This window comes from Hemibagrus wyckioides, linkage group LG26 (genome assembly GCF_019097595.1).
Source record: "Hemibagrus wyckioides isolate EC202008001 linkage group LG26, SWU_Hwy_1.0, whole genome shotgun sequence".
In the NCBI taxonomy this organism is placed as follows: Eukaryota; Metazoa; Chordata; class Actinopteri; order Siluriformes; family Bagridae; genus Hemibagrus; species Hemibagrus wyckioides.
In genome coordinates, this window is record NC_080735.1 from 10,086,525 (window position 1) to 10,228,837 (window position 142,313).

Consider the following 142,313-nt stretch of genomic DNA (forward strand, 5'->3'; position numbering starts at 1 on the left):
TGTCCCAAAACATTTGGCAATATAGTGTAGTATGGTATTGTACATGGTATAATTATACGATATTGCACATGGTATTATATTAACATACATTGTAATACTGTCAGTTTTCATTTGGTCAGCTCTGCTCTCTACTGGGCATGAGTTATAGAGTATGATGAAGTATACAGTCTAATACCTTTCTCCAGCTTAATAAAAGGAGCTTTGCAAGTATAAAATGAACGTCATCATTCATGTTTGGGAGATGCTGCAGACCCTGTGTGCAATTGCCATTGTAGTTTAGGAGCTGAAACTGTAAGTGCTGTTTTGACATGTCTGAAGTGTTTGTGCAACTATAAGCCATTAAACACCCTCTAGACGTATATATGTCTCCCTCGCTCGATAGGGCATGAATCAGTATGTCAAGCACACACATTTGAGCACTTGTAAGTACACTGGTTCAGTAAACAGTGGAACAATGATGACTCAGTTTCTGTCACTGTCACTCTTTAGTCATTGTAAAAACCCAAACATATAAAATATTACATTTTGTATGTCATAGACATTTGGTAGCTTATTAACTGTTGTTTCTGTCATGGTACTTCAAACAGGATCGTAGACTAGCTAGTGGATTTCTTTCAAATCATTAAACCCTTGACTTATTTCCAGTAAGGGAACATAAGCTGTGGGCATTGATGCTCCATTGTGCTGCATTGTGGGAGTTAAACCATTCTGTGTAAACTCTTGCTATTGTTGTGTCTGAAATTCCCAGGAGATCAGCCATTTCTGAAATAATCAAACTAGTTCATCTGGCCCTGAAACCCGTGCCAAAATCACAGAGATCACTTTTATCCCCCATTTTTTGATGATTATATGCACATTAATTAAAGACCATGGCCTGTATTGTGCTTGATTTTATGCATTGTGCTGCTGCCATGTGATTGAATTGGATATTTGCACATTTTAGCAGTTGATAATATGCTGCCGTTCTGCTTCCTTGAATAGTGGATTCCTGTATCTGAAGGAGCTATCAATTGGACAAACAGAAACAACCAGGTTCATATCTTTATTAAATTACTTTAATAAAGAAAAGATTCCTTTTTGCAGATATAGATGGTTAAAATGCAGAGGTGTGCAAAATGAGCCATTTGTTAGACCACACATCCTCCACAATGGATATTGTGCATGCTTCCTAATGGATGCAATAAAATCTACCAGAGGCCTTATCTGTCCTCTCTCAGCAACGTTACTGAACATGTTTAGGATGTGAAAGGGATTTCAATCAGTGTTAGCACATGTGGGATTCTTGGAGAAGCAGGAAATTAAAGTGATTCATGTACAGCATTTTAATGAGACTCCATTTAGAAATGCATTAATTGCTAAAATATGGCAAACACGGACAAATGACAGTAATTAAAATGTAATCTCAATGCAACAGCTGAACACTAACACTCATGTACAGTATATCACATGACCGAATAGACTGAAATTACAAAAAGAAGTTTAATGAAATATAATAGACCTTAAAGTAATGTGTCAGTGTGTCTGATGTTAAAGTAACTGAAGTGTATGAAAACATGAGTAAATGTATACGTGGATAAACATTAATAAAATTGTAATAACTGGGAAATTGCTGTGGCATGAAAGGACATTAGACATTTTGGAAAGTTGTGCTGCGTTAAAAATTATCATCCTTGAGGTGTTAGCCATAACTCCGTTTTGTTTTCGGACCACCTTGTTGTGGATGATTTTCCTATAACATCATGCCCCAATGTGTTTTATTTCTTATTTACACTGATCAGCCATAACATTATGACCACCTGCCTAATATTGCTGCTAAAACAGCCCTGACCGCTTTGACGCATGGGCTCCACTAGATCCCTGAAGGGTGTGCTGTGGTATCTGGCATCAAGAGGTTAGCAGCAGATCCTTTAATGCAAGGTGGGGCCTCCATGGATTGGACTTGTTTGCTCGGCACATCCTACAGATGCTGGATTGAATTGAGATTTGAAGAATTTGGAGGGCAGGTCATCACCTCAAACTTGTTGTTGTGCTCATTAAACTATTCCTGAACCATTTTTGCTTTGTGTCACAGCACATTATTCTGCTGAAAGAGGCCACAGCCATCAGGGAATACTGTTTCCATGAAAGGGTGTACATGGTCTGTAATAATGCTTAGGTAGGTGGTACGTGTCAAAGTAACACCCACATGGATGGCAGGACACAAGGTTTCCCAGCAGAACATTTCCCAAAGCATGACACCACCTCCGCCGGCTTGTCTTCTTCCCAATGGTCATCAATGTCGCCGGTTCACCACTGTTCTTTCCTTGGACAACTTTTGATAGATACTGACCACTGCAGACTGGGAACACCCCACAAGAGCTGCAGTTTTGGAGATGCTCTGATTCCAGTCGTCTAGACATCACAATTTGGCCCTTCGTCAAACTCACTCAAATCCTTACGCTTGTCCACTTTTCCTGCTTCTAACACATTAACTTTGAGGACAAAATGTTCACTTGCTGCCTAATATATCCCACCCACTAACAGGTGCCATGATGAGGAGATCAACAGTCTTATTCACTTCACCTGTCACTGCTCATAATGTTATGCCTGGTCGGTATATATGTACAGATGAGGAGATAATGAGGAAAGAGCAGGTGCTTCCAGATTTGTATACTGCCTGATACAGTCAAGCTCTGCTCATTTCACTACGCTGTGTGGCATGTATAGGCCTAGTTTACCTCAGGTTTGGGTCATCATGGAAAAAACCAGTACCCTGAAGAACCAGCAGAGGGAGCCATTTAGACATCCTCTCTACCTCAGAGGCACAAAATTACCTTCCAGTAAGCTGTTACTTAGACACGAAGAGGTTGTTCCTCAAGATGCAAACCTCAGACTTTACTAAACTACAGCCTTTAGGTTCAAGAGAGGTAACATTACACATCACTCTTCATGTGTGTTTAGTTATCATCCACCTCAGCAAATGTCACATTATTGGGCTAAATATAGCTAGCTATCATCAGTTACATCGAGTATTGGCAAATAAATCAAACTACAAATCATTACCATTTCGGAAATTTATGCTTTTTCAAAAAACAGTATCTAAATATTGACTAAGAAGTTACATTTCTTAGCTCTCACTGAACTTAGCTAGCTAACCATTACATTGCTGGTAGGAAGTTCAGGTTAACACTGACAGAATCTAAAAGTGAATTTTTTTTTTGCTTGTAACAAAATGTCTTATCAGGGACATTTTCGTGCGATATGACGATATTTAGCGAAATATAACATTTTAACTGAAATTAAGTCGTAGTTAAGGTCAGTACTGATCACAGTTTGCTTGTTTTGCAGTCGATACACACAGTGTCCACAAGATGGCGCCATTGTGTCGTTGGATTATTTATGTGTATTTACACCGACCAGGCATAACATTATGACCACCTGCCTAATATTGTGTTGGTCCTTATTTTGCTGCCAAATCAGCCCTGACCCCGTCATGCACTGTGTATTCTGACACATTTCTATCAGAACCAGCATTAACTTCTTCAGCAATTTGAGCAACAGTAGCTCGTCTGTTGGATCACGGACCAGCCTTCACTCCCCACGTGCATCAATGAGCCTTGGCCCTGTCGCTGGTTCACCATTGTTCCTTCCTTGGACCACTTTTGATAGATACTGACCACTGCAGACCGGGAACACCCCACAAGAGCTGCAGTTTTGGACATGCTCTGATCCAGTGGTCTAGCCATCACAATTTGGCCCTTGTCAAACTCGCTCAAATCCTTACACTTGTCCATTTTTCCTGCTTCTAACACATCAACTTTGAGGACAAAATGTTCACTTGCTGCCTAATATATCCCACCCACTAACAGGTGCCATGATGAGGAGATCATCAGTCTTATTCACTTCACCTCTCAGTGGTCATAATGTTATGCCTAAGTGCGTTTATTTCACTCAAGGGAATTTATTTGGTTCCTGTTTGAAATGAAAGCAAACAAGTTCGGGTGAGGTAGACGGAAAGAAAGAAACAAAGTAATCAAGTAAAAGAAAATCCATTCGTCTTCTGTAACTGCTTTAACTTGGGCAGCATCAAAGTGGATTATCGAAGCTTATCCTAGGAACACTGGGTGTGAGTTGGGAATACACCCTGTCTGGGATTAAAGTTCACCATGCACACACACACCTTCACACACTCATCCACACCTAAAAGCATTTTAGTCTTGCACATCCACCTGCCAGCATATTTTCAGGCAGTGGGAGTGTCAAGAAAACACAGCTAATGGAATTTTCTTGATCATTCCTTATAGGATCCAGGAGGGGATTGTTTTGTCAGAGTCCAAAAGAGAGATTTGGAGCGGCTGTGCACTGAGGTCATGCAGCTACGGGAATTTCTGCCTAAAGTCATTAATGGTGACTTTCTGGATGCCCTGAATAAAGCTCGCTCTCTGGAGAAACGTAAGATGAATTGATATTGAGTATAATTATGTTGTTTTCTCCATCCATCCATCCATCCATCCATCCATCTATCCATTGATTATCTGTACTGCTTATCATACACAGGAGAACCTGGAGCTTATCCCAGGGGATGCAGGGCACACCCTATGCACACACACACACCCATTCACACACTACGAACAATTTGGAGATTAGAGAACATCCATGCAGTGAACATACCGCCCCTTTATTTAGTAATATTCCATTCTGAAATAGTGCTTATCTACTCAATATGATCTGGTGTTACATTAGATATCTATATTGCATTGTATTGCCCCAGTAATTATTTGACAGCTAGGTTTAATCTCAGTAAAACTGTCTAAAAGATTTTGCCAGCAGACTCCAATCCTCCAAATTGGTTTATTTTCTCCTTGAAGTAAAATTCACTGCAAATCCAGAATGTTTTTCTGACTGATCAGTATGCTATGATGAATTTTTTCTCTCCTAACAGGACTGGGCTCATCCTTGGCAGTATCCCCTGAATGGTTTCTTGAATGTGAAAATAATGCAAATGGCTTTAACAGCTGAAAATTTCAGAGAGATTTGTGATACATCACTCTCTCCTACGATCATCAGAGGTGCAGTTGTGTTATAATGCTTTGTGCTGCTTGTTTTACAGTCCGAGAGCAGAGCCAGCAGCAGCACCAGCAGCTGAAGCAGGAGTGCTTGCACCTCACCTCCCGCCTCGATGCAGCACAGTCCGAGTGCCAGAGAGAGAAAGAGGTGAGGGAAACAGAGAGACAGGAGGAAGGATCTGATTGGCGGAAAGAAAGGTTGGATCAGAACAGATATTACAAAAAATCTGTATGACCGATCCTTACAGAACATTAACATTCTGAACCTGTAATAATCATACAGTTACAAAGATACCTAGGAATTGGAATATGTTGATTTTGTACCCATCTTCATATTAGTACTTGTCTAAATTGTATTTCTGCTATACCTAGCTGAAATATTTTTAAATGCTCCTCCATTTCTCCTATGCACAGACATACTGGAAACGCTAAGGTGTTTGTTTCCCCTCAGGAGAAACTGGTTCTAAGGGAGAGGTTATGGGAGAGCCGTGAGCAGCTGCAGCAACAGGCAGAGTTCTGTACAGGCCTGGGTGCCGCCACCTGCACTGTCCTCTGGAGCGCTTCCCGTAGAGAAGAAGCCATACGAGACATACTGGCTGATGTGAGTCACTTTAATAGAGGTGTCTGTCATTAAAACTGTCTGACTTCAGACTAAAAAACGTTAGTCCGTTGTTAAGGCAATGTATGGACCTTATTCAATTACACCTCATACTGAACACCTCATCAGATAATCAATAGGTATTTCCATTTCCGTTAACATTAAGCAGCGTAGATTTGCTTATTAGGTTATTATGTTCATATGTTCAACAAGCTTCTAAGCAGCATGCTTTAAGTTATTAAAAATATCTTACGATCTGAAACCTTTTCATGAATCAGTGATACTGTACATGATGCAGCTAGTGATGTCAGTTTATTGTTTCTAGGCATAACATTATGACCAACCGCCTAAAATTGCTTTTGCTGCCAAACCAGCCCTGACCCGTCCTGCACTGTGTATTCTGACACCTTTCTATCAGATCCAGCATTAACTTCTTCAGCAATTTGAGCAACAGTAGCTCGTCTGTTGGATCGGATCACACGGACCAGCCTTCGCTCCCCACGTGCGTCATTGAGCCTTGCCCACCCATGACCCTGTCGCCGGTTCACCACTGTTCCTTCCTTGGACCACTTTTGATAGAGACTGACCACTGCAGACCGGGAACACCCCACAAGAGCTGCAGTTTTGGAGATGCTCTGATCCAGTGGTCTAGCCATCACAATTTGGCCCTTGTCAAACTCGCTCAAATCCTTACGCTTGTCCATTTTTCCTGCTTCTAACACATCAACTTTGAGGACAAAATGTTCACTTGCTGCCTAATATATCCCACCCACTAACAGGTGCCATGATGAGGAGATTATCAGTGTTATTCACTTTACCTGTCACTGCTCATAATGTTATGCCTGATCAGTGTAAGTGCGTACATCTTAGTTTAGATATATATTTTTCTAAAGCAGATGAATAAATGAGCAGCAGGCCGTTATCAGTAAATCTTCCTTTTCAGTTGATCTATCAGCTTACGTAACAGAAGGACCATTTTTATTGATTACTGTACTTAACTAATTGCTTACACTGGTTGAAAGAGACATTGGGTCTGTGGTCAGGATCCTGTCTGTGTGGAGTTTTCTTCCCATATCTCCTTCTCTCCACTTTCCTTCCACGAAGCTGGTAGATAAACTGGCTATTCTTAATTGATCCAAAGTGTGAATCAGTGTGTGAGTGTGTCCTATGTGTCCTGGGGTGTGTTCCCATTTCAGCCTAGTGTTCCCATGACTGGCTGGAGATCATTTGCCTCCTTGACAAGTAAAAGTTTGTACTGAAATAAAATGTCAGTATCAGCAGAAGCAATAAATATTGAAATATGAACAATGAACAGCAAGAGCTTTTGGGTCACTGTTTAGTTCATGCTGTGTGAAAATGGTCAGTGGTGATGACTGGTTTTACTGGTTCTGTGTGACATTTCTGTTGGTCCAAGTTATCACTATTATATTCACCTCTTTTACATGTGCTTCTCTCTGAAGGGAAAGCTGGAACCATTCCTTAGTGTAGCAGGACAAACCCTGGAGAGCTTTGTGAAATCTCTGGATGAGGATGAAAAACCCCAGCAGCAAAACTACAATTCCCATGAGCACCAGTTTGTGCTGGCACTGGCTGGTGTCATCACCAGTAAGGGTTATGATTAATTCATTACTTTTACCTTTATTTGCTATATATATATATAAAGCATATTGATTGCTTTAAATGTTGATTTATTTGCAGACGTGGCAGCTGTTACTTGTGGGAGGGACTTCATTTCTACCTCTGCGCATGTCTTGTTGGACACTCTGATGCAGCTGCTTGGGTTAATGAAGTCTGGGGTCTTTCCAAAGCTTAAAGTGTGGGTTAAAACACACACACATGGACATATACATTAAATTACCACCTTATTAGGCAACCTTGTCATTCATTAATAAAAAATATGGTCTGGTCTTTTTTGCAATCTAACTCACTGTAGCCCAGATTCCTGTTCTTGATCTGAGCATTAACTGAAGCTCCTGACCTTTTTGCATGATATAATGCATTGCACTATAGCAACATGATTGGTTGACTGGATATTGCATGAATATACAGAGGTATAGGTGTTCCTATTAAAATGGCTAGTGAGCATATACATACACAGGTGCACACTCAGTTCTGCACTAAATTATTAACATATCAGGAAGATTCAGCTTATAATAAATAATGCCTTCATGGACTAAATATAAACATGCTTAGCAATCTACTAATGGCCAGATATTGTAGTAATGTTACACTCTGTTTCTAACTGACAGTTGGTGTGTGTGTGTGTGTGTGTGTGCATGCAGGCTGATGCTGATGGCTTTATACAACGTTAGCCTCAACATAAACGGACTGACGTACATCAGCGAGAGTCCTGCACTCCTACCACTTATATGCACCCTGCTTGAAGGTGTGTGTGTGTGTGTGCATCTGTGACTGTGTGTGAGTGTGACTTGAGTGAGTGCAGCTGAGAAAGGCTTCAGACCTTATCTGATCTCAGCTCTGACGTCATGCCTACTGAAATGTGGCAGGGAGGATTATGAACAGCTCCCACACTTTCTCTCCCTCACACCCTCCTTTTGTGTGTGTGTGTCTGTCTCTCTCTCTCTCTCTCTCTCTGTCTGTCTCTCTCTCTCTCTCTCTCATGATAAGAAAGTTAGCTGAATTTTATCACCTTGTATAGTCATTGTACTAACATATACAAATTGTATGCATTGTATAAAACTATACCTGTGTCACCTCTGGAGCTCTAAATATGCATCACCTTTTTGAACAAAACACACCCTGTTCAGTATTACACCTTCCCCATTGTTGCCCATCCCTGATATTATATTATCCTTTATTATCATCAAACTGGTAGTCACCATCATTTACTTTGATGTGTTCGGTTTAACTTTATGTATTCTATATATGTGTTGTGATCTCTGGTGAATCTTTTTTTTTTGCCTCAGGGGCCCAACAGAGGCAGCTTGGCAGTGCTGGGGCTTGAACCCAGATCCTCTAATCAACCTCCCAGAGCTTTAACCATTTGAGCTACCACTGCCCTTTAATTCTGGAAGATTCATTTATGAGCATATACTGCATACATTCCTTATACACCCAATATTTAGGAATTCCGCTTGGGATTCAGACAAAATCTTAATGAACCAATGAACCAGCTTTTTCAAATACACTTTATTGCCAAAAGTTTTGGGACACCCCTCCAAATCATTTATTTCAGGGGTTGGGCTTGGCCCCTTAGTTCCAGTGAAAGAAACACTGAATGCTTCAGCATACACGACAGAACACCTTTGAGTTGAATTAGAGCCAAGACTGCGAGCCAGACCTTCTCGTCCATCATCAGTGCCTGACCTCACAAACGCGCTTCTAGAGGAATGGTCAAAAATTCCCATAAACACACTTCTAAACCTTGTGGAAAGCCTTCCCAGAAGAGTTGAAGCTGTTATAGACCAACTCCATATTACATTCATGTGCATGTAAAGACATCCCAGTTTTGGCCTGGCTCACAGTCTCCTCTCTTATTCATCCCAAAGGTGTTCTATCAGGTTGAGGTCAGGACTGTGTGCAGGACAGTCAAGTTCCTCCACACCAAACTCGCTCATCCATGTCTTTATGGACCTTGCTTTGGGCACTGGTGTGCAGTCATGTTGGAACAGGAAGGGGTCGTCCTCAAACTGTTCCCACAAATTTGGGAGCATGAAATTGTCCAAAATGTCTTGGTATGCTGAAGCATTAAGAATTCCTTTCACTAGAACTAACCCCTGAAAAACAACATCTGAATTTGGGTGCCAATATAGTGTATGTCTCTTGCTTTTTTCATCTCAGTCTTTTCTCTCTATTGGTATTATGGTCTTGTGTTGCTGTTGTTACTCTTTATGGTTATTCTTATGGCTCAGCCTTGGGTTTCAGTAATGTGCTATATATAATTTTTATTATGTTGTATGTTTATTATTATCAGACCAGGACATAGAAGTATGTCTGCAGGCACTGCGGCTCCTCCAGTCTCTGTTAGTGGAGGGTGACATATTGGCCCAAATCAGCCCAGACCTCCAAAGTTCCCTTCCAGTGGAGAGAATCAGCCAGTTGGCCTCAAGCCGCCACTCTGCCCTCAGCCAGACAGCCCAGGAGCTGTTGGAGGACATCAAATGCCTCACCAAAACTCGTCACACGGCCACAGAGAAAGAGCAGTGATGACGCGGACACCTACAGACCTTGTCCTAGTCCTGTTCCACATAGACTGACGTTCTGCTCTATCTGTAGCCAATGCAATCAGTTAAAAAGGTTCAGAGGTCACAGGGCCCATTGAAATATGGCTCTGACCTCCTGGGTGGTCTAGGAAGTAATGATAATGGTGAAAATAGCTATTTGTTTCTGTTAAGAGTTATGCTGGTTAAGGATAGCATGTTTTTTTTTAATACGTTTATACATTTTTCTAATGTATGACTGTTATTCTAACTGTTGTGATTAGATCTATGTGCGCATGTTCCTGTTCTCATGTTCTATGTATGACTAGTATTTTTAATGGTTAAAACATTAAAGTTTTTTTTTATTTTTATTATTTTTTTTAGTATTGCATGTCTGTGGTTATCCACCATTGCAAACACACTCTCAGTGCACAAAAAAAACCCTGTTCCTCCAATTGACCATGTCCTTTTCCTTATTGTTATAAATATGCGGTTGCACACATGAAACATTTCTTCATGACCATGGAGAAAACCAAATAACTTCATGAGACAAACATAAAAACGAGGTGTCTTATAAAAACCCTCAAGTAAAATTATGACCATAATAAAAGTCTGGAACATTTACTGGGAATAGGGTATATGAGTGTAAAGGAAAAAATAAGAAGGGTGGAAATGTTTGAACATGGTTTATTACCATGGTTTAAGCAGCCTGCCAAAAGGAAGCCTTTTCTAAGAACATCTCACAAAATGGAGCTGAACTTTACACAAAGTTAATGGATCTAGCTGAATCATGTTACTGGTGGATGATAGGAAAATGTAATGGACACCAAAAAGAAATGGGAACTTTATTAGCAGCAGATTTTATTATTTGGCTAATACCAAGATTAATATCTTGCCATTGATCTACTGGTATGATGGGTCATTTTGTTGACATATTTGTGTTAGCGCCATTCCTATGTTATGCTCTTTGGTGCGCCTTAGGCAGTTTGGGACGTGGCTTGCGTTGCTTGGCAACGTGGGCTCCTGCGCGCGCCCTGCTCCGTGCTTTGACGCCAGAGTGACGTTAATAAAGTCAGGGAGTGAGGGAGTCGGACCGCTTATGGTGAATTAAGATTGACCCGAGACTACTGAGAGGACTGTGTGCAGCGGTATCCAGAGCGAGCAAGAGAAGTGATTTATTTAAAAAACTTCTTATAAAGAAACAAATGGCGTGGATGAGGAGCAAAGGACTGAGTACAGGAATTTTTTAACTCAGAGGAAAGCAGCAGCTTACAAGTTACAGATGGAGAGCTTCAACATCTTACAGTCCACAAGGTGAGTTCTTCATATCACCTTCTATTAAAAAATAAAATAAATAAATAAGTAATTTTATTATTATTATTATTATTATTATTATTATTATTATTATTATTAATAATAATAATAATAATAATAATAATAATAATAATCATTTTAATATTATTATTATGTTTCCTACTTAAGCTATGTTTTCAAGGAGCAAACTAATGGAGACAAAAATACTATCAATTGATGGTCTATATATCCCTCAATTACTCACGCATTCAATTATGAATAAACGTATATTTTATTATTATTATTATTATTATTATTATTATTATTATCATCATCTGATGGCTACATACTGTATATATGGCACAGAGGTTGAGGGTTAGTGCTTGTATTATGTAATTATTTATGCATATGACAATAAATGCATATTTGTTGACCTTACAGTACACTTTAGGGTTAAAAAAAAAGAGAGCACATGTTCTTTAAGTCATTTCTTTTTTTGCCAAAAAAGTGTATAAACTGTAGTAATTCTCATTTACCGGTGAATAAAAGATTAATAAAGACTATTTACAGACTATTTAGGAATAGCCAACCCTTTATATATCCAAATAATTTTACTGGATGTGTCTGTGTTGTTCCACTCAGTTTTAATGACCTCTTGGAGATAGCAGAGAATTTGTTAAAAAGTTGTATGAACATGGGTCCTGATTTTTTTTTTTTTTTTTTTGGCTTTTTCCCCTGAAAGCAAAATATGCAAACATACCATACTTTTATTAGCTTATGTTTTGTGTTGTTTTGATTTGTTGTTTTTGGTAAAACTTTTCTGTTCTAGGAATCTGATGTAATTCACCCATTGATTAACTTTAAAAAAATCTCAGGAAATCAAGCTCTATAAATCTCAGAGATGTAAATTCTGCACAAAATCTTATAACTTAATTTTTTTTTTTTATGGAACTACATAGAAGTAAGTGCAATATGTAAAAATGTTTTTAATGGGCATTAGTGGCCTATGGATGGTGCTGTAACACCAAATTTATTGTACTTTCTTATCAGCATTAATTTAACATAATTTACTAGACTTTGCCAGATAATTTAATATTTATTATAAATAATGAAATACATTATTTAATTAATAATTGGCTAATTATTAAATAAATAGGATCCCACATAGATTGGACATGGCAGCTTAGTGCTTAGCATGTTTGCCTCACATCTCTGAGGTTGGGGGTTTGATTCCTGCCTCCACCCTGAGTGCATGGAGCTTCAGGGTGCTCCAATTTCCTCCTCTAGTACAAAGACATGCATATCTAAACTGTCTGTAACATGTGTGCGATTGTGCCTTCTGATGGGCTGGCACCACGTCCAGAGTGTCCCCTGCCTTGTGCCCCGAGTCCCTTGGGATAGACTCCAGGTTCCTATTGTAGGATAAGTGAAATGTAAAGAGGAAAATGAATGGATGGATCCCTCATGGAGAAAGTGGACAGTTTCCAGTACTTTGGTGTTGAATCACCATCCTAATGAGAAGCATCACAGATTTTAGTTTATGTAAATTCTATTTTTACGTCAAGGACTGTTGTAAAAAGGCATTTCACTGTGCGTCTTACTGTGTATGTTTGACTATGTGAGAAATAAAATTTTAATTTTAAATAAATAAGAGACCACATGTACACCGATCAGGCATAACATTATGACCACTGACAGATAACACTGAATATCTCCTCATCATGGCACCTGTTAGTGGGTGGGATATATTAGGCAGCAAGTGAACATTTTGTCCTCAATGTTGATGTGTTAGAAGCGGGAAAAATGGGCAAGCTTAATAATGGCTAGATGACTGTATCAGAGCATCCCCAAAACTGCAGCTCTTGTGGGGTGTTCCTGGTCTGCAGTGGTCAGTATCTATCAAAAGTATCCTCTGAGTGCTGTAAGTATTCTTTAAGTTGTGAGGTGGGGCCCATGGAGGCCTTAAAGGATCTGCTGCTAACATCTTGGTGCCAGATACCACAGCACACCTTCAGGGATTTAGTGGAGTCCATGCCTTGATGGGTCAGGGCTGTTTTGGCAGCAAAAGGGGGTCCAACACATTATTAAGCAGGTGGTCTTAATGTTATGCCTGTTTAGTGTATTACAGTGTACTGGTTTGCAACATGTCATATGTATTTGGTACCTTGGTACCACCCCAGTGACACAGTTTCGTAGAACATTTCTGAGAGTTTTGCTGCTAAAACAACCTAATGATGTTGCCTCAACTCTTTCATGATTAACTGTAGCAGTTAACAACACTAACAATGGTGGTGTTGTCAGAGGATGCACCAGACGCAATGAACCCGATTGGTAAACCTCTCCAGGTTGGCTTCTATGAGATCATCCGTACACTGGGGAAAGGAAACTTTGCTGTGGTGAAGCTGGCACGACACAAAGTCACTAAAACACAGGTTCCCTATATTATTCTCATGAACAACAACTGTTTGTTGTTATTACGTTATAAAATCTTAAAATACAGTTTGTTAAATATGATTTGTCAGTAATATGATTTGTATATCTGAAATTTGCTGAATTTGGCTTAACAGGTGGCCATTAAAATCATCGACAAAACCCGTCTGAATGCATCAGACTTGGAAAAACTCAACAGAGAAGTCAAAATCATGAAGCTTCTCAAGCATCCACACATCATCAGACTCTACCAGGTGTGTGAGTTTATCTTTACATTCATCGACACACATTACAGAACACTTTGGCCCAATCAGAAGTCACTACAATTACAATATTACTATTCATAATTTATTATTAAAGATTTACGTTACTTAAATCAAATAGAGCCAACATGATGGGTTCTCACTGATGTCTTTTTAATAGGAAACCGATTGATAAAACTTAAAATAAAAGTGAAAGCATTTTTTGAAGAGGCTAGAAAAATCAGTCCTCTTTCTTCAGCGTATAAAATTTAGACACAATGGACAAGCTTACTAAGGATGTTCAAAGCTACTGGTTTAGATTTTTCTGCTTAAATATGCATCTATTTTTAGACATGGCTGTTCATATCTGGGACACCATGTACAGTGCACATGTAGAGTTAGTCTTATAGTCTTTTCCAGCTGTCACTCATGCAACATCATGGGATGAATAGATGAATGCATTTGATCATTTCCAAATACTATATATGAGTTGAAACACTCCGGGAGTTAGTTAGTGTTGCTCTAGCTGTGAGAGAGGAAGAATAGTGCCATCCTTCCCATCAAGAAAGCAGGGCCAATTATACCTTTTTGGACTCACAGACATGTGAACAGGGTGAATTATTACTGTCAAATTTGAAGCCATCTTAAATGATGCATATCAAGTACTATTTTTCATAACAGAGGAAACAAATAAAACCACTTTTGGATCCAATCTGTTCTGTCTCGTATACTTATACTATTTGATACCGTATCTTATAATAGAGAGATGAACAAGTCTTTACGAGATTTGATCTGAAACTGTTATCACTACTGTGTGAATGTAAGATATTCCTGTCTCTAATTTGCAGGTTATGGAAACCATGAACATGTTGTACATTGTAACAGAGTATGCTAATAACGGGGAGATGTTCGGTAAGTCTATAGATAATGTTATGAGTGTAACATTGATGATATAAGTATGATAATGCTCCTTTATCAAAATCTGTCACGTCTAAATCAACACCAAAATTGTGTATTTGTAAAATTTGTGTATGTGTAATTGTAAAATTTGTCTTTCTAAAGATTATCTTGCATGCAACGGTCACCTGAGTGAGGAAGAAGCTCGCAAGAAATTCTGGCAAATTCTCTCTGCTGTAGAGTACTGCCACAGATGTCACATTGTACATAGAGACCTTAAAGCTGAAAATCTACTACTGGATAGCAACATGAACATCAAGCTCGCAGGTATGTGAGCTGATTTATTAATAAAAGCAAAGTAGAATGTTATAATAAATGAATAATTCAGCCAAAAAAAGGGAAGACACACAAGGGACCAGAAGGTAGATTACCAGAATGCAGACTTGGTAATGGCATGAGACAAAGGAGCTATATCTCAAATCTCATAAGTATGAAAAAAACACAGCTTGTAGTAAGTAATGGTCAGAACCAACATGGCTACCAATGACAAAATGATAAATACACATAGTAGAGCAAACCCCAATGATTTACTTAGTACCACTAACTCAATATAGAATATACACCCATCAGGCATAACATTATAACCACCTGCCTAATATTGTGTTGTTCCCCGTTTTGCTGCCAAAACAGCCCTGACCTGTCAAGGCATGGATTCCACTAGATCCCTGAAGGTGTGCTGTGGTATTTGGCACCTAGATTTAAGCAGCAGATCCTTTAAGTCCTGTAAGTTGCGAGGTGGGGACTCCATTAAAGGATACTTTTGATAGATACTGACCACTGCACTCTACAAGAGCTGCAGTTTTGGAGATGCTCTGATCCAGTGGTCTAGCCATCACAATTTGGCCCTTGTCAAACTCGCTCAAATCCTTACGCTTGTCCATTTTTCCTGCTTCTAACACATCAACTTTGAGGACAAAATGTTCACTTGCTGCCTAATATATCCCACCCACTAACACGTGCCATGATGAGGAGATAATCAGTGTTATTCACTTCACCTTTAAGTGCTCATAATGTTATGCCTGATCAGTGTATGAACTGTCTTATATTTTTGTTAAAAGTATGTTCTATGTGTTTAACTTTTAGAGCAATATGCAATATACACATGTTTAAGTATTACGTCGTTGTTATATTTTACAAGGGGTGTTGTGCTATCAATTTTAAGTATGTGGTGTTAGCAATCACAGAAGAAGGGGTTCATCAGTGGCATCACAAGCGATGGTATTATTTGTTGTTTAGGGCCATGGTTATGGTGTTTGGTAGGAATCACAGGACATTTGCATATAATAAGATGTCATGTTTCTTCACTGTGTTCCTCAGACTTTGGTTTTGGAAATTTCTTTGTACCTGGAAAGCCTCTGAATACCTGGTGTGGAAGTCCACCTTATGCAGCACCGGAGATCTTCCAGGGAAATGAATATGAAGGACCACAGCAAGACATATGGGTAAATTTCTTATATGAACTTCAGTTCCATTGTCCTAGAATAGACAAGTGGAATGAAAAATGTGCCCTTTTAGTTTGGGCCCATAAAATCTCACTGAGTGTTTTTTTTTCTGCACAATTCTGTGGAAAATACCAGATGAGCAGTTTCTTAAATATTCTAATCAAATTATATTAACTTGATTAGAATATTTAAAGTGATGGAAATCATATTTTCCCCCCATTCTGATGTTTGATGTGAATACGTCAATTGGTGGGAGACATTAAATCTTCTTTTATTTTCAGAGTCTAGGTGTGGTTCTTTATGTGCTGGTGTGTGGATCGCTGCCATTCGAAGCTGCCTCACTTCCAGCCCTGAAACAGCGTGTCATAGAGGGACGTTTTAGGATTCCTTACTTCATGTCACAGGGTACCAATTCTTCATACTCAATTCAAACCATGTCTAATTGATACGCTATGTTGCCAAAAGTTTTGGGATGTCTGCCTTTACATGCACTTGAATGTAATATGGAGTTGGCCCGCCCTTTGCAGCTATAACAGCTTCAACTCTTCTGGGAAGGCTTTCTACAAGGTTTAGGAGTGTGTTTATGGGAATTTTTGACCATTCCTCTAGAAGCGCATTTGTGAGGTCAGACACTGATGATGGATGAGAAGGCCTGCCTCACAGTCTCTGCTCTAATTCATCCCAAAGGTGTTCTATCAGGTTGAGGTCAGGACTCTGTGCAGGACAGTCAAGTTCCTCCACACCAAACTCGCTCATCCATGTCTTTATGGACCTTGCTTTGTGCACTGGTGTGCGGTCATGTTGGAACAGGAAGGGGTCATCCCCAAACTGTCCCTCAAAGTTGGGAGCATGAAATTGTCCAAAATGTCTTGGTATGCTGAAGCATTAAGAGTTCCTTTCACTGGAACTAAGGGGCCAAGCCCAACCCCCGAAAAACAACACTTGAATTAAATGATTTGAAGGGGTGTCCCAAAACATTTGGCAATATAGTGTGTGTATGTGAGTTTTACCTAGTCTGACTTTCTTCCTCTTGCTCTGCTTTTATCCAGGTTGTGAGAACCTGATACGGAGGATGCTGGTGGTGGATCCGGCCAAACGTATCAGTCTGGCTCAAATCAAGCAGCACTGCTGGATGAAAGCTGTACCGATAACAGTGTGCCAGACTTTATTTAACCCTCCTGAGCCGGAGAGGCACTGCCAGGCAAAGGGTTACAATGAGCAAGTGCTCAGTCTCATGCAGACGCTGGGCATTGACAAGCGGAGGACCGTTGAAGTAAGCCGAGCTTGGGTCATTTTGTGTGTGCTTCCAGTACATACCATGTCAGTATAACAAAATAGCTACAATTTGATCTTCTTAAAATAGCATCAATTTATTGTCACTGCAAGAGCAAAAGCATTTTAACAGTGTTACTAGAAATTATATTTTTAAATTGATTTAAAATTTACTTACTTAAAAAATTAACATTGAAAAGCTGGTATGTCTTTGTAGTATTTTCGCCCACTAAAACACTTCTCTGTAACCTCTGTATTTATATCTCTAGTCTTTACAGAATGACAGCTACAACCACTTTGCTGCCATTTACTGGCTCTTGCTCGAGAGACTGAACGAACAAGAGCAAATCAAAAAAGTCCCAGATTGGTCTAAAAGGCTTTGTTATAATCTACCAGTTTTGGGAGATGCAAATCCACCAATGTTAGAGGACAGAAACTCTTCCTCTCCTAGCAACTTAATGGATGCTGGATTAAGTGGTGGGGTACGAGTTAAAAACATGGATGAGGAGGAAAAGCAGTTACCTCTTGATTATACAACTGGACACAGGAGCACAATACACAGACCCATTGACTCTGAAGTGTCATCCTTTAAAAGCTGGTGTCACCCACCAAGTAAGTACACTGGACTTAACATTTTTAAATATGAATGAACGCTGATTTTATTCAATTACACATAAAAGTGTCCAACAGCATCTATATACTATAACACCACAGAGGATGAATACACAATGATATTAAAAGTAATACTTTTAGTTAGCCGGTGAACATTACACAACAATACACAATTTTTTAATCTGCATTTATTTCTATCAATATATCTGCAGGTATTGTGGTGGATCTAGTGGACAGTGCCACTGTAGACAGCTCTTACACCTCTTCCTTCACTACCTCCAGCTCCTCATTTACTTGCCCCGGTGCTCTTTTAGACCCACAACACTATATAAACCAAGATCTGGGACAGTATCCATTTTCACTGAAATCAGAAAGAAATCCTCTCACTCATTCTTCCGTCTTGCGGTGCCAGACCAGTCTGCAAATTCCTAATTTCCAGGAGGGTAGAAGAGCCTCGGATACCTCACTGCCACAAGGTAAGATTAGAGTGGGTTCGAGTAAAAGAGCATGGAGACTGAAGAAGTTGGAGATACACTCATGAATCTAATATAGTTTATACCATTAAAGTTGTTCTTTAAAAATTTCTGGTAACGTCTATTTAAAGTAATTCTTTTTAACTTCGCCTGTAAATAGTACAGCAATGTTTAATGTTGTAAATATTATTTAAAAATTCATGTGCAAAATTACATGGATTTTTTATGTCAAAAATGAAACTAAGGTAAATCATGTTGAATCTTTTCCCAAAATGAATGTGATATATATAACCCAATCAAATTTAAATGAAATACAAATAGAAACATTTTAGGGGAAAAAAATAAAACCAATATTGTCCACTCAGTATCCACTGCAGTAATAGACAGGACAGAGAGAGTAAAGACAGATTTTCATTTAATCTTAATTGCCCAGGTTATTGCAAAATATAAATTCTAAAATTATTCATAAGACTCATTTTTGGCGGTATAGTCTGATGTTATTTTCCCATAACACCACATGTCAAGGTGTCTAATGTGACATATATTTTAGCAGTTATTTTATTATTCATTAAAGAATGACACAGGGTGCATGGTGGCTTAGTGGTTAGCACTGTTGCCTCACAGCAAGAAGGTCCTGGGTTCAAATCCTGAGTTCGAACAGGCAGTGGCCTTTCTGTGTGGAGTTTGCATGTTCTCCCTGTGCCTGCGTGGGGGTACTCTGGGTACTCCGGTTTCCTCGCACAGTCCAAAAACATGTACATTAGGTTGATTGGTAATTCTAAACTGCCCGTGTATGATTGTATATATGTGGCCCTGTGATGGACTGGCGACTTGTCCAGGGTGTACCCCTGCCTTTCGCCCAATGTGTGCTGGGATAGGCTCCAGCAGACCCCTGTGAACCTAATTAGGAATAAAGCGGGTATAGAAAATGGATGGATGGATAAAGAATGACACATTCTTATTTCTTATGACAAAGTAAGCTCTGTTCGTTCTGTTGATCGTGCTAAAAATTCTACATTTACAATTTTTACAGGTCAATGGGCTTTTCAGGAGCATTTGAGCAAAAATGTTCACACAACAGGCCAGTTTGGTCTGAATAAAGCTCCTGCGCAGTACACATGGCCTCCAATGCCTAACCTAGAACACACTAATAAACCTCCAACACATTCATGGGGGAGTTTTCATGGCCAGACTGCAGGCCTTCAGCACCATCAGTGGTAAGTCAAGTGGGAGTCAAGACATGATTCATTTTGTCAGCTAAAAAATGGGTTTATAAGTATCTGTTTACAAATTAAAACAAAAGTTGTCTCATTTACAGATTTAAATGTCATCTGTTAGTGACAGTGAATCCAATATTAGGATGATTTTTTAGAATTTTGTTTTGATATGCAGTTTTTAATGCTCAAGTTTTCTTTCTGTCTTGCAGGACATCTAACATTCATTGTTATTATCCCCATCTACTACAAAAACCTTCTCCTCATACTGGGGTTATCCAGAATCACTCCATCCGCCCAGCACTACACTCTGAGAGTCACTTAACTTCTTTATCCGCTTCAGGTTACCGCAAATTCCGCCACAACCCTTTATCCCTCCTTCACACACCTCAGTGTCTGCATTGTCCTCGCCAAGGTCCACCGACTCACTCTTCTCTCGCTCATCTGCCAGCAACCTACTCGTGCTCCACTTCTAGCTGTTCTTCCACAAACATGTTGGATTCCACCACACTGCTCCTGGAGGCACAACTGCAAATAAAACCAAGCTCACGCTGATGTTTTTTAGTAGTAACGGAGGTTCCACTGTACCTGGTCATCAGTTTTGATTTGACAGTAATGTAGCAACAGATGCAACAAAGGCATAAATAAATCACTCTGGATAAGAGAATCTGCAAAATGATGTAACATGTCAATGTAAAATGAATTCATCATTGAGTTACTGAAATAACAAGAACAAATGACACTCGTTCTCTATGCACTAAAATGTATATAATCACTATAAAATGCTAATGTAGAGGCAAAAACATCCAGTATTATCCAAGGCCCTTTACTGAGTGTACTTTCTGACATATTTTAATAAGCAATAATTACTCTTTCAATGTTCCTTGTCTTGAGTCATCACATTGCGATCACACTGTGTGTTTTGTATTGTGTATAATCTGTATTTATTCATCCTGTGCATGTTACTCTTGATATTCTTATGCCAAAGAAGTATTTATTCAGTCATTATAAATATAAAATGATGAATGACATTAATTTTGCAAATTTCTTTCTTAACCCTCAAATGAATTCGGAATGCGTTCAGATATTAATATGCACCATGCCGAACATACACTTTTTAGCTGATCATGTGGTAGCAGCACAGTTCGTAATATTGTGCAGAAACAGGCCAAGATCTTAAGGTAGTGGTCACAAGCTTAAGAATGGGTGAAAAATGCGATACCAGTGACTTCGAAAAATGCTGAATTCAAAGAAGTATGGCCAGACTCTGCTCTGACCAGAAAGCTACAGTAACTCAAATAACCACTTTTGGTGTGTCTCCTGTAAGGTCAGAACAGGACTCGCCCAAACTGGAGAGCAGAACATAGGAAAATGACCAGACAACTTATTTGCTTTGGTTAATAATATAACTTTATTGAGATAGTGCATGCCTCAGGTGAGGGGCCTTAGAGAACAAGGTTAGAGGAGATAGGGCTGAGAAAAAGTCAGGTGATAAACAAGCTAAAGAGAAAAAAGATCAGACACAGGTCAGAAAGAACAGTTAGAAGGATGGTTGGTTGTATGGAGAACCTCTTGCAAATCACAGCCCTACTTACCAGAAACAATTTTTTTTTATAATCAGACTCTTTGTCTTATCAGTAAATCTACTTCCTATATTTGCTTTTATTCTGGAGCAGCAAGATTTGAAAGAACTTTCCAAACGGTGTCCATCCATTCCTCTTAATCTGTTTCTCCTCATTATACTAAATAATAATAATAATTATCTCAACAATTAGAGCCCCTGCTGAGCCACGCTCATGCCCCTTCATCCACTCGTCTAAGAGGAAGGGGTAGGATTGGGTTTGTCATCGTGGGTGACAGGAATGGTGCGATCCCCACGCCCATATTCTGAGCCACTTGTTTTTGGGCCACAGATGTTGAGCAGGCCATCACCTGAAAGCGAACAGGTGATGGCTGACTGATCAACGTTGGAGGGTAGACGGTAGCGGCGGTGGAACTCTCGTGAGATGTAGCCATGGTCGTCCTGTAGGAGAAAGTGGAGAAGAAAGGAGAGGAGAGGTGGATGAGCATGAGGAGGATTCGTGAGATAGTTAGAGAAAGCATTAAAAGATGATGAGAAACATGAACTGGGGACAAATGCAGCACAGTCCCTTATAATGACTGCTGACTAATCAGATGTAGCCAATTATCATTATTACGTAATTGTCAGACAAACAGCACATGCTCAAATATGCACATTCACACACTAGAACAGCTTTTTCGGTAAAGGGAGGTTTAACCCGTAAAACATTACCCTCAAGGCTGCATGACTCCCACAGGGACATTCACCCATGACGCAGAGACTACGTCAATCTTGTGAAAACATTCCAAGCTGTTTCCCCAAATCTGTTCACTCCTTAAAATATGTATGGGGATGGGTTAGGTTATAAGGGTGAGAAAATTTGAAAAGGAATGATTTAGAAAGGAATACAGATCTTGGAGTAAGAAAAGAAGATGTGAGAAGACTTTTCTGTAGCCTCTCACACGCTGGAGAAAACCTAAGCCATGTTATCCAATTAATTTTAATGTTTTCAAATTCTAGAACTCTCCACAACATGAAATCTGCATCCACTTTGCAAATAAATTATTCCAAAGGCTTTATTCAGGAATGACTGCATGTTATTTGTTGTGTTCATTTGCTTTGCTTTAATTATATCTGAATGTGGCATCCACATTGTACCAACTACATGATATCTCACCCCAACAAATCAGTGTGTTAAGCGCTAAGTGGTTCTTAGGCCACAGAAATGGGACACATTCAACACAATACCATTTTTTTTAATGCTAATAACTTGATACATCTGCCCGTGAAGTTGATGTCTAGGCATTCTGCTTAGAGAGAGAATTATGGCCTCTCTTTTTATTTACACATTGCAATTTTGTGCCCAAACAACTTGTCTTACCAGTCCAAGTATTCCTTCAAATCGCTTCCATTACTATGTAATTCATGCAGACTTAATGAATCATATCCAACTAATGTAAGTAACTAAGTTGTAGGTCATCTGACCAAATCCCTTGAGCATTAAGAATAATAAAGACGCTATGAAGTCATTATAATGCCTGTTCATATAACACCAAGGAACCAGTTAGATTATTGGCCATTTACATTTAAAAATTAAGTGCTGCCACCCATTAGTGTTCTTTTTCTTCCCTTTACCATGCCATGTCCAAAAATCTGTACACACTACAAAATGAATATGACCGCTCCTCAAAAAGCCAGATAACTGATGCAACACAACTGGGTAACAATTACAACAAACAAATATTTGCCATGAAAAATGCAAGGCAAATCAGAGAACTGTATTCTAGCAAGGACACTCAAAGCATAGCTTAGAAAGTCAGCTCACCTGTCTCTCTGAATGCTTGCCGTGAATCTCCACATAGTCTTCTACCACCTTTACGTTGAGCTCCTCAGGGGAGAAGTGCTTCACATCCAGGAAAACCATGAACCTGTCCCTGTCAGACCTCACCTGGGGAAGAAAGAAAAGATGCCCTGGATTAAAATAATCAACTGTAGGTCTCTAGCAAACCAAGTAGTCTTTGGCCTGTGAAAAACAGATTATATTAAAATGAGTCTTACATTATCAATTCAACTTCTATTATCTTTACATTTTAGGCCAGTGTTACATCCTGATATGATTATGCTAATCATGCATTGTTTTGGTTTATCACCCCTTCATGCATGCTCTTGTACATATGGAACAACTCGAAAAGCAGCATGAGTAGCTTCCTGAGGTTTTCCTTATTCAAACATTCCTGACCAAACCTCTACATGAAGGATAGCTTCAACTTTTTCCTGCTCCAAACAAACCCGATACAGCTCATGAGCTAATCATCAAGCCCTTCATAAGTTGGATCAGGCATATTGGGAGCAGTGAAATCCTTCAGGACTGGAGTTATGGATCCCTGAGACATTTCTGAGACCTTTAATCTTAATCCAAAGTCATCCAATCCCTTACCTCAGAGATGCCAGAGTTGGAGGAGTCCAGGAAACTGCGGAAGAGGGAGTGGCGGTAGTAAGGGCTGATGGTGGAGGCAGAAAAGGGGAAAAGGTCATGATCGAACAGACCTTCTCCAAAGAACTGGTCAAAGAGGCGAGAGGGGTAGCTCAGGGCACGTCTGAACCACGGGTACTGGATGGCAATATCCATAACTTCTCAGATTGTTGTTGCTTGGTCAGTCTTGGTCCAATTTTAAGCCTTTTTTTTTTCTTTGGACACCCTTTGAAAGAGTGTTTGAGAAGAAGTGCAGTGGAGGGGGTTAAAAGAAGGCTGTGCAAAGATCCAAAAGTAGAGAGGAGTTGTCAAAGAGTTGAGTTGTTCTATGTGGCCACAACCTGCCTTTATATACAGATAGAACCAGAAAAGAGGGCTTACATTTGGATCCTTCTGGAATGGCATGAGATCATGGTGGGAATGGTAGTGTCAGCAGAATGGCACTGACAACAATCTGGCCCTAGCTGCCAAAAACAAAGTAGAGAAGAGAGATGGAAGTTGAATGACTTTGTAAATTTGGAATAGGTCATGGTTTGGCAAGTGAAGCATCTTGGGCCACTTCCTATAGACATTTAGATGAAAACGCTTCCTGGAGTTGACTACATGTGGTCAGCTGCATGAGCTCTCTGCATCTGTAAGGGTGAGTGTGTGTGGTGCCCTGTGGTGGACTGGTGTCTGGACTAATCTCTGGAGCTACCATGACCCCTGGCCAGGATAAAGATGTTACTCAAGATAAATGTATGAATCAATGAGAACTACCAGAGACATCAGCTCAGACTCAATCATAAACAATGCTTTAACCATCATTCATCATGTTATTTATCTTTTAGTTGCATTTAGCAAAAAGAACTAAAGTAAATAAGGCCAAATATATGTCTATTCCATCAAGCATAATCTATATATTATGCTTACACCAAACAAAGGTAGCAGTGTCATTATTAGCGAACCAAGCAATATTAAATACGTTTAGTTAAATCACTGGTTGTGACTAACACAAACATACTGTGGCATTCTGTGTGTCTGTGATTTGGGTGGATACAGTCAGGTCAGGACCGTCCTAAACTTTTGCCCTGATACCAGATTTGATCATGGCATTTAGATAATCCTGTGGGCATTTGCCTCACCCATATGAAGGCTTAACCAAAATGCACCAGTGAGGTCTTTTTCCAGCTAACAAAGCCAGTGGCCACAACAAACACAAGTCAGGGGCCGGATATTACTGGCCTTTAAGCCCTGGACACATTTTCTTCTTGCTCAGCAGGTTTTGATTGCTCATGGCTTTTTCTCAATGGGCTGAACAGTGAAAGGATGAACCACAACCACTCTAACCATAACATGCACTCTAACATGGTGCAAACAGTGATACTCTGGGCAGATTCTTACAGATTTGTGTGTTTTTAAAAGCCTGGGACAAAAAATGCAGAATTTTAAAACAAATAACAGCAGTATTAGCTATATTCCCACATAAAACATAAAACCTATCCTGCTTTAAGGCAAATTTAATGTGATATGAAATCAAATGTACTTTTTAAATAATAGAATAAATCTACTTTTTTAAAGTGTCTTTATTTCTCACATATACATTACTGCACAGTGAAATTCTTTCTTCGCATATCCCATCCTTGGGGTTTGTGGTCAGAGCACAGGGTCAGCCATGATGCAGCACCCCTAGAGCAGGGTGGGTTGGGGCCTTGTTCAAGGGCCCAAAGGTGGCAGCTTGGTGGTGATGGAGCTTGAATCTTCCAATCAACGACCCAGAACCTTGAGCTACAATTTTAATTTAATTGCAGATTGTTAAATCTGTGTACTGCCTGTGTAGATTTTCCCATGGGTTTCCCTCCCACAACCAAAAACATGGTAGTAGCATCAACTATACTAAAGGTATAAATGAGTGTGTGAAGTGTGTGTGCAAGATCAGCACCCTGGAGCAGAAGAACCATGCTCCTGAACACAAGCTTGGTGGTGCTGAGGCCTGAATCCCCAACCTTCTGATCAAGAACCCAGAGTCTTAACTGTCCCACCACTGCACCTAATACAGTACAGCATAGTGCATGCAACAGTAATGACTTCCAAAACTTTAGATTTGCTTTTTTGTTGTTGTTGTTTTTATTAGCACAATGATGTTCTTACAGTTACCTCCATTGAAATGTATTGCTTTGTCAACCAAGCCATCAGACTCTGGACAGCCTCAAACAGTATAAAGCATTTGAAAAAAATAAAGTAAAATGAAGCACATCGCCCTCTAGTGGTAGTCAATTCAGAGAAATTTCTTTACAAAGAAAAATTCTATCTTAAAAAAAATATATATGAAATTTTAATAAGATGGGACAAAATCAGATTCTGCATGAAGGCATCTCTCTAGAGCAAAATGTTATAGCTTAAGCGCTCTTGTAATTCTTTTACACAACATATCAGCCTGATTGTAAACAGTAACATTTAATAGCATTCATGACGCAACACACAATGCAATACAACACACAAAGAAGAGAAAGACGGTCTTTCTAGAAAAAATTTCAATTTTGTAGACCAAAACTGTCGAATTACCCAAGAAGCAAAACCTCCACTGCAGAATTTCTGAGCATCTACATATATTTCATAAAATATGTTCCACAGTAATTTGGGCTGATGCTCCTTTCTCACAGCTCATCTGTACACTCAGAAATGGAGCGCTCCCGTTTCTCACGAGCTGTGACAAAGTTGAGCAGGTCAATGGCCGTCACTACTCCAAACACCATGTACTTCATTACGGTGGAACCGTCTGTTAAATCTGAAAGAAAAGGACAAGGTTAGGCCATATTTTTGGTTACAGATAAGGAGACATGGACTTTGACTGTTTAAATAAACACGAATACCCAAAACAAATCCAAAAATCAGCTATTAAAACATAATGTTTCTCTTTATTAAGTCCTCATTCACAGCTACATTCATTTTCATTTTTTGGAAATGCTAATGACCTTTTTCATGTAAACAACATTCAAAAAAATGGAGAAATATTAGCTTATAATCCACAGCCATTAAACCTTGTTTTATAGCAAATAAACAGAATTAAATGAATAAGTGAATAAAATGGCAAGGTGTAAGTGTATACAGCGTGTCTATGGTGTACAGTAGAATTTGTATTGCAAGATTTATTTGCAATGATTTTGAAAGAGAAATAAGATCTAACAATTTTAACAACTGAACAATTTTTGGGGTAGATTTAGGTCTATTTGTGTGGTGTCTGAAATGTAGTTGGGCTGGAAATGTGGCTGAAAAAAAACCCGTTTTGTCAAATACAGTTGAACAAATGTGCTAAATTATCATCCAGCATGTAGTCGATCAACAATGATGTAATGGATTCCCAACTCCTTGTTACGAGGATACTCTGAACATTTAACAAGCTTATAGCATACGTTAAGTTTCATGAATATTTCGGACATTTGAAGAGAACCCCATGTGAACTTTGGGGACAAAAACCTCCTAATCAATACATAAAATAACACTCGATATGTGCTGTATCTCCCTCACTGAGCATTAAGGCTTCGGTATGGAAGAGTTGGGGTTGAATCTATAATAAACTGAGCTAATTTGAGTTGCTCAGGAGCTCCTGGTTACACAGCTGACTGTTTATGATTGTAGAAAGGACATTACTCATAATCACACTCTCTGGTGACACCCAAATGAGGATGAGGTTCCCTTTTGAGTCTGGTTTCTCTCAGGGTTTCTTCCTCTTACTATCTAAGGGAGTTTTTCCTTGCCACAGTCGCCTCAGGCTTGCTCACTAGGGATTAGGGTAAAGCTGCTTTGAGAACATGTCCATCGATAAGTGTGATAGCATCAAACTAATTAGAGTCCAGAGTCTGTCATTATCATAATGTCATCCTGAGCAAATATGCAGTGATAAAAAAAACTAGGTCTAAATGTGATGGGGATCCCTCATTCCACTAATTAATATGAGGACATTGTCTTGGCTGTACCACTGTTTTCACCCTATATATATATGATTACAAATATCTCCACCAGCTACAGAGGGAAGATTGGTAAAGTACAATTTGTAGTTAGAAGTTCTAGTTGGGGTTTCAATGACAAAGGACAATTCTATATTCAGTGTTGTTTAGATGGCTCAACAAAAATCCTTCCCATTATCAGGAATAGTTTGGGAGCCAGGAAAGAGATCCCATTACAGATTACAGATTACATTCAGAGCTGACAAATTTTTTAACCAGCTTGTTGAGAAATACACAAAACGTAAACCTTTCCTAAACCCCCCACACCCCCGTTCACTATTGCACTGGGATGATGGAGTGGAAATGGGAAGTCATGATGTATTAAAAGAATGCAAACTTACACTGAATTTGCTCATGCACCACCAGGGCGAAGTGATCCGTCTCCAGGATCCGTGAGAGTTTACCGAGGTTATCGGTTAGACAAATCTGAGAAAAGGAGGTTTCATGTTAGTAATCCAGTTGTTTTGCATAGCACAGCACTGTCTACTAGGCCAGTAAAGATGGTTGTATGATGAACCTGTTTGAACTGTTTGTAGAGCACTTTGCTGACAGGATCGGATGGTTTGATCTTCCCAGCTAGCACAGAGGCTAACATGTTCCCCAGAGTGACCATACCAAGAATGACCCTAATAGAAAGAGAGAGGAAAAGCACATAGTGAACCAACAGGTGCTACTGGCATACTTCCAAGCACCAAAGTGAAACGTATACGACCTTTTCTCTTTTTATTAACTGATCAAATGTTGAAGCATGCAAAATTCAAATGAGAAATTTTAAGGAACATTTAATGGCTGACCAAAGGAAATGCTACAACAGAAGATTCTAAAGATTCTGGTATTGTATAATAGTTGTATCAGAATTAATTGCACTGACTGAATATAATTTTTTTCCCCCATGACACTCACCCAGCCTCATCTACGACAGGTGCTTGGTCAAATGCCTTTTCTTTCAGAATCTTGATGGTTTTTTGACAGGAGACTGTGGGCAAGACAGTGAGAGGAGCCGAAAGGTTCAAAGTCTGTAACCTGAGATTCCACCACCTATATAAAAAAAGACAGACAGACTTTTGTTTAATATCTTTATCTGCAATTTATTAAAAGCTAAAGAAAAGCATTAAAAATGTATACAATAAGTGACACCACTTATATGTAAACACTAAAAATCATGCCATCCTTACCAAGGCTTCCTAACCATGCTGTCTTCTGCAGTGAGGAAACCCTTTTGGTACATCCAGGTGTCATTTAGGAACTTGGACCTAAATAAAAATTTGAAATCATCATTATCTTTTAAGTACAACTAACTTGAGCCCTTTATTAGGAAGACTATACTAATACTGGGAAGATCCTCCATTGGCTCTCAAAACAGCCTCAGTTCTTTATGGCATGGATTCCACAAGACGCTGGAAACATTCCTTGGAGATTATTTTCCATGTTGACATGATCACATCATGCAATTCCTACAGATTTTTTTATTGTGCTGTGACTCTTTTACTCTACCACAACCTAAAAGATTTCTATAAGATTCAGATCCGGTGACTGGGAAAGCCACTGAAGATCACTGAACTCATCGTCATGTCCATGAAACCAGTTTTGCTTTGTGACATGGTGGATCATCATGCTGGAACTAACCATTAGAAGATGGTAAATTGTAGTAATGAAGGGATTCACATGATCAAATAGGCTGTGGCATTCAATAGACGATTATTTGGTATTAACTGAACCAAAGTGTGGAAAGACAACATTCCACATACCATCAGTACTCAGGATACTGAACAGAAATGAAGAAAATGGGAAAAAAAATTTTACTCACATGTAGTTGCGGATGGAATCAGGAAGGATGACCACACAGCGCTGCCCTTCCTTCAGCTCTTTAGCCATCTTCACCGCCGCTGCCATGGCCGAGCCAGAACTGCCACCTAAAGACAGCAGGTTTGAAATTATGAAGTGTAGCAGGAGGTTCAAGTTGAATAGATTTATACAGAATGTCTTATTGACATGTAAAAATACTGCAGCACCAATTGTCTAAAGCCAATTTAATGTCTACTGTACCACAAAGCAGGCCTTCATCTCTCATAAGCATACGAGCCATAGTGAATGACTCTTCATCATTGGACTTGTACCACCTGTCCACCACCTTATAAAGAAAAACACACACGAGCACAGGGTTAGGAATTGCTACCTTGTGCAGTCTTAGGTGCAATCCTATAAAATTAATCTTCCCTTGAACACACACTATTATAATGGTTGATGTATCTACAATTTAACACTCAGCATTAAAGTTACAAGGTACACCAATCAGGCATAACTTTATGATCCCTGAAGGGGTGGTATCTGGCACCGAGATGTTAGCAGCAGATCCTTTAAGTCCTATAAGTTGCGAGGTGGGGCCTCCATGGATCAGGACTTAAAGGACACTTTTGATAGATACTGACCACTGCAGACAAGGAACACCCCACAAGAGCTGCAGTTTTGGAGATGGTCTGATCCAGTCGTCTAGCCATCACAAGCTGGCCCTTGTCAAACTCGCTCAAATCCTTATGCTTGCCCATTTTTCCTGCTTCTAACACATCAACTTTGAGGACAAAATGTTCACTTGCTGCCTAATATATCCCACCCACTAACAGGTGCCATGATGAGGAGATAATCAGCGTTATTCACTTCACCTCTCAGTGCTCATAATGTTATGCCTGATCAATGTATATTACCTATAATGAATTTTTGCACTGAATCGCCCTCATTCTTGCTCACTTCCTCTCTCCCTCACATGCGAAATTAGCCATACTTTTTACCATCCAGCTCTCAGCGCTTTACATTGTTTGTAAAGTCACCCTACATTTTGGGATCTTATCTACTCTTTATTGTCTCAGAGAGGTGTTTTTGAACAAGGGTGTGTTTACATATGGGTGTGTGTGTGAGCAGCCAAGCGTTCACTTACAGATCTGTCTAGCACAGTAGGAATGAAGTCATATCCGATGCCTTCCACCTCGTACTGTGTCTTATCCGTCTGGTTCAGATCCTCTGGTTCAGCCAGAATGGATCCCTCTGGGTCCACAGCAATAATCTGACAACAGAGGAATTGGATTTATTCATCTTTAAATACTTTAATATAACAAGGAAAAAAGTGGCTAAAATATTTAAGTATGGTTTTAGATGCTGTATACTGTAGTATTCATACTTACATGCTTTCTGTTCTGTTAGTGAACATGTACAGTAAAATACATGAATATAATAAACACACAGTCAGTATTTAAGTACTATCCTGTAGGTACTGTTGAGAATTTGCCAAGGAACCCAAACACATCTTTGTGGTGTGAGGTGATGTGATGTGGTGTGGTGCAGGCAGACATTATTTCACGTTAACAGTTGTGAAATATCCCCAAAACATGTTATTTCATGTCATTTACATTACAAATACTACAAAAAGTCATTCTCTCAGCACAACAGCCTTTTTCTCTTGTATTAATAAACCCTTAACTGGCAAATTTGTCATTTCAAATACATTGTTCTTTGTCAGGGGCGATTCTAGAATTTTCATTTAAGGGGGGGCTCAGCCCCCAGTGAGAGTATAATAGTAAAAAAAAATAAATAAATAAATAAATAAAATAAACATTTGACTAACAGGGTAGGATGGTAAACTTATTGCAGCATTCCACTGTATTGCATAGATGTGTATAACATTTGAGTACTGAACAAGCCAAATACGAGTCTTCCTGATCACACACACACTATCTGCAGATTGAAGAATACTAGAATACTAGTCTGCAGATTGAAGAACGCGCTAAAAGACGGGGAAGAGCTGAAGTTTGCCGCCGTTTTCATATGACATTTAAAGGGGAATGAGGCGAACACGAATTTGTGTACAGTTTATGGAGAATCGCAGAATTTTAGGAGGGCTGAGCAGAAATGTTAGGGGGGCTAAACTCAACACTGCTGTGGTATAAGGAAAACTAACAGTTTGAACAGAAATGTTAACAGCTTGTCCAAGTTTTAAATAATAAGAATCTTCTTTCTCAGACAATGCATAAAATTGATTTAGACAATGGAATTTGTTTTGCATGACTCTTTGTACAAGTTCAAATGAACAAAGAACAAACTACGCGTTCTACAGCACTACTAAAATATGATTTCCTCTGGCAAAGTGTTAGCATTCACCTTAATGTTGGGGCATTTCTCCTTCAGTTTGCGAGCTACACCAGTGATGGTGCCTCCAGTGCCAGCTCCTGCTACCAGCATGTCCACTTTTCCTATGCAAAGACACAGAGATAAATAAGCATGACTGCAAAGATCAAGTGGAAATTTCTGCAAGGCAAAGAAACACTCTGACAAATGCCCTGGCTTGGTATAGGAAAGTGGTGCTAACCATCACACTGTTCTAGGATCTCCTCAGCCGTGTTGTCGTAGTGAGCCAGGGGGTTGCTGGGATTGCGATACTGGTCCAGGATGTGTGAATTGGGGATTTCGTTCTTCAGGCGCCAAGCCACGCCAACATGGGATTCCGGGGAATCAAAACGGGCGCTGGTGGGTGTGCGGACTATCTCCGCTCCAAGAGCTCTCAACACGTCCACCTAAACACACAATGTTTATTTTCTTGTATAAGGTCTGTTAATTAAATTTATTTATCAAGTATTACACATCTGTTGATGGTTGTACCTTTTCCATGCTCATTTTTTCAGGCATGACAATGATGCAGCGGTAGCCCTTTACAGCAGCAGCCAGAGCTAGGCCAATACCTGACAGACACACATACACACACACACGGTACAGGAGTCAAACTACCAAAATAATGAATCATATGATTTTAGCAGTTATCACACACACACACACATTACCAGTATTTCCAGAGGTAGGCTCTATGATGGTATCTCCAGGTTTGAGGATGCCTGCTCTCTCTGCATCCTCGACCATGCGCAGACTGATCCTGTCTTTAACACTGCCACCAGCATTGAAGAACTCACATTTTGCCACTACAAACACACACACACACTTCTAAACTCTAAAATTCGGATTAAACAACGAGTTACTTTACAGCAAGTAGTCTTGGCTTGCTACTCACACAGCTCACACTTAAGCCCGAACGTCTTGTTGATCTTGTTGATGCGTACCATTGGTGTGTCTCCAATTTTTTTGAGGATGTTAGGTAAGATGCTCGGAATGCTTGTCCTTTAAATAGATAAAAACAAATAAATAAAAAATATAGGGACCACTATGGGGTCCAAGAAAAACAATGGCATACTGTATTACCTACTCCAGGCTCAAAAAAAATAAAAATTACTTTGCACATCAGACAGCTGGCTAGTTGAAACATGCAAAAGCTTTACTGGCTAAATGCCAATGAATAGTAGGAGCTTGTATCATCGGGTTCAACGGGCTCAACAAATTCAAGATACTTAAGGTTAAAACTGGCATGCAATTCCTTCCAAGTTTCCATATATTTTTTTTTTTCTGGCCAAGAAAAATGGCAGGAGGGAGCTTCTAAAAACTACTAAATACACCTTTAACGGTAGGCATCTTGTTATCTTTTAAGTCCTGAGAAATGAAAAAATAAACTAGTTCAATAATAAATCACTATTAATCAGTGACCTGTCCCTGCCTTTCGTCCAGCAGATCCCCGTGACCCTAATTAGGAATAAAGCGGGTATAGAAAATGTATGGATGGATGGATAGATGTATTAAATCAGTTACACTGAGGTCAGTTAAGTATTCATACACTTTGTTATGTAAAATACTTCCAGTGCACATAGAAATAAGTGTGTCCTCAATAAGCATCAACAACTGAGGAAGAAATTTGAACGTTGCTCACCTGACTGCATGTGTGTGTGGGGAGTCCATTTGCTCTGCTCCCAGGCTCCATGTGCACTTGCTGGGAAGGTCGGGACGGATCCATTTCTCGATGGCATTCTCAGTGCTTTCACTCCCATTTTTCTGTAAAATTCCATCACTACTCCCAGTGGTGGTGGTGGTCTTTTTGCCAGCAAAGGGGCAGGCAGGTTTGGAGAGATCATTCTCTGTATTGGAAGGCACTGAAGGCATGATTCACTGCAGAAGATGAGAGGGTGAGGTCAGTCCTCTGAATAGACAGACTGGTAGATTTTACAGAAAACTGAATTATTTAAAATTAATATATTGTGGATTTGGAGTCATCCGTGTGTTATACATATTAATCCCTGTAAGTTTAAAAACAAAGATCTCTCATATCCTTTCCATACTGTATAATAATTTTACTAGAAAAATTACATCATACCTGTTCCCTGATTTTAGCTGTGTTGATCTATTTTTTCTCTCTTTCTTAATCAATTAGATCTTTTTATAAATTATTTTTGTGTATAATATTGAGAGACTGGGTAATTAATAATATCCAACAAGCTGAGATTTACCACTGTAACTTTTACATAACGTTTTAAACACAACACACAAATCCACAGGGGGAGAATTAATCAGTGACTGGGATTGATACACCGGATGGATAATGACTGTTTGGAAATGATCTGTAGTTAACACACTGTTACAGCTTGTCCCGAGACAACACGTCTCACCTGACTGCCTTGACATGCACTGACCAGAGGGCAAAGTCAGCACTTCTGCATCTCTGGCTAGGCTACCTAAACAATTAAATCACTAAATGGAACACCAGCCAACTGAGGGCCAACGTCCATGATAGCGTATGTGACCAATATCAGAGTATCATCTTCAACTCCTTCACTGGCTTGTGAGCACGGCTTGACAACATGGCAGTGAACCATAAGTAATGTGGTGTGAGCAGCTGTTTAGACAGCTTTGAAAAGACACAGTTCATTTTGTTCATCATACCCGAGTTTCCTTAGAAATAGGATGCACACACACATGCACTTCCATTTTGAGAGTCAGCGGGGCAGTAGGAATATAGTTTTAACCCTTATGCTTGAGTATTTAATATGTTCGGAGAAATATCTACAACATATTTAAAGCTACAGTGTTTTCTCTAACGTGAAGTTCAGTATCCACTATTCCTGTGGATTAAACATTAATACTGATATAAATTTTGTTGGAAAACGATAAGTAAGAAAGAAAGCACTAGGACTTGGCCATTTTTCTGATATTTCAAATTTTTATCATTTTCCCCTCTCCCATTACACAGCATTCTTACTGCACCACAAAAAAAAGTCACTCAGACGTCAATGTGGCAGACACCTGCTAATTTCTCACGGGAATAATAAAAATACAGTAAAGACAAACACATTAGAAACCCTTGACACATCACTAATGAATTAGAAAGATATGAAAAATCATGTTTCGAGAGTGCACTTTTCCTTTAAGGTTAATAGCACTGCTAGCGCTATTTTTGCCAGCCATCACTGTGTGATCCACTTGAGCAGCCAAATAGCATTTCTTGGTATCTGCAACTCAATACTCTATAGGAACAGTGTTAGAAGTTAGAAGGGGATCAAAATTCAAGGCACAATCTTCGTCTAACTAATGACACAACCATGCGTGTTCATGCGTTCTTAACCACGGCATGGCGTAAACACCTTACATAAGCTGTAAAAAGGGCCTTTAAAAAAAACTAAAAGGTAGAGTGACCGATGCGTCACTGATGGCCTTGATCTAGACCCAAAGCAAACACACAAGTTGCAAGACAGCACCATCTGTGATAAGTGCAGGCCAAGAAAATGGATCACAATATTCTGACATTTTACGACACGTGTAGTTTACTACCATGTAGTGATTAGGAACACGTGATAAATAAAGGGAATTAAATGACTTCCTTCTTCTCTGTATTTTCAGGATCACCCTGAGGGATCTGCTCAATTTCATGTGAAAATAAAATGGTTTTATACCTATAGACATTAATCAGCTCACACAATGACAGTCTGTTAATGACATCCTAGAACAGCTTTGTTTTTTTAAAAACCCCAAAGCAATACCTGTTTGTGAAAGTACACAGATGCCCATCCAAGTGTTATGAGACCGATCATAAACCAGTAGGTATTTTGGGGCAGGAATGTTCTTTAAAGGTGGAAGAAGATACACATCTGAATATAAAGTGTGTAAAGCATTAACTGTTCCAAGGTCCTCATGTAAAAACTGAGATATTGCACAATATTTAAGATCTAGTTAATTTTAACCAGACAATAGCATTTTTATTAGATTAGACAGATTAATAATTTGCCTTAGCCATTAGAGGAAATGGAAAAGCAGCGGTGAGAACATGCACCTGTTTGGAGCACCAGTGCAGAGTGTGCAGATGCTGTATGTGAATTTTTCCAGCTTCACCTGCTGCTTCGTAGCTTTCAAGAAAATGGTGATCAGTTGGTAGGTGGAGACTGTGAACCTGGTTAAGTTTATAGTGGAGGATATCAGAGATGATGGTGTTGGAAACTAAACTAAAGTTGACAAATGGGATCTTAGAAAGGGCTCTACATGTTGCAGTTTGAAATACATTCCCATGATGCATTTTGTCCTGCTGGCAAACTGAAGTGGCCCTGTGATGTCTTTCAGGTGGACACCATTCTCTCCAAGGACTGTATCTAAGGATGCTGGAATATTAATCAGCATATATGGGGTGGTGTTACGGTGGCTTAGTGTTATTCCTCAGTTTGCATGTTCTCCCTGTACTTCAGGGGTTTCCTCTGGGTTTACATCCTCAGTCCAAAGACATGTATTTATAAGATAAATCTAAATTGCCCTTAGTGTGTGAATAGGTGTGCCCCCCATCCCCCTGCTTTGTCCCCTGAAACCCTTGGGACAGACTCCCCAGGCTTCCACCACACAGGATGCAGACAGGATGTAAATATTCACCAGAACAACCCGTTGGAAGTCATTATTTGTACTACTGAGGAGCAGAAGTTCATCAATTTCATTGCGAGTCGATTTAAACAAGATGTATATTCAGGGGCGCTGCTCGTGCACTCTCTCGCTCACATTCTCGCGCGCGCTTTCACTCCCTCACAATGCGCGCTCGCTCACTCACTCTCATTGAAATTTATAAATATATGGTAACAAAATTACTCAGATAAAACTGATGATCCAATGATCTGGTGTATTTGACTGGAGATATGCACAAAGCATTTTATACACACCTAACAAACTACATAGATCATACATAAGCATGGGTATCGGAGACGCATATCCCGAACACACTACCAGATCCTGACCTTGACGGGCTTTAGGACCCGGGAATATGAGGAACAATCGCCATGTGCGTCTGAAACAACGAAATCCTTAACATTTGTAAATCCGTCCCCTCTCTATTTTCCTTAAAGCTGTGCAACTAATGTAAATTAAAAGAGATGGATAAAGAAAGGAAGAATTTCCGAAATGAGTCAGAGAGCAGCTCAGCGACCGCAGACACGTGCAGTAATACACTTTCAAATGTTATCATCACGAGCTGAGCGCAAGTCTGATGAAACTTCACCCACTGGCTGCAACATTTCCCCACTTTCTTACAACCTAACATGATTACATAGAAAAATGTCTCTGATGCACTCCATGCCAGTAATATTTTATATAGTCTGTGACCAAAATGATGCTTAACAAAGCGCAATAAAAGGGAATAAAACAGTGTTAAAATAGCATGCAGTCAAATATCGAGCATAGGAACATTATCTCTCATCTTATAGAATTATATCAAAATCTAATTTTCAGTAATGTATCTTATGTTAAATTCATCAATTATGAAATAGTCGATTTACCTTTACAGATGGACTTCAGAGACTGTAAGTTAAGGTAATAAGAAAACCCCCAGAGCTCAGATTGGACCAGAGTGAACAGAGCAAGGGGGAGGGTTCACATTTAAAGGGAAGGGGGCCGGTGCGGTTACGTCACACACAAAAACTGGAAACAAATTTTCGTAAAAATGTTTTGGACATTTCATAAACCTGGCCTAAGAGGTATTAGTAGTAGATTACGATACCTGTTCAAACCGCATCACAAATTTGTGAAGCGCATTCCAACAAAACATTCTAGCCGTGCTGTGATTGGCTAAAATGGAGGCGTCGAATAAATTACGTCCAAGTCACGCCCACACGTGGAAAAAATAGTCATGGAGCCAAAAAAAGAGACGAGAATTCAATATAGAGCCTATACTGTCTAACTATCTATCGATCTTGCCAAATGTTTTGGGACACCCCTTCAAATTCACGTGTTAGGCTTGGCCTTTTAGTTCCAGTGAAGGGAACTCTTAATGATTCAGCATACCAAGACATTTTGGACAATTTCCTGCTCCCAACCTTGTGGGAACGATGCCCATGTGCACAAAGCTAGCTTGAAGACATGATTTGCTAAGTCATGTTTGGAGTAGAAAAACTTGAGTTACCTGCAAAACACATTTCAGATGACGTGGAGCACAGACTGCACCACAGACCAACACACAAAATCAGGGTCTGATCTCATTACTGCTCTTGTGGCTGAATGAACACTAATCCCCACAGACATGCATCAAAATGTAGTTGAAAGCCTTTCCAGAAGTGTGGGGTTTATTGAAACCACAAAGGGGGACTCAATATAGAATACAAAGTTCACCGATGAGTGTGTAGCATGTAATGTAACATGTATTTTGCTGTATACAAGGTCAGCCCCATTCCTTAATGGTAAGGAACCACCAGCTTACCTGTTATTGGTTTTAGACTACAGGGTTGCTTCTGGCTGGTTATTTGCTTTATAGACTCAGCAATGACCAAAAGCTGTGTAGAAATCTTAAACATAAAAAACTTGAAAAGTGGAGCAAAATAAGTGCCTCTTTCCTAATGGGTTGCTGTTACACATCAGCTAATGTCAGGGAGGAAGATCAAATAAAATCTCGTATATCATATTATATGTATTAGAAGTCCGTTAGCATTTTCTACCCACAACCAAGCCACATAACACAGCAGATGAGTCTTCTCCATTTGTCTAAACAAACAAATACATTAACAAACCTGAAACCCAACATAATAAACGCTTTTTAAAATCATGCCTGAAGAAACAGTTTTAATTTCCAAGTTAGGGATCACAAGACAAAAGCTGCAACACACTTCTGTACATTCACACACATTACTGTGTAGTCCAATCTAGTCATAACAAGCAGTCATATCCAGTCAATCATATCCACAGTCACGATTAAAGACAAAACCAAATACAAGAACAGAATTAATAACAATGTACTTTTATTGAGAAACTGAGCTTTCATATTCGTGTGATCTTAAAAAAACAAAAAGAGGGAAAAAAATGGGTAAAAGTAAGGTACAGAACAAAGTCCAATGTTCCAGGCAAATGTTGGTCGTTTGGGGTGGGGAGAGCACTACACCGAAGAATAAAAACCAAAAAAAAGGGTTCACATGATGACTCAAAACCTTCCATAGCGTTCACGATCCCTTGATCTCCTCCTCTCCCGGTCGCGACGGCCGCGGTCCCGTGAGCGAGAGCGACGCTCACGAGACCGAGAACGAGAGCGGTGCCTAGAGGATTAGACGAATCAGCACGTTAGGGCTTACACATAAACTGAGTAAAATTTCAACAAGGCATTCGGTATTAAGAACAGAATCCTCCAGCTTGTTCCACTTTTATATTCACAAAATGTCGACACCGTTTCGTCTTTACCTTTTCCTACGGCGTCCGTACAGTTCCCTCCTCAGCTCGCGAGAGATGGGCTTTAGGTGCATGAAGTTACAGAAGCCACCTCGAGTGCACTCCCTGTGGAGAGAGACATGTTTATGTAGCGGCACAGGCTTTTGGATAACCCTAACATTTAGGTTTTATGGCATTCAGTATTTCTTGACATAAGAAAAACAGTTTAGATAAAAACCCATCACAAAGACACGTCAGGAAGGAAGTCACCTGTGTGTTACCAGAGGCGACACCCATCAACAACCTTTTTTTTTTTTTTTTTTTTTTTACAGTATTTAATGTAAAATCATATTGAATAAAGGTCTATTAATAGTAGCACGTAACCCATCCCATCCTTGGGGGTTGGGGTCAGAGCACAGGGTCATGTGGGCCATGATACAGCGCCCCTGGAGCAGAGAGGGTTAAGGGCCTTGCTCAAGGGCCCAAAAGTGGTAGCCTGACAGTGCAGGGGCTTGAACCCCGATCTTCCGATCAACGACCCAGAGCCTTAACCACTTGACCTACCAGTTTCTTTTCAGTTTCTACACTTGAGAGACAGTAAATCTTATCACTGTATTCTTTTAAGCTTGTTCTACTGACCCCATTTCATACTGCCTGCAGCAGGCTTCTCTGAAGTCGGTAACCGGGGAGAGTTCAGCATGGATGGGCTGGCCATTGAACCAGCGGTTATTCAGGTCCATCACAGCTTTCTCTGCATCCTCCTCATGTCGGAACTGTTCAAACACATGGGTAAAGAAAAAGCTTTTAAATACTACACTACAGCGGTAAGAAATAAACCAGACAAGATAAAAACAGACTGTAAACGATAAGGAAACTGGACCAATGTGTTGAGGATCAGATAAAACAGCTCATTGTGAGTTACACAACAGCAGATCTGGTCAGAAGGTGTTTATTATGTCTCTATAACAGATTCTCCGAGAAAATATCACTGAAATATGGAGTGTCCTTGTAATGTCAGTGCCTTCAGAATTCCACAATGTCTTTTTTGAGATTGTTGTAGGTTAAAAACCCTTAATTTTGCTTTTGTCAGCAAACTACTTGAATTGGTGAAATTGCAAGCACAGGATTCTTCTTCTAAACTTCTACTAATGCAAACACATATGTAACTACTTGCTCTGATAGCTGCACTCATGTTTGCCACATATGAATCAAAGATTGCTTTGTGACGCCATCACATGACGCGTCTTGGTCCAAATCTACAGAAAATCTGCTAATTTTGAAAGAAAGAAAAAAATCGCAAGCTCCTCTGAATGCCTGTAGTTCATGTTCATTTCTGCAATATATACTGAGTAGTTCCACTGGTACATGATGTTCTGGATCGCAGTTCTCTCTCTTACCTTCACATAAACATTGCCAACAAGGTGATCACCCAGATTATCGCACACATTCATCTCCTCCACCTCGCCGTACTTCTCCTCCATTTCTGTGAAAACTTCCTAAAAAAAAAGTTTGACGTCATTAAAAAGGATGTGTAAACAAAAATTAAACCAAGAAAACACTGCAATTGTCTGAATATCTGAGACTCACCTCGAAAAACTCATCGTAATGCTCCTGCATTTCCACATCGCTTACGGCACCTAGGAGCAAAGGCAGTTTATATATTTGCATTGACGATGGAGTTAAGTGTGAAAATGTCTAGTAGAAGTGTTCACACTGACAACTGACAGAGACAGATGACCATTCAGTTGTGTCGTAAATATATATGTATATATATATATAAAATCACTAAACATTTTGGGTACTATCCTTCTTATTGTGAACACCATTAAAAACAGCAGTTTTAGCCTCTATACTCCAATAAGAGACAAATGGCTACCAATGCAAGACATCAAACTGACCAGAAGCACATTTAACAAGATTGTATCTCAGGCACAGATTTGAAATCCATAGCAAGCATGCACAAGCCATAAATAACTGTACATTAAAAAATGATTGTGGATTTAAGTAGCCAAAGTTCTGCACCAGTGACCAGAAAGTTATGTAGAAACTACAGCTGTAGGAGATGGACTGCTCAGCACAGCTCAATCCCTCTATACAGCCATAAACCCACACTGACCTTTGATATTTCAATGGTCAGTGTGGGTCTTTATATTTAAATACTCGAGGCAAACCTGAAGAATGAATCAATTATATGAATTTAAAAGTGTCATCAGCAATAAAAAAAAAAAAATAGATATATATGGGACTGATGAGGGTTTAATGTGAGGTGTTCAAAGCTTCAGGCTCCAACTCTTATTAATCACACAACTATTGAACACAGGTTTGTGTAAGAAACATGACAGTAGCAACAACTGCAAAAATGGGACTCACAGCGAGAGGCATCAGCTGTCTGAGCACTGTTCTGAGGGTTACGATAGATGTTTTGGATCAGGATGGTCTGTGGATAGAGAGAAAAATGTGTTATTGGAGAGCTAGAAGCAATGGCTGCAACAGGAACATGGAAAGGAGTCAGACAACAGATTTAAAACGGTACTCAATTATGTTTTCTAAAGATCATCTTCAGTTCTATATTTTTTTTGTCTTTCAAACTATTTATGATGCTTTTTATTTTCATGTACTCTTACTTTTTTCTCATGTTAGTTCCTAACTATTCAAATTTATATATTAAGTTTTGTGCATCAAAAATGATTCTTCTAGCAGTGTTTCTAAACTGAGTTGTCCAGCTTAAAGGCCCAGCAGTTGTACCAGGGGCTGAACTCTCCGAGCAAATATTATCTGGGCATTGAAGCATTCAGTCATCTTAGCGGCGCAAGAGTTATCACATCACTGAAACGTCCTTCAGCCGAAATTGCCAGGCAACAGCTTGTCATGAGCCCAGACACTGATGGTGCACTAGAGCATGATTAACAAATAGTGCACTGCAAATAATCTGCTGTAGTCTATTGCTGTCGATGAACAGGGAGGACTCACAAGACAGGAGTATCCAACAAAGCAGACAAATTCATAAATGTTTAACACCACCAGCAAAGTTGCCTGACCTGATATACTCATACACACACTGTGCTAATGTGTGGTTAGTGTCATTTCTTTATGGTAAAGCATTTCATTTTTCACTCTTAGTGTCGTCACTGATCAGTGTCAAGGACATGGAGTCAGTAACTGCACACCTCCAAGGTGACCTGTATAGCATGTTTAAGTGGAAAAAGGTTAATATTGTATGGTTGATACAGATGTGCCTAATAAACTGTCAGTAGGGTGCATGTAGTTTGTCTAGGCTTGTTGAAAGGAGTCACAGGCAAGTAACAGAAAATTACAGACTCCTCTCTCATAAAACAAAAGAAACAAAAAGAAAAATACTGGCAATGTTGGTGAAAGTGTTAAAAAAAAAATTACTAGTTTAATTACTAGTTTTACTAGAAATTAAAAAAAAATTACTAGTTTAATATCAAATCAGACTGAATTCCTTTTACTGATGTATTTTATATCATGATGATCTGTGAAGGCAACTGACACTACACAGATCATGCCTGCAGACATCCTCTTAGAGTGCATTCATACCATCTGATGTGTCAGCACAACACACTGTGCTAATACCAAGTTACAGGCATTTCTGTACTCTACAGCAATTAATTTCCAATTTGATCACTAATCAATGACACAGGCAGTAGATTCACTTGCTTCCTGAAACTCTGACAACTGTCAACTGGTTTGATCACTTCACGATTTTGATATATTCCATCCAATTTTCTTCAATTATGACTCAAATGGTTCTCAGTGAGATGGTCTATGTATGCTTCCAGTTGAACACAGACAAGTCTAATTGTAGGGAGAAAGCGACGATTACATATCAACCCAACTGCAGGTGAAAAATCGGGCTATACTCGGATCAATTCTGTATGAAAATTTGACAGTGTGACCAGCGCATTTGCAGTTCTAATAATTTCTGCATGAAATACACCATATTGCCAAAAGGGACACCCCTCCAAATCATTGAATTCAGGTGTTGTTTTTCATGGGTTGGACTTGGCCCCTTAGTTCCAGTGAAAGAAACTCTTAATGCTTCTGCATACCAAGACATTTTGGACAATTTCATGCTCCCAACTTTGTGGGAACAGTTTAGGGATGACCCCTTCCTGTTCTGACATGACTACACACCAGTGCACAAAGCAAGATCCATAAAGACATGGATGACAGAGTCTGGTGTGGAGGAACTTGACTGACCTGTAAAGAGTCCTGACCTCAACCTGATAGAACACCTTTGGGATGAATTAGGGCAGAGACTGTGAGCCAGGCCAAAACTGAGACGTCTGATTTTACATGCACATGAATGTAATATGGAGTTGTTGCACTCTTTGCAGCTACAACTCCACTGGGAAGGCTTTCCACAAGGTTTAGGAGTGTTTATTTTTGACCATTCATCTGTGAGGTCAGGCACTGATGTTGGACGAGAAGGCCTGGCTTGCAGTATCCGCTCTAATTCATCCCAAAGGTGTTCTATCAGGTTGAGGTCAGGACTCTGTGAAGTTCCTCCACACCAAACTCACTCATCCATGTCTTTATGGACCTTGCTTTGTGCACTGGTGTACAGTCATGTTGGAACAGGAAGCGGTCATCCCCAAACTGTTCCCACAAAGTTGGAAGCATAGAATTGTCCAAAATGTCTTAGTATGCTGAAGCATTAAGAGTTCCTTTCACTGGAACTAAGGGGCCAAGCCCAGCCCCCTAAAAAAACAACAGCTGAATTCAATGATTTGGTGAAGTGTGTCCCAAAACTTTTAGCAGTATAGTGTATGATTGAGATCCATAGTGGTGCTTTGAATTCAGGGGTTGGGCTTGGCCCCTTAGTTCCAGTGAAAGGAAAAATGTTGGATTAAAAATGAGAGAGGAACAGTAACATACCTGACTAAAAGTTGGTTTATTGTGGAGCCGGGAGCAGCGATCTCCATGTCGACATGCTCCAATCTTAAAGTAGAAGGAGCAGTTGACCCTGAGTGATGGAGAAACATGAGATACAACAACAAATAAACAAAAAAGTTACAAGATGTTATTTTTCCAACAGCGAAATCTCACTAGACTCGTTCATGTTTTATACAATTCAGTTTGGGGAATTTTTATACCAAAAGAGGGATCAAGTTAAATTAACAGTTGTGCAAAATAAAATAAGTTGCAGTGTAGCAACACCTTTTAGACTTAGATCGCTGGCGTCTCTGAGCTTATTACAAGCTAATCGCCATCATAACAGGCTAAGAGTGGGCTAACATCGCTTAGCTAACCTACTGTGTGTGTGTGTGTGTGTGTGTGTGCGCGCGTGCGTGCGTGAAGCGTAGACTGAATTAAAGCACAACGCAAACAAAGTTTTAGTCGATTTTCATTACATTAATCACAAAATAAAGCTTAATTAAAGATAGAAAACATCGGCAGCGGTGAAGTGAACCCAGGCCCCGATGAATGAAACGCACGCTTCTCGGCTTCATGCCTGCTCGAGACCCTGACCCGCTCCTCGGCTCGCTAGCTAGCGCTACATTAGCAGAGCTCTCCACACACGAACAATTAAAATATCCACCCTCCCTGCCTGCTGCTTTACTATTTTACTCACTTCGCACTGATAATACTACAAATACATTTATATAATTTGCTTTTTCCACATCAGCGCTAAGAGGAACCGATACATGGGCGCTTTTTTTCACTCACTTGTCTTTCTCTGTACCAAAAATGGACGCTAGGTACTCCGCCATCTTCCCGTCGTCGGGTCACTTGTGTTCTTCGTCATCGACTTACGCGCCTGTCGTCACGCAATAGTGAGCGTTTCAGTGAATACCACGCCCACCGCATTCATTTATTTTCCCCACCCTTATTCCGACAAAGCCCGCCTCATGCATTTTATTGGATATGTTTCCACAGGCAGCAGCGAACTAACCAATCAGAGCGCAGCGTGTGGGTCCGAACTTCTAGCGGGAGTCGTATGAATACGGGTGGGCAGTTATTATCATAGAAATATATATTTATACGATATGTTGGAGTAAATATTTCTTCCCCTCCCATTTTCATTAAATCCTAACTACATAGTGTTATTTAAAAGCTACGCAAACCATTTAATAGATTTTTATACCATATAATCTATAGCGATTGAGTTATTCAGCCGCTTTCATTTTTTTAAAAATAATTTTGAATAAGAACGTAAATCCTGTATTTTTCCATCATATTCATGACAGTGGATGCTAGCCTTATGGCTGCTGTTCACATTTTGTGACTAGATTAAAAATTCCTCCTTAAGCATTATCTTAAACCGGAGCGTTTTAGAGATTTCACTTCATTGTCTGTAGTAGCTGTTATGTATGAATTTGACCACCAGGGGGCGAACTCATTCCTCTGTTTAAAAAAAATAGCTTGAGTGAACTCATTTATATAAATATATATGTATATATCTGTTTGCGTGAAACCGTCTAAAAAGCACACTTTATATCAAAATAAGACCGGACGCTAGCAGTAAATATATGTACATTTTTATTATTAAGACATATTTAAACTGAGGTGCAGCGCCGAGTCTTTTAATATGACGGGTATTTACCCATAATTACAGCGTACCGGAAAGACACAGGTTTACAGTGCTGAGAAGACTGACAGCGTTATATTTCCCTTCGGCGGGCAAAAACTGTTACGCCATGGTCCTGATATACATCTGAACTTATTTATTTATCTTCGACTTCTTCCAGATAATAACACCGACATTATGGTAAGAACGTATTTACTCTTTTTGTAAAGCAGAGGAGCCTAGCCCGGATAAACAAGGGCTGTATCTCAATAAGCCTCCACACTCCCTTCGGAGTGCACTAGATTGGCTCTGATGTCACGACTTCCACACGTTATGTAGTGCACTATTGGGGCAAAAGGACGGCAATTGGGATGCAGCCAACATATAGGCGAAGAAATAGTAAAGCTGTATTTATACTTGTACTAATGCACGGTGTTAATATGGAATAAAACCTATTTTAAGATTAATTCAACCGAGCTTAAGCTTTATGTTTTGACCTGGCTCTTAAAGCATTAATAGTTAAAATTCACCAAACTCTTCTTTGGGTTTATTTATGTACACTACTCACAAAAAGTTAAGGATATTTGGCTTTTGGGTGAAATTTATGGAAAATGTAAAAAGTTCACGCTACAGTGATATTATATCATGAAAGTAGGGCATTTAAGTAGAAGCATGCAATGGTGATTTCCTCATCTCAAACAATTTATTGAAACAAAAGCCAACAACAGTGGTGGGTATACCACAACAAAAAATGTCAATGTCTCAATAATTTGTCATGTGCCCTTGACCATCAATTACAGCTTGACAACGATGTCTCATGCTGTTCACGAGTCGACTTATTGTCTGCTGAGGCGTGGCATTCCACTCTTCTTGAAGGGCGGCCCTCAGGTCACTGAGGTTCTGGGGTGCAGGGTTACGAGCCTCTACACGGAGACTCAGCGGATCCCATATGTTTTCTATGGGATTCATGTCTGGAGAAAGTGCAGGTCACTCCATTTGAGGTACCCCAGCCTCCAGCAGCCGTTCCCTAATGATGCGACCTCAATGAGCTGGAGCATTGTCGTCCATGAAGATGAAATTAGACCTGTGTTGTTCATGCAGGGACACAATGACTGGATTAATGATGTTATTCAGGTAGTATTGGCTTGTCACTGTACCATTCACAAGATGTAGCGCAGTGCTGTATTGAGTAGACACACCTGCCCAGACTGTAACACCACCACAACAGTGGCTGATGCATAGCGCTGTCATTGACGTCTCCAACATCATTGGCGGCCATCATTTCTGCTCACCGTGAACAGCACTGAGGCCCACTGGTCCCTCGTCCAGCGTAAATGCTCCTTGGCCCGACGCCTGTGCCTGGTGGTGTGGTCAGGTACCCTTGCAGATCGTCTAGCACACAGACCACGCTGATGTAAACGGTTTCGAATGGTCTGACGTGACACTTGGGTTCCTCTCACCTCCCTTAAATGTGCCTGGAGTTGAGTGGCATTCATCATCCGGTTCCACAGGGCACTGTTTACAATGAAGCGGTCATCAACGTGGGATGTGGCCAAAGGACGTCCACTTCTATGCCTTTCTGTGACTCTTCCAGTCTCTCTGTATCTCTGTAGCAACCTGCTGATGACACTCTGTGACACTCTAAGCTCAGTGGCCACTTCCCTCTGAGAACATCCTGTTTGAAGCCTCGCAATGGCGAGGTACTGTTGATCAATTGTTAGGTGTGGTCTTGGTCTCATGATGTCAAAATGTGAACAGCATGATGAAGAGGACTGTTTAAATACCAATTCTAATTGAACCAGAAAACATATTGGTCGATTCATGGATCAAACACCAGTTGTGAATTTTGCCATTAAGCACCTTGTTAGAGAACAGCAAGTTATGCAAAAAGTACTGAAACACTGAACAGTTGGACATGTGCATTCAAAAGTGTAGAGAAGGTCAAATTAAGTTCACCTGTAAAGGTTATAGTGCATTTTAGGTGCATCCTGAAATTTCACCCAAAAGCCGAATATCCTTAACTTTTTGTGAGTAGTGTATAAGTTTGAGGATGAGGTTCCTTTTTGAGTCTGGTTCCTCTTTAGGATTTCTTTCTCATATTATCTCAAGGAGTTTTTCCTCGCTTCAGGCATGCTCATTAGGGATAAATGTTATGAATAGATAGTTAACTTTAAACTTTTTATCATATGTTTTTATACTTCTGTAAAGCTGCTTTGAGACAACGTCCATTGTTAAAAGCACTATACAAATAAATTGAATTGAAATATTAATCCATGTTGGTCATTTTCCCCAGCAGGAGCATCAGGAGGACACGGACATGTGGTACAACCACCCTGTCTACACCCGTTACTGGCAGCATTACCAGCAGGCTATGAGCTGGTATCAGAGGCACAAGCAAGCGTACCGAAAGGCCATACAGGCTGCATATGACCCTGCTCTTTACCCTGTGTTTCCCACTACCTCATCTCGCTATGCAGACTGGCAGGATGACGAGACAATGGGTAGAATCTCTAGACAAGCAGGGAGACAGCTGGAGCGAGAAGATGACAACTCGGAGACTGAGAGCGAGTCTGAGAGCTCGGAGGAAAGCGAGCTTGAATACGACGTCAGCAAAATGGACATCACGGCTGAGCTGCGGCAATATTTCGCTCAGACAGAGCGCCACAGAGAGGAACTGAGTATGTGTTTGCATAAACGAGCAAGATGAAGTTTTGTACCGGAGGTACTAGGGAAATGAAGCTGTCTTAAGCTACTTAAGATTGATAGTTATTAAGAATACAACAGACAAGTGATCGCTAATTTGTAAGCCACAGAGATCCATGGCCGGTAGTCCATAGAGCAAAACTGGCCATGCTCTCTGGGTAGGAAGGGTGACCTACTCTCTTGGGCTTGATTGGTCAACAGCCATGATTGGATAAATACTGTGTACTACAAGTACAATAGAATGCAATTTAACACAAATATGAAAAACAATACCAAGTGCAACTTAGACAATAACTGAGAAGATATGAATACTTGTATAATAAGGAATAAAGGGACACACACCTATGCAAACATTGTTAGGGAAAAGGAAGTAGGAGGAAGGGGGAAAAATGATATTATGAAGAGGAGAAAGCGAAGAATTTTTTTTTTTGTTCCCTTTTGTCATTTCTGCATAAGAGGTAAAAAGAAAAAAAGGACTTTTGTTCTTTACCCATCTTTCACAGCATGGTAATTTTTTAAGTTGACCAGATGTTTCTGATGTTTTTTCAGTGTGATGTGTTTGCCCCTCACCATGGCGCACATTTCCATGATGTTCAGTGTTTTGCCACTTTATTCTACAAAGCTGTGTTGCTGTGTCCTGGTTTTAATGTAATATGAGGCACGCACTTCAGTTTCTGATTGGGTATTTGTTGCTAAGTCTCTAGTTTTCAGTTCAGTGTGAAAAGCTCTTCTCTCTCCTCTGGCATTAACCAGTCATAGCCATCTGTCAGCATGCAGAAATGGGTAGATCACACTTTTTTTTTTTTTATCCAAGTGTGTTCACGTGGCCCCGTGACACAGTTTCAGCAGCAGTTTGAGAAGATCCACTTGGCTGCTTTCACATGTCACCTATTAGCCTTCAGCCTCCCCAGCTGGTAGCTGATGTATGATAGTGAAGCTCTGACTGGTGAGTGGGAACTGGCAGGTGAACAAACTGGGGAGAAAAACACATTATGTAGCATAACAATGTTATGTGATGTAAGCATGTATTATTAGTATCCATACAGCAAACCTTTATTTAGAGAATGTATATTACTCATATTCATATATAAAACTAACCTGTACTACTATCTGATTCTCTGACAACCTTTTTCTTTGACTTTTAACACTATCATAAATCATACATATTTTCTCTACACTTCAATTGTGCATTTCTATAGAATTTGGCAAAATGTAACAAATGTGATCTGTGTGGTGATAAGTCTCCAGCACTTCCTTGTGTCCTTGTTGTTTTACAGAGAGACAACAGCAGATGGAAGCAGAGCGTCAGGAAGCCTACGTACCGGCCGACCAGGACCTGCACCGTTCTTGGCGACGGAGTGCCGAAGCCCCTGCCGAGCGCCCGGGCGAGAGGAGGAGTGCTGAGATGAAGCGGCTCTATGGAAAAGATGCGGCCAAGATCCAGGGCATGGAAACAGCCATGCAGCTCAATTTTGACCGCAACTGTGACCGCAAGCAGCCCAAATACTGGCCTGTAATACCCTTAAACCTGTAGAGGGATTTTGCACCAATAATGTAAGCCACTTTTACAGAAATACAGAAAATAATTAATTAAATATATCAAAATCTCTGTCGAATAAGGGGCTGGCTTGGCCTAGAATCCATTTGTATTTATAATAGATTGTTGGTCCTATTAAAGAGAGTCTTTATTGTTCCTCTCACACGTTCAAATGGAAAAATGTTTCCTGTGTTTCAGTAGTGCGGTGCGAGACTCCAAAGCTTTCTCTCGACACGTTGCTAATCCTCCTCTTTTTCACTGATGGAAAAGTTCTGTCCCGCTCACATATTACCATTCATTACTCTTCTGTTTTTTCCCTCCCTCCTTCAAGTCCATGAATGATCCCGATATCGTATGCATCGAGCCCCAGCTCCTTTTTTTTTTTCCACAGAGCCAATTCACTAACTAGGTCAGAGCCTCCTCCATGTTTTCAGTCCTTTCTGTCTGCTCTTCTTCTCCTTTCTTCCTCTGCTTGGGATGTGGTCAGCTTGGCACGTTGGTTCTGTATGATAAGTAATTCTTTAAAAAATATATCTTTGGATGGTGAGTTTTGTAATAAAATGCATTGGATTAAAGTTTGAGTATGACTGTTGATTTGAAAATTGATTAGAAATTGATTGTCTAATTGTTTATCATGCTTCATTCCAATTGGATGATTAATGATTTTAATATTAACACAATTTTTTTAACATGCAATAATTCAAAATGAAAGCTTTTACATAGCCATAAGTGAGATAAAGTAGATGCGTTTTTAGTGTAGTGAGGGAAAAAAGTGTGTAGGCACATAGAAATCTGGAGATTTGCTCCTCAGGCTGCAGTATTTAGGAGCCTTGGCTCATCAGTGTGTTTGCCCACTTGGGGAACCTTCGGCATTATGCCAGACAGCACAAACTTGAATAGAGTTCCCAGCCTGCCCGGATTCTGGTTTCCATGGCTACTTTTTTTCCTGAGCATCCGGCAATTTATATTCTCTCGCGCTCTCCGAGCAGTCATTCTTACCCTGTACAATCTCGTATGTGTTCACTACCCAAATTTACTTGGGGTGGTGTTTGGCTGCTGTGAGAGGGGACTATAGTTTGTCCTGAGTGTTTCAGGCTTTAAAGTGAGTCGTTTTCGACCTCCCTCCAGACACAATGCATCGAATATGATTAGGATTTGATCTCCTTCTCAGAGTTCACGCATACACAATGTTTCTGCCGTGATAAACGCTTCCATCTTCATACGCTTGAGGTTTTTAGACACAACATGCGTCTTCACTGAAAAAGACGCAGCATACCAGAACTGAGATATCCCGTCAAAGATATCACAACTGATTATCACATGCACTGATGGAATGCACTTTGAGGCTCAAAAGCACTTCAGGATAACACTTGTTGCAATACTCAAGCTCCCCAACACACTCCTTTGTGCCTAAAGAGGCCCCATGTGGGTGCCCCCAAGCTCCGACGTCACTGAAGTGACCCGAGTCGGGACAGTGGGCACAAACTAGAGCTGCACTTTTTGTTTTGTTGTGCAGGACCTCCACTCGCTTCACTAAAGCACCGGCTTCCCAGACTGCTGCAAACTTAATACGATGGGTAAGTTCTAGCATATTTAAAGATCATCAAACTGAACTTCTGTCCTTGTTTTGAAGCCTTTTAAACTAAATGGTTTTGCATAATCCAAGATTATTTATGAGTGGAATCGCAATGTATTTGTTGGCTACTTGGCTGAATAACTGAATCACTTTTTTCCTGTAGGCTACATTCCTTCCACTGAGTATTTGGGTTTGAGTGGATAATGAAATAGATTGTTTGTTAGGATTAACGGTCAGATTTTGTAATTGCTTGTTGCATTTGTATGTTTAACTTGTGACGCGCACAAGCTTCCTAATGTCTCCTCTATTCAAATCCTTAATAAGATGTGGACTACAGAGAATGAACATATATATAATTCATACATTTTTGAGTCAGCCATTGAGAAACCTATGCATTATATATTCTCTTCATATGACAATGACATTACTATAGTGGTGTATGAGTCTGTCTGTGTGTGTGTGTGTGTGCCCTTAAGTGTGCTGCTGGCCCTAATCACATTAAATGGAGCAGATTCATGGGAAAGAATTCCTCGCCTCATTTGTTCTCACTGTGTCTTTGGAACGATAACTTTCCCATCACCCATTCTCAGCCAGCGCTCTATACACAGTGAGACTATACGGCTGCTGGCTGTGCTAACCTGACACCAGCACTTCTACAGCAAGGATTGATCGATCTCACATTTGGGTTTTAGTTTATCCTAATGACAATATGTCATACTTTACTAGAGAAGAAAGTGCATAGTGTGTAAGAAGAAACCTGCTTTATCTGAATGTATAAATAAACTGTCTCTTCGGTGAACGTTAAAGGCCCTTGCTTGATTTTGGGGTGAAACTGAAGACCAGCTGTTCCTACAGCGTTTAACTTACTTACCATGGTGGCAGGTGACTTCCCATTAACCATCTTAAGAAACGCCTAGTCCGGGATCTTACATAATACTCATGTGGGCCAAGCGATTTAAGATTCAACCCAAATTGGATTATGTCCTGCACTCTCCATGGAGATCTCCATCTACTCTTATTTAAATGTTAAGACCAAGGGTTGCCCCGATGTAGGCTTTCACATTATCTTTTGCTTTTTACACCCTTTTCAATTATCCTCTGGGGTGAAAAAATAAGCAAAACTGGTTAAAGAGGTTTTCTCTACATATGTTTTGTTTTTCACTGACCACTAAATTAAATTTGAAGGAAAGGAAATGTGGTGAAACATTTATCTGTTGAAATATATCTCGAAGGGTTTAACCTAATTGTAAAAGACTACACAAGATTAAAGCTACTGAAATTGGCAATACCGCAGGACATATTATTTTCTGTTAGGTGTAACCAGAATGATCCAAGCTGGAAGTGGTCAGTTTGAATCACTAGCACTATGCAGTTTCTATTTAAACGTAACATAAACACCTTTTTTTTTCACTGAGCTGGGATCAAATTTGCATTCTAGTTAGGATTAAGACTCTGGGATTGAGAGTTGCTTCTGAACCGGCATACAAACACGGACAGCACCTTCGCCCCCAGGGCCGTCTTTATTGCCACTGAGAGCCGTGTGACTTTCCATTTAGCTCTTTCGTAGCGTCAGTTTCTTAGCAACACTTCATCCACCTATTCTCTCACTCACACTGCATCATCTCGCCTCGCTGCCTAGCATTAAACACACACACACACACAGAATCACGATGGCTGTGAAAGAATGTTGCTCCATATTTGGGATCACTATCTTGTGTATGAGGCTTGCCAAAGTATCCCTGCTGTTGCCACAGGAACAGAGGAGCACTAGTGCTATAAAACAGAAGCTGTAGGCATTCGTTTTCCAGACTGTGAAAGCTCGGCTGAGGACATACTGGCAGGCACTAGAGAATTGTACAAAGAGATACTGAAAGAAATCATTGCTAATGGTATCACTATATAAGACACACACACACATATATATATAATTACACTGATCAGGCATAACATTATGACCACCTGCCTAATATTGTGTCGGTCCCCCTTTTGCTGCCAAGACAGCCCTGACCCGTTGACGCATGAACTCCACTAAATCCCGGAAGGTGTGCTGTGGTATCTGGCACCAGGATGTTAGCAGGAGATCTTTTAAGTCCTGTGGAGGCCCCACCTCACAAATTACAGGTCTTAAAGGATACTTTTGATAGATACTGACCACTGCAGAGCGGGAACACCCCACAAGAGCTGCAGTTTTGGAGATGCTCTGATCCAGTCGTCTAGCCATCACAATTTGGCCCTTCGTCAAACTCGCTCAAATCCTTACGCTTGCCCATTTTTCCTGTTTCTAACACATCAACTTTGAGGACAAAATGTTCACTTGCTGACTAATATATCCCACCCACTAACAGGTGCCATGATGAGGAGATAATCAGTGTTATTCATGTCACCTCTCAGCGCTTAGAATGTTAGGCCTGATATTTTATTATATTTATTTACCTCTTGAATGAAAGATATGGATGCGAAAGGCTTACCCTTCATTAGTGTCTTCATGAGTATAAAAAAGTTGCTGCCTCAGTATTTCTCTCCTCAGTGTTGCTAACGTTATACATGGCTGAGCTGAAAACTGTGATGTGTGAGGCTCTGTCCATGTGCAATGAAGCTTATAATGCGTTTTAATTCGCTGATTGTTTTTTCTTTACTGCACAGTGGTTTATAATGATTAATTACTGCCCATGCAGACCCTAGTAAGTCTATTGGTCTATGGACAAGCTAAACATTCTATGAGAAAGGCTTAGAATTCATACCAAATCATTGCTGAATATTATTGTGTGTAGACGTTGCTTTTTTTTCTTTTTTTTATCAGTGATGACACGAAAAAATTCTGAAATGGACTCGGTTTATTTATTCAAGGCTTCCTGTCTGAGTCGCAGTTGGGAGATCGTAATGCCAGAACTTTTTTTGTCTGGCTTCCTTTCCTTCTAAGCAGCAAACACATGGTTGTCATTAACATAGCTGCATAAATGTATTTTCTACCCAATCAAGGCAGCATTTCTTGAAGGTAAATGATGCAGAACCATGCATATCTGGGGGCTTTAAAAAAAATATTCCCTTTGGCTACTATTGGGAGTTTAGATATGCCCATTTCTTTGTGTCATATGTCATGATGTGACTCCACCCTTGCAAATCTGCTTCACAAGGATTATGGGACATGATCAGGCAAGGGATTTAAACTTAACAACTAAAATCATTTTAGGAAGAGAGTAAGAAGGTCATAAGAGTCATGACCTGCTTCTGTTTTAAGTGGGGGATATTGCACCCTGCTGGGAGGTTATAAGGTCAGTGATGACTTCTGGCCATGCGTGTGTGTGTGCGTGTGTGTGTGTGTGTGTACACATAAAGCATGTCTGCACAATCACCTGGTCCTTTTACAAATTGTATTTGAAGAGCTAATAAGGCAAAAGCCAAGCCTTGTTCTTTTAAGGTTAAGGTTATGGTTATAGTTAGGTTTATGTTTGTCATAGTATTCATTTAAATAAAACTAAAATAATTGTTATGTCAGTTTAAGGTTCTTGCAAAAATATGGCAATAAATATCTGTGTGCAAAATAGCAGAAGAGATTTTTATTATGATTGCAGAAAGTGGAAGCTTGTCTGTAGGAGCAGGTGCAGCAAAGTCCTAATTCATTATTTCATACATTTTAAATTATATTCACATGATAATTTTTTAACAAAAATGTTTAAAAGTTTAGGTATGGCAACATATATCTTGATATTCCATTGGTTTGCATTTAGTTTCTAAAGAAGCATTTGTGCACCTAGTGGTCAAAAAAGGAACTGCAACATGAACTAATAGAGATCCATTGGGGTAGGAATTACACTGCCCCTTGCTTGCACTCTTTGAATATTTTGATTGAGGAGATGCAGTGAACATGGTACTTAATGACACGGTTGCCATGGCTGTGTTTTGTTACATGAAATTGGACTAAAAAATGATCCGTGGACAGGAGGATTATGATGTGGATAATTTCAGTATATATTAGAAACGTGTGCAATGGCTGAGAAAAAGAAGAAAAAGTTTGGGTCCAAATTTTTAATTTAGTTTCAGATATTTTTGGATGGATTTTGAAATGTAATTGGGCTGGAAATTGTGCTGAATCTGAAAACTGGCAACGCTGGTTAATGATATTCAGGACACACACCTGCTGTATAACATTGAACAATGGTTCATCCAAAACTGCACAAAACATGCTACTAGTCTGTATGCTGGATGACTGTAAATTGACTGTTATAGGCTTAATAAATATTTAGATACTAGATATACAGATTTCTTTTACTGTTTTTCTGGCACTTTAAAATCTACAGTGATGAGGTGCTACTGCTGAAAGTTATTATAGATTCCTTCATATTTTCATCTAAATACTGAAATAAATATAGGCAAGAACTTACACAGTCATGAAGATCTCAAAATATATGTTATATGTGTTTGAATAAATAAAATGTAATTTTTATATTGACCAATAACTTGGAGAGAGACATTCATCTGAAGTGATTAACTTACCCAGCTTGCATTCTTATTCCATATTTATCTGCAATTATTAGTATAAAAACATCTTATGGAAACAGAACTACAGTAATACAGAATTCGATTCCGTACAAAACGGGTAAAATGTACACAACCGTCGCTCTGTATTTAGCATTTCTAAGACTGACAGCTCCATTATAACACAGAATGGTGTTAGTGGGAGGCAGGCTTTGGGGTTGATGGGGTTGGGGGTGCTTTTGGCCCCATGGCATGAGTCCCATGTACCATTTCTCCCCCTCAAGCCATCTCCATCGTCTCTTTGTGTGTTTGTCACTCCCTGTTCCCCCCAGACCCAGGCCTCCTCCAATGATGCGGCTTACCAAACAAAAACAAAGGCGTATGGGGAACCCAGGAGCAGCTGTTTGTCTGTGTGTGTGTGTGTGTGTGTGTGTAGTGAGGGGATTGTGATTTAGAAACAAGCAAAGTGCATTGAACCAGAAGGGACAACAGCCTTGTAGGTGCTCCCAACATCTCCTAATTGATTTTGATCACCAGGCAACCAACTTTTAAGCATTTTACAAGCAAAATTTTGCAAAATAAAGTGTGATTTAAGTGCAATTATATTAGTTGTGTTTTGTTGACGTTTTTGGTTACTGCTTTCCAAACAACTCCCAAATTCAGATATTCTCAGATATCCCAAATCCCATATAGCTAAAAAGGGGTGGAGTGAAAGTGGGGGTTGGGCATAGAAGGACAGAGACATATAGAGGCTTAAATAGGTCACTGTGCAGACTGTTACCATTACTGTCCTGACTTATTACTGTGAAGGACTCAAGAGTCCTGGATTATACGTATATCACCCCAGTTAAAGCTTCTCAGATTATGTTAGGGTCTGAAATAGATGATTTACATATGAGAAAACCTGAGTTCAACTATTTCTTATGGATGTTAATTCATTCATTCATTTTCATTAACTGCTTCATCAGGATGAAGGTAAAGGTGAATCTGGTTCCTATCGAAAGAACAGACCCTAAGTGTAACTTATTCAGCTAATGAATGTTACAGCCTTTTCGTGACACATTGTTCAGCAGAAGAGCATTTGATTATGTCTTCTTATGCACTATTAAGAATGTCCACATAAAAGCTGAAATATAAACAGAATATAATTCACATTTCCTCTGGAGGCAGTTTGCTTGGAAATATTCAGAGAGAAACTACAATGAATTTGGTCAAGATTTGGCAAACTTGAGCACATAACAATATATATTATTCTACAGCCATAAGATACAGCCATAAGATCTCCACTGCATCATAAATGTCAATGTTCCCTTAAAGACCAATGCTGCATCCAAAAATTTTTATCCATAATAAATATCCATAATATCTATCCATCCTCAACAGTATTCAAGATTAGAATGTGTCTCAAATCACAGTATGTTGAAACAAATAACCAAAAGACACCCAGATGCTTTACTATGTCTAGTAGATTTTCAAGGCTTTGGATCCATGAAGACTATTCAACTATTTCAACTAATATTACCTAACTAATAAGTCCTTGCGTGTGGGAGGAGGAGTTTAGTGACAGGTTGCTTTGCTGAATTTAATCTGCAAACATGATGAAAAAATTAAATTATACACTGACCAGGCATAACATTATGACGACCTTCCTGTTGTTGTGTTGGTAACTTTTGCTGCCAAAACAGCCCTGACCCGTCTTGCACTGTGTATTCTGACACCTTTCTATCAAAACCAGCATTAACTTCAGCAATTTGAGCAACAGTATCCCGTCTGTTGGATCGGATCACTTGGGCCAGCTTTCGCTCCCCACGGGCACCATTGCCAATGAGCCTTGGCCGTCTATTGACCCTGTCGCCGGTTCACCACTGCTCCTTCCTTGGAACGCTTTTGACAGATACTGACTACTGCAGAGCAGGAACACCCCACAAGAGCTGCAGTTTTGGAGATGCTCTGATCCAGTCATCTGGCCATCACAATTTGTCAAACTCACTCAAATCCTTACACTTTCCCATTTTTCCTGCTTCTAACACATAAACTTTGAGGACAAAATGTTCACTTGCTGCCTAATATATCCCACCCACTAACGGGAGCCATGATGAGGAGATAATCAGTGTTATTCATGTCACCTCTCACTGCTCATAATGTTATGGCTGATCAGTGTATAGTACTCAAACTCTGTAAGAAATATTGAATGTATAAAAGCTGAAATACAACAATAAGTTCATTACGGTGACAGTGTGTGTATCTAAGCAACAGCATTCTCTTCCCTAACACAATATATTAGAATGTCCCTGTACCTGCATAGTCTTTTGCAACCTACTATACTTTTTTTTTCACAGAAATTGTACATAATTTTAGTGCATAGCATAAGCAGGTAAACTGGGATGCAGCACAAATTTAGAGGGCAGCAGTAGTGTCACTGAGAAAAATCTCCCATGACTGTCTCCATACCAACAGGGTCACAGAATCCAAACATGGTCACCGAGGCAGTTGTGGTGTGGTGTGATGTGATGGTAGCATGGTTAGCACAGGCAAATTCATGCATAACAGCAAAGATAGAATCAGGGCTAGGGCTAGAAACAATAGCATTCAGACTTGACTTGTATTTACACATGAAAATAGAACAACATTTGTAAAGTTTGCTATAGATTTACTGCACAACACAATAACCTTACTGTGGTGCTTTATATGGTTATTAAATTATTTTAATATGGTTAGCATGTGATAAGCCATAATACTACCATAAATATACTGCTTTACTTTATAGGAACTATGTGTATTATATAGTAATTAACTTACTGTAGTAGACCATGGCAAAATCATTGTGGTTCTTATCTTAATTGTTTACGTTAAATGCTATTAATTGTAAAATACAATAGTATTCATGGTTTAAAAAAAATAAATAAACATGGTTAATGATACCTGGTGAGATCAAGGGGTGTTGACAAGACAGACCAGAGCAGGAGCTGTAGAAAATTAAAAAGTTTGTACGCTTAATGGTTTCCACTTGATGTCCTAAGGAACAAACTCTTTTCACAGTTTTTGTACAGTATTTTCTCTCCTATAACAACATAAGATTTAATAAACAGCTTGAACCAAGGTAGATTAGAAAAAAACAAATAAATGGAGTGTTTAACCCCTAAAGAGACATAGGCACTCACCCCGAAACCCTGTAAGAGAAGCATTACAAGAAGGTTTAAACAAACTCAGAGGCAGAAGGTAAAGTATCTTCACTATAGTGTTAATATTCTCTTAATCTGCTTGTTTACACAATACTCAAACAACCATAATTTACATTACAACAGAGTTATTACCCATCCTGAAGAGAACTGGTTTATGCTGGTGTTTGTGTGCTTGTGAAGATGACTCGGTTGATTTATAAATGTACTGCATGTGTTTTCCAGTAGCGTGCCATCCACATTAGTCATCATTTACCCTTTTACAAGTTGCTCAAACACCGTCTTCACTACCGCATGACTGTCTCTAAGTTTCCTAAACACATCACAAGTTTATTTCACTAGCATTAGTATGCTTAGTATTTGTAACTTTAGCATAGCATTGTTTTCGTACCCTTCATATAGTGCTCACATCTCACCTGACAGTTTAAATGTCCTAGCATGTGGATTTAGTAAGTTATTTTGCTGTTGTTTATGGAGATTTTAGAAGAAGACCTTGTTGTGTCCCATTTTTTCCACTGTAACTCTTTTTTTGGAGCACATGAAAGAGGGATAAATGCCTTGTTACTGCAGGAGACCTGCTGTCTGTTTGTTCCACATTAACCAGACATGGCCATCAGTACATCTGGCTTTTAAACACTCGGTGTAGTCCTGCAAACTCGTATTAGCTATTCAAACAATGGATTATTCCAAAACTGGGCTGCCATTAGTGTCCCACTGATATTACATTTACTATGTAAATATGTAAATGTGTTCTTTGTGCAAGGCAAAGAACACAGGTAAAGTGCTACATCATCCTCTGTGCATGTTAAAGGTAAATAACATAAATAAAACCTATCCACAGCACTTTGGAAAACGTGTACCAGATCATTATAATAACACTTGACCTTAAAATATAAACACACATTAAAAAATAGTTCAGAAATCATTTTATTTTGCATTAATTTGGAAATATAACATGAATTTAACAAGCTTGAAACATCATTTTCCATGACGCATGACCTGCGCATTTTTACGTCACATGTTCAACAGGAGGTTACATCAGCCGAATTTCCTGAAGAGCTTGGGAAGACGAAATTAAGTTCTCTTATTCCTTTTCTTTATTTTCAGTGACATCATGACATGATGACCATACAGCCTTATTACATAAATTATAGACTGCAAAGAAATTATTAATTAAAACAAATATATTTTGTCCTTAATCATTAGTCCTTTAATGAACTATAAAAATAAACATAAACATACAGGATGTGCAAAATAATGTACCTCATTATGTATTCTTTTAGAATTAGAAGTATTTGATTGTGTTATTTTATTTCAAATGGCCTTAAGCACAGGAGCGGTGAATAATGGATTTAGAAAATATGTGATGTAAGCACTGTCTATGTGTGCATGAGAAAGAAAATGATGGACTATCTCCTTAGGGAGTTTATATTTGTAAATATAGCTACATAGGTGTCATAGAAGGTTCATAAAGTATTCATAAAGAGCTCATTATAGAAACTGGAACCATTTAGGAAGTACTGCTCTGGTGTTTGCAGTGAAGTACAGTGTTTGCTGAAAGATTAAATCATTGATTAAAATGCATATTTTATAATCTTTATTTCTGTTTAATAGTTTTTTTTAAAGAGTCATTAAAAAAGCTTAAAGATCTTTTTGTTTAGATAAAGTACTCCAGTGAAAACACCTCTTTGAAATATAAGCTAGTTTATTTGATAGCAGCCTAACGCAGGCTAGTGATTTAATTGTATTCAACTGTGTACTTTTGGCTGTTCAATCTACACTATATTGCCAAAAGTTTTGGGACACCCCTCCAAATCATTGAATTCAGGTGTTGTTTTTCAAGGGTTGAGCTTGGCCTCTTAGTTCCAGTGAAAGGAACTCTTAATGCTTCAGCATACCAAGACATTTTGGACAATTTTATTCTCCCAACTTTGTGGGAACAGTTTGGGGATGGCCCCTTCCTGTTCCAACATGACTGCACACCAGTGCACAAAGCAAGGTCCATAAAGACATGGATGAGTGAGTTTGGTGTGGAGGAACTTGATTGGCCTGCACAGAGTCCTGACCTCAACCTGATAGAACACCTTTTGGATGAATTAAAGCGGAGACTGTGAGCTAGGCCTTCTTGTCCAACATCAGTGCCTGACCTCACAAATGCGCATGGAGAGGAATGGTCAAAAATTCCCATAAACACACTCCTAAACCTTGTGGAAAGCCTTCCTAGAAGAGTTGAAGCTGTTATAGCTGCAAAGGGTGAACAACTCCATATTACATTCATTTGCATGTAAAGGCAGATGTCCCAAAACTTTTGGTATCTATCTATCTATCTATCTATCTATCTATCTATCTATCTATCTATCTATCTATCTATCTATCTATCTTTTTTACATTGAAAAACAATTACACTGTCAAGTAACATCATGGTTAGCTTAAATAGAAATGATTTATTTATAAATGTAAAAGTGCTTATTTCTGACAGGGCTATATTGTGCATCTTTAATCAGTCTACATGAACCCATTACAGTGTTCAATACTCGATTATCAGTTGATGTATTACCTGCTGATTGTGTACTTTTTAATGACTCCAAGACCCTGGAGACCCATATACCCATTTCCCTATTGAAGACGATTAGACACTTTTATTGTCAGCCATTTTGTGCAGTCTTATGTGGGCGGTTTGGTGTTAATTCCAGATCCTCCCCCTTCTGTTTTTAACAGTTCGCCCAGTTGTCTCAATTATTACACGCAGCTTATGTCTAGACCTTAGCTTGACCTTAGTTAAGCTATAATGCACTGTACAAACAGGCCCAGGCTTAGTCACAAAGCTGTAAAGGATTATGTTTAGGAGGGGAAAGCTTTGAGTTAGGAGGTTTTGGCACGACTCAAACCTACAACAACCCAATGTCATGTATAATTCTGACAAAAATTGTAGCATGTGTATGAGTGATATACAGTATATGACTGCTAACCCTGGTCTAACCTTGACTATTCTTAATTTAATACACAGCATGTCCCATAGGAATTATACATTTTAGAATTGTTATAATGAGCCCAAAGATGCCCTTTTAGTGAAGATATAAGCTTTTAGTGACCTGAGAAAGGATGTTTAAAAGCCTCAGGGTTTGTAGTGAGATCTTGGCCGAAAGTAAAAATTCTCTTAATTATCCACCTAACCTTTTTTTTTTCAGATGCACAAATTTAAGGAGCAGGTTTTCACCTATTAGAAGAGATATGGTTTTTCCCAGGGCACATAAGTACACATAAGTACAGATAAAATTAGGAGGATTTTGCTTAAAGTGGAACCACCAGTTAGGTGTTGTCCTTGGTGAAGAGATTTCATCATTAAGAAAGATGATACACTGTATCATAAGAAGCAAATATATACACCGATCAGGGGGACCCAACACAACACAATATTAGGCAGTTGGTCATAATGTTATGCCTGATGGGTGTAAATACAGTAATTGTTAACATGTTATACAACATAAATGATGATGAATTTTCCACTTCAGATATTATCCACACTGGAAATGTTTGAACTTTAGTTATTTACTATAAACAACACAAAACAAACACATATGGCAAAAGTATAGGCACCCATAAAAGAATACTTTAAACACAAGTAAATAAGATCACTTTCTTAATCCATAATACATTCCTTTGAGGTTCCATGCAAAACATGAGCTTACATGTAAAATCCTTTCGCCATCTATCACTATGGGGCTTAAAAAATGTAAAAAATAAAAATCAAGTAGGTCACTATGCATGAGAATCGGATTAAGTATAAGGGTTAACACTTATATGAGGATGGCTACTGTGAGTCATACAATCCTGACAGGTTATAGCCCCTTCGTCATCAATCACATGGTAACTGACTGTACATGATTCATGAAATCAATCCCTGGTCCTTTCATGAGCTTATTAGTTCTCAGCTTTCTATTGTTTCGCTTCCTCAGCCTCTCTATCACCCTCTCTTTGAATGAACTGTTAATTCGTTACTGGTTATGTCAATTTTTATTCAGGATTTGTTGGATTATATAACAGTTAACTAACAGTTATATAACAGGGTTACTGGGCTAAATCCACAGTATGACATTGCACAGTTATTATTATTATTATTATTATTATTATTATTATTATTATTATTATTATTATTGTATCCAAGCATAGCTGAGGCATCATTTTGTGTGTGTGTGTGTGTGTGTGTGACTACAAACAGCTGAGGCTTTCTTAATGAGAGCAGAATCGGTGCCAGACACTGCTGTCCCTCAGCTAAAACAGAAGTTTATTTGCCATAACGATTATGCTGATGTGTCACTGTGCAGTTAACTGTAGCTACCTCAGCCCCTCCCCCTCAGAATGACAATAAATTACGGCTTATCTGATTGGCTGTTTATTTCACTGAGTTTGCTCTGATGCTACAGTCTAAGATATATATATATATATATATATATATATATATATATATATATATATATATATATATATAATGATCCAAGCCTCCCAAATATGAGGATGCATTCTATGGCTAACAATAATGTTAGTGATTAAAGTGAATTTTTATATGATTTATACACCGAATATTACAAAAGGTGGAAACTGCACAAAACAATCACAGTGTCTGACTCTGTCTTACAGGAGACAGCAATTAGGACAGTCTTTATCACACAGTCATATATCTTGGTATAAAAACCGGTCATAAAACTTGACAGCTGTAACAAGATAACCTCTTTACATTACTGACATTGCCCCATCTTACATTTAATTTAAGCTAATTACATATACACAAGTGCCTAGATAAGATACATGTCTGAGTGGTCTCTAGTCTGGCACGTTATATTGGCTCTTAGGCCTACAGTCATTCTCCATATGTTATACGTGCAGCTGTTGGTGTTTATGTCTACTCTTCGTGTATATGAAAAGGTTTATGGAGCAAGGTGATGAAGATTTATTATTGAGCTTTCAAAAAAGGCTTAAGGCTAATGCACTTCAGTTCTCTTCTAACCTTGTGTCTGACCTGTGAAAAACGATGCATTAGTGCTGATCTGTGATCAGTCCCATCTGTCTCAAACATAAACTTGATGATATATAACGTAATAGTGGTTTTGTACAGCTGTAAAATCGTTGCTTTTTCTCGAGAATGTCTGCTGCTAGTGAAATATGGGCCTGTGTCCTCTTCATGCTGATAAGTCACCTTAAATGGTAATGATGATGTTAAGGGATTACAGTAACTCCTTTTTCCCCCTAGCCAGCTGTGCTTGGACGTAGCCTCAGAGGCAGCATAAGGCCACGTGCATGATATTTAATACTATTTAAGAGGATTCAGGGCAGATGACATCTTTTTGCTTGTGTGCATGGTTTATTTTTTCAAAAATAGAGAATGGTGGACACAAACTGTTGTCCTGATTTGCTCATAAACGACACATATTACTGGAAATGTTAGTAAATGAAGAAACTCTCATTAGCTTCTTCTCTTTCCAAGGATGTCTCTTGAGTGGTTTCGCTCTTAGTTTAAGTCTAATCAAGAGAGAGAGAGATACAACTATGTTAGATGTGTAACACTATATATTGCAGTACTAAATTATAACATATGCATACAGTATAAGACAGCATGGCAACACACTAAACTACCATGGATAGGATATATTATTCCTCAACACTAGACTATTAGTTTGCATCTAGGTCTAGTGCCAAACTAGATCATTTGCATGTCTATATATTTTACCAAGCTTATGAAGTATGCCTATATGTTAGTATAATAGACTACACATAGTTAGAGAAGACTAATAGTACTAGATTGCCTGCATATAAGAATATATAGTTAAAAATTAGCTGTGATTCAGAAGATTCATGTGAAATATAGTCAGGGTGGATGAACACAAATGAGGTGAATTCACTAATACCTCATGATATAATGCATTCCTCAACCCTCATAACTGCTTTTGAGCTATTACTAAATTTTAGCTCACCAGTCTAATAGCATAACCTCTTATCACTGCTCCAAAGATCAAGTACTATATTATACTATGTAGTACCAAAATAGGACGTATGGATATACGGTTCTATAGCATTGTAAGTAGAATATGCACAAATTTGTACAAACTGAGATTACTGCATATGTCTATACGATGTTAAGTAAGCATGCATGTGTGCTGTAATATTAGTGTGCATATAAGACGTGCACGTCACATCTTCGAGAAGGATTGTGCGCGCGCTTGTGCATGCAGCGAGAGAGAGCAAGAGAGAGAGAGAGAGAAGAGAGAGAGAGAGGCGCGCGCGAATTCACTAAGCAAAGTGTTGTTGGTGAGGATTCTCCAAATGGATGGAACGAAACCAGCTATGGAGGCGACGAGCGAGGAGAATCAGGATGAAAGGGAGGAGAGCAAAGGTACAGTAAACGACCTCTCCTCTATTTTTGAAACCTTTGTTACTTCGTCAATATTGAGCGTTTGTCGCGCGCGCGCAGCTCAAGCAGACGGAAAGCCGCGCGCCCTTCAGCATCATTTAGTGCGGTGCTTCATACACGCAGTGTGTTTCATAGTGCTCTTTATAATTATGCAATTATGTCTATTTGTTGATTTGGTGAAATAAAAAACAAAAGGTGTCACGGTGCTAGGTTTGATTTACCGTTGACGTAATGTTTTCCTTCTGCATCAGTCAAGAGCGCGTGCATACGCCAAGTGATGGTGATTTGTCCAGACGGTGCAGCATTGTGCAATAAAATCCTTCAATTAAGGATATCGTATTTGATAGCCTACAGTTTCATTGATTGATCTAGTTAATTGTTCAGGTAAAATCCGTGTTAGGAAGTATTTTTGGGCGTTTGTGTCGCTTTACTTAATGTGAGAACAGGCTGTAGTGCCGCATTTTACCCGAGGTGTTGTTTACGTTATTTACATTGTTTACCATCTACAACCTCCATCTTCGTTTATTTTATAAGTTATTGATCACATTTTTGATCGCAGGATTCATAGAGAGTGAAGTATAACTGTGTGGTATCCAAATTCTGTGCTGTAATAGTGCTTCATATTATTGCCAGCAAGTGACTGAATTAATCGCCATTAAAGCTTCGACGTCAAGTTTCAGGTTTATTCATGAGAAAGGAATCAGGGAGAGGAAAACACATCAGCCACTGAGACACACCTGATCACACAGTGTTGCTCTGAATTATTACATAAAGCAATTGTGTGTGTGTGTGTATGTGTGCGTGTGTGCGTGTGTGTGTGTTTTGATATGGGTGTGGGTTTTGATAGATTGTCAATGTACTGTATAGTATAGTTCATATTTAGATTATGGAAAGATCAATTCTTCTGTATTTTATAGAGGCTAAAATGAATGAATAGTGTTATGTGTTAGGATCTATAGTGCTATGTGTTTAATATGGACAATACATTGTGTGTATGGTGGTGCATTTGTGACCTAGGATTATACTGAAGATGCAAAAGCAACACTTTATGTATATATATATATATATATATATATATATATATATATATATATATATATATATATATAAACACATGTACAGCGACCCTTCACAACCATAAGGTCTCAAGTGCACTAGAGCATCCCTGCCCCCCGTCTTCACCTCCAGCTTTGATTGATTTGACTCCAGCACTTCGGTTCAATATGTAACATTTTAGCCCTTCTTTTGTTCACTCGATTGTGTGTGCAGAAATTAATATGAGACTCACTCCCACTGTCAAGTATTCTCTCAAGCATTTCCTATGCTTAATGGACAGGCGAACATAAATAGTGGAGTCGTCCTCAACCGCACCCATTCGCTACAGTGTCGCACTGCCTGTTGTGTTCATGTAGACAAAGCTATGACACTATTTTCATTTTCATATTAAAAGCAATGTACAATGTTTTGGATGTAGTTTAGAAATCGGATTCCACTGGGTACCACTCCTAATATTCTTATTGTAAATGATTAAATAAACAACTTAAATTGAAATGAACACACGCCGAATTGCTGTAACCTCGGTCAGTCAGTTGTTTTTTTCCCATGATTATTAAAATCAGTCAGTAGATCAGAACTGATCATCAGTCCAATTAAAAATTCTTTAAAAAACAAAACAAAAATAAAAAGCATTTATGATTTCTCAAATAAGGGCAGCACGGTGGCTTAGTAGTTAGCACTGTTGCCTCACAGCAAGAAGGTCCTGGGTCCGAATCCCGGGTTCGAACAGGCAGGGACCTGTCTGTGTGGATTTTGCATGTTCTTCCCCCTGCCTGTGTGGGTTTACTCCAGGTACTCTGGTTTCCTCCCACAGTCCAAAAACATGTACATTAGGTTGATTGGTAATTCTAAATTGCCCATAGGAGTGTGTGTGAGTGTGTGTGGTTGTCTGTCTATATGTGTGGCCTTTCGATGGACTGGCGAAGGGTGTACCCCTTTCGCCCAGTGTGTGCTGGGATAAAGGAATAAAGCCGGTATAGACAATGGATGGATGGATGGATGGATTTCTCAAATATTTGCCAGCAATGCTTTTGCTCAATTAATCATATTTTAATCATGAATATGAATTTGGGTTTCCTTAATGAATTTATGATTATTTATGAATGACGATCTTAGGTAAAGTTGTGCTAATGGACTAAAATTTGATATTAACATTTTATTGATTTGTGCATAAACCTGTAATTGAATTGTATTCTGTGGTTAAGCATTAATTCATTTCATCACATTAAAACAATACAAACTCAACTGTTCTGTTCTACAATTGGCTGAATAATTATGGTGATTTCACTATTGAACCGAATCATCTCCACTTTTTAATAATCTTAAATCTAATGGATAAGGACTGGGCACTTTATATTACTTATCCGAGTAGCAATAAATATAGATTGGTGTGTAGAGAAATGCTCTTGTTCAGGATGAAATGTGGCAGAGGTGGAGTTTATTGTTCTACTTACATGAGTAATTGCACAAGATGGTACCTAGGGTTTGTGCAAAACAGTTGTGGGAAGCGAAGTAACAGAAACAGCCAAGATGTGATTACACCAGATGCTGTTGTTGAATTGGTGCGATTGAAATCAAGGGTTTAGTTAAACCAATTTCTTAGATCAGATGTGGCCAGAGCACTTTTTTTTCACTGACAGAGGCTTTTATCCAAAGAAATTGAGTGGAAATAGGGTCCAATTAGCAACTGAGAGCACCCAAAGTCCTGAGGTTTAAATCCTTCCAATTAAGAGCCTTAACCACTGACTGACCACTGACCTTAATACTAATATTGATTCATCTGAAGAAAATTACAGCACTCTCTGACTGCTGACCTGACCTGTTCACTATAGCATTATATAATCCCAAACACAGTACTGATATTTTTTCTGATTGCTTGCTTATCTGAAACTCAGATATCGTATTTTACTGCTTAAAATTTGCACAGTCAACAAACCATGTGCCATGTGCAAGTTCTTTGCATTTAAAGCTTAATGCAGTGTCAGCCCAATTATAGCATCTGACATCATCTGGCTTTAGGAAGAGCTTTTGTAGATTGTTTTATTAATTATGATATTTCTTCCCTTCCCGTCACCTGCTCTTTTTGAGGTGTTTTACCTTTATTCTCTGAATGTCTCTAGTTCCAGACTAGAAAGTCAAGCTTTCTTTACTGCACACTTCCTTCTCTTGCATAACTCATGTTCGCTCTTTCATATACACTGCTTTGCTCGGTGTAGGTGCTGAGGGGGATTACATCATCGCTGTGATGAGAGGAAGGTAGAGGGAGGGAGCGAGGCCACACATATTCATTGCACCTATTACATCAGTGTTGGGAAAAAAAGAGGATGATCCTGTTGAGGAGAATGTGAATGTGGGGTTGTTCTGTTCTGTGTCACAGACTCTTCTATTACTCAGTGGCCATATATTTATTTATTTATTAGCCAAATATGTCACTGAGCTGAGTGAGGAAGTGTGTTGTGTGACAGGAAATCAGTAAATCATTTAAACATGGGATGTGCTGACAGTGATTTGCCCCTAATTGCGGTCCACTTGACGATTATTTTGAATAGCTATCATTACTTGAAACGAATCGGTTTGGTTTTAAAAGAGGTTTTTGTCAACCTAGGCATGGCAAACTGTGTGTTGATCCCCTTGATCATTCAAATCCAAGTTGAATGTTTCTTCCTCCATGCCTCACCCCCTCTGCCTTTTCTTTCACTGTTATCTATTTCTACATCTTGTGCATCGATCTTATGAAAGAACCCTGATTTTTTTTGCCCTGTTCCTATTTTTTGCCCATCATATGAATGTGTTTTTGAATGTGTGTGGGATTCTGGGAGCATGTGAGATCACTCATACAGAGGAGAGAGAGAGAGAGAGAGAGACATACAGATATAGAATGCGGCAGAGAGAGAGAGAGTAAGAGAATGAGTATAAAAGAGAGGCATACACAAAAGCGGCAAAAGAGAGAGAGAGAGAGATACACAAAGAGAGAGAAAGAGAGAGAGAGAGAGAGAGAGAGAGAGAGAGTGAGTGTGAGAGAGAGACATTCACACAGAGAAACCACAAAGAGAGAGAGAGAGGAGGGCATCATGTGCCTCTAATTTGGAACATCTCGCTCAGGGGCACGCTGACAGACTCCATCTGCCACTGTAAACTCGTGTGTGTGTTTAGCTAGGTCTGTGTGCGTGCGTGCATGACTTTAGTGTGTGTTGGTATGAATAGCAGTAGCAGGCAGGTTGGCACAGCATGCCCAGTTCCTGTATTATGCCAGGCTTCTCCTTACTTATGGATTCTCTCCATCGGGCCTACTGGTGCACAATCTGCCAACCTCAATCTTTTGCCACCCTTCACAATCTCTTCATTTAAGAGAGAAGAATGAAAAGAGAGAGTGCATCTCTTTCCTTTGAGACACACCCAAACCAGTTATTTAACAAATTTCTAAAAAGCTGACCAACAGTACATCAAATGTGGAACTTAGAGGGGTTAGAGGTCATAGCTTTTCCCATTAACTCGTATGAAATCTGTAAGAATTCCTACAAATGCTGGGTTGAAGAACATGAGCATACCAACCATCATGTTAGTAACAAAGTTTTAGGCTGAAAGTTTAACACTGCATTAAGTTCTTCTCTGGCTCGCAACACTTGTGCGATTACACCTCATGGCTGTGGAGGAGAAGCTCTGCTACAGCCGACCATGTGTTAAGCCAAGAAGGAGCTAAAAATGGCAACTACCTCCCACTCGCAGCTGAACAGGCGGTCTGTGTGAGGCTTCGGTGGACCTCAAGCTTGCTTTCTGAGATTTTATACGGAGACTGTAGATGTTTCAAGGTGAAGCATCCAAAAAAAGGCCGTCTGCAAGGAGGACTAGTTTTTGCCATTGTAAAGATTTCTGAAACCCTTACAATAACATATGTTAGCATGGTGTGCCAAATTCTCCACAGTTTCTAGATCTACTAGTTCCTAGATACAGTGAAAAAGTGAAAAGAAAAATGGCACACTACAAGGTTTATAGGTACAAACAATCTAGGGCATCTATTTCTAACCAAGGCCAACTTTCTGTATCAACCTAACATTTAGTCAACAATTTTGATGGAAGTCGTTTTAATTGTGAAACTAGCTGTTTTAATTGTCATATTTTAGTCAAATACAGCCCCTCCCTCGAAAGCCATGCCCCAAAACTGAAGTTTTTAGTCCTCTATGAAAATTTTTTAATTGCCAAATACAAAAGCATATAGCTGCAGGCAGAAATCTGTCAGTTCCAAACATCCCAGTATCCAGTTTTTGCTAGTTTTCTGATGGTAGCTAATGTCTAGCCATGTGAAATGCTTATTGATCAGTGATGCTTATGTTGTTGAAGAAATCAGATCCTCATTAAACTTCTTTCACATATTAGGACAAACGTACAGTATAGCACATTTCATAGAATGAATGCATTGATTAAAGTTCTGGAGAAACACTTTCCTAAATGTCACCTCATCCCCTATAGATGACCAATCCCCAAGCTTTGCACTCAGTCTCAGAATCTGATTCTGAACATGGCTTACAAGTTCTGTGCGAATGTATGTGACCAATCATGAGTTATGGCTGTTTGAGAAAAGGCATGTGGCAGCCATACTGCTTAGAAAAGTCGATGCTTTTGATAATTATTGAGGCTTGGATGCTGTAATTTGAAGTTTCCCATCATTTCTAGTGATAAAACAGAATGATAAGAAAAATACTAACCTTTTTAACAGGCACCCTCAATAACCTTGCCTTTAGTCTTTAAAATCTCTTTCAGAACTTTAACATAGATCAAGTTGGACACACTATGGCTATTGAGCATCTATTAAAACCAAGCCTGTGTTATTTCAGGGCTTAATTGAAGTGGCTGGCATTAAACGCCTCCTTACATAAGATGAAGTATTGAACGTTTGCCATGGCTCAGACCAGCAGTAATGAGAAGAGGTTCCATGTTGGAGTGGATCTTTGTGTACTTGCATTGTTCTCCGCTCCCCATTTTGGATGTTATATCTGAATCTCTCTGTTGTGTTGCCAGTGTTAAAGATATAGAGAAGGGGCTAGTTGTTAGGAAGCTGAGTGTATGCAAGGAAAGGTAAAAAAACAACAACATTTTAATAAGCATTGTGATATTCAATTCAAATTACTGCACGGTTGTCGAAATACAGACAGCCACTTCAGATGATATGGCTAAATAAATAGCTAAATCATAGCTAACAATAGGTATCCTTTAGAAACCTCACTGACGCACTGGTCAGTTATACTATCTGTTTTACAGTTTTACAAATGCTAAGCTGCTGTTATATTCTCGTTGTGTTGGCAACAGGTTAAGATCACTCAAAGAGTGCCTGCTAGTGTCCACCTTGCTAACCAGAGAAAAATACAATGAATGATAAAAAAAAAAAAAAAAAAGTAAGAATATTATCCATTCTGGATTATGCTGGATTGTAACTACGTGCTTATTCACTGCGAATACTTACCAGAGAATATCTAGAAGTATAGTGTCTGCTGTGAAACCTGAAAGAATTGCAAGTATCAGTTTACATGTTGCTGCCATGGTCAAGTCAAGAGTCAAGAAGCTCTTATTGTCATTTTGATGATATATAGTGCATAAAATATGTAGTGTGACCTAGTGCAAACCAAGTGAATTGTTAAGGATACAAAGCGTAAATGAGTCAAAATACAAGTTTCAGAGATTTTTTTTTCAAATGATTGTGTGTATATGCAGTTGTGTGAGTGTGTGTGTGTGTGTGTGTGTAGGAGTAAGGGGTGAAGGCAGGGTGAAACAGTGGTGACCTGAACAGCTGTTTAAGACTGGCTGCATTGATAAATATAGACAGAATGGCCGATGAAGAGCTAGAGGCCACACACACACACACACACACACACTCCTACAGTACTAGGACTAAAACCACACCATGGGCCATTGATCAGTCTGGGTTGATGGTGCTGAAAGGGGGACCACTTTAAACACTTTGTACTTAATTACAGCCATTTACCAAACGCACTCTGTCCTTCAGCGAGCCGGATTGTGACCTCTATTGTTATAAATTGATGCATCAAGACCCGAATAACAGTGAGGATAAGTAAGGATCAGTAGTCTACATAGTCTACATAGCAACGGCATAGTTTTGTGCTAAAGGGATTGTATCATGTTAGTTTTTATGCAGTGATGTGGAATGTGGTTAGAGCATGAGCCGCATGTACAGAAAGACAGATGCACAGACGCAAGAAGTGGAATTTCCTGTTTGATAAACAAAACACCTGCCTCATTTAGCACAAAACTTGTTTTTATGCCAGCATCAAAAATGAAAACTTGACTTAAGATTATCAGATTACACTATATACAACATGCTTCATAGAGCATTAAAGGAGATTAAAAAAACAGGAAAAGGGAAAGCATTAAAATATGATATATTAAAATGTGAAAATGAAATATAAGACAAGGGGACTTTTAATAATGTCTAATATGTTGTAATCATATTTGTGAATTGTGTGTATATTTTAAAATTATATTTAATTGCAATAAGAGATTATTTTTGAATGCTGTCAGGGTTTATGGGAAACTAGGTCACTGTGTAACTAATACACAGTCATCAATGGCCAGGCATCCGTGGCTGTGCTCACTGGACTGGAAGGATGGCCATCCTTCTCTCAGCTGTACATCACGTAAGTTTGTCAGTTGACTTAGCTGTCAGGTGTGGTAGAGAGTATCTGGTGTTGGTGTTCCTCTGTTCTTACAAACCTAGACATTTACAGATTCTAACATTTGATATGAGATCAGAATACTTTATTATGCCCTGTTCACATTAATAGTTAGAAACTCATAACCAGTATCAAATCTTTCCTTAGATGATTATGCATGAGGATTCCTAAAATTACGCAAATTATTGTACAAATTACTTTGGTATATGTTTTTATGTTGTGATAAAGAAATCTGAGTATTATATATCCATTTTCAGTACAGCTTATACTACACAGTGTAGCAGGAAACCTGGAGTCTATCCCAGGGGAACAAACTCATCATAGGGCACATATTTTCTCAAACACTGCCGACAAATTAGAGATGCCAATCAGCCTCTAATGCATGACTTTGGACTGGGGGTGGAAACCAGAGTACTTGGAGGAAACCCTGAAGCATGTGGAGAACATAAAAACTCCATGCATGCAGGGCATAGGGAATCCTGAAGGTGGAAAGCAAACACAAGCTTGCCTGAGTGATAAATCAAAGGGAATAAAAGTATAAAATAGGATTGTTTGCAAATTTATAAAGCTAACAGCATGTTAGCAAAAGATATAACACAAGTGAGGTGAAAGATTTAGCAGGATTTGTAGTGAGAGTGAATTTATAGGCAGATAGGTAAACATTATGGTGTACATTTTCTAGGATGTACATTAAGAAAAAGATGTCCCCAGAGCTCTATTCTAGATCAATGAGTCCCACATTTTGTTACAGAGCTAGTGAAATAAATCAAAAAAGTGGGGAATTATTGCTGCTTTCTTTTGCCTTATTCATTAAATAGGGGTTAATTTAATAATTTGCCTTTTAGTCATAATCTTCAGCATCATCCTAGCTAGAAGATACAAGCTGGGAAAAAAAATTGGTTTTCTACCACAAATTTGTACCACAGTCTCATTTCTTCTTATGCACCACTCACCACTATTCCAGCACTGCTTCAGAATAATGGCGTAGTGTGTGTGTGTGTGTGTGTGTGATCTGTTCAGTCTGTGGCTAATAGTATGTTCTAGATAAGGCACATTCTTTTGCTGATTGCAAATTACACAGAAGCAAGGACCATGATCCATTAGGACAAAGAGCTATGGCTAAGTTCCAACAGCTTGAACAGATGTATTTGACAGTGCTTCAATGTTTCTCTCGCTTGAGAGAGAATTCTTTCCCAGGAAGAAAACTGTCCGGCAAATTAATATGCACAAATCCTAAAAAGGGAATGGCCTTTGGCAGATATATGTTTGCCCTTTAAATATTCACTGCCGTTTGAATAAAGATGTTTGTTTTTATGCTACGTTGTTAACCACACAGTGGAAAGTCCATTAATTAGCATTAAAGTCAGCCAGTGCTTCAGTCGCATTTTCATAGATGGATTAAGATTTAAATTCGGGGCTTGTCTAAATGGGCTCGTATAATTATTTTATGTGACAATAAAAAAATAATTGAATTGCTTGGATTAGTTTAACATTTTTCAATAAAATCATTGTGATTTTCTCCTAAATGAGTATGTGGTCAAATGTGGATAGATCCAACAAACTACTGTGTCTGCCAAACATAGATACAGTACAGGAACCCAGACACTGCATTTTTTTTCCAAACTGCTGCTCCTGCAGTGTAATAGGGCAGCTAAACACCCCTGGAGGTGCCAACTGTACTAACTGCCCTCTTCTATATACATGAGTTAACAGGAGTCTAGAATTTGTACAGCCTCACTAAGGAACTTTCTCCCAAGAGGCTCTCTTGGACTCCTGTGTGATTGTACAACTGGTCACTGCTGTCTCTTCATTCACACTATTGTAGAGATTTTATTTTTCACCTACACAGTTCTATACAGTATACAACTTGCAGTAAAAAAAAAACCTGGGCTATTCCTCTTTAACATGTGCATATAAATAAACTACATTTAAGAAACTACATTAAAAATAGAAGAAGCCTTTATTTTTGTTACATATACATTATAGTACACTGAAATACTTTTCTTTACATATCGCAGGTTAGGAAGCGGGGGTCAGAGAGTATTAAGTGCCTTTCTCAAGGGCCAAATAGTGTTAGCTTGAGTCTTGAACCCCAACCTTCTGAAGAACAACCCCAGAGCCTTAACTGCTTAAGCCACCACTGTTGATGAATCAAAATAATAATAATAAAAAAAATAAATAAATAAAATAAAAATAATAATAATAATATTTATTATTATTATTATTATTATTATTATTATTATTATTATGAACATATGAATTAACAGAAGTAATATGAAATAAAATAGAATAGAATATGATGCACAATATGTTACATGTAGTAACGGTAAAAGTATGCAGTATCTCAATTACAGTGGCACAGAACTGCTCTTCTCGTGAATGGAACAAACAACGCTTGCAGACCCGTTCACAAAATATCGGAGCCGCAGGGGCTGAAAAGCAAAACGGGCACCATCTCACCCTCCTCTAGCCTACCAACACATGCACACCATCTGTGTATAAATAAAATAAGGGAAAAACTTTGGGATATGGTTTTATTGGAAAATAATTAATTTCAGGGTGGTAACGTTTCTCACATTAAGCCGTATCAAAACGTCTGGCTGTGATTTATTCCTTTGTGCTGTTGTTCCTGGTTTGTTATAAAATGACATGATGAACAAGAATTTATATACGCTAGCTTTGTGATTCCGTGTTACAGTCTATGCAGGCATCATTCAGGTTCAGGACACACCCAAGTGGCTTGTCACCCTCTGCTGTTTATTACTATATCCTTGGTTAAAGTCAAGCTCACACACATAGACGTTTTGCCTCGCTTTCTCTCACTCTTGTGCTGTATCTCTCTCACACTGACACTCTCGCTCTCTCACACACCCTGGGGGTACATGTGTGTGGGAAGTGTGTGGAAACTGTGGCAACGCTGAGACCGTCAACTGCGCTCAATTGGGTCATGGGTAACATGCTTCCATGACAACCGCTTTTCACTGGCCCCTGGGCCGAAAAATGCTTTTTGCTCACTCTGCTTCTCTCTCGCTCGCTCTCTCGGTCTCTCTCTCTTGGTTTGCTTGTTTTCCTCGCATGCTTTCTTTTTCATTTCACTAATTCTTGGTCCAGACTGTCTGGCACTGACTCGACTGTACTGCTCTCCAAGGGAACAGATTTTTTTTTCAGCTTTATGGGGAACATCAGAGATAAACAGCGGAACATGCTGAAAGCCTTCAGAAAGCTGCAGTAGACGCACACTGAGCCTAGTGTTCAGCTCTGGAGAGAGGAAGTCTTTTGTATTGTTTTCAGATTGTTGCCAGGCCTCTTTGAAGCCTTTTGGATACAGCATGGTTATTTTTCCATGCAATCGTTTCTTAAAATCTAGGACTGTTTCATTAGAACACTAGTTTGATCAAAACTGAAATTGGTCTTGGTTTCGAAAATGTTTTCAGAATGTTCAGTAATGTATGACAGGTGCTAACGTATCTAAGCAAAATTGACAAGGAAATGTTTTTCAGCTGTTTTTCTTTTTCAGCCAAAATTGAAAGTCCTGTTTTTAGCAATTTTGACAGAAAATGTATGTTGGCATCCCTATAAAAATATTTTTATCTGATATCGACTTGTATAGCTAACAGTATCAGAAATTGTTGCCAATACACATGGCCAAAAGAGTCATTTTGAGTGATATTTTGATCCCCCCAAACTCTTAATAGTCTTTAATCTGGAGATTCTGTGAAATTTGCTCATACAACTGATTATATCTTGTTTTATATATCTTTCTATTTCCAAAAAATGACACACAGACATGGATGTGCAGAGAGACAGATTGCAGCCTTCAGCAACAACATGGGCACATTTTCACTGGACTTATTTTGTGTGTACCTGCCTACAATGTTTTCTGACAAACATGGTTGCTGGTTCTACTTCCCGAGATATAAACAAATCAGTCATGTAAACCACAGTGGCCGTATACAGGACCAAGTGAACCCTGATTTCTGAACACAGTAAATCCTTCAGACAACATCACATAAACAACGTTCTGCATTCAACATGCTGCCATTTAATAAAAATGGCCTGTCTTTGTCCCATGAGCCTCATATCCGACCGCCTGCTTCCACTCAGATGAAAATAAAGACCACTTGCTCACGCAACATAATGAGTCTACAGAATTATCAGTACTTTTGCACCTACTTGCACACAATCTGTTACATACTGGGACTGTACAATTGATAGTCAGTACTATTTGCACTTTACATGCATTTCGCCTCTAAATGCTAATATATAAATAGATATGCACACATATACTGTATATAATATGTACTATGTGCTGTACAAGTGCTTTATTTTTTACTTTAGGTTTTTGCTTTAAATTTGTTGCTGTATTTTGTCTGAGCCTCACCTAAGCATTTCATTGTACTGCCACTGACATCTGTTCATATGACAAATAAACATGAAACTTAAAACTTTTTGTTGGGTACCATGCGATCACGCTCCTGTGCACTCAGACTCAGATGCTAACCTAGAGTGATAACGGTCTTCTGAATAATTTCTGCTCCAAATATCGAGATCTGCTCTCCTCATGCAGCCTCTTGTTAATATTGTAGTAATGTTAGTCAGGTCAGAGTAGCCTGATCTGACCTGACTCACCCGACATAGGCTGAATCTAAATGCTAAATAAAATGACAGAGATGAAAGCTGACCTGATCTCCTAACCAGGAGCAGTGCCATCTCAGACGTTTACGTTAATCAACTCCTTCCCTTTTGGCCTTAGTCGGCCTGGGAGTCTGTCCTTCATAAGCCACTGTAGATCGTTTTTATTCGCTATCTTGCCTTCGGAGAATGTTCCTGTGGAAAGTTTGCTTTATTGATGGTGTTAATCTTAGGTACATCAGAAGAAGCAATAATGTTTAAGAGCCTGGTATGCCTGCTGTTTTAATGTGGGTTATGTCGTTAGTTTCCCAGCACAGAGCCCTCAGGTAGCAGCAATTTACACACACATGTTTGCAGCAGGAGGTAGGAAAAATCAGACGTGTAACTGAGTTGTAATTCTGTCAGTGAGTGAGAAGATAAATGCGTGGCAGAATGTAAATATGAATTATGTAGACTAAATAATGATGTCCATTTTATTAAAGAGATGATTCAGTGACTCATTGGCCCATAACATTTGCTGTAATGTGTAAGCCATTGATTTCCTATACATTGGGAAGCAGATCTATCCAATCAGTTCACTTTCTAACTGTCGTTGCAGATGAGAGGGATGAGAAAGAGTGTAAAGAATTCCATAGGTGACCATTGCAAATGTGAAAGAACTTGTGCTTATGTCATAGGGAATGTTTAAGCTGACAACTTATTAATCATAAGCAATTTACAGTAAGCGCAATAAAGTGTTTAATGGATTGTTAAGCAGTGGTAATGTGATAACAATATGTGGTTTTGTTCTTCGCTAGACAGATTAGAAGCTCTTTTTATTATTTAAAAGTTTAGTCAGTTGTAATTTGACAGACTTTTATGGCTCCTGTTGGGAACAGGGGAAAAAATATATGGACATGTAATTCAGTCCATGACGCTGAGGAGGAATAGCTATTTCTCCGTCAGCCATATCAATATAGAAATCTTCTCCTCTTCCATTAACCCATATTACTGACAGCTAGTTTGGTTTTAGCCTTAGTATTTTGTCACAATTGAGGTTCTTTTTTATTATTTAAAAGTTTAGTCAGTGATTCTGCCAGAAGTTAGTTCAAGCTAAATGTTACAGACATTTTTTTCTGTTTTAAAGGTTAGAATACCTGAGGGAGAGTGCTATGAATTGACCGGCAACATGATTGACGTGTCCTGATTGGTAGGATGTTGGAGGTCCACATAAATCTTTGTTTTTTCGTCTCTTATAGAACCTGTGGTACCACAGAGACCAGAGATTCCTCTCTAGGCAGTTTATTATTGATGATTTCACCAACAGTTTCAGAATTAAAAATTACTTAATAGATATACATTTATGTCTGTAATGGGAGGAATAAACGCAATATGTTGCAGCATTATATTTTGATATAATATATAGGTAACCAATCTAAAAAAAAATAGATCTAATATTACTATAATATACCAATACTTTTTAGCATATGTAAAATAAAACTGTGTTTATTGACATGGTACAGTGGACCTGTAGACTCTGATTAATGTCCTAACAAATTATATTATTGTACATGGATGGTAATTGTTGGACCGGTTTAACTCTAAAACCTTATTTATGCCCAGTACTGGAGTTTGACTGTCTATATAGGCAGCTAGTGTGGCCACCAAATCTCATTTTGCCTCATCACACCATGAATCTTAATTGGATAAATCAATTATGTAACATTCCTTCATGCTCTTATGTAATCACTCATCAGAACTTCAGCTCCTCACTCCTCACTCAGCACCCACTGCTTCTCAGACTTAACTCTTTCCTTTCACACTTTCTTCAACAGATATGTCTTAAAAACTAAATCGATTTCTGTCCTATTGAGATTTTGAGCCATTCTTTTTACCAGTTATTAGTTATTTTAATTATCATGGTTTTTTTGTCATGGTAAAAATCTTTTCTGTCTACATTTTCATCAACAAAATAAAGAGCAACATTCAAGCATTCTAGCATTCTATGTGTGGTTTGTGAGGATCACTGAAATGCTTAAAGGCTGTATATGTTGGAATGTGAATTTTGGATTTCCAAACTAACTCATTTACCAGAATTACTGACTGTACCTTTAATAGTGTGTATTTAACACTGCAGTGCAACATAGCAGATAGAACAGAGGATCTGTAAACTGGATGACGTACGAGTGCCAATAACTATACATATGAAAGACACTGTACAAGTGCTGTAGAGTATAACGAGATATAAAGAGAGCATAACCTCTATGCAGATATTCCTGTGTGATAAATTAAGATGATGTGAAGTAGTGCATGTTGTGGTGACAACAGTGATTCAAATAGAGTGATCACTTCTAATGACAGATTTCTAAGAGTGTTTCTTCATATGACTGTACAGTAAAGGGTTTTTTGACAGAGAGGAAGCGCCCGTTTCCACACGGTGTCTGCTTCATTGTGATTGGAAAGTGTTCAGGATGCCGATGGAAAAGGGTTTCCATGGAAACACTAAAGTGGAATGCGCAAGAGCATGTGATTGTAACACCCTCTTTTATTCTCAATCTGTGTGTATGCCTCTGTGTGTGTGTGTGTGTGTGTGTTTTTAGCACACCTATTTTTAACAGCTATTATATAAGATCCAAATGATCAAAGTACATGATATCTCCCCTCTCTGTCTTTTGTCTCCATCTTGCCCATATCACCATCCTTGAATCTCAACAAACCTAAATTTCAATTGTTTCATTTTTCCTATAATGCTTGCCTCCTTTTTCCTCCATTTTGTCCAGTTTTTTTTTATGAAACCATAAATTGTCTATTAACAATAACTTTAATCACAGGTTAATTTGTTAGACTTTTATGGCTCCTGCTGATTGCAGCAGTGCTGCAGGATGCATTAAAGGGCAACGCTGTGGAACAGATGGTTGTGTATATTCAGGGTGACTATATGGCTTGGAAATAAATTTGCATCACTAACTGGATGAGTGGGTCAAAGGACTCAGAGCTTTCAAGGACTTAACTTTACATCTGTGTTTTGTCCTGGGTTATAGCTCTTGGCTTTGTTTGGTTTATTTGCCATGCCAAAGATTTATTTCTGTATCACTGAGGGACAAGTTAATTTCTTTGCATACACCAAATGTTAACATGATGGTTCATTGTATGCACCAAAATAATGGATTTTGACTCATCTACTTCGCTCAGTAATGAATTTAAACAGTTGCTTCATTGTCTGCTTTTGCAGAAGTCAGCATGCTGTGCATCCTGTGAATATACCAAGTATTTTTAAGTATGTTTTCCAACATAGGCAGCAAATTTATCAGGGGTTGCTCATAATTAATTTGCAATGTGATATCATTTCATGAACAAAATGAAGTGATTCAGATCTTATGCAAAATCCCCTATTTGACAAAAAGCTGCATTCATATGTATAGTGCTGTAGGTGACCAGTTAACCATAAACTGTGTACTATTTCACCATACTATTTAGTATGCTAGTATGTTGTATGGGACATAGCCATTTTCAACAGCTTTCCCTTTAAACAGGTACTATAGGCAAATAGATAATAATGCTAGTATTATACTTCACTAGGTGTTATATATATATATATATATATATATATATATATATAAGCCTTTTTCTTCTTCTTCTTCTTCTTCTTCATATGTTTAAATTGGCCTAGGATTTGTAACGTTTCCCATGCCAACATTGTGACAATGACAAGTATTTAAAAGTTCTGGAGTATCTTTCCCTTCAGTGCTATTTCCAAGAAAGACATTTCTTGGAAATCTTAGGGGAATTTGTGACGATCCATATGGTACAGATTGGTTTCTGTATCATTGTGCCTGTATAATTTCCTTTTGAATTAGGGTCAAAGCCACTGGGTCTTCGGGTGTATTTCAAAGCCTTGCTCAGTGTTATTTATAAAAAGGAATAAATGTAACCCAGTTATAATATTAATGCATTGTCCTCTAATTTACACTGAAAAGGAAGTTCTAATTTTACTTGTTTTGACTGGTATGACCCAGCTAACTGTTTTTGGTTAATAGAAAGTTTATTGACTGTTCTGACATAGCATTCATACAGCATTTTTATTTGTAGGAAAGTTAACAGATATTCTAAATGCATTTTATTTTTTATTTAATCTTATAATATCATATTTTTAGAATACTACATGTTAGTTTTGTAATGTTACAGCCTAATCTGATGACAGAGCCAGTCCAGCACATTACTGAATGTTTTCATAATGTTCTCTGTAAGCTCCTCCTGTTTGAAGATGGTGATCTGAAAATAACTAATATGAATTTGTCACGAAGAGGATGAGTTAAGTGTCAAAACCTACACTGCAAATCTAGAGCAGATCTTTTACCAGGAGGGTTGTACAGTAACTGTAACATTCCACAGTGCTGGAATGAGCATCCTTTTCCAGGAAAATTTAATTCCCTTTCCAAATATTGTTAAAACCTCCATTGGTTGAAAATGTTCTTTGGAGGAATTCCTTATACCACTGTAGCACTGATAGGAAAGAGTTTTAGACTCTTTGTCTATCAGAGTGCTTATTTTCCAAGCACTTTTCATTGTTGCATACTCAGTTGTTAAACTGAATAAGATCACCTGCTCTAAATGACTGTAATTATTTGGACGACACATTTTTTTGTGTCTCTGACTCTTAAAGGAAACTAAACTAAAATATCAGCTTTAATAGGAAACTCATATTTTCACTGTTTAAATGTTTGCCCACATTTTCCACATTAACAAAGTTAACTAAAGAAGGCATACAGTATTCGATGCTCAAGCTTTACTCCTTTGGACGTGCATTAGAGCTATGTGTGAAGTGTGTGATGCTTTTGGCATGCAGTTGATACGATGAATGATACTAATTAACCTCATTTATCGCCACACATTAGCCTCAGAGCCAGAAAATCATTAACTTGGCTAATGTGTGGTGAGTACAGTCATGCCGGCTGCTGTCGTGTCTCACTAATCTAACATTGCAGTATAATCATTCTCTTGTTTTTTTTTCTCTGCCTGCAGGTTGCTTGGACTGCTGCATTAAATGTCTGGGAGGTGTGCCGTACGCCTCACTGGTGGCCACCATCCTGTGCTTCTCAGGCGTGGCTCTGTTCTGCGGATGCGGGCATGTGGCACTGACGAGCACCATGACAATGCTGGAGAACCACTTCTCCCACATCACAGCCGACCATGCCACTCTCGGTGACGTGTGAGTGTGGGGGTGGGGGGATAGAAATAAATGTGCAAGCAAATTATGAGGCTTTTAAAGGTGAACATATATACCAGACGGTATGTAAAAAGGTGACAGAAAATGACGGATTCGTTTCCATTTACATTTATGATGTTTTACATTTCACATTTCACTGGTTGCATTCGTGGTTTTGTGGAAATGTGGAAATATGTACGGCAAACAAAGAAAGGGAGTAGGAGGAGAAAGGAGGGACATAAAGACGTACAGAGGCACAGGAAATAGGAATGTATTTTAGGTAACATTATGTTTCACCATCTGCTGCAGCCTTGTATATTTTGTCTGAATATGTGGGACCAAAATGCCTGTGAACATCACTGTATAACCAACCACTAGATCTGTGCCACGGCTGATTTTTCAGTTCAGGACAGAATTAATAGATTCAGATTCATTAATAAATTGTTTTTGAGCTCCAGGCTAAAGACATAGGGTTCAGACTGCAGAACCTCCACAACACTCTGTTACAAAGATTACTTTATCATTCTTGACAATTTTTTTAGGAATAAATCATGATGGGTCGCAATATAGGTGGGGACACACAGTGTCCTAAATCCTAAAATCATAGCAGCTGCATGAATTATCAGCAGTTATGGGCCATTAGGAGACAATAATTAGCGTATTAGGGGCACATTAGTGTTAATATTTGAGTAATATAGTGTCCCAGTTTTTTATTTAACTGAACAAATGTGTGAATAAGTGAATAAATGTTTTCATTTCAATAGTAAGTTTTTAGGAATTTAGGTAAAGTAAAATAGTTTTACAGTTTTTGGGCTGCATTATATAAACAGTATGTATATTTAAGGACAAACCTGCATTATTTAGGTAAACACATAGTTTCTGTCTTGTGTTTTCTTTCCAGTGTTCAGATTCTGCAGTACATCATCTATGGCATTGCCTCTTTCTTCTTCCTGTACGGCATCATCCTGCTGGCTGAGGGCTTTTACACCACCAGTGCAGTCAAAGAAATGCACAGCGAGTTCAAGACCACTGTGTGTGGCCGCTGCATCAGTGCCATGGTGAGAGTCGGGCACACAAATTCCTTTACATGAACACATGAACACACACGCACACAGACACACACACACACTTCTACATTCTATGCACATGCAGGCCAGGGCCAACCCTGGAGCACATGTATAGCACTATTTGTGCCATATAGTCTAGTTTTTCTTTAGTATAACACTGATAACCTTTGTGTGTGTGTGTGTGTGTGTGTGTGTATGAGTTTACATGTGCAGTAGCTCTAATCCCCATGGATCAGGCTTAACTAGGTCACCATATTATTGCATTAACCCCTATGTTCTGGTTATGTCAAAATGACCTAGTTCATGTTTCAATAAAGGATTGCAATACGAACATTATTTAGAACCCTTGCCTCACAACACCAGTAAACATCTGACAAACAATATATTTGGGGGTATGTGTCTATTTTATGTACTATTAATCATATTACTGATATTTGAGGGAAAGGGATAATGTACTTACAATTTAAAGACCACCTTTACAGTTTCATTGCTGTGAATGGAAATAGATGTGAACAGATGGAGGGTTAAGACAGAAAAATAGGATTATTAATGACTCTAGCAGTACAGGTGTTTAATATGCTCCAGACATATGCACAAGAATACTTAAGACGTTCAAACATAAACAAAATGTGTAGACTTATATATGTTTATTTGTCAAAAAGCAGCATAAGCGCCTGGTAGTTTAACGATGGTTCATAGGTATGATCTAGGGATGTAAGAAAGAGTCATGGATACAGTATATATCCCATAGAAAGTGTATTATATTTAAAATGATATTAGATTGTACATTCATTATGCTGTGTTGCACTTCTATGAAATGAAAATCATACAGAAATAGATAGTGTCATTATGTTACACCTATAACATGTGTCTTTACTGTATATATTAAAATGACAAATGCACTGTTTTTCCAACAGTTTGTGTTCCTGACCTACATCTTGGGCTTGGCTTGGCTGGGCATATTCGGTTTCTCCGCTGTGCCAGTCTTCCTGTTCTACAACATGTGGACCACATGCGCCGCCATGAAGTCTCCCATCGCTAACCTCACCTCTATTGACAACATCTGTGTGGATGTGAGGCAGTATGGTGAGTAATAAGGGAGTGAAACAGAATACAGCCTTAGTGCTTTGTACAATCTCATTTGAATTGATCAGCCATAAAGAGCTTGGCTTGTTGCCTGTTAGAGAGAGAAAAAGACAGCTACAATAAGGGTTTATATCTGTTCCCTAAGGAACAGTTAGCGTAAACGTGCCCTCAGGAATTCAAAATGTGATGATAAATAGTATTGTGCGTGTTTGAATGTAAAGTACTACCTATATGAGAATAAATGGAATATGTTATAATACATATAATATAGGAAACAACAGTATTACATATTGTTAACATAAAAACATGACGTTTATACTTAAACTGAATTTAATTTAATCAAGTTTCTAATTACTGTTACTCGAAATGAAGTCTTTTCAATTCACATAGTATTAATTTAAAACAATTACATTATGAAATCTTCACTAATCACTAATCATAATCACTATGAAAAAATTCCAATGAAAGGTAAAATATAAATATATTAATTATTTATTTACATGATTAGATAGATAGATAGATAGATAGATAGATAGATAGATAGATAGATAGATAGATAGATAGATAGATAGATAGATAAATACTATCCATATTCAGCATATCCAGCAGCAATAGAGACAGTAACACAAAGAAAACATGCATTGTTGAATAGTTCAAGTAAGGTGGCTATTACAGAAAACCACTGACCTGGGTTTGATAATAAGTTTGGGTGAGTTTGTAGAGTTTGAGTTTCCTTAGGGCTTTAAAAATATATCCTCAAATCATGTTGAATGTACGAAAACAAACTGTGTGTTAATGTAACTCAGTTCAATCACATGATGTATACATGTTCACTTGATGTACATGTTGTTGCTCTTCTGTTTTATCTGACATATGATGTGTATATTTTCCATCAAGACAGGGTTGGAGATTGCATTTCATCCTTTTTACCTAACGTGTGGTGTTCTGTTGTATATCTTCAGGAGTCATTCCCTGGAATGCAGATCCTGGGAAAGCATGTGGACAAACCTTGGCTGACATTTGCAACACCAGCGAGGTAAAGATCAACCCACTATTTCAAATGTTTGTGTGAGAAATTTTTTAAAAAAAGGAGCAAAAGAAGTCTATTTTATAGCATTATCTAAAGTGACTAATACCACAATGAAACATATTATCAAGTATTATCATTATCATTTTGCTTGTATTCTGTAATAACCATGATTACTTTAATGAAATAAGAGGATGCTAAGATCTTTTGGACTTTTGGAAAATACACCGACCAGGCATAACATTATGAGCACTGAGAGGTGAAGTGAATAACGCTGATTATCTCCTCATCATGGAACCTGTTAGTGGGTGGGATATATTAGGCAGCAAGTGAACATACAACATACAAACATGCAACATACAAAGTCATAAGCGTAAGGATTTGAGCGAGTTTGACAAGGGCCACATTGTGATGGCTAGACGATTGGATCAGAGCATCTCCAAAACTGCAGCTCTTGTGGGGTGTTCCCGGTCTGCAGTGGTCAGTATCTATCAAAAGTATACTTTAAGTCCTGTAAGTTGCGCCCATGGAGGTCCATGGAGGCCCCAACTCACAAATTACAGGACTTAAAGGATCTGCTGCTAACATATTGAAGCCAGATACCACAGCACACCTTCAGGGATCTAGTGGAGTCCATGCCTCGACAAGTCAGGATTGTTGTATTAGGCAGGTGGTCATAATGTTATGCCTTATCTGTGTTAATGGGTTTAATTGTATTAATTGTACTTGAGAATATGGAAAGCTATAATGGATATATCAAAAGAGATGGTTTTGGTCAGTGGGACTAAAATCAAAGTCATTAATAGAAATTCTGTTTTAAAAGTGTTGTTTTAGAGTTTTAATGCTGAAAAAGTGTTTAAACATTATTATTCTTCTGTGAACAAACAGAATCTGTGAGTGTATTGTTCAGTATGAAATGGCTCTCACATGTCTTTCCTTCCTCTGCAGTTCTATTTGTCCTACCATCTTTACATTGTTGCGTGTGCTGGAGCTGGAGCCACTGTGATTGCACTGGTAATATAAAAAAAACTATGCAAACCATATTATTTTTCCACATGTTCAACAAATGACATGCATTTACATCTTACCATAACATTACTGTGATTTTTTTTTTGCACTACTCAAGGAAACCGGTTAAGACTGTTGTCATGGTGATTTATAGTTTTATTCATTGTAGCTATGGACATCTAAACCTTCATGATTTGTTTGCCACTTACATGCTCTCTCACTCCCACTGATCTTCTGACCACTCCTACCCGATTCCCACAGATACTCTGACCACTCCCACCTACTCCTATAGATACTCTGACCAATCCCACCCAATCCCACAGATACTCTGACCACTCCCATATATACTTTGACCACTCCCACAGATATCTGACTACTCCCACAGATACTCTGACCACTCTCACCCAGTCCCACAGATACTCTGAACACTCCCACCCACTCCCGCATATACTCTGACCACTCCCACCCACTCCTATAGATACTTTGGCCACTCCCATAGATACTTTTACCACTCCCACCCACTCCCACAGACACGTTGACCACTTCCACAGACACTATGACCACTCCCGCAGACACTCTGACCACTCCTACCCACTCCCACAGATACTCTGACCACTCGCATAGATACTCTGACCACTCCCACCCACATTCTGGCCACTCCCACCCACTTCCACAGATACTCTGACCACTCCTATCCATTCCAATACATACTCCAACCACTCCCACATATACTTTGACCACTCTAACATACTCTAAGTTAAAGCTTAGATTTAATGCTCAGTCAGTTTGAGCCCAAACACAACATGAAGGTTAATGACATAATGCCAAAGATTCATTGTCTAATTCTCAGTGTGCTTGTGCAAATGTAACTCCCATTTGTACAGGATTGAGGTCCACATCACCCACTTGCTCTCTTCTCCTCTGCTTTCTTCCTCCTAGCTCATCTACATGATGGCCACCACATATAACTATGCCGTGCTGAAGTTTAAGAGCCACGACCACAGCCACACCACTAAGTTCTAAAAACTTGCGCTTTCGAGAGGGCAAGCACAAAGTGTAGACAATGTTTTGACAGAGAAGAAGAGGTAGAAGTGGGTTGAGGGATGTAGAAAGGGAGATAGAGCAAAGCAAGTGTACTACTGACACCATGGACTATGCTGTAGCTTACTGAGGATTATATTGATCATCAAGAACATGTAGTGCAGTAAATTGTGTCTTGTTGTAATCAAAAGATTTGGTCAGGTTTCTAGAGAATGTTTACTCAGTTCATCAACGTCAATGACAAGTTGGTCTTAAAACCAGTGATGGCCATAAGACCTGTCATATTAACATTAACTAGAAACATCTCCAATCACGTGTGTGCTTTAGAATCTAATCAGTAACTAATCTCAGGCCCAGGATCAGTATTAAGGGACTTGTTCTGTCCATTATTTGTACCATAAATGCCCTGAGGCACCAGTAGTCGAAGCCAAGGTAGTTCAAATACTACAGCCTGAGGGAGTTTATTTAGTGGATTAATGCAGTGAATGAAAGGTCACTACACTAGAAACATTTGGTGCGATGTTTGATCCCAATTCAACTCTGACATTCACTTTTCATCAATTGTACCTGTGAAGGGCATGAATTGTACTTTTACAGATCCTGAGAGTTTTTAGGTTTTGCGCTATGTAATGTGGATTTTACTGACTTTTGGCCATCTTTGGACTTTTTATTCACTGTCAAGTTCGGATATATAGAATTGCTTCCAAGTAGAGGCTCTTTTCTAAGTCTTAATTGGAAATAAACATTTATTATGCAGAACAAGAACTCTCTGTCTTTTTATTTAGTCCAAGAGTTTTAGGTGTAGTTGACTGCTGCTAGCTAGCAGAGAACATTATTATGAAGTTCAGTAAGTATTCGACAGGTTTTAAGTAGGTTAGATTGTAATATTTAACAAATAACAATCGTGCAATGTTCTGAAAACATCTGCCGTAATACTTAATCATTGTTAGCTGGTTTAGCTGATAGCAGCATCATAGCTTAGCTTGAGCTGTTCACTAACATCCATCTTACTCTAAATTAACATCAAAGCCATGTTTCATGCAGACTTACATGAACTAAAATGTTGTATACATTCAATTAAGGTTTTTATTTTTTCACTAAATTCGTCCTATAGATGCTAACCGAATTGTAGCCTAATAGCTAGTTTTATCTGACTAACCCACTCACTGCTAATACTACACTCCCTCTTCCCTTTCTCTTCGTCCCTTTTTCTTCCTCCCGTTCTTCCTTGTCCTCATTCCTCTTGTTGCAGGTGCACTACCTGATGATTTTGTCGGCAAACTGGGCGTATCTGAAGGGCGCATGCCAGCAGACTCACGCCTACCAGGACATCAAGACCAAGGACGACGGCGAGCTGCAGGACGTGCAGTCACGCTCTAAGGAGGGCCTCAACTCATATTCGTAAATGAGGCAGACATCAACTTAATTCCACAACTAAACACACACACACACACACACACACACACACACACTCAAAACAGAGCTAACTAACATGGCCTAGTAGTGTGCTACAGCAACAGTGTGTTATATAGCAGTTATGACCGCGATACAGCGTCAGTTGTTGGTTTTACAGTCATATATGACAGTCATAAGATGTGTTTTTACTCCATGTTGGTAAGTTAGATGGTATGGAAATGCATGCATGATATTCAGAATAATTTGTAATTATTTCTGTGCTTTTTGTTAGCGACCAGTGGCTAAAACCGAAAGTGAAAATTCCAGGTTACGACTGTTGACACTGTTGACGTAACACACAACCTCACAGCACTTACTGTCTGCACTAACATGCTACAGACATTTTGCAGGAACTGAGTGAACGTGTATGAATGTTGTTGTTTTTTTAATACTTAATAACGTATGACTGGTTTAATATGAAACTTCTCTGATCTCTTTCTCTCTCGCTCTTGGTTAATGGTTTCCTAAACAGCTTTTTTTACTACTAACATTTTTTGTTTTTTTTGTGGTTTGTTTTCTTTTTTATACTGGTACTTGAGACCACGGATAGAAAAATGGTAGATGCCGCATTAGCCGTTGCTGCTAGATTTAGTATGAAGTCTGGGTCTGCTTGCTTGCAGTGTAAAATTAATGGAGTGAAACTGACAGCAAGATGGTGGTAGGGGTTGTTGTAGATTGGATATAAACAAAAATTAGCCCTGCCTGTCTCAAGCAAATATTCGATTAAATTAGCACCAATTATTAAAATGGACAGTAATAAAAATAATAATAATAATGTATGTCTCAATTGACAGTAGAAACATCAATGATAAAATATTTTAAATTAAAGTTACATTAAAACCCATTACATATACACTAATGGAAAAAAAAACCTACAACGATATGAATCTATAAATTTTCACATGTTAAGGAAACTTCTGATACTGAGCACAAACTGTTCGGATTGTTACTCTGCTTGGACTTTCATTATTTTTTAAATTAGACATATTCCACCTTAATCAGGCCTCAAAATATATATCTTTTTCAGTCCACATCAACTCTGATGTCTTGTATATGATAGAAAAAGTTTTTTTTAGACATAATGAGATTAGGCCATTGATCACTGGTTTTTCAATTTACACAAAACCACAGTTTTCTCTGAATTCCACTTTCTCTGAATTGTACAACATATCAATATTTTTAAAAAAAATTAATAATGTGATTCCCAAAACCCAAATCAAGTCAATAAACTAAACCTAAAAATCATAGAAAGTGGAAGCTCAGCTTTTACGTCTAGCTCAGCATTAAGCATGAGGCATTTAGCGTTTTTATATCTGTGCTTGATATGTTGCACTATTCTGACATGAAACACTCATATATTTATTCACTCTTTAAGAATTTCTCTCCTTCAAGGGAAAAGTGTGTTTTTCTGATCAAATGGAATGATTATTCATTGTAACCTAGTTATCAATAATCTCTTAACAAACAAATCATCAACGATACTGATTCAAAAGTACAAACAATCCGGTGCAAATGTTGGAATCGTGATAATATGAATATTAGATTTAACCTGAGATCAACAATGAGGGAAGTGTATGATTGAAGTATGGAATATTAAAAAAAAATAGGAATAAAAAAAAAATCATGAGAAAAAATATTATCAAATAAAAATAAATCTTAAATAAGATTAACAATAAACGACATACATAATCAAACAGATTAGAAAACAAACACTGCATGTGAACATAAAGGAAGAAAGAACGATTTCCAGGTGGCTGTGTTTTCCTCCCAAACTGTAAATGTTCATCCAGGAGTGAAGATCACATTCCCCTTGCAACGACCAGCACAGAAACGAGTGTTAAATATTAAAATCATGTGACATCATGTGACATTTCTGGTAAAGAGTGAGACCAACATGTGTAAAATGTCTCATAGTGATGAATAGTGTTAAAAATAAAATAAAAACAAAACAAAAAAAAAGAATTTCACTTGCTGGTCCTCCCGCCTGTTTCCCCCTGAGAATATTTCACTTTTCTAAATATGCTTTTGGTGGTTTTTTGCTCTCTTCTTGTGGAACGTTTCATGGCTTGATATATACCAAGTTTTGTGATTTGATCAGTGATTTCTTTTCTTACGTGCATATGAACGTCATCCCAAAAACTGCCCTGTACAAGTACAGAATTTTCCATGATTTTATGGTATTTTATAATTGAGCCTTGCTTTCACGGCATTTATATATAAATATATATATATATATATATATATATATATATATATAGTAGTGTAAATCTTTATATCGCTGGTTTCGATTTTCTCTCTTACAACACGACTCTTCTTTCAGACATCTTTTTGGAACGCATGTTAGTGTTGTCCACTCATACAGTGCTGAATATTAAAGTTTCTTGCTCCATGTTCTGTTCTGTTTAAAGGGGACGTGACTGCAGGGATGTGCCCATGAATACTTTTTTTTTGTATAAAAAGATGTGTGCCTGGATGTTTTTATCGTTCCCTCGTTATTGCATGATGGAAAGATGATAGTCCTCTTTTTTTGCTTTCACTTTGTAGGTGATTGTGTAGTCCACTGTTCTGATGAATTCTGATAGGCGGTGTTTACCCCCCCCCCTTCTCCCAGTCATTCCCTAAAAAATAACTAGCCATTGTACGTTGATGGGATTGTAGTCCTAGATGTTTCATAGTCCATTTGATTTGAAAAGTTTTATGAATCCTGTAAAGTGATTTTTGTAACCTTCTCTAGTAAAAATGATATTTTCTATGATCAACACATGCTGCCTTTGGTCTTTATTCAGCAAACCAACTTTGGAAAAGGTGTTTAATTGTTGCTTCATATACATCCATCCATCCATTTTCTATACCTGCTTTATTACTTATTAGGGTCATGGGGATCTGCTGGAGCCTATCCCAGCACACATTGGGCAAAAGGCAGGGGTACACCCTGGACAGGTCGCCAGTTCATCACAGGGCCACATATAGACAGACAACCACACACACTCCTATCCTCAATCAACCTAATGTACCTATTTTTGGACTGTGGGAGGAAACCGGAGTACCCGGAGTAAACCCATGCAGGCACGGGGAGAATATGCAAACTCCACACAGAAAGGCCCCTGCCTATTCGAACCCAGGACCTTCTTGCTGTGAGGCAACAGTGCTAGCTGCCGTCCTGCCCTGCTTCACATACAAAGTGCATTAAATACTTTATACTTTAAGACATTATTGCATGCTTAATGATTGTCAGAATCTCCACATATGATCTAATATATCCAAGATATGATGGAGGAGCAAAAACCTTAATCCCTTGTCAGAAAATCCCAAAGTCGAAAACGTCCTAGAGTCTAATTAGAAACTTTTACTGGATTCTAATTAGAATTTCCGTCATATCTCTGAACCATTCCTATCAAACTCCTTCCTGTAAGAATATTCCTATAGGAGAAGACATAAATATCTGCTAATAGGATCCATTTGGGTCACACAATACAACACAATTTAGATTCCTAAAGCAACAAATCAATATTTGGTGATACAGCCGAGTCTGCTAGGACTCGATATAATCTGATTTAGATGTCTCCAATCGAAATGTGACCAACTTTGTTCAGAATCTATAGAGGAAAACTATTTTAAGGGTTCTGAGTTCTTCATATCACTGTGCCAGCTTATCTACACAGCAGTTTGAAATGTAAATACTTTTTATACACTAGTTTTCTGTTGTTGTTTTTCAGTAATAATCCATTTTAACCGGTTATAATAATTGAGTAATGAACGGTGCCTTTGAAATCGATACATTAACATAAATAATTTAACCTTTACCACCTAACTGACTATACAAACCTCATTATACCAAATCTAACCAGTGCAGTTAATTCATGGACCTGAACACATATGAATACATAAGAGCCCCAAACATACATAAACATACATAATATCACACTCAAACATTCTATATTCTGTATTGCTTTATTCTTTCCTAATGCCAATTTGTTCTGTAAAACAAAAAATATGGGTCTACCATAAAGTTTATATACGTATATTGCCTATTTTGGCAAAAGTTTTGGGACACCCCTCCAAATCATTGAATTCAGGTGTTGTTCAGGGGTTGGGCTTGACCCCTTAGTTCCAGTGAAAGGAACTCTTAATGCTTCAGCATACCAAGACATTTTGGACCATTTCATGTTTCCAACTTTGTGTGAACGGTTTGGGGATGACTCCTTCCTGTTCCAACATGACTGCACACCAGTGCACAAAGCAAGGTCCATAAAGACATGGATGAGTGAGTTTGGTGTGGAGGAACTTGACCCGCCATCTTGAGTCCAGATCCCAACCTGATAGAACACCTTTGGGATGAATTAGCGTGGAGACTACGAGCCAGGCCTTCTCGTCCAACATCAGTGCCTGACCTCACAAATGCACTTCTGGTGGAATGGTCAAAAATTCCCATAAACACACTCCTAAACCTTGTGGAAAGCCTTCCCAGAAGAGTTGAAGCTGTTACAGCTGTGAAGAGCGAATCAACTCCATATTACATTCATGTGCATGTAGAGGCAAATGTCCCAAAACTTTTGGCAATATAATGTACATCAGCAGGTGTCCTGGTCAGTGTTGTAGTCAGTACAGACTGGATTCAATAGAGCTGTTAGTGTTAGTGTTGTCGTGGACATGAGTCGCGCTGGCGTATGTAACAATAGGGCTAACGTTACCGAAAACAAGATTTCTGTTTGTTTTCCATGTGTTTATGACACTATTAATATTTGTGCATCTTATTGGCATATTAGCATTCCTTGTTGATCTAATTTTCTTAGGTGTACAGGGTGACACACCTTATTTAGCTATCCAATAATAAACAACATTAACATAATCCAATAAACATTTATGTCACAGTGCTGTTGAATTCTCAAATCTGACTGGTCAGAAGGTGTTGCTTAATCTTCTATAACAGCAGCTTTGACAGGCTTCAAGTCAATCCCAGGTTTCTATTAACATGTTGAAATATGTTCCCATTTTGTATAGTAACAAGGAGATTCTTACTTAACAAATAAAAACACCTAACACTAATATGGTGAAGGTTTACTGAGAGATGTCCATTTCAGAATTTCTGAATGGTTCTTGGGGTCAGTGTTTTGTATCATTCATAAATTAAAGCTTGAAGATTTCCATCATGGGAAAGGCAGACATTTTGTGTTTTCATGGTGAGCAAGAACAATTTAGTGTGGTAACAGTTGTGATGTGTACCTCTTTAATAAAAAATTAAATCTTTGTAAATTTGCATGGAAGAAAAGGAACAAACACTTTAGGGATGCAGTAACAGCACATCCTGTAGTGTTTTAACCTTGAAAAACTAGTACAAATGTTTAACAATGAAGAATGTTCAGTGTGTTGATGCCTTAACAAAATAATGTTTATTAGCTTATATCTGTACATAATACACATAATAAGGAAGAACCAATAATAGACAGCTGGATATAAATGAACTATAAGGTGAATACATATTCTATAAAAGAGATACTTTACTATAATCTGCTTCCTCTAGCAGATTATAGTAACACACACACACACACACACACACAACTGTTTTGCACTCCAAACAGATTGTATACTGCTCTGAGCTTTTATTTATGATCTTTATGTGTCTGTCTTGTATCTGTTGTGTAGTTTATTGTATCGTCTCTTGTCTTGCATATTTTTGCACAAGGATGCAGTTTATGTTAATAGATTCATTTTTTTACTTTTTAGCCGTTGGCTCTGCGTTGTCTTATGTAGCCCTGTCTTTATGGAGTTTATGTATGTAGTACTAATGACCTCTTCACCAGGGTCCTGGAGAAACGTTGCTTCATTTCACTGTGTACTGCATCAGTATATATGGTTGGAAAGACAATAAAAGCCTCTGGCCCTAACACACACGCACACACACAAAACTGAACCATGGTGTTAAACGTGGATATTTGATGCCATCTTGTGGAGAAACAAAATATTAAAAATAACACCATTTTAAAAATGTCATCTCAACAGTTCATTGTGTCAAATTAGGAGTTTACTGCTGAGTGCAGAAATGTGCCATCTTTTTAGAACAAAACAAAGAACACCAAAAAACACGTTTCAAGGTCAATTGGTGTGTCAGGCTTCACAGATGTTTGTAAATGTCAGATATCATGGTGCAGTCTGGTGGGACCCTGGGGTCTGTAACCAACACACTATATCATTATAACCGCCATTGTGTTATAATTCAGCCAGATGTTTTACACCGCCATTATTTAAGGTCTAGAGACTGAGGACATCATGGCAAATCGTACTTTTGGCTCTTTTGAAACTATTAACTTGCTTTATGGTTCCTTTTTTTCATCATACATTTTAAATTCTGCTCTTCTTAAACACTCTCCTCTGAGTGACCAAAGTTTTTATCTATTAGACAGATGACATTTGGCCCCATTTAACTCCAGCTATCATTTATATCAGTTATTTTTTCACCTAGTTGTCCATCCATCCCTTTCTGGAAGAGCTCATCTTACACAGAGTCCCAGGAAGCCTGGAGACTATCCCTGAGGACTCAGGGCACAAGGCAGTGGACATCATGGAGCGGTGTCAATACATCCCAGAGCACAATCATACACAAACTATGTATAATTTAAAGAACAATTTATCAGCCTAAAACACGTCTTTCGACTGGGGGAGGAAACCAGAGGAGGAAAGCATGCAGGGAAAACACACAGGGCAGTAGTGAGAAATGAACACCCAATTCCTGAGGTGCAAGGAGGACCCCGGAGGGGGTGGGTGGGGGTGAAGAGGGTGTATTTGTGTAAGGTTAAGATCAGAATCTGAAGCGATACAGTACGAAGCTTTCTGTATGGAGATGTTTATTAAACAGTGTTGGAAGGAGTCTCCAGTTTCAGTGATTTGTAACAGCTGAATCTTTATCCATTGTTCCACAGAATAGCCTTCAGGATAAAAGACGCATTTTCTTATTAACATCAAAAAAAGTTGCCTTTGTTAGTCTTTTGTTATTTATATTATCACTATCTTACATAATCGCAACTTACTGTATAAAAATACTTCACGTATTGGTAATACATAGTAAGGAACTGGCAGGTAATCATCCTCATGGTGACAGCAAAAATGAAGCAAGATCACAAATTCACAAAAAAAAAAAAAAGATAGCACTTGTATTGTAATTGAATTTATACAAGAATTAAAGGACTGTCTTTCATTACGGCTTAAATTAGAGTTTCAGTACATTAGCTTTTGCAGGGTTGATGATGGTACAAATGACTTGTAGGAGAAGACTGCACATTTATGAATAGCTTGATTTTTGAAACCACCCATTTTCCAACCCCCTTATTTATTTGCAACAAATTGACAGAGACGAGAAATTACAGAGAAAACACATTAGATATTAATTCAGAAAAAAAATATACAAAATATTCTTAGTTATGAAGCTAAGAGAAAAAACCCCAAAAACAAATCACACCAAATTTGCAATAAATTAAACTCGAAAAATGGCTTAAAAAAAAAAAATTAACTCGAAAAACAGTTAAAATAAAAGTGATTTCTGTTTCATTAGGACAAACACTTAGTAAGGTTCATGATAGTAAAAATTGTGTTACATTCTAAATGGAAATAAGGAAAGGCTTTCCTAATGTGGAGTTAAAATAAAATGGTTGAAAACATAAAAAAAGGTTCTGAAGCAAGTTTTGATTTAATGTTCATTAAAAAGTTTGTCATGGGATTATGTGATACAAAGTAAGAGCTACATCCTGGTCCTACTGAATGAAAGATAAAGTCCTACACGTACACAGTATGAGCTCTTAAGTGAAGGTCTGACACATCACTGCAGCTAGGCAGTTATTATGATGTGTTAGAGTTTGTCAGACTGTTTATTTGTGTAATGAAGTCACACCAGGTAGATGATGTTTAAAACAATGACCAGGAGTATTTCATTTGCCACTAGTGTTCTTTCTAGTGTCTCTTAAAGCTGCCCAAAGCAATGCTTGTCCATTGGAGGAGTACAGGCACTGTGGAGAAACAAATATAGTGCTCAAATGATATGTTTAGTCAAAATGTTTTTAGTACACATCCGGGAAACCTTTTCCACCCACATAATCGTATTTATATCAACATGTTGAACCTGAAAACATCCTCAAATTCTTTTAGCATTCTGAAATAGCCATTCACATGGCCAGTGGGTTTTCCCAAGACTATTAAAATCAGCATGCACTTAAACATGAACATCCATCTCAGTGCGTTTACTTATAACATTTGCAAATATCCTTTCAAGGAACCCGATTAAATAAAAACACATCACATGATGAGAGTGTAAGTGGTTAGGGAGACATTTAATAGTTTCAAAATTTAGTTTCAATTCAGTGTAGTCAAAACTTTGGACTGGTTTGGTGTACATTAAACTCTGTTCCCTAGTGAGTGCTAGACTTTTCACTGGCCTGGAAAAGGCCTCAAATGAGAAAAAAAACAAAAGAACTGCAGGACTTGTTTTTTGGAGCTACAGATTCTTGCACATTAGTGCCACCTGCTTTGTAGAAGCTCCAAAAGACTCTGAAGGTTTGTGGAAATCTGGGTCATATTGAATGTGTTATCACAGTTAGTCAAAGCCTTTTGTGTAATAATGCTGAACGTCGCGCAAAAACCAACATGTGGAGCAATATTTTTAACGATTATAACTCAAGTCCAGTTTCGATGACTTACTACTTAGACACTCAATATACCCTGGATGACTAAAAACCTTCAGAGACTCAGTAGAGCAATTTTACAGCCCTAGTAAGTCCTTAAAAGTCCATTAGACAGTTTTAAATGGTGTGACTGACTTCGCCAAAACCTCCAGCTGTTACAAACAACAGCGACTGCTAGAGCGTGGCTTCCTGCGCAAATCCACAACGTCTGAGGGCATGACATGTGCTTGACGATCCTCCAGTGCCAACACACGCCTTGCAGCCTCTTCAAAAGCCTCGGCGACGTTTGTTGCGTCCTTGGCACTAGTTTCAAAATACGGGTGGCCGCCATTATCACAACACCAACGCTGCACCTCTTCTGTGGTCACCTGCCGCTCCACAACATCGATTTTATTGCCTAGAATGATGAAAGGGAAGCTGTCAGGCTCCTTCACGTCAGCGTAGTATGCAAACTCTTTCCTCCAGTGCCCGAGATTGAGGAAGCTTTGTGCGTCATCCACGCCGAACGTGAGAAGGCAGCAGTCAGAGCCGCGGTAGAATGGCGTGCGCAGGCTTCGGAAACGCTCCTGACCGGCAGTGTCCCAAATCTGCAGGGTCACCCGGCGCCCATCCACCTCCAGCTCTTTGTTGAGGAATTCGACGCCGATGGTGTGGAAGAGGTGCGCGTCAAACTTGTCCGAAACGTAGCGATTCATGAGGGACGACTTGCCCACGCCGCCATCCCCAAGCAGGATCACCTTTAGTAGAGATGACTTGGCTGCCATGGTGATGAAATCGATGTGAATCCTGACACACACAAAAAAGACATATAGGGAACTATTAGTTAGCAAGAAGTTACCTGGCTTAAAATTGGGAACGTTTCTGCTGATCTAGAGACCAGCATCATCTGCTGATACAACAGAGCAGCCTGTGAATGATTCTTTTTTCATCCCCCCTCAATTTGGTCACATGCCAGTTCCCTCCCACTGCTGCACTTGATACACTCGTACCAGTTGCACATACGCTACTAAGTCAGCCTCGTTGTTGTCCAGAAAATCGTCGTCCACTACTCAAACAATAACGAGTCAGTGACTGGCACATTTCACTGATGGATGGAGTAGAGGAGAGCTAAAAAACATGTATAGAGACACATGAAACAGTATTTCTAAACTGACAGGTGCATACTGAAAGGTCACAATGTCTCAAAAGCCAAATTAAACCCAAAGCACATCCAGACAGATCATATCATCTACTGTAGGACTGGAATGTGTGAGATTTCAGCTGCTTGGATGAATTTGTATGACAGTGGTTCATTCATTGCAAAAGTTAGATGTGGGATCATGTGAAGGGGGAAAAAACCCCAGATAGAATTGGCAGCCAATAATTATTCTCCTGCTTGAGCAAACATTTCATTTAAAATGACCAGGTCAGTGACATATTTCAGCTATCTTAAAGATTAAATATTTCAATAAGGAGTAAAAGAAGGAGGATTTCTTTCCCCAAGTATATCTGTGACTTCCTGAAAACAAACTGGACAAACAAACGTTTGTTTTTATTCACTTTCATGTCAGACAACAGTGAAGAGACGTTATCTAGGAAAGCTAGTACAGTGACATTGGCTAACTATACGCTTACAGACTAGCTACTAAAATGCAAGCTAAAAGCAAAACAACGATATCACACAATGTTTAAAGAGTAAACGAGAAATATAAATTATACAACAGCTGACAGACTAGAAGTCAGCGTGAAAGGTGGAAATAATTTGTCCAAGCTTCCTGGATTGATTAGCATCTATGCTAGCTTTAAAGCAAACTGCCTGTACAACTTTTATAAAAACTTGTCATGCTCCCGAAACTTGACAGTGCTCATATGTTTCTAATAATTCCTACAAATAAAACAGATATTTTTCAGAAAAGGGTTTCTTTACCTTTATACTTCAGCGACGATTATGGAAGAGCTGTGTGTGCGGCGCCATTCCTCCGGTATTGTGGGGATTTTTCCGAGTCATGGCGCCCCAGGCTTCTTCCCTCATATTCATATGACCAGACAGACACTTTTACACGCAGATTGAGGCACTTCTTCTTCTTCACTAGTGGATTTCTAACCAACTTAATCTGTTAAAATACTGAAAACATGGCTTAAAACAGCCAGTCAGGTGCTGGCTGAGTGTATGAGGCAACGAGTCTTTATCAGTTGTTTTTTTGATGGTCAGCAAACATACAGCACCTTATCATTAATCAAGTTTCATTGACGTGCAATGGCGACACTGCTAAGGCAAAGAAAATCCTTTGCCCAATCTTTTCCACACTGTTTGACCTCATGGTGAGGTGGGTATCAACTGTAAGGCTAGATGTTTAACCTCGCACTGTTTTCAAATACAATTAATAGGATTTAGGAAAGAAAAGTATCTTTAGTTTGTGCCGAGAGTCGATTCCAAAGAGTCGATTCTCCAAACTCTGGTATTAAGAATTAACGAGATGACTCCAAAACTGTCAGTATTTTACAATGGAAAAGCAAAATGGAAAATCTGAAATCATCGACAAAGATCCTATAATAAATACAATATTACTCAATATAAGGCATCTTAAAACCTTTGCCTAAAAATGATTTATTTAGCTTGTAACTATATAACTTGAGTTACCTGGCCTAAAATGGCAGTTTCTCTAAATAACTAAAGAGTGTCAACATTTCTGTTTATGCATACTGTTAGTCATAACTCATTTGGTAATTTTTTTTTTTTTTTTTTTCATTTTCTGTCCTCTATTTTATTTGGTCTCGATAAATTTGTGATGAATCGACTCGGAATCAGAATCCGAATCGACTCAGCGTCATTGACGGCACTATCCAAAATACACGCTGGAGAAATAACACAGCCCCCATCAAAGTTAGAGGTTACAGACTATCCCTCATTATTTAGTGTATTTTCATCCCACCCAAACAGCTGGATAAGCTTGTCACAGGCCTCTGAATTACCTATAACTCTGCCATAATTTTTTTTATCTTTGCTACAAATCACAAGTTTCACCCTATTATTAATGTGCTTTATCTCTCCACAAACAGTGCAACAAATGAAACTCGTCAAAACAGACAACTGCAAAGCAACAAGCCTACAGTGTACAATGGCTGTGCATTGATGCATGCAGCTCTCTGCAGCAAAGCATCCTGGGTAAACTGCCCCCAGACTGCAGATTACTGAGTCACATGCTCGCTGCACATGTGGCACACTTTGGGTCACATGTCTGGAGGAAGGTGATGGAGTTTAGGCCTGATCGTTCCTCTACGAGTGCATTGTCTCTTGGTGCTGATCCGAGAGTGTCCTATTAAATGAGAAAGGCTTTTCCCAGGAATACAGAACAACAGAGGCATAGCATCTATTAATATTCATATCACATCACAATGCTTTCAGATGACATAGTTTCTGTTTTTGTGAAATATGCATATCATAATTTACATTATGCATATTGAACTGATGCTCCCATTTCATTTTACATTTCTATTCATTTTCTACATTTTTGCTTGTCACAATATGTAACAAGCAATTGCCAAGTCATTTTCCTAATAAGTAGATCTTACTCGGCCAGAATAACTGAGTATTGTGAGCAGTAGGACCGTGAGTGACATACTGAGCAGCTGTTCACCACATGTAGAACAGGAAATCTGTGTTTCAGGCTTAGTAAGCATGATCATTTTAGCATGCACAGATAAATGTGAACATTATACATAATAAACATTGCAATGAAAAGAGTAGAATTTGTGTTTAAACTAAATATTTTAATGCACTTAAATTATAAAGAACAAAAGAAAATCCATCTGCAAAGATATATCACCAATAGTGATTTTTCATTCATTCATCCATCCATCCAACTATCCATCCATCCATCTTCAGTAGCAGCTTTATTCTGGTTAGGGTAGGCTATTTAAAAGGGATTCTGGACATATGTTTAATCCTGGATTTATCCCAAGTTTTAGTAGTTAACAGAAGTATTTATAAAAATACTTGATGTGTAAATATTACAAAGAAACAAAACCCAGAAGATTAACTTTACATTAGCCAATGTAATGTAGTGTAATACAATTTTTTTTTTGATAAATGAATATGGCTCTTGTGGTGGGAGATCTGGATCCAATCCTTAGAACACTGGACTTGAAGCAGGAATACACCCTCTACTGGATGTCGGTCCATCTCGGGGAACCATGCACACAGCATTTCACACATCACAGCAATTTAGAATAACCAATCCACGTACCACAGCTGACCAGATGACCCCAGTGAATACATGAAAACTCTACACACAGAAATCAAACCAAGGTCCCTGGTCTTTTGAAGTGAAAACCAACTGCGCCACCCTTCCAAAGTCTTAAAAACCCTAAATTTATTTTTCAATGTCTTCAGTGTCAAATCAAAGGCACACCCAGCGATTATGGTACCACTGTGCCCCACAGTTAGCACAAGTCATGAAGGTCATAGCTTCTTCATCGGCACTACCTCTCTTTACCCAGGAGGGCAGGAAAAGTGTGCCGCGGGAGATCTGCGTCACCCTGCAGTCCATCCCATCACAGCGCTGGCATCGCACCTTTGTCGTAGCCGTCCCCTCCGGTCCCTGTGGCAGCTGGTGCTCGCTGATGCCCGCTTCCGTGTAGCCCTGCCTGAGCTGGCGCAACTCATCACCAGCCATCTCCTGGGAAGACATCTGAGCAAATACCTCCGGGGCCAATGTGCCACTCAGAAGGCCCTGGCGCAGATGAGGGTTCTTTGGGTTCTTCAGGTTGGCCACCTTGCTTCTTATGCAGGATTTGTATTTGGCTGGATTGTGGCCATGGAGGGCATTTATGTGTGTTTCAATAGTGTGAGCTAGCTGACTTGTCAGCTCAGGATCAGTCTTATCTGGGTTTAGAGCCTGGATAAGGAGTTCAACACACTTGTTTCTCAGGACTGAGGAATTTGTGGAGCTGGTATTTACAGATGGAACTGTTAAGGTGGTTCTCAAATCATCTTCAGGAGGAGGAACAGTCTTGGCATTTAAAGTATCTCTTGTAGAAGATGACTCTTGGCCCACATTACTCTCGTCAGCTTTGAAGCATACATTTGTTTCATCGTCAGTCACTTTGTGATCTAGGTCCCGTTCGGATGTGCCTGCTTTATCTTGTTCAGCTGCTTCACATTCTTCTGGATCACTTGCACCTTTGATATTTTGGTGTTCATGTCGTTGACCATACAAGCGCTTCCATTTCGAGAGCACACCCTTTCCTCTTTTTCGAACATTGGCTACAGGACATGACTTTAAAAGTTGATAAACACTCTTGGCAATATCAGTGGTCTGTAACTGCTCTAATGTCACATGGGTGTTGTAAATGTCTTTGAGTAAAGATGAAAGGTCTTCATAATTTCCATCCTTGTGTAATTTCTCTATTTGTATCGCCATTCGTGTAATTTCCTTTATCTCCATTTTCACATCTAAATCAAAAGAGAAACACTATTTTGTAAACTGTCATTACTAGAACTAAATATATATATATTCAATGTTACAACATAAGGCAACAGGCGAGGCAGCAAATGAGGCTGAACCCAACAGAATCGCTATTGAACACGTAGTGCACTACATAGGGCACACACGCCATTCTGCCGTTCCCTATAAAGGGCACTCAAGTAGAAAGTGTGAAACTATTTGTCATTGAACCAGAGAGAGTTTAGGCCTATTTGTGTGAGCTGTTTGGGCTACTATAGTGTTTCAAACACATATTATCGACGGACATATAACGTTACCGACATATAAAAATCTCAACATTTTTTAAAATTCTACGTTATGTTTTTTTTGTGACACACCATAGACTAATACTACTACTACAACAAAATCCTTACCGATTTATATAAAATCCAAGCCGCCATGTTTGTTGTGGTTTTCCGCGAACGATTCCCACCGTCACCGCTAGAGGGCGTATTAGAAGGAATGCAATAGGGACGTAATGCGTATAATACTCAACTATATTGAGTATATTATTGTTACATTATTATATATTATACTACATTATTAGTATATACATTATTGACGTAATATCTGTAACATTGCGGAGAAATTAGACTGAAATTAAACAGACTTTGATATACAGATCTACTTTAAGTTAAGGCATTAACCTGGTGGTATCTCAAGGGGTTAAGGCTCTGAATCATTGACTGGAGGATCAGGGTTCAAGCCCAAGCACCACCAAGCTGCCACCGTTTGGCCCTTGTGCAAGGCCCCCAACCCACCTTGCTCCAGGGGCTGACCCTGCGCTCTGACCCCAACCCCCAAGGATGGGATATGTGAAGAAAGAATTTCAGCTGTGCTGCAATGTATATGTGACAAATAAAGACTACTTACAGGATGCAATAATAATTAAATATAATCCTACAAACTAGAATGTTTTGGGAAATACAACAGATCTCAAATACTTCAAAGCTGATTCATTCCCATTTTAAAGTCTAGAACCATTATACAATAGGATACACTCAATTATAATATATATGCTAATGTGATATAAAATCCAAAAGATACTGCTGACTATGATAGCTATTGATGATAACTATAGTAATAAGTTCACAGTGTTCCAGTGTATGTTTGCAGCAGTAGAATGTTAACCTATATTTAAGGCTGTCTAAAAGTTATGTTATTTATTCATTTCTTAGACAAAGAAATAACTGAAATGAGATGGATCCAGTCCAAAGAAAAGAAGAAAAAGAAAGGACGTAAAAGGCCACTATACACAAAGAGAGCAGTTTTGAGGTTCATTCTCCTCGCTGAATGCTGACTGAGCTGAACATTCACCACCAGCCTGAGCTAAAAGACTTGGTGTGGAGGTCTATTGGGATTTCCTGGTAATATAAAGCAATTCCCTACAGTATTCAAGCAGGGGGTGGGTAATATCCGGTAACGTGCACAAGAACATTGACAAAAGAAGAAAACAAGCTTACACACCTTCTTTCCAAACAGAGTCATACAGAAACAGACAATGTGTGGGTTCTCTCGATAATGAAAGAAACCTGAGAACTCATACAGACATACACACACATGAACAATTACAAGCACAGCCTTAGGAATGCTCAGACACACACGCACAGACGTAACAGTATAGATATGCACTCGCATATAGCGAGGCTTACAAACAGACAAACAAACAACCATGCATTTACACACAGGCTTACATGTGCATAGTAACAGGATTACAAACACACACAGACGCAGGCTTCTAAACACACAGAAAGCTAGAGACTCGAGAAGCATAACACATATACTGGCCTAGAAACAGGCAAATAAACATACAGGATGTTTATTAAAAATACATCCAAGAAGATACAGAAGCATATAAAACACACAGACATAAACAAAGACACATGCTTATAAAAACATAGACACAGGCTCAGACACAGACATAAACACAAACACAAGCTTATAAACGCAGATGTAAACACAGACACAAGCTTATAAACACAAATAAAAACAGACACAGGCTCAGACCTGACATAAACATAGACACAGGCTTAGAAACACAAATAAAAACAGACACAGGCTCAGACACAGACATAACCATAGACACAGGCTTAGAAACACAAATAAAAACAGACACAGGCTCAGACACAGGCTTACAAACACAAATAAAAAACAGACACAGGCTCAGACATAAACATAGACACAGGCTTAGAAACACAAGTAAAAACAGACACAGGCTCAGACACAGACATAGACACAGGCTCAGACACAGACATAAACACAGACACAGGCTTAGAAACACAAATAAAAACAGAAACAGGCTAATACACAGACACAAGCTCAGATACAGACAAACACAGGCTCAGACACAGACATAAACACAGACACAGGCTTAGAAAGACAAATAAAAAAGACACAGGCTCATACACAGACATAAACACAAACACAAGCTTATAAAAACACAGACGTAAACACAGACACAAGCTTATAAACACAAATAAAAACAGACACAGGCTCGGACATGACATAATCACAGGCTCAGACACAGACATAAACACAGACACACGCTTATAAACACAAATAAAAACAGACACAGGCTCAGACACAGACATAAACACAGACACAGGCTTAGAAACACAAATAAAAAAGACACAGGCTCATACACAGACGTAAACACAAACACAAGCTTATAAAAACAGATGTAAACACAAACACAAGCTTATAAAAACACAGATAAAAACAGACACAGGCTCAGACATGACATAATCACAGGCTCAGACACAGACATAAACACAGACACAAGCTTATAAACACAAATAAAAACAGACACAGGCTCAGACACAGACATAAACACAGACAAAGGCTCAGACACAAACATAAATACAGACACAGGCTTAGAAACACAAACCCATAAATGCACTTTTATAGACACAAACACAGACACAAAGGTATAAAACACACACACACACTCTCTCTCTCACTCTCTCTCTCTCTTTGAAACACACAAACCCAGTCTTGTTGACACACAATAACACACACACAGTGACTGGCACCGAGTTACAAACACACACTCACACACACACACACACACTCTTCAGTTATACCCATTAGTGTATATGGGTGGAACCTTATAAATGTGTTCATAAATCAGCACTTTAGAAATTGAGCGCCTGATACCTTATCAGCTCTGGAGCCTTTCATCAAGAGGCACAATCCCCACCAAAAGCTCAAGGCCTACCAGTGGCTCTGACTAATGTGTCTGCAGTCTAATCTGAGCTCAGTCGGGTGTGACTTCTGCAAGCAAGTGGAATTTTACTGAGTTCTCACTCCCCTCACTCCACAAGAGGGCAATCAGAGCTCATGGTTTTCTCTTCTGCGCCATGAAGGTGCAAGAAGCAGAGTCATTTCCTGCTTCACTGTGCTCGTGGACTCTGTCCCATATGCTATAATTCATATCTACTTAGTGTTTTCTTTCTTTCTTTCTTTTTTCTCACTAGGACGTCAGCCATTTTAAGAGTACATGTAGTTACAGCTTTTTCGAGAGCTGCTGTATTAGAGGTTGCATGCATGGTGTTTGAGGCCCCATGTGTTTTCTCTTACTTCAGTGTGAGTGAGTAACTCACTGTAATGCTGAGAGATTGAGCGTGAGCAGTGGGGCAGGGTTACAGCCGTAACATTCAACTGATTGTCTAACGAAACAAAGCAGAGTTATCTGCAACATGTAAACAGAGCTCACAACCTGCTAATTAGGACATTAGTTTAACTCACTACAGCTATAACAGTGCAAAGTCTGCTATCACCTTTCTTTTAGCAACCTTTCTTTATATGCATTTAAATGCTGGTGATTGTGGTGAGGGTGGGTGGAGGGGGGTGTTGAAGGTCAGCCTTGAGACCAGCCTTGCCACTGAAATGATCAAACTACACATCTGTGAGGTCAAAGCAATGTAGCCAGGATGAAGTCATCATTACTATTCATTTGGCACCAAAGAACAAATATGAAAACATTCTGGGAATATAACTTTGCCCTTTAGATAATTAAGCAGCGCAGCACCTTGTCTTGCCTAACATCTTGCCACTCCACTTTTCAAGTTGGCTATTTGTTTCCTGCTTATTGTCGTAAAATCTCTAACCGTCTTCCGCTATTCAGTTTGGTAACGCGAGCTATTGTAAAAGACGCATCAAAACTGATCCCAGCTACAAAACCACGTAGGATAAGCTTTGACGAAAACAACACAGGAACCACTTTTTTTGGTCGTTGGTAAAGGCATGTTAGCATAATGCTGGGTTGTTGCTGCTCCTTGTGGTTTGCATGCGTGTCTCTTTCATCACACACCGATGCTGTTCAAAGCCAGCAGGCGATGAAGAACCGACTTGTTTGCTTGCCTAGCTCGAGTGCGCAGCAATTTTCAGTACCCTTATCTATTTCCTCCATTCACTTCACTTTAGTTCGGCAAACTAGGACGCTGAAATGTCAGTGAAACGTAACTCTGCATGGGGGTCGGCTGGTCCCGTGCAAAAATAAATCATCCCAAGTGATGACAAGAGCATGTATTGTTTCTTTGAAGACACCAAGTTAACTTATGATCTTGTATTTTGGATGATGGGTTCAGTTGAAGGCTAGCATGGCCTATTGATTAGCCATGATAACACAGAGCATATAGCAAGGACAACATCATATATAATAAACCACTAAGTTGAGTGGAATGTTATGAGGTACAGTTGTTTCAGTAGTTGGAAGGCAGACAGGTTGCATGCAGCAAGTGCAAAACTGATGCAAGGAAGAGAGAGACATAGAGAGAGAGAGAGAGAGAGAGAGAGAGAGAGAGAGAGAGAAACTTGTTCTACAAAGCAAAGTGTAAAGACAGTGTGAGATAAAGTGAGGCGACGTGAGACAGACCTTGTGAGTCTGACCTTGAGCTAGAAGCACAAGAGTGAGAAATCTAAACCTCACCATTTTCCCTTAAAGAATACTCTTGAATTTTCATAACATTTACTCATTCAAAGTAAAAAAAAAATCACATTTACTTTCTACTACTTGGCTGACACAAGTCCTTTAAAACATCACAAACTTTATGATGGGTTGTGACGGAGGATAAATTTCTGAATTAGGTGTTTATGATTTGCTGATTTTCTGACCTGACACATATTCAGTAATATTTAGTGCCTTTGAATACTTATATCCAGTACTTATTAATACAAACAGGGACAGAACTGCTGCTTCATCATCTTAACACGTTCTCCCCATTCTACATGGGTTTCCTGTTTTGGCTAAATTGGTCTTAGGTGTGAATTATATGTGAATGTGTGTGTGTGTGACTGGCATTCACAATGTATTCCCAGCTTATGCCCAAAATAGACTCTGTATCCACAGCAACAATGACCACGATAACTTGGATACTGAAGATGAATGGATGATAACTGAGCAATTGAGGTTAAGGCCTTGCTCAAGGGCCAAGCAGTGGCAGGTTGGTGGACCTGGGATTCAAACTCACAACCTTCCAATCAGTAGTTAACCACTAAACTACTACATCCCGCCTCCGATACATAGAGTTTACATGGTGTCCTCATACTCTGGTTTTCTCCCCAGTCCAAAGACATGTGTTGTAGGCTGAATGTGTCCCATTATGGGTTGTCACCCCATCTAGTTTGTCCCCTGATTCCGCTGGAATAGACTCCAGGTTCCCTGTGACCCTGTGTAGGATCAGCGCTACAGAAAATGGACGAATAAATGAAAATATAGAATTTGAGTACTTTCTGTATTCTGAAATTGATTACTTGCCTTCATGTGTTATTGTACAGAGTAGTTCTGAAATGGTTGAAGAAGATAGCCAAGGAAATGATTGACTTTAATACTTAAAGATGTCTTTTTCTCAGGCCATGAACACAGGCTTGGTCTTAGTTTGGTGTGTAAAAGATTAAGGCAAATATCAGGCCAGATTTCTAGCTAATTTTAGTTGCGTACAAACACTCCGTAATTACGGAGTGAAATAAAACTTTAAGACCAGCATAATATTGTAAATACTTTTAAAGGAATGTGAAAGCTCTAGTTTGCCTTGGCATTCGATCTACAGTCTTATTTTTTCTTTGCACAGTCTTTGCTCTCCTCTGTAATGTTTATATGAAAGCAAACATTATCTATAATCTGTAAACACTCGTTTCTAATTCGAGTCTGAAATTGTTTCGACTAGGCCGAGTCTTGTTTGGGCTTTGGATCGATAAGTCCTTGTTCACTTCAAAACATCTGATAATATTATGTGTTGTGTTAATGTAATGTGTTTAACTTTTATTGTGCTATGCTGTGGAGCTGCAGGATCAGTGTAATTCTGTGTGAAGATTCGGTGAGGTTTTGGGTGAAGACGGCGTACATTTTAGAATTCCCTTTCCTACATTCTCTCTGGAGATTTGTGTTTATGAATCTTTGACCTCCTTTAGTGTGTTGATTGTGAACTACAAGGTGGGAGGGAGGTCTCTTGGCCAGTTTTATGTGTGTGTGTGTGTGTGTGTGTGAGAGAGAGAGAGAGAGAGAGAGAGAAAGAGAAAGAAACCGGCTGTGTTTATAATCAAGTGACTCACAGGTCTTTTTCTCCCCATGAATCTTTCTTCTTTTCTGGGAACACACTGAAGAGGCAGAGAAGCGACCGCCCATTACAGCCGGCCAGCTCTGGCCAATATTATCATCACAGTGTTTAACCTTCGCTTAATTTTTATTGTGCAGAAAAGTGGGGAAGCAGTGGTTTGTCTTTTTGTTGTTGTGAAACATGTTTTCATTTGATTTTCATTCTTGAGAACCATTACAAAATCTCTTAGAAATATAAAAAACAGCTGCTATTACCTTGGATAACACACTTGCTCTGCTTATGAATTTTTAGGTTTGTAATTCATGCTAAAACCTCAATCATGCCTATTTATATCTTTAGGATATTTGCTCATGGATAATAACAGTCATGTTTATCATTCTATTTAAACCAAGTTTAATCATTGCTAATTACCACATAGCTTTTCAACCATTACAAGAAAGCCAGTGAGCTGAGAATTTGAGAACCAGCTATGCTATTACTGTTACACAAATTACCAGTTAGCCTAATATAAGCTAGGTTGCTAGTGCCACCTGGCTAAATAACAAAAGGTAAATAACACAAAATGTAATGTTAGCAAGCAGGTAGTCTACATTTTTTACCCTTCATACAATATAATAGTTAGCTTACTGTAGCTAAGTTAGCGATCTGACTAAATTACATAATACAATGTTAGCATGTTAGCAGTCTTGGCTACTTGTTTACACAACAGAATAAGCTCATAGTCCTTGGTTATATTTACAAGATTTAAGAACTATTAGCCTAACATGACCTAGCTTGTTAGCAAATCTATGTGTCATGTAAAGTCATAAAGCTGCTCATATCATATCATGCCATAAGATGTGAGCGCTAACACTTGTTTGCAAATTAAGCTACTAGTTTACTAGAATAAAAAGTTAGTTGTAATGTTATAATGGAGACAAGTTTTTTATCAACCCCTGGCACAATTACATTACATTACTGTTCACAGTTACATTACGGAACATTTAAGTAGATAATATTTAACCTAACGTTAGCTAGAATGCTAACACTCTTAAGTAACTGAGAGCTCCTCACATGTCCTATAGGAATAAATATTTCTCTCATGCTTAAAATGAGTTTTTATGATGATGTGTCATTTTTCAGCTATGAATTAATTTATCATAAAATCATTTAAATAAATTAAAATAGTTAATATATTGAGTTTTATGTTGCATATTGTAAAACCTAAAATTACATTAAAAATTCAGAAAAACATTATTATTATTATTATTATTATTATTATTATTACAATACATTTATTGTCCCTGCCCAAAACCAGTACAGCCAGTCAGAGCCCTTAAGATAACAGCAATTCCATTATTATGACGTCATGTTTATAAATGTTTAACTTACATTAATAATCAAGAATAACATGACCTCATGCTGCCCTGAATGAGATCATATTCAAAGCACAGCCACACAGACTGACTGGTGTGGCATTTTATTCATGTATGACATCATATAAAAGAGACAATCCCTGTGTAAATGTCCTAGTAAGTGCACTTCGTCCCATAGCAGCCCCTCCTACACGGAATCTCACGCAGCAGACAGTCATGAGAATGCTGTGGGCAAAAAGACAGGGACAAAGGAGGAACTGTCTGGGATTGGTTTTGGTTGCCATTAATTACTAGACAGCATGAACAGGTGCACAAGCTCAGATAAGACGTGATGAATTCAGATATAGTGATCTTACGATAGTGCGGAATAATACGGATGGATACGCACCAGCAATCGTTTTACTGTAATCATTTGAAGCAGGTTCAATTTGTGCAATAACAACAATAAGAAAAATATTGACAGGGAAAGTACAGCCAGCATCTAACATTCAGGGCTCATCATTTTTGACATAATATCCGTTGACCGAGGGAGCGAGGATGCGGCACAAGTCCCATGGCGAGGCTTCTTGAGCGTGCAAGTTGCAGTGTCCTCCCCCACCTCCATCAGATTTCACAACAGTCTGCACATTCCTTTTCTTTTTCTTTTTCTTCTATTCTCTCTCCCTCTCTGTCTCTCTCGCTCTCTCTCTCTCTCTCTCTCTCTATTCCTGTCTCTTTGGCCCCTCCTTACGCCTGATGGGCGAGCAAGAACACACACTGCTGCATTCAGGCACTTTATCAGAGCCTGAGAGAGAGAGAGAGAGAGAGAGAGAGAGGGGGGGGTGAAATGTAATGAATGCGATGAGAATAGAGAACAGGAGGAAGGCATGAAGCAGCAAGTCTTAAGGAGAGAGAAAGAGAGGGGGGGGCAGCTTCTGAAATTTTCTTTCTTCAGCTGTCCTCTGACAAAAGACTCACAGCAAGTAGCGAAGCCTCTTTGTTCCTGGAGGCACGGGATCACATTCTCAACTGGGAACGTGCAATGAGTGTTAACATGATAGCTTGCACACTCAGCCGAGAGTAAGCGTGTGTGGAGGCTGCAGTTGTCACATTCTAACATTAATTTTAATGATGTCAAAATGACAGAATTGAGTCCCAGATGTGTGATTTTTGGTCTGGCGCCAAATGGCCACGCCCACTTTTGGTACAGACAGGTCCTTTGTTGCAGTGTTCAGAGAACAGTCAACAATGTACAGAGAATTTGGTCCAGTGTAGGTCTGGCATACACTTAAAAAAAAGAGGTTCCTTTTCTGCAAAATGAGGTTCCTTTTCTATTTTTGGCAAAAAGTTATGTTGTCTAAATACAGATGGTTCTATACTCAGCCATTAGAACCTTTTCTCAAAAATAGTTCTATGTAGAACCCTTGGAGAGTAAGAAATCTTCTATATTAAAAGGTTCTATAATTCAAAGAAGGTGCAAGGTGAGATTCAGTGCCATTATTTTTTGGAGTTTTATCTCTATGTAGGTAACACTCTGAGATGTTTTGAAATTACATGTTTATAAATGACACACACTATATTGCCAAAAGTTTTGGGACGTCTGCCTTTACATGCACATGAATTTAATATGGAGTTGGCCCACCCTTTGCAGCTATAACAGCTTCAACAATTCTGGGAAGGTTTAGGAGTGTGTTTATGGGAATTTTTGACCATTCCTCTAGAAGCGCATTTGTAAGGTCTGATGTTGGACGAGAAGGTCTGGCTCTCAGTCTCCGCTCTAATTCATCCCAAAGATGTTCTATCAGGTTGAGGCCAGGACTCTGTGCAGGCCAGTCAAGTTCCTCCACACATAGCCATGTCTTTATGGACCTTGCTTTGTGCATTGGTGTGCAGTCATGTTGAAACCAGAAGCGGTCATCCTCAAACTGTTCCCCCAAAGTTGGGAGCATGAAACTGTCCAAAATGTCTTGGTATGCTGAAGCATTAAGAGTTCCTTTCACTGGAACTAAGGGGCCAACACTTTAATTCAATGATCTGGAGGGGTGTCCCAAAACGTTTGGCAATGTAGTGTATTTAGATTAAAAATTAAATATCATATAAAAAAAAGTTTAAATGTGTGATATAATTCAAACTGAAATGATAGAAACACTTAGATAAGAGGGAGTTTTGATCTTATCAGTAATTCTACAAATCATTTTCTTGATTTGGATGCCCATTGTAACATCCACTGGACTCTAGAACAACATCCTTATTCATCCAACTTATCTCTCCATACCTATATCTAACCCAGTATTTGTTTCAATGTGTAGAAAGTTCCTCCCTATTGTATTGTTCTTTCCTCTTTTTTCTCTCTTTTTTTCTTTCTTCCATGTATTTGCTCTTGTTTTGTTTTTGCTTTGTTGATGAGCAGCATGTTTGTATAAAAACTTTCATTCTTCATTTTAATCATTCATTCATTTCATCCAATTATTTCTCTCTCTTTCTGTTTTTTCCCCCTCTCACTCTTTTAGGATTCGCTTTACCAGTTCTCAAAAAAATGTAATATATTGCTAATGATCCTTATTGTCTTTCAAAGCTATTGAGGATGTTCTGATGCCAGAAGGTCTAATGTAATGGCATTGTGGAACATACACAGTGTCCAGTAGAATGCAATTTGACACTTTGAGAAGTGTAATTCTAGTTTGTGTGTTTCAGACAAAGTCATAAATTCTACTCATTTATTTAAAGCAAAACACATGGGTCAAAAAGTTTAAGACATTCAGAACAGTAATAAAAGTAAAACACATGATGTCATGGAGTTAATTCATCATTTGAACTGTAAAAATTTGTTCTGATAGCCTCATTGTGTGTCAAATGAACATCTCTGCCCAGTCTTATGAAGCCAACACAAACACTCTGAAGATCAGATGGATGACAGAGCTATGAAAAATAGAACAAATAGAACAAGCAGCGCAGTTCAAAGCTACTGAACTACATTGTGCTGTTGTTATGGTTCATTCTTTATCATAGTTGCGGTTAATTGAGCTAATGTGCATTTGAGCCTGAGGTCGCACACACACACTGACGCCCATACAGATATATCTATAACCAGGGTTTGCTGAATGCAAACCCAATGAGAGCAACAACACCATTTCATCCGGTCATGAAACCCAGCAACAGATCACCGGCCCTCAGAAGCTGTTCGGGGTTGATAAGAATTGAAAAACAATGCATCTAACTTTAAAAAAGTGTTCTTAGTTATAGGGCAAAACTAGCTTAGAGGTTAGGGCAGAACATATCAGCAGGCTGTAGAACGCAGGAAGAAGGCAGGGCAGATTTTCTTCCTCAAGTGTGGTGAATGATTCACTATCACTCTGACCTGTCGAGTAAAGACAAACCCACAGAAAAAGCAAAAGACACAGAAAGCACAAAGTCTGAAACATAAAGAGGGGAAAATGTGATGTCATCAGTTTTGAGCCACCCCCCCCCCCCCCAAGTCAGCTGAGTTGTGTGAATGCAAACACACATTGGTTGGATAAGCTTCACCAAAAAGCATCTTGTTTCAGCTGATGCGATGAGAGCACGCCCATATTTGGCAGTGCAGCAGAGCAGAGGGAGGAGGAATGAGCAATAAGTGGCCAAAATTCCACAGCATGTTTTTATCAGGCCGAGGCTGCGGGCTACATGAGAACACCAGCCATGACCTCCAATACACTGTGTGTGTGTGTGTGTGTGTGTGTGTGGGTGGGTGTGGGGTTGAATACATCGAGTGGAGGGCAGACCAAAAAAGCAAGAAAGACCAGATCTTGCCTGATGAACTTCATTTGTATTAATAGAAACTGAAAGATGAGCTAGATAGAAAATAAAGATAAAATAAAGGATAACAATGCTTAATCCAATGCGTTGCTTTCTAGAACTTTCTATTAAATTTCTATAACAGCAATTCTGACAATAGTGCCAGTTCCAACTCAAATCACAGGTTTATATTAAATACACTTAATCTAATACATACAGCTCTTTTTATAGCATCATCTTGTTGACAGGAACTGCGCTGGTAGCCTGCATTTCGCTCTTACGTGGCGATAGTCAGTAACAGAGTAAAACACTGATAATCCATTGCCCAGCTTATTATTCAGTAAATAGAGTGAAATTAATAGGAAATGTATGTAGTGACACGAGGAGGTATGTGACTCTCGATCAGGGGATTGTATGTGTGGTCCATCAAATAGTCCTAGGAGCGTCAAAATTTCAGCAACAAAAACTTTTCTTTTTTTAAAAAATTATTTTTCTCATCCGCATTTTCTAGCCAATTTGGTCACCTCTCAATTCCCACCACCAGCTAACTGTCCTTTATCATACAACAGCTATCAACAGAGGAGGGCGACGACTTTCTCACAGACACACCTCACTGTGAACTGCACCATATGCTGCATCACAAATTTTTTGAGAAAAAGTGCTTTCTGCCCTCTTCCGTAAATATTACAATGCACACGATTCATCATTAGACAGGGAAGAGGGTGAATGTCATTCCTTCCACACAGTAAGTACAGAGAGTTGCAACATATAGGATCAGGAAAATAGCACTTCCTAGTTTTGTTACAGATTTTGGTTGATTCAAGCTGGCAATGATTTAAGATGTTCAGATAAGAAATGACCAGTCTATAAAGACTACGATATATAAATAAGCTAGTAGACTAATTGATCGGTGTCTCTATTACAGTCTGTCACATTTATTTTAATACTATTGTGTGCAGCAAATGCAGTAGGTGCTGACGAACCAATTCCTTGTACACTGATGTAGACACAACTACTCTTTATTCAACCTCACCTTAACCTTCACCAGAACATGCAAAACTGAGCTCAGATTCATACCAAAACCACCTTTAACTAACAGCACAAAATGATCTTCAGCAAAGACAGGAAACCATGCCTCCCACTTCCCCTTCACTGCAGCAAATGCAGAAGTGTTCTTTTCAGTCTCTCACATCAGGTCTTGTGACCAGTGAGAACATCAGTGGTTACATAGGTTCTTCATGCTCTTGTTCTTCTTTTGCACCAGACCTCTCATTTAGGTAACTGCCACCCTCAACGCCTGCAAGCCATGGTCTGTGTGCACAAAAATACAGTTAGTAAGTGCATCTAAATGCAGAAAGTAAACACCGAATGCATTAGAAATTGATGCATTAGATTCCTATTTAGAAAACGTTTTTATGGGTGGACTAAACCGAGCAAGTGGACAGGAAACAAGACCTAAATGTAGACGTTCACTTCCTTCTTGAGCAAGACCTGTGCTTTAAAGAGTCATTTCAAGAAGTGCGGTTCCATTTTCCCTATTATCTCTTGTAGAGACGGTTCTCAGAATGATTCTACAAATCATTTGTTTCTGCATGTATTTTGCCAAGTAGACAAATATATGTCTTGCTGTTTAAAACTAAACATTGTTGTTGATAGAACAAGTAAGAGCCCAAGCCATCACAGGGCAAATAGCTTTTGCAGTGTCCTTGGGCCAAAGCAAACAAGGCCATTTTTCTTTATATGTGTTATCCAAAGACATGACAACAATATGCTCATTGCCTGCTTCTATTCTTAGGCTCATTCTTTGTGGCCAGAGTCATGGTTAAACATTTTGATTGCTTTTGACACTCAAGAGCCTCTCTCAGGAGAAAAGAACCAGATGTATCTTTTCCTAAGTGTGACGTATTTTTTTATTTATTTTTTTTTTTTTTTTACAAATAGTTTCCAGTGTTTCACAAATATTTCATAGTAATCTTACATGTATGTGGACTGATTAAGAAAGATTTCTATTATAAACTGAGAAACTTGTGTTTGTTAACTTCATGTGGATTTTTATTGAATCTCAAATGCTGCATTCACACTGCACCTAAAAGTGACCCAAATCCACTTATTCAAGACTTATTCTTCCAATGAAACTACTTACATCACCTTCAGAAGATCAGAAGATTACTTTGTGGGCAGAGATCAGACGCTGGTTTCAGAGATCGAAACTTCTTGTGTGGGTGACTGATGTGTGAATTAATGTGGCGGGTGAAGAAACCTGTGGAAACACCCGCTACTTACTACATAGTCTCCTCCTCTGACAACATTCATCTTGTTAATTCATCTGGTTGTTAGTGGAGCATTGTTCAACCCACTGCTTGTACAGCTAAGTCACTTCTTGCGTCACTGAGCCTTAGCATGTTAAGGATCTCAGGCTAGGTTCACAGACTGTAGGAATGGCTAGCTATTCAAAATTGCACCTTTTCATGCAAGTGTAATCAAATGGCTAGCTATCTATTTAGCTAGTTAGCTATCTAGACTAGCTAGCTAGCCTACAAGAAATAAACAGCTGTATTGTCGATTTGTGCATTTGGGTTAGCGTAGAACTGAGACTTGGTCAGGCGAGGGTCAATTACAGACCACATTAAAAGGATAATGTAGACAAAAATTATGGATTTAAGCAGTAGTTCCAAATATTGAGCACTTAATCTTGTTGAATGTATTGTCCATGTCAGTTAATTACTGAAGTTGAGCTCTAACTGGAGAATTATCCAATTATGTTATAAATATTTCAAATGTTAGGTCATAATCTGTGTGATTACACAAGAGTTTTCTGGAACATTACATGTAATAAATGTATATATAGCCTATAAGTTATATATAGACCTTACATGTGCATTTGAGTTTCTTTATAGTAAGAAATAACACTTGACTTGGTCTTTGTATTATAAGACAAGCAAAACACTGTAATGAAGCTGTTATTATAAATTGAATGATGTTGTACCAGTTTATGTCTACCTGTATAGCAGTGTTATACCGCTCAATATTTTTTTGCTAGGTTTATCTAGACTTGGATAGGTAAGCATGGATTTAGAGTATTATACGATTTAGAATGAAAGCTATGACAATGTCATAATAGATAAAATGAGATATACGACATGTCATTGCTCAGACAATGTCACAAAGAGCTTGTCATTACATTTGTCATAGCCTACATGCCTATTATACTGATATGTAGCATATGATATACATGACAAAAAAAAACCCTAACAGCTGCACACATTCAGAAATGACTCTCTCCCACCTCCATTGTATAAATGACCTTACGTTTTAACGGTTCGTTTTAACGGTTTGTCTCAAGTACACATCATAAATCATAGTCTGACTTAATAATAATTAGCATGTGACATGACATTTGACATTACAGCGGCTATCATCGCATATATCATCCAGATATAAGCTGTGTTGTCGTGGCAACTCATGATGTTTCATGACAGGGTTATATGATTGTCAGTTTTATAGGTGTAGCATCGCCCTTTTCTTCTTTCCATCCAGCTATTGCTGCTATCTAGCACATATTACATGGCTTGCCACACTAACCACATTAGTTGAGGGCATGTTGATTATTTGGATGCAGTTTCTTCAGTTTGTTATTAGTTAACGATGTTGAATTAATCCTGCTAGCATACTTTATATGATGCAATTTGTAAATATTGTGTTAGTTATGACTATTTATTCTTTGAATGTATATATTTATGTCTAAAAGTTGAACAAATGTTTCTTAGATATCCAAAGGGAACCATATTCAGGCTGCAGACAGATAAGTGTAGCCATATTATATCACTTTCCCTTGATGCAAATTGTATTTTGCTCCACTCGACCCAGTAAAGTCATTGGGTGTAACTTGGCCTCACCAATGTAAAGGTCTGGCTATGCTTCCAGTCTCGTGACTCAGAGTTTAAATTGCGTTAGTGTTATTTTACTCTTTTTACCAGAGGCTAATAAATGGTTTTCGCACCTATTTTTGAATTGAATTTCTTTGTCATGTCACACTTCACAGTGGACGTTAATGACTCATACAAGTATTTCTGTTTTTACTTAACCGACTAGGAACAATATATTCATAGGAAAGTTTCAAAAATCTTCACAGAAAATCCTGATATCAAACCCATTTCTGTTCTCTGAGATGCTTCAAGTGTTTGTTCATAAACTGATAAAAACCACAAAAATTCTGTGTAAGGTTATCCCAACAGAAGTAAAAAAAAAAAAAAAGAAAGAAAAGTCTCACACTGAAAGCCAACAGAGTCCTGACTCATTTTATATCAGACTTGCAGCGATAAAATAATTCATTTGTTTATACTGATCGAAAATGTCTGATAAGTCAATTTCCATTCTGCGTGCGTAATGGAACCCCACTGTAGTGGTAAAAAAAAAAAAGGGTTAATTTAATGATTGACAGTTCTATTGTGGCTTATTTTGTATTCTTTTGCTTAAAAGAATCAATCTCCGAAACCTGAATATAGTTCAGGACAATGACGAGGAAGTCTAAAACAATGGACAGTTATGATCAGTTATGAAGAGGTGCTGTGTCTCAAGGAAGCTTCCTCTTTGGCTGCAGTGGCCTGTAAGGCTTAATACAGCTGAACAAATACAGCAGGACTCCTGCCGACTCTTATTTGAGGCAGGTGTCATTTATCATACGAGAGCTAGTTAGAGATGGTTGACGCATCATTGACAGGTTTTCATGCCAGTAGATGCACGAAGACTCACACACAGATCGCTTGTGGTTTTCAGGTCTGGTTTTTTGTTTTAGCATAAGCACTAGGATCACGTTATCAGCAAAGTAAGTGATAAGAACTGACTGAATTCCTACAGTGGAAGTGAGCACATGTTGCTTCATACCCTAATATGGCATTTTTTTGTTGATTGCGAGTCTGTATATGTGTTTCTAAACCATACAGTTCTCATTTGTAACTTTTCACTCATTCACCTCCCCCAATCTAGCAAAGCTGCGGCCGAGCAAGCGGCCTCGAACACACAGCTCTGTTGAAGGTTGTGAAGATGCTGAAAGAGCATTGCGATGTTCAGTATGTTGTATGAATGCACGGGCCATCTGTTGCACTCTCTGCTCCTTTGTTTCTGCCTGGGTGGCACCGAAAAGGAGCTTAGTGATTTTTTTTTTTTTTTCACAACGATATTCACAGACATCTGCTCTCTTCCTTCCCTCCTGCTCTCACAGTTTCCCTCTCCATCGCTCTCCCTCACACTCAGTGAGAGATTTAGATGCCCTATAGTCAGGGCAGGATTGGTGTCGTGGCAAATTATTGGCTGCCCAGAACCTGTGGCTTTTGTAACGTCCAATCAGGGAAAGGGATCAGATTTCCTGCTACTGGTATTTTAATTTGAAGCAGCAGAAAACAGTAAGAGCTGAAGGGGTGGAGGGGTTGGTCATACTGTAATACTATATGTTATCAATAACTTCAGGTCTGCTGTAACAATGCTCAAATACATGATTTAAAACGATTCAAACAAATGTATATTGATTTACTATATCTATATAGATATCATATATAGATATAGATGTCACTACATCTAATTATAAGCTATCTGTATATTACAGTGCTTGCTGTTACACTGCTAAGACATTTCTAAAGGTAACATTGCTATGCTTCTTTTCCTCATTTCTTTCTTTCTTTCTTTCTTTCTTTCTTTCTTTCTTTCTTTCTTTCTTTCTTTCCTTCATTTCTTTCTTTCTTTCTTTCTTTCTTTCTTCACCACAACCTGCCTAGTCAACCTCTGCAAAATCAATCTTCTATCTGTTGTGCCATTTTTTGCCACAGAAATATCGAATAGAAATAAATATATCAAGCAATAATCACCATTTATAGCTTGTCCGTACATCAACATCTATAGCCACAATTCAATAAGAAAAAACGCATATCTGGGTCATAGCTAACAACATACCACAACCTCAAAATCAGCTAAGCAGCTGTTCAGAGAAGCACCAGGACTTTATTACTTTTTATGGCAATAAGGGATTATTGCGTCATGATTCCACACATGTTACGCCAGCAGATAGTGATTGGACAGGATGCAATTGCAGTACAGAGGCCAGGCCAGTACAAACCCTGTAGGTGGAAAACAGAGAGAGAGAGAGAGAGAGGGAGGGAGAGAGACAGAGGTGGGGAGGAAAACAATAACGTCAATGGAATGCTCCAATTTGAGGAATGCTGGCAGTTAAAACCCGCTACAGCCCCAACCTCATGTCTGACTTTAGGATTTTGACTTTTACTGCCTGTTTTTCTTCATGCCTCTATTATGTAACCATCACATCGACGTCTGGTTTTTCACAGCACCTCGCCTTGTCAGATTTGTACATTTGGCCAAACTGGTGCTGTTCCAAAAATGTGGCATTTTCTTGGGAGTTGTAAAAAAAAAATTTCCTGTTGTGGTTTAGTACTGAACATAAATGCATTTTAGAACCCTGTAATGGGATACGTGGAAGCCTTTTTATTACGCCATCAACACTTTCATCATTACATCATTAACAGTTTCTTAAAACAGGACACGGATTTCTTAAGGGTCATGTAAAAAGATATTGGCCATTTACTGTTGACGTGGGAGGGAGTTTGTAATTATGTCACTAATCCCTGTGGTACAATTTAAAAATGCAATTCCTTTTTGAGGAGACAAAACAAAGAAAATTAGCTCTTCTTTTGCTTGCTATCACCTTTATATAACATCCAGGAAGTAATGTATGGAGGTATTTTTGAGTAAAGCATTGTTTAAATGGTGAGCATGTTGGGACATGGTGACACGCCTGTGCTAATCTGCAGTCTGGCTGAGAAGGAACATCTAAATCTAATTTTTACTCTTTCTTTTTACATTTGTGACAACTACTAAACATATCTAATATCTATACCTTTACCTTTTAAATCGAACTGATTCATATATAGACAAAATGAGATAATTTTGCTTCTTTGCCTTTCATCTAAGATTATTTTTTCCACTGGCATAAGGGATTGAAAAAACTTTGAATTTTAATGCTACTGTATGCAAAATGACTAAAAGGAACAAAAGCTGAAGACGTCAGATTTAACAATCACATATTATTAATAATATTATTAATTATTTTTACTGGTATAGATGTGAGTCAAATAAATTCCATTTCTACATTTTAAGCCTTTGCCAGAATTGTTCATTTTGTGCTCCCAGCTGTCTGTGTGCTTGAGGATTTGTCTGTGTCACTAAATGCCAGTGAGCTGTTTACTTGTGAGATGCACTCTTTAGAAGCTCTTTGCATATCATGGATGCAGCATTTGGTTAAAACTGTGAAGAAAATCCTGCAGAAACAGCTGAGCTCTGTTTGGTGTTAAGCAGAATTTTATTTCATTCATTGACAGCTGTATGATAATTACTTTTGAACATGAGATTGAATGTGATTCTGGGTCATTCTGAACACAGCCACAGCTCCGATTATAAAAGGGTTTATGCAACCAGGTTATTTTAATTTGGTTAATATTTTTCCCCCTATTTTTCTATAAAATATTTCTAATTTTTATTTTCATTTAATTTTATAATTTCACATTTAGGGTGGATTTTTTACATGAATTATTACTTCTTCTTTTTTTACTTAAAAATATATCCATTACATATGTACCATTCACTTAAAAAATAAATAAATAAATAATAATAATAATAAAAAGCCAGATTGCTGTACTCTGAATCAGATGTACGTCTCTCCAGGGATGAAAGCTAATGTACTTTCCTTACAGTCCAATAATAGATTTAACCCAAGAAGATAATTAAAAGACAGTATGTGCAAATTTAAAATAATAATTCCATTTTAAGACCCGATTAAAACAAAGTCTGCCATAAGACTCCACTTCATGCACCAAATGCATATTGAGCAGCATGCAGCGGCAATGTCTGAGACACTGGAGACAGATGATCATCGCTGGCCCAGTTTATCAGATATCTACAAAGGAAAGAGTGTGAAATTATCTGCAAGTGATATGAGCCAAAAAAAATAGCCAAAGGTTATTTCATCATTTCACAACTCATCATCCAACATCCAGAATCATGTACAGGTATGCCTAAGCTTGGTTTGGTGTTTTACAGTATAAAAGCTGTGTATTAAACTTAAGATAATGTTTGTTAGCAATTGCAGTTTGTGCTAAAAAAAATATCTAAGTGTTGCCACAGCCTATAGATAATGATCAGGAAAATGTGTAAGATTAAGGTTATGAATTGACATGAGTTAGCTAGCTAACACAGGAGCCTTTCTGTGTGGAGTTTGCATGTTCTCCCTGTGCCTGCGTGGGTTTACTCCAGGTACTCTGGTTTCCTCCCACAGCCCCAAAACATGTACATTAGGTTGATTGGTAATTCTAAATTGCCCATAGGAGTGAGGGTGAGTGTGTGTGGTTGTCTGTCTATACTGTATGTAGCCCTGTGATGGACTGGTCGACCTGTCCAGGGTGTACCCCTGCCTTTTGCCCAATGTGTGCTGGCATAGGCTCCAGCAGACCCCCGTGACCCTAAATAGGAATAAAGCGGGTATAGACAATAGATGGATGGATGGATGAATAGCTAACTAACAAACTACTGAATCTGGCAAAGAATCTGGCAAAGTTAAATAAAGCTAACATTTCCTTTTATATGATATTGCTGTTCACTTAAGAAATGCTCACTAGATTACTTAACATAAGAACAAGAATAGTAAATATGTTACTTGAGTAATTCCTCAAGTTGTATTTTACCAAATGACTTGTAATTCTTCTGAAGAATTCAAAAGATTCTTCTGTAATGTCAAAACAATTGTGTGAACTTCATTAAAGTCATTCATTAACACATCCAAACAAATCTACTACACAAATAGAAAGATGGGACAGTGGATTGGGTTACACATTAATCTCTCAGTTTACAGACACTGATGTCCTATACAGACATGAAGATAAGGAATGCATACAAATGATCTTACAGTTATGGATCTTTAAGGCATGTGACACTGATGCGTGTGCAGCAAACATGACTGTGGGACATGGACAAATTGACTCAGCTGCAAATAGAGTAGATGTTTAAATTGGTTGCTTTAGCTTGCAGATGCAATTCACTCACTTGCATAATGCAGAACAACTTCTGTGTTTTACTGAAAAAAACCTGATGAAGTTTGGTGCATATTTTGACAGCTTGCTTCGCTTGAACAGATGTACAAATAAATAACAATCTCAAGTCATGTCATGCTTCAGTCACAGAAACTTTACACTGTATTTCACAATACAATCTCATTGTGTTCTTCCAGTATTGGGACTTCTTCAGTGATTGTTGCAAACTCTCCCTACCAGGCCAATCACCAAAAGCACACACCTGGGCTAGATACACCTGAATGCTTTGGAGAGAAAGCATTTCTGATTTGAAAGGCAGTGTGATTGACAGGTAAAGATTGATTGGATGATATTGGGCTTTCAATTGATTTATCTCTTGATTTATCATCAGTGACCAGTTTTACCGACTGCAAAAAATTGTTACTTTTCAAATGTAAAATAAAATAATATATTTTATTTATTTTATTTATATATTTGAATTTTGGATTTCTGAAAGCATTTTATTTACCTCTTTGATTCAACCCTTCACATTAAACATCTGGTCATGTCAATAACTCTCTTGATGAAGTAGTTATGCTTTGTCAAAGTCTACAATCAAAGAGATGCCTTCACAAATGTAAACACAGATATTTTACCTCAAGATGCAAACCACTGGTAACATTCAAGCACAGAAAGGCCAAGATTCTTTGGATGGATGAAACCAAGATTAACTTATACCAGAGGGATGGGAAGAGAAGAGTATGGAGAAAGAAAGAAAGGACTCAGAATCCAAAGCACAGCACATCATCTGTCAGATATGGTGGAGGCAGTGTTATGGCATGAGCATGTACATGTTTGCCTGCCAATGAAAGTGTGTCACTGGTGTTTATTGATGATGTGATTACTGATAAAAGTCACAGAGCGAATTCTGAACCGTTCTGTTGTGTTAATTTGACCCAAGAGCTTCGTAAAGCAAAGAAATAGAATGTTCTTAAATGGCTGAGTCAGTCACCTGACCGCAACCCAGATGAGCTCACATTTCACTTACTAAAGACAAAACTGAAGGCAAAAAGACCCACAAACAACCAACTAAAGCTGCTGTAAAGGCCTGGCAAAGCAGCTCAAGGAAAGAAACTCAGGATTTGATGATGTCCATTGAATCCAGACTTCAGGATTTTAATACTACTATTCATAATAACCCATATCTGTAATTCCTAAACAGTTATTGCAATATTTTTGTAGGGAAAAAAACATTGAATTGACGCTGGATAGTTGAAGATTAGAAAATAAATCACCTGGTCTATGGCCAGTCTTTAACTACCCAGTTTTGTGTGAGTCTGCGCCCATGACAATCTCACATCCTTGATCTTGCCTGACTGTCATCAGGAGTGGCTGTCATCTGCTTCTACCAGTTTAATGTGTGTTCTGAGATGATTTCTGCTCACCATGGCTATTACTATAGACCTAAATTAATACTATAGAAATACTATAGGCCTTGTGTTACTATAGACCTCCTGTCAGCTCAGACTAGTCTGATCTTTCTCCTCTAGTCTTTCTCCTTCGAAAAACCGTTTTCCACTGTTTTTCATAACTGTCGCTCTCTCAGTGTTTGTTGCAAATTCTAGAGACTGTTGTGTGTGAAAATCCCAGGAGATCAGCAGTTAATACTCACACACTCAAAGCAGCCCACAAACATGTCTGGTACCAACAACCGCGCTATACTCAATTTCGCTTTGTTCTGCTGCCACGTAATTGGCCGATTAGATAATTGCATGCATGTGCTGTTATGTAGGTGTACTTGTGTATATATGGGTTCGTGTGAACGCTGTGTGATTATATTTACTCATTGATGATAAGAATATTGGTTAATACAGTGACTGATTATTTATCATGTTTAAATTAGTATTAATCCTAATGTTTGTTGACATTAACTGTCTTCAATAATGTCAAATAATTGACCTTTCGTGATGTAAAGGATTACATGTAAATGCATGTAAACTGAAATATACTTAAGTATGCAATAGTATTCCATGCGCAAAATTTTTAGTTTACTTGAATTCTTTTTTTTAAGAACATGAAAAAGAAGCATTACAATCAAACCACAGCCAGAGTCTGCATAGGCCATGTCCCAAAGTCATGTCTTGAGTCTTTCAAACACGTTTAGGGAAAATCACAAGTTGCTCAATCTGCTGAACCCCCCTTTCTCTCTCTCTGTGTGTGTGTGTGTGTGTGTGTGTGCACTTTTTGGGTTATTGCATAATCAGATAACGTCGGCTTCAGTCAGACTCTACTGGACTGGAATGAAGGCCCTGCAGGCTGAGCTGTCTTAACATGTTAATGTAAACTTACAAACACACACACACACACATGCACACACATGTATATGCAAGACACATACAATCATACACACACAACTAGAGGTATTAGTGAATGGCTATTATTTTTACTGCAGTGTGATAGGGGAGTTGTAGATTGTCTGGACTGAAGGTGTAGTCAGGGATTATTGTAGTAGGCTGCTGAGACTAGGTATGTTGAAATTTCCCAGTACAAATTCCCAGTACAAATCCTAAGCGAAAAAAAACAGGAAGAAAGGTTTCTGAATTGACAACCAAACATGTTTGACAGGAAGTCGAATCAGCTGGGTCGAATCAGCTGCCTATCATGTTGGATGTTGATGGATCACATTATAAGTTGCTTTGGGAGTTTTTTTTCTCTAGACAGATATTTTATTGGCAGCAGCTGGAATATGATGAAAAGAATTTATTATGTAAGACCATACATGACAAAAAATAGTAAAATATTACTAAAGATTACTCATAAATATGGTGTTATTTTGCAACGACACGGAATTTAAACAATGACATGAAATGATTTTTAGATTATTCATAAAACCTTGGAGGAGAAAGTATGGTTCAATATACAGTAATTAATTTCCCTGAATTTGTTATATAAAACATTCCCTCAAGTAAAGCCTATTTTTTCCATATCCTTTGCATGTAACATTCCAGAGGACACCCACAGATACATGGATAGGTTGTGTTTCACTATTGCATGTTAGTTTGTTTGGCTCTTTTGGAATTTCCCACCTTAACAAACCTCATTTGCACCTTATTGTAAATTAAATCTATTCTGATGAATATGGAAGGGTGAATGTGAGTTAGCAAGAAACCAATCACATCCCTTATCAGATATGTATCACGTCGTTATTATTTTTGATAAGAGCTGACAAAGGTGTTTTGGCAGAGCTCTTGCAATACCTGTTTTGTAAAGCTGTTTTAGCTGGAATTTTATTTGTGTATCTTGATCCGGTGCTAAATATTCAGATGTTTTGTATATTAGCGTTAGCCACCCAGGTTTTACTTTTACACACTTATATAACTTAAATATAAAGTTGGTAATGGTACATCTACTTACACACAAAGAGCTAGCTTGTTTTGAAACTCAAGTACTGTGAATGTTATAGGGCTAGACAGAAATAACCTCTGTCTAATTATCACCACAGGAAATTGCACATTGTTGGGAGACTTGAATAGAGCATTGCAACTAAATGCTGCCTATCTACTAATGCTGTTCATATTGACCTACATTATGTAAGTTTATTACTTTAGAGAGAGAGAGAGACTCTCTAGGCATTGTACAGAAGTGTGGATTTTTAACAGTTTAATTAAGATTATGATAACACTGTCAATTATGTGTCATGTGTGATGGTACCTCTGTGGATAAATGTCTGTGATTGTGACTGGAAGGTTGTGAATTTAAATCCCACGACTCCCAGGGAGATACTTTTCCGCTCTCTCGAGTAAGGACGTGACCTTGTGCGTGGCACAAGATGATACCCTTCAGCTTTGCCAACACAATTCTGACCTGAGATCACATCTCTCATTGCTCTTGCTCAGTTACTGCAGACTCAAATCCAGCTCATGTTAATTAAAAGAATTATTCTTGGGTCCTAATTATTTTATCCAAATCTTTGTAGAACTATGAAGCCAATATAAGCATGTCATTATGTCATGTGGCTGTTTAATTTGCACCAGTAAAAGGTGTGTATTCTACCTTTTTGATAAAAGGGTAAAATCAAAAAAGCTAAATATTGTAGGCATCTTGTATCTTCTATGAAGCTGTTCGTACAGATTTTATACCATACAGTCTAATGATATTATTGCTGACGGTAATGTTTATGTTTAGATTCAACTTCAAATGCAAATCTCAACTTCCATGTTAGATCAGACGCTGACGTAGTTAAAGTGCAGCAGTGTTTGCTATGCTCACATTGAGATATTGCACATTAAAAACTCATTCTCAGCCTGTTGTTCTGTTTAAGGTTATAGAGTCACTGTGCTAAGAATGACATAGCCCTAGAAACTGTCAGAGGTTAATCATTACATCAGGTAAGATATTTAACAGACAGATTTGATAAGGCACCACACCCTTCGGTTACTCAGGGCTAATAGGTATACATTCAGAAGCTAATGCACACATACACACACACACACACTTAGTTTTTGACTAATTCACACTTGAGCACAAAATTTAACTTACATAACCAAACATACACTGACCAGCCAAAACATTATGACCACCTGACTAATATTGTGTTGGTCTCCTTTTGCTGCAAAAACAGGCCTGGACTCCACTAGATCTCTGAAGGTGTGCTGTGGTTTCTGGCACCAAGATGTTAGCAGCAGATCCTTTAAGTCCTGTAAGTTGTGAGGTGGGGCCTCCATGACACTTACAGGACTTAAATGATACTTTTGGTAGATACTGACCACTTCAGACCGGGAACACCCCACAAAAGCTGCAGTTTTGGAAATGCTCTGATCCAGCTGTCTAGCCAACGCAATTGGCCCTTGTCAAACTCACTCAAATCCTTACCCTTGACCATTTTTCCTGCTTCTAACACATCAACTTTGAGGACAAAATATTCACTTGCTGCCTAATATATCCCACCCACTAACAGGGGCCATGATGAGATAATCAGTGTTATTCACTTCACCTCTCAGTGCTCATAATGTTATGCCTGATCAGTGTATATAACCAATATCAAAATATAGAGGCAAGTTTGGAGACAAACAAGTGCAAATGTTTTCATCTTCTTAAGACAAATTCCATAATGAGAATATAAATCTGTTCCATACCAACGACAGATTCTTATTTTTTAAACCTAACCTTAACAGCGATATAGTATATGCTAAGATATTATAGAAGAATCGAACTGTGTTCAAACCTTTGCATTCTAAATAACTTTAGCCCTAACCAGTGCTAACCCTTTGCCTTTATTCAACCTCTTTTTGCATTCTGTCAGTTCTTTAAATTCCAGTTGTGATAATCCCCCCCCAAAAAAGGGTGAATTTATTTTTGCACTCAGCTGTATGTGTTGAAATTTTAAGCTAATGTAAATCTAGGTACTTTCGGTTCTTCTACTTTCTAAGTACCTTAGAAATACTTTCACTTTTTACTTTGTTAAAGAGCCTCTGGATTGCCTGTTAGGTTTGGTTTACAATACACAAGCACACTTAATCCATCACTGTTATGATATAGCAATCAGTATATATTTTGCTTTAATCTCCACTGACCTAAATAATGATATTTTGATACTTTGCTCCAGCAGGGTAGCTGTGAGTGAAAACGTTTTTGTAGAGACCAACGTCAAAACAGCTATCACGTGGCTTCGGATCCGTCAATGTCCAGGAGCGTTGTGTACTCCATGTCACACTGTGCTGTTGGAGATTTGTTTTGGGAGTGTGAAAGTGCGGGTGTGAAAAGTAGCCCTAAATATGACCTTATACAGAAGGGACCTTACAGGGCCTTGAAATAATGGTTTTGACTTTTTTTCTTCTAACTCCCCCCTTTACTGGCTTCGTTTACTTTCATTCTTTCTTAATCCATTGGTATTTCCTGTCTGAGTTCCTGTGGGAGTGAAGCCACTTTAGTAATATTCCACTCACAGTGTTCAATACAGCCTGTCCCAAAACATCCTTTTCCCTCAGTAGATGAAAGAAAATAACAATTTTTTTTTGCAAATGTTAAATGTACAATTTACTCTTGCTGTTGAGTTGAAATAGTCGGTTTTACCAAATCTTTCTTCTCGCCTAAACCTGTAACCACAGTGAGGTTTTTAACAACACTAACATGTTGGGCAATTTCTAATGCTGGTCCTGTTTTAAATATCACAGCGAGTCATTATGCAGTTGTAAAAGACTAGCTGTGATTCAGCTAGAGAAAGCCTTTAATACTGCACAGAGGCCTATTATCAAAAGTTATTGTAAAGACAAATCTGGAGTACAGGTGAAACTGTGCACTAAAGGCGTGTATGTCATCCCCTGTAAGGGCAGGTTGTCTGTGAAATGTCAAGATCTTGCAGTGATTCAGCCGATGCCTTGAGGCTGACCTGTGAATACTATTATATTATTTTGTGTGATTCATATATCTCCTCATCATGCTGTCTCAAATATTTACAGCCTCAGGCTTCAAGGCAAATAGCATTAAAAAAAGAAAAAAGACAGGTTTATCCGAATTCATTTTTATGGGTTTAACTGTTGGCATAGCATATAACAGGCTACTACAAAATGTGGTAAAGAATTTTTTTAGTTATGTATTTAGGTTGTGCCTCCAAAACCCACTAGAGGCTTATTGAGTTTTTGATCCAGTTAAATGCAATTAAACAGTTTTTGTACGTGGCTAGTGCTGTTAATAAACCAGTATTGTGCACATCAATTTTTATTTCACAACAATATTGTGCACAAGAAAATCTCGAGCTTGGGTCTACAACCTAGTTTAAATCAGAGAAGGTGGCAAATGAAAGACTGCCTTGGTTATAACTCTGTGTCACGATGTATTTTGTGATCCCATGTAAATTCATCATCGCCCTCTAAGTATTTCAGACCTTCTTAACCCTTTTAGTACTACTTTTGCTATTATGCCGATGGAATGGAAATCAACTTTTAAGGACTTTTTCAATCAGTATCAACAAATGAATTATTTTATTGCAGAAAGTTTGATAGAAAATTAGTCATGACACTGATGGCTTTCAGTCTGAGGCATTTTCTCCTCTGTTGGGGCATCTCAGTGAGCAGAAATAGCTTTGATATCACCATTTACTTTGAAGATATAAACATTTCTGTGGGAAAACGTACCATTTTTGTGTTTTCAAACTTTTCTATGAAAATAATGCACCTAGTAGGCTAGGTTAAAAAAAATAAATAAATAAATACTACAAATTCTTAAATGCCTGGGTGTCTACTTTCTCATGAGCCATTAAACACTACTGTGGAGTCATTCAGTGCTGAACATGGACACACCAAAATTGCAATTTCCATTTCTGAACACCCAGTCGCTGCAAAAAAAGGCTTTCAAACAAAAGTCAAGACTCAAGAGTTTACTGTCATATGCACAGAAGTATGCAAGACCCTTCCAGTGTCCCAATATTTGTGATGTGATCATTTAAAGTGATATAGAGTGTTGGTGGTAAACCATGTTAGATATTTAAGTCATGCTCCCAGATCAAGGGTGTACATGGACTCTCCCAACTCCTCTCAAGGCCAAAAGACCATCTTAGTGGTAACAGACAACTTTGCACTGTTCCTTGAGCTCGTTTCTCTTTCTACCTTCTACAGCTAGATAGTTTCAACATGCTTTCAGACACATCCTTAACCCAGAGGACATGGTGTAAAACCAAGGATCACAATTCACCTTGCAAGTAAGGAAGGCATTTCTGAAGAAACTAGGAGTATCTGTTAGTCTGACCTCTGGTTATAATGTCTACATGCTACGGTCATAATCCAAGGATCAAACAAGACAAGAGCACTATTAAATTCCAGGAGTGAACTCGGTGTGTGGGGTTTCACTGCCACGCCTGTGTTTCCTGTTCTCAAAGGTGGAGATTACAATTCCCATGATACCTAGCCCAAGACAATCTCATATCTCTGTTCACTCCTGATTACTAATGACACTCATCTGTTTCTAATCACACTACTTCCTTTAAATAGCCTGGACTTGCAGTATTCAATTACAAAGTCTTACTCCAGCATTGGGTCTGGGACAATTTTAGGTCTTTGTTATCTGCTTATCTTTGTTAGCGTTTTGACTGAAGCCTGCTTCACATTTACAGCTTTAGTCTTGTCTAGTCTTTGCCGGTTTGTCAATTTCCTGAACCTCTTTCTGACTACTTTTTATTGCAATTTTGTGACAGACATGAACCTCAGTCTTAGTTCGTATAGTTCTTCAAGTTCTTCTATAGATTTTCAAGTTATGAAATGTACTAGTTCCTCTATTATTCTATAGACAACATCTGAAATTTTGTAAGAGGTCTGACTTGGCAGGTGAAAGAGATTTGAATTAATTTGACATAATGGAATTTTTTAAAACATCTTTATAACATGAAAATATGGACTTTTACCTCCTTTCGGCAAAGTTGCTTTACATTTGTTTAGCTTTTTTGCTCCTTTGTTTTTTTCCATGTGACTACTTCAGACCCCATGTAAAACAGACTCTTGTTGTCGGGTCAGCCCATCCAGTGGACTCCAGTTCCCGCCATACACTATGTTTATCGCCTGACCTAAGCCATCTCTTGACCTAGATATTGCCTGCTGATTTGGATTTGTTTTCCTTTTCTTCCATTAAAAGTGTTCTACTGTATTCATATCCATCTCTGCACAACATTAATGACACTGAGACTCTTTCAATTACTGCAGTGAAGTTTTATTTGACCAGGGTTTACTGTGATCTTAAAAGAATTCCAGGAATACAGCAGACATTCCTAAATTAAACTGCACACTGTCCTGAGAAAAGCGATGAAATCTAGTGCAGTCCAGCCCAGGATGTTAATCATCCCTTTATCCTGAGGATCCAAAATATGTACATGCTGTCCAGCCGTCAGTCACTTAGCAGCCATCTTTGGTTATCAGATCACAGTATCTCAGTGCTTGTGTTCAAATATCCCTTATTTTACTTAATAATGGCCATAAAGTGCAATAATAGAAAATTTGAATGTGCCAGAAAGTAGTTTATTAATTTAAACTCTATGATCTGTATGTACAGTATGTACAGTATAGTGTTCACTACTACCAAGTCAACACCTCGAATCTTGAACTCTTTTTTTATGCTTCTCAAACCTGCCCCAAACATTTTTTGCAGTGCTGCAGGGCTGCTCGCCAGCAAGCTGTGATACTCTGTGTGTACTGACACCCTTTTATCATAGACAACAGTAGATCAGTAGCTCTTATATGGGATAGATAGATAGATAGATAGATAGATAGATAGATAGATAGATAGATAGATAGATAGATAGATAGATAGATAGATAGATAGATAGATAGACAGAGTTTCTACTTTCTTATATTGCTGGTCAGTATAATGAACAATTTATATCCATTGCAACATTGCTTTATATATATATATATATATATATATATATATATATATATATACACTACCAGTCAAAAGTTTGGACACACCTTCTAATTCCATGGTCTTTCCTGATGTTTATTTCTTTCTACATTGTAAAACAATGCTGAAGGCAGCCAAAATACACAATAATGTTGTTTGAACTGTTGATATTGAGATATGTCTGCTACTGATGCTCTGTAAAGCCTTTATAACGGCTCTAATCTGAGGTGCTGTTAATTGGTGATTTCTGAGGCTGGTAACTCTAAATGAACTTCTCCTCTGCAGCAGAGGTCAGTTTTGGTCTTGCTTTACTGGGATGGTCTTCATGTGAGCCAGTTTCATCATGGGGCTTGATGGGTTTTGCAAATGCACTTGACAATACTGTTCTTGCAAGAACTATTCCAGAACACCTGACCTTCGTGTCTTAAAATAACAACTGACTGTTTTTTGTTGTCATTACATATGGATTACTTAAGTCCATGTGTGTTATTTCATAGTTTTGAAATCTCCAGTATTGTTCTAGAATGTAGAAAATAAATCCCTAAACAAAAAACACTGAATTAAACGGTGTGTCCAAACTTTTGACTGGTAGTGTGTATATATATATATATATATATATATAGATATATATGTATGTATATATATATATATATATATATATATATATATATATACATATCTATCTATATATATATATATATATATATATATATATATATATATATATATGCATAATGTGTTATGAATGTATTCTAACATTATATCATTACAGATCATGCCAATATTAAAAGAATTAACTTGAATCATGCATGGTCTATGGCTGTTAATGAAGTGTAATGAAAATGAGATGCGGTTCCAAATTTTGAGGTAATGTTGCTTTAAATGGGGAAAATGTTGCAGGCTGTGAGAATAGGGGGCACCCTGCAGTAAGTAGGATAGTGTGCCAGCCCCAGAGACATTCATGATGTAAATTTTAGGGGGAGACAGTCTGGGCACAGAGCCAGGCAGACTTTTGTCTTGTGCACTGCATGTATGAGTGAATGTGAATGTGTGTGTGTGTGTGTGTGTGTGTGTGTGGTAAGACAGAAGGCACACATTCAGTGAAGGAGGCGTAGGTCATGGGCATGCAGGACATAAGGCATGCACAAGGAGAAGGCTGTAAGCCTCTCGTCCACGTCAAAAGCTCACTGAGAAATGGCCAGCTCGCTTTCATGAGCGTAGCAGCTGCTGATGGCCGTTGGATTAGCTTTGTTTTGACTCCCATTGAAGGCCCAGCTGCAAAATGGCCGTTAAAGACCCTCTTTTTATGTCAGCTCGAACCGTATAAATGTAATTTTGGTCATATTGCTTCGAAATCTAAGGCGGCACATCACATCTAAACTAGAATTGGTACTGTTAATGTATGTAGTAAAAAATCCAGGTGTGACGTTTTAATTAAAGCCTTTCATAGGTTTTTACAGCACACAGAGCCACTCTTTCATGTGCACTTTGCGTTTGATACACGGCTCTGCAGAGAGGAAATAAAGGGGGAGTGCTGAAGAACACTCATCTCTGTTCCGCTGCCAAAGAATGCAACACCAAAACAGGAAGTGCAATCAGTCCCCTCCATACACACTTCCAGCAGAGTGAGACGAGTTGACTTTTTCTTTTCTTTTTTTTTTAAAAAAAGGGGGGATTATAACAGGGGGACCTTTTGTTATCTTTAAGGTTTTAGTCCTTGGATGGTGTATCATTCAGCAACATTCCACTTCTCAAACTCGTTATCTAGTTTCATTTACTACATGAGTATGTGTGTACATGTCTTCATTTACTGACTATTAAGAGGAAGTAGGATGAATATATAAACTTTCACCCTCACAGGGTACAAGCCTAATGAAACCAGTACTTCTTCTCTAGATCGAAACATACAACTGTCATTTGTTCCCCAAGAATAACAGTCCTCTATTGTGCATGCAAAAGGTTATTGTTATAAGTTTTTCAAGAAATCGTAATGACCCTTTAGAGTAGTTATGTTGTTTACCATTGTGATGGTAAACAGTGATAATCTTGAATTTGTTTATGCAGACAATCAAATTACCTTCAGTCTCATGATATTATCTTAGCCAGGCCAGAGATTACAGTAAAATGATGTCATATGTCATTACGTCAAAGATGACAGAATAAATGTTTCTATGATCAATAAATAATCTATCGAATGGGTCATGCATTGTCAGATGACTGGACTTAAAATGCAAATCTTGTCAAATTGATGTTATTAAATTCATATTCTTTAGTGTGATCCATAAAAAGGATTGCTTCATTGTATTTGCTCTTTCATTATGTTTCGTCTGGCTGTATGATGTTGAATTAACCTAGATTGTTCTTTGAGACAAATGTGAGTAAACCTTAGGTCCAAAGGTCTGTTAGTGATTCATTAGGTGTGATATGGTTTCATGACTCAGAGGTGCTTTTCATTGTCTTTCTCCGAAGCTGTAACATTGCTCTGATGCCAGTACAGTTGCTCAGCAAAATCCTACGCTAACTATAGTCTCTGTACATGAGCTGAACAGGATGATGTCTCTTCATGCTTGTTAATTTTACACTGCAGGACAGGATTTTAGGTTATGTTCTTATATTGCTTGGGGTCATGGCTTTAAAACACTTCAAATAAAAATAATTGACTATGCCTTTCTTACCGCTGTTACATTTTACCAGTTGTATATGGTTGATATGACAATAGAAGCTCCTTGACTTTAATATGCCTGATTTCAGATTTTCTCATCTATACCAGTGATCATTTGTAATTTGATATCGGAAAATGTTCAACTATTATGGGTGGTAGATCTTTGCCAGACTAGGATCATTACAGCTGCAAACTCTTTGCTGCAGGCTTTCAAAACCCTTGAGATCAGAAACCGAGTTCAACATTTAGCCACATCACAGCTTGTGAGGCCTTCAGATCAGCTGCCAACCTAGTAGAAGTAACAGGGTCATGGTAACAGCACCAAGGCTGGACAAAGGCACTTGTGGATCCCTGGTCAGTTCAGGAAGTCAGAGAGACAGAGAGAAAACACAAAATGATGCTGCCTTTACACCCCCAAACTTCCTGTTTCTCTTTGGTCTCATATGACAGAATGCTCTTTGATTGGGCGACATCTTTGCCACCATTTTGCACTCGCTTGCATACACACACACACTAGCAGCTGGTGTCGCTGGAGGGGGTGCTGTGTGACTGTATAACACAAGACAACGTCCCAGTTATACAGCACACTGTGACAATGGAGGAAGTGAAAGCATTACTTCTGCTTTAGTATTATATACCTATTGTAGAGAGACTTATTCAAGCATGGGAAAAAATGAGCCACAATACGTGGCATTTTAACCTCAATGCAGGGTTTGTTTACAACATAACAATTAGACCCAATGAGCTAATGGAATTCCTGTGCTGTCAATCATGCGTTTCTTCATATCTGCTATAGCAGGGGATTTGCCTTCTGTTTATCAATATACAGTATTTAGGCAAACACATATAGTGTGTTATATAGTGTGGGTGTGTGTATGTGTGTAAAGGATTATATATACTGTATGTGGTGTACTTGTCTTGTATTATTTTAAAGCCCATCCCTGTCCATGTTGAAAAAAGACCTTGTTTTACATCCCTTTTATACTTTGCTTGTTCTCCTGACATTTCTGCTTATGCTACTAGGGTCAAACTGAGCAACAAAAAAAATGCAAAACCCCAAAACTGTATTAGAATGTAACTGTGTGTAATTTCTTGCACTCAGACAGATGCCACCTGGTATCAATAAGAAGATCCATTCTTAGCTCAGACAAAATAAAATCTGTTTTGCAATTCCTTGCATGCCTTGCCACTTCCAAATACAAGGCAGAGAGTGTGTGAGCATGTCTGCACATGCACCGGCATGCAGGAAAACAAACAGCCCCTGTTGTTGCGTTCACAAATTCCGAGGATTATATAGATATATATGTTACGTGAGATTCGGCTTAAGAATGCTAGTGTAAAGAAAGCCTGTAATATTGAAAATGTTTGCCTTTATATGGTAATTTGTGGGATTTAGCTTTTGTTTCCTCATATATGATCCATATAGGTCTCCACATATTCTATAAGATTCATCCCTTTGTCCTACAATACTTCATAGATTACCAGTTCTTCAATTAAGGCTTCAATATTTAAGATAATTCTTGGCTTAATCTACAGTCTAGTTTCTCTAAAATCTCTCATTTTAGCTTCATATACAGCACTGCACCCTAAAAAAAACGCGCCTGTAACCCGTCCGGTAAGGTAATGAATACAATCTGCCAGATTTGGAGCAGTGCCACTTCCTGTGTTTGTGTCCATCAAAAAAAATGCTAAATAGCAAAAGAATCAAGCGGCACGGCGGTCTATCCTGCTGCCTTAACAGAATTCCGAAGCATTGCTTTTGGAGGATATGTTCATGTTAAGCAGTGTGATTCTACTGAATGAGTAACATATTAAAAATAGCCTTCGCCTTTTCCTGTAGCACTCTGAGACTGTCTTAATTCCTCAGCGATTACGCTAACAGCTATAACACTTTATTACTTTAGTGTCTCGAGATATTGAGATAAGGCCTGTGATACAGATTGAAACTGAGCCACATCATAGGCAACAAGATCCTTTTTCAATTTTAAAGAAGTTGGGTCTAGCGCTTTTTAATGTATTACCAGCACAGAGAGTTACTTTCTGGGCCGATTAGGTTGTGCCAGTGGAATGTGGTTGGTGTTGGCAGTGCTAGCACAGTTAACCTTGACTGCTAGATGCCAGCAAGATAAGCTCAGTGACCAAAGCACATACAAAAACAAGTACAGGGTATTGGAAAAAATAATATACTAGCTTTTGACTAGCTTATTCATATGCTAGCTTTTGACTAGCTCAAGTATTCTTAGCTCAAGTAAGCATGTTATTTTGTTTTGTTTTGCATTTGTTCAACTCTCATAAAACTGCTTTACTGGCAATTTAGTGTATATGCTGTGAGGTAAACACTGTGAAACATGACAACCCTGTTAAGTTGTGTGAAAAAATAAAACTTAATCCATTGTCTTGACTACTTGTGAATTGAAACATAGTTTAATTTCGATTTGAGATTTCTCACATTTTTAAGGCAGTAGGTGAACATTTCGTTTCTAAGATTAGAATCAGTGGTGGACCGTCAGGGCCAGCAAGGCCTTCTCTGCTGGCCTAAACAGCAGTGATCTGAATCACTGACTTGCATGTTAATATATTTAATATATTTTTCCATGAATGTGTATTAAATTATTCCCAATAGTCTATTCTCTACATTTCATAGCTTTTCTCTTGTTTGCGCTGCTTCCAGTAGTGTATATTTATGATAAGAGTATTTATCCAATCATATTTCAGCAAGTGGCTGACATCATGTGTTGCCCGGCTCTAAGGCCTTCAGAATTAATAGTGCAGGCGCCCGTAGCTTAAAATAAGTAGCAATGAAACTGTTCCATTAACCAATCAGATTTCGAGTTGGCGTCACTGGGGCCATCTAGCAGGCATACGATTACGTCAGCAATTTCACGTCTTTTGATTGGATAATTGTAGTAGTCAGAGGCAGGAACCTCACAAACTAATTAAAATATATATATTTTAACTCACAATGGCTGACAGAGGAGAAGAAATCGATTTGGTCGCAGACATCCTTATAAATGCATTTTCAAGGCAGACTTTTCAAGAAAATCCTTTTGATTCTTCAAAATAGTTGGTGAGCTTTTTCAAGAACCATTTATGCTTTTGGGTTTTCTTTTTTTTTGTCTGGGTTTTCAGTTTGCCTTCATGCCAGATCCCCGGGGTGGGCTGTGGGTTTTTTTTGTTTTGTTTTGTTTTTTTGCTGCAGTGAAAGGAAACTTGTGAGACTGAATTGTGTTAATTTGTGTTTTTGCTATATGTAATGTAATTTTATTCATGTTCGCTACAAGAGCCTGTGACACAACGCACTGTTATACAGTGTTTCTATATTCACTGTGTCTCATTGTCCTCCAGAGATTGCAGTTTGCTGCATACGGCATCAAGAATGTCTTTTTTGAGAAAAGTAACCGTAATAAAATAGACTATTCCTTGTGAGGTGTGAAATACTGTAGCCTAATTTCTTTTTCACTTTGTTATTTAACGGTTGATTAGTATCTATTGCCATGGCGTCATACAGGAAGGACACCAGTGAAGGCCTAGGTATGAAATGCACGGCACGCCACTGATATATACACTATATTGCCAAAAGTATTCGCTCACCCATCCAAATAATCAGAATCAGGTGTTCCAATCACTTCCATGGCCACAGGTGTATAAAATCAAGCACCTAGGCATGCAGACTGTTTTTACAAACATTTGTGAAAGAATGGGTCGCTCTCAGGAGCTCAGTGAATTCCAGCGTGGAACTGTGATAGGATGCCACCTGTGCAACAAATCCAGTCGTGAAATTTCCTCACTCCTAAATATTCTACAGTCAACTGTCAGCTGTATTATAAGAACGTGGAAGTGTTTGGGAACGACAGCAACTCAGCCACGAAGTGGTAGGCCACGTAAACTGACGGAGCAGGGTCAGCGGATGCTGAGGCGCATAGTGCGAAGAGGTCGCCAACTTTCTGCAGAGTCAATCGCTACAGACCTCCAAACTTCATGTGGCCTTCAGATTAGCTCAAGAACAGTGCGCAGAGAGCTTCAGGGAATGGGTTTCCATGGCCGAGCAGCTGCATCCAAGCCATACATCACCAAGTGCAATGCAAAGCGTCGGATGCAGTGGTGTAAAGCACGCCGCCACTGGACTCTAGAGCAGTGGAGACCCGTTCTCTGGAGTGACGAATCGCCTTCTCCATCTGGCAATCTGATGGACGAGTCTGGGTTTGGCGATTGCCAGGAGAACGGTACTTGTCTGACTGCATTGTGCCAAGTGTAAAGTTTGGTGGAGGGGGGATTATGGTGTGGGGTTGTTTTTCAGGAGCTGGGCTTGGCCCCTTAGTTCCAGTGAAAGGAACTCTGAATGCTTCAGCATACCAAGACATTTTGGACAATTCCATGCTCCCATCTTTGTGGGAACAGTTTGGAGCTGGCCCCTTCCTCTTCCAACATGACTGTGCACCAGGGCACAAAGCAAGTTCCATAAAGACATGGATGACAGAGTCTGGTGTGGATGAACTTGACTGGCCTGCACAGAGTCCTGACCTCAACCCGATAGAACACCTTTGGGATGAATTAGAGCGGAGACTGAGAGCCAGGCCTTCTCGTCCAACATCAGTGTGTGACCTCACAAATGCACTTCTGGAAGAATGGTCAAAAATTCCCATAAACACACTCCTAAACCTTGTGGACAGCCTTCCCAGAAGAGTTGAAGCTGTTATAGCTGCAAAGGGTGGACCGACATCATATTGAACCCTATGGATTAGGAATGGGATGTCACTTAAGTTCATATGCGAGTCAAGGCAGGTGAGCGAATACTTTTGGCAATATAGTGTATTTACAGGGTTTTCTACCTTCTTACTTCCTTTTCATTACCTTTTTTAGGTCAGCTTTGCTCTGGAGGCCATTGAAATATTGATCCCCTACAGGGTCCAGAACTTGTTCTAACAAGGAAGACTCACATTATGTAACAGTTGTGATATTACATGCATTTTAAATACTTTCAGCAAACAAAACAGTGCTTTAGTAATTCCTTAAGGCTTAGCAGCAAACCTGAATCATTTACTGTTGAGGCTGTAAATCATACTGAAAAGCTTTTGTCTTCATATTAAATGAAACCACAACTAAGCCAGTTTAGCCTTACTTGCACCCATTACACAGCATCTTCTGATTCCTGGAATGAGATACAGTGTGTGTTGCAGATCTGGGAATCTGAACAAAGACTAACTGGAATGCTACTCATATTAACAGACTACAAATTTGTAAGTACAACAAAGCAAAGCTTAGCAATATTAATTTTGGGGTGTTTGGTGTCGGTAACTAAGTGCACACATACCGAAGAGTTAATGGCAAGTGATAAATAATCTTGTCCCAGCCAAGCAACCCAGAGTTATGACAAATACATTTGTCTCCTGGAGTTGTGAATTAAATGACCTTTGGCATCATGTTAAGTCCAAAACTGGTTGGACCACAGGGAAAAAAACAAAAACAAAGAAGATAG

At 38.7% G+C, this 142,313-nt stretch overlaps 9 protein-coding genes across 14 annotated transcripts; 4 read left to right on the plus strand and 5 right to left on the minus strand.

Moving 5' to 3' along the window:
• The first annotated feature begins 4,160 nt into the window (after positions 1–4,160).
• Positions 4,161–10,093, plus strand: hsf2bp (heat shock transcription factor 2 binding protein). Its single transcript, XM_058380810.1, has 7 exons — positions 4,161–4,431; positions 5,090–5,193; positions 5,497–5,646; positions 7,104–7,248; positions 7,342–7,459; positions 7,926–8,029; positions 9,578–10,093. Exons 1-7 carry the CDS (start codon positions 4,350–4,352, stop codon positions 9,808–9,810), a joined length of 936 nt encoding a protein of 311 aa, XP_058236793.1. The 5' UTR covers positions 4,161–4,349; the 3' UTR covers positions 9,811–10,093.
• A 781-nt stretch (positions 10,094–10,874) lies between these two features.
• Positions 10,875–20,752, plus strand: LOC131347188 (serine/threonine-protein kinase SIK2-like). Of its 2 annotated transcripts, none has more exons than XM_058381129.1 (12): positions 10,875–11,117; positions 13,364–13,528; positions 13,664–13,780; positions 14,617–14,680; positions 14,831–14,992; positions 16,043–16,167; positions 16,449–16,572; positions 17,217–17,440; positions 17,709–18,051; positions 18,264–18,527; positions 19,558–19,741; positions 19,951–20,752. In XM_058381129.1, the coding sequence occupies exons 2-12, from the start codon at positions 13,382–13,384 to the stop codon at positions 20,291–20,293; spliced, it is 2,097 nt and encodes a 698-aa protein (XP_058237112.1). In that variant the 5' UTR covers positions 10,875–11,117; positions 13,364–13,381; the 3' UTR covers positions 20,294–20,752. The 2 variants fall into 2 exon arrangements, with proteins under 2 accessions (XP_058237112.1, XP_058237113.1); XM_058381130.1 differs by having other exon boundaries at positions 13,367–13,528.
• An 802-nt stretch (positions 20,753–21,554) lies between these two features.
• cryaa (crystallin, alpha A) lies at positions 21,555–24,171 on the minus strand. Its single transcript, XM_058381131.1, has 3 exons — positions 23,737–24,171; positions 23,125–23,247; positions 21,555–21,761 (listed from the first exon to the last, which is right to left on the minus strand). Exons 1-3 carry the CDS (start codon positions 23,926–23,928, stop codon positions 21,555–21,557), a joined length of 522 nt encoding a protein of 173 aa, XP_058237114.1. The 5' UTR covers positions 23,929–24,171.
• Positions 24,172–25,854: 1,683 nt separating this feature from the next.
• Positions 25,855–37,632, minus strand: cbsa (cystathionine beta-synthase a). Its single transcript, XM_058380950.1, has 15 exons — positions 37,424–37,632; positions 33,556–33,791; positions 32,809–32,915; positions 32,585–32,719; positions 32,406–32,485; positions 32,116–32,320; positions 31,908–31,999; positions 30,691–30,816; positions 29,805–29,889; positions 29,566–29,671; positions 28,934–29,011; positions 28,662–28,796; positions 28,276–28,384; positions 28,100–28,184; positions 25,855–26,539 (listed from the first exon to the last, which is right to left on the minus strand). The coding sequence occupies exons 2-15, from the start codon at positions 33,783–33,785 to the stop codon at positions 26,409–26,411; spliced, it is 1,704 nt and encodes a 567-aa protein (XP_058236933.1). The 5' UTR covers positions 33,786–33,791; positions 37,424–37,632; the 3' UTR covers positions 25,855–26,408.
• A 1,226-nt stretch (positions 37,633–38,858) lies between these two features.
• u2af1 (U2 small nuclear RNA auxiliary factor 1) lies at positions 38,859–45,102 on the minus strand. The gene is made up of 8 exons (XM_058379881.1): positions 44,967–45,102; positions 44,175–44,262; positions 41,646–41,712; positions 40,863–40,912; positions 40,673–40,771; positions 39,915–40,048; positions 39,309–39,401; positions 38,859–39,166 (listed from the first exon to the last, which is right to left on the minus strand). The coding sequence occupies exons 1-8, from the start codon at positions 45,008–45,010 to the stop codon at positions 39,055–39,057; spliced, it is 687 nt and encodes a 228-aa protein (XP_058235864.1). The 5' UTR covers positions 45,011–45,102; the 3' UTR covers positions 38,859–39,054.
• Positions 45,103–45,839: 737 nt separating this feature from the next.
• Positions 45,840–50,618, plus strand: gemin8 (gem (nuclear organelle) associated protein 8). Of its 2 annotated transcripts, none has more exons than XM_058380460.1 (3): positions 45,840–46,008; positions 48,104–48,485; positions 49,788–50,618. In XM_058380460.1, exons 1-3 carry the CDS (start codon positions 46,006–46,008, stop codon positions 50,042–50,044), a joined length of 642 nt encoding a protein of 213 aa, XP_058236443.1. In that variant the 5' UTR covers positions 45,840–46,005; the 3' UTR covers positions 50,045–50,618. The 2 variants fall into 2 exon arrangements, with proteins under 2 accessions (XP_058236443.1, XP_058236442.1); XM_058380459.1 differs by having other exon boundaries at positions 45,841–46,008; positions 48,101–48,485; positions 49,788–50,617.
• Positions 50,619–51,466: 848 nt separating this feature from the next.
• On the plus strand, positions 51,467–92,683 carry gpm6ba (glycoprotein M6Ba). Of its 3 annotated transcripts, none has more exons than XM_058380458.1 (7): positions 51,467–51,624; positions 83,057–83,243; positions 84,142–84,298; positions 85,225–85,393; positions 86,356–86,429; positions 87,369–87,434; positions 89,722–92,683. In XM_058380458.1, exons 1-7 carry the CDS (start codon positions 51,621–51,623, stop codon positions 89,872–89,874), a joined length of 810 nt encoding a protein of 269 aa, XP_058236441.1. In that variant the 5' UTR covers positions 51,467–51,620; the 3' UTR covers positions 89,875–92,683. The 3 variants fall into 3 exon arrangements, with proteins under 3 accessions (XP_058236441.1, XP_058236439.1, XP_058236440.1); XM_058380456.1 differs by lacking the exon at positions 51,467–51,624 and adding an exon at positions 65,504–65,666; XM_058380457.1 differs by lacking the exons at positions 51,467–51,624; positions 89,722–92,683 and adding exons at positions 65,509–65,666; positions 88,368–88,478.
• A 4,063-nt stretch (positions 92,684–96,746) lies between these two features.
• On the minus strand, positions 96,747–100,744 carry rab9a (RAB9A, member RAS oncogene family). Its single transcript, XM_058380595.1, has 2 exons — positions 100,500–100,744; positions 96,747–99,379 (listed from the first exon to the last, which is right to left on the minus strand). The coding sequence occupies exon 2, from the start codon at positions 99,355–99,357 to the stop codon at positions 98,749–98,751; it is 609 nt and encodes a 202-aa protein (XP_058236578.1). The 5' UTR covers positions 99,358–99,379; positions 100,500–100,744; the 3' UTR covers positions 96,747–98,748.
• A 226-nt stretch (positions 100,745–100,970) lies between these two features.
• LOC131346868 (transcription elongation factor A N-terminal and central domain-containing protein) lies at positions 100,971–107,340 on the minus strand. 2 transcript variants are annotated; one of them, XM_058380593.1, is made up of 2 exons: positions 107,215–107,340; positions 100,971–104,027 (listed from the first exon to the last, which is right to left on the minus strand). In XM_058380593.1, exon 2 carries the CDS (start codon positions 104,017–104,019, stop codon positions 102,973–102,975), a length of 1,047 nt encoding a protein of 348 aa, XP_058236576.1. In that variant the 5' UTR covers positions 104,020–104,027; positions 107,215–107,340; the 3' UTR covers positions 100,971–102,972. The 2 variants fall into 2 exon arrangements, with proteins under 2 accessions (XP_058236576.1, XP_058236575.1); XM_058380592.1 differs by lacking the exon at positions 107,215–107,340 and adding an exon at positions 104,433–104,613.
• Between the last annotated feature and the right edge of the window lie 34,973 nt (positions 107,341–142,313).

Bases quoted from the DNA above. Each gene is read 5' to 3' on its own strand.
- cbsa (XM_058380950.1), bottom strand. From the start codon at position 33,785: ATGCCTTCAGTGCCTTCCAATACAGAGAATGATCTCTCCAAACCTGCC. The intron at 29,890-30,690 runs GTAAGTGAACGC...TTTCTTTATAAG, and splicing joins CTACTGTGCTAGACAGATCT to GTGGTGGACAGGTGGTACAA. The intron at 26,540-28,099 runs GTAAGTTTGCAT...CTTTTCTTTCAG, and splicing joins GGTGCATGAGCAAATTCAGT to ATTTAACAGACGGTTCCACC.
- gemin8 (XM_058380459.1), top strand. The intron at 48,486-49,787 runs GTATGTGTTTGC...GTTGTTTTACAG, and splicing joins GCGCCACAGAGAGGAACTGA to AGAGACAACAGCAGATGGAA.
- cryaa (XM_058381131.1), bottom strand. From the start codon at position 23,928: ATGGATATTGCCATCCAGTACCCGTGGTTCAGACGTGCCCTGAGCTAC. The intron at 23,248-23,736 runs GTAAGGGATTGG...TTTCTTCCCCAG, and splicing joins CCAACTCTGGCATCTCTGAG to GTGAGGTCTGACAGGGACAG. The intron at 21,762-23,124 runs GTGAGCTGACTT...TTTCTCCTACAG, and splicing joins GCAAGCATTCAGAGAGACAG to GACGACCATGGCTACATCTC.
- rab9a (XM_058380595.1), bottom strand. From the start codon at position 99,357: ATGGCAGCCAAGTCATCTCTACTAAAGGTGATCCTGCTTGGGGATGGC.
- LOC131346868 (XM_058380593.1), bottom strand. From the start codon at position 104,019: ATGGAGATAAAGGAAATTACACGAATGGCGATACAAATAGAGAAATTA.
- LOC131347188 (XM_058381129.1), top strand. From the start codon at position 13,382: ATGGTGGTGTTGTCAGAGGATGCACCAGACGCAATGAACCCGATTGGT. The intron at 13,781-14,616 runs GTGTGTGAGTTT...TCTAATTTGCAG, and splicing joins ACATCATCAGACTCTACCAG to GTTATGGAAACCATGAACAT. The intron at 19,742-19,950 runs GTAAGTCAAGTG...TCTGTCTTGCAG, and splicing joins GGCCTTCAGCACCATCAGTG to GACATCTAACATTCATTGTT.
- hsf2bp (XM_058380810.1), top strand. From the start codon at position 4,350: ATGCAGCTACGGGAATTTCTGCCTAAAGTCATTAATGGTGACTTTCTG. The intron at 5,194-5,496 runs GTGAGGGAAACA...GTTTCCCCTCAG, and splicing joins AGTGCCAGAGAGAGAAAGAG to GAGAAACTGGTTCTAAGGGA. The intron at 8,030-9,577 runs GTGTGTGTGTGT...TATTATTATCAG, and splicing joins TATATGCACCCTGCTTGAAG to ACCAGGACATAGAAGTATGT.
- u2af1 (XM_058379881.1), bottom strand. From the start codon at position 45,010: ATGGCGGAGTACCTAGCGTCCATTTTTGGTACAGAGAAAGACAA. The intron at 40,913-41,645 runs GTGAGTCCCATT...CTTTGCTCCTAG, and splicing joins GACAGCTGATGCCTCTCGCT to GTGCCGTAAGCGATGTGGAA. The intron at 39,402-39,914 runs GTCAGTAGAACA...CTCTCTCCACAG, and splicing joins TGCAGGCAGTATGAAATGGG to GGAGTGCACTCGAGGTGGCT.
- gpm6ba (XM_058380456.1), top strand. From the start codon at position 65,597: ATGGATGGAACGAAACCAGCTATGGAGGCGACGAGCGAGGAGAATCAG. The intron at 65,667-83,056 runs GTACAGTAAACG...CTCTGCCTGCAG, and splicing joins TGAAAGGGAGGAGAGCAAAG to GTTGCTTGGACTGCTGCATT. The intron at 83,244-84,141 runs GTGAGTGTGGGG...TTTTCTTTCCAG, and splicing joins CATGCCACTCTCGGTGACGT to TGTTCAGATTCTGCAGTACA.